At 45.6% G+C, this 144,179-nt stretch overlaps 1 protein-coding gene across 3 annotated transcripts; it reads left to right on the forward strand.

Moving 5' to 3' along the window:
* Positions 1 to 2,973: 2,973 nt before the first annotated feature.
* On the forward strand, positions 2,974 to 113,149 carry GPAM (glycerol-3-phosphate acyltransferase, mitochondrial). 3 transcript variants are annotated; one of them, XM_068104635.2, is made up of 22 exons: positions 2,974 to 3,072; positions 7,184 to 7,444; positions 19,496 to 19,609; positions 36,274 to 36,347; positions 37,157 to 37,270; positions 37,470 to 37,598; positions 38,914 to 39,013; positions 39,153 to 39,289; positions 39,662 to 39,770; positions 51,356 to 51,568; positions 53,407 to 53,520; positions 70,476 to 70,555; positions 72,491 to 72,597; positions 88,212 to 88,282; positions 88,488 to 88,782; positions 89,787 to 89,935; positions 90,798 to 90,875; positions 91,699 to 91,833; positions 101,670 to 101,790; positions 102,167 to 102,235; positions 102,332 to 102,390; positions 112,188 to 113,149. In XM_068104635.2, the coding sequence occupies exons 2-22, from the start codon at positions 7,250 to 7,252 to the stop codon at positions 112,299 to 112,301; spliced, it is 2,577 nt and encodes an 858-aa protein (XP_067960736.2). In that variant the 5' UTR covers positions 2,974 to 3,072; positions 7,184 to 7,249; the 3' UTR covers positions 112,302 to 113,149. The 3 variants fall into 3 exon arrangements, with proteins under 3 accessions (XP_067960736.2, XP_067960737.2, XP_078628314.1); XM_068104636.2 differs by having other exon boundaries at positions 2,976 to 3,072; positions 39,662 to 39,758; XM_078772188.1 differs by lacking the exon at positions 2,974 to 3,072 and adding an exon at positions 7,026 to 7,034.
* The last annotated feature ends 31,030 nt before the right edge of the window (positions 113,150 to 144,179 follow it).

Genomic DNA, 144,179 nt, shown 5'->3' on the forward strand with positions numbered 1-144,179 from the left:
ACTCTGTTCTACAGAGATGTCACCCAGCAGGCCCGATGGATATTTACATGAGGTTTTATACACGTTTCCTTAATTTAATCCCGCTCTACCTCATCACAAGCACGAACCTTGTCTCGTGCACATTCAAAGACAATCCTTAGCGAACAGGTCCATCATCCTTACATCAAGATTTCCTTCATAATCGCACACAGTCCATACTATTCTATACAAACCTATTGCTTCTAAGGTAATCTCTAACCCCTCTTCCCCCATAAACGTAATATTATATATACATGGGAGAAACTTCCAGGACAACCATCACTGCAATACTCCACCGATCTGGGCTTTATGGCAGAGTGGCCAGACCGAAGCCAAACAGTTCAATCTTAGTTTCATCAGACCACAGAATCTTGTTTCTCACAGTCTGAGAGTCCTTTAGGTGCTTTTTTGCAAACTCCAAGCAGGCTTTCATGTGTCTTTCACTGAGGAGAGGCTTCGTCTGGCCACTCTGCCATAAAGCCCAGATCGGTGGAGTGTTGCAGTGATGGTTGTCCTTCTGGAAGTTTCACCCATCTCCACACAGGATCTCTGGAGCTCAGCCACAGTGACCATCGGGTTCTTGGTCACCTCCCTTACCAAGGCCCTTTTCCCCCGATTGCTCAGTTTGGCCGGGCGGCCAGCTGCAGGAAGAGTCCTGGTTGTTCCAAACTTCTTCCATTTAAGAATTATGGAGGCCACTGTGCTCTTGGGAACCTTCAATGCAGCAGAAATTTTTTTGTAGGCTTCCCCAGATCTGTGCCTCGACACAATCCTGTCTCTGAGCTCTGCAGGCAGTTTCTTTCGACCTCATGGCTTGGTTTTTGTTCTGATGTGCATTGTCAGCTGTGTGACCTTATATAGACAGGTGTGTGCCTTTCCAAATCATGTCCAATCAATTGAATTTACCACAGGTGGACTCCAATCAAGCTGTAGAAACGTCTCAAAGATGATCAAGATAAATGGGAGGCACCTGAACTAAATTTCAAGTGTTATAGCAAAGGGTCTGAATACTTATGTCAATGTGATATTTCAGTTTTTTCTTTTTAATAAATTTGCAAAACTTTCTAAAATCCTGTTTTCTCTTTGTCATTATGGGGTATTGAGTGCAGATTGATGAGGGAAAAAATGAATTTAAACGATTTCAGCATAAGGCTGCAACATAACAAAATGTGAAAAAAGTGAATGGGTCTGAATACTTTCTGAATGCACTGTAGTCCTCATCAAGGACAGACCCTAAATAAAATAACTGCATTGACAAATGTGAGGAATGCTTAGCAGCATAGTCCTGATCAGGTTGTTCAACAACCGGCGGTGGTGTTCCTGGGTCATCCAGACAAGCGTTGTGTCGGTGTAAACGTTTCCGAACCTCACCGCACTCTGAATTGCCGCATTTTCCACTGCTAGTGGGTAATTGACCCGGTTATCTTTGGGTAAATACGGCCCTGATTGAGACATTTATGAAACCTCCCACCCACCCTAGGGCACCTGCTGGGACCCCAAAAAGACAGCTGTTCACCACCATCTTGGTCACCCTCCATCTCCAACCGTGATCTTTTCTACCCACATTTATCCTCCCTAAACCTACCTCTTTCTGGATTTCCAGTTTTTCCTTCCACTTCTATGATTGAGAGTTTGTGGCTGCATCTATCTTGCTCACCTCCTGTGTCCTCCCTTTGCCCTCATTCTTCCCCACATCCCTTATTTTTCAATGTCTCATTCTATTTTATCCCTCAACCCCGTGGTGGTGTCTCCCCCCTCTTTATACTGCTCTTTTCATTATGTTGTGTCCAGATCTGTTCAGTTTTCCAATTCTAGCTCTTCCTCAGCCTTGACTATGTAGGCCTATGCAAAAAAGCATAAAACTGAGCTGCTTAAGTTAAAATGCACCATGGGGTGGACACAATGGACACAGAGAATGCATGAAGTGGACAAGATGGATACAGAAGGAAACTCCAAAGAGGGAAAGCTGAAACAATGGAAGTAGAAGGGATTTCGGTCAGGTTTACGAGAGTCGAAAAGATCATGGTTTTGGATTGGGGACAATCTGAAATGGTGTTAAACAGCTGTCTTGAAGACCTTGAGGGCAGAATGAGATTGGAGAGAATGTTTATTTTGATTTCACAGGGAGGAAATGAGTGGATGTGAGTAGTGATCCTGGATTTAGGTAGTTTCACCATAAGGGGGTTGATGGTGGACTGTTTGAGCCCTGCAGAAACCTGGGTGGTGGGGAGTGTAGTGGGGGAGCATGGAAAGAGCAGAGGGTTCAAGAAAGACCAGAAAAGAGGCGGTATGGAAAGACCACTGACCTGTCTGTGATGGCGAAGTGATAGGCCCATTCACTCAGCTTCATCACGGGTGATTCCAAAAATCTTATAGGCCTTGATTTCCACGGCATCAAGCTGAGCAAGATGTGAGGCAGGGGAGCTAGCCCAGAGGGGAGAGCAGTACTCCATCAAACTGTGGATTAAAGCCTGGTAGGTGGATAGGAGTTCAGGTTTTCCAAGGAAGGACTTTGTAGGATAGAGGGTACCCAATCGGCGGCTGGCTTTGCAGGCCGACTTTGAAATGTGGTTTGCCCAATAAAGATAATGGCTGATAGTGAGACCCAGCAGTTTGAATGACTGAAAGTCCTCAAGAGGGTTGTCTGTCTGCCACGTGGTTGTGTCTGTGTGTCTGCCCAGGCCGTAACTTTTTTTTACCATTCAAACGTTTGTCATCAACTTTTCAACAAAGCTTTATGATGAGAATATGGAGAAGCCAAATTAGTAATTTGGTCAAAAGGTCAAAAGCTCAACGTCACATAAAATTGTCAATCTTCATCCAATTGACCTTACATTTTAAGAATTTGCATATTAGGTCATTGAAGCATATTGCTTTTGAGATCAAAAGGTCATGGTCGCCTAAAATCGTCAATCTTTTTGTATTTTTTGTATTTTTCTCATCATGTTTAGCATTGGGAAGACGAAGAAGCCGAATACAAAGCGGACGCGGACGGTCTTTGCATTTTCAGATGCTTTCTCATTCATATTTGGAGGGAACCAGCTGGTTTCAAGGGTGAGTTCAGTTACCAAGCAGCAAACTAGCACTTGCCAAGCCAGCCATTCCTTATCAATGCTTTTGAATGGAGTGCTTGCTTGAGTGCTTAAGCCACACGGCGAGCGCTCTACAAGAAACTTGGCAACGGAACACACCCACAAGTTTATGTGTTAATTCGCGTGATCGTCTCTTTCTTGGTAGTGCTTACTTTGGGTATTGGAACGATTCAGTCCATTTGTCACAAGCTAATATCCCAAGACAGGATAACCTGCTTCAGGATTTTATTGCTGACTACTGACCATTAGTTCCCAATGGTTTTATTACTATAACTGAGCATGCAATCTCTCCCACAACTTAGCATCTTAGCAACAGCTTCTCCTTCCGAAGAAAGCTCTCGGCCCAGAGCCATGAATCGACGGCCACAACCACACTTCTTTGACCACTTTATCTCTGCCTTGTATTAAACCACTACAGTAAATACTGTATAGCTTTTTGCTTCCATGCCATGAATATTTAATAAAGTTTAAAAAAAATCAATTTAGGGGGTTTCGGGTCAGCAGTACCTTCCTCCTAGGTAACATTTTAGCACCCATCACAAATTTCTCTGAGGGTATTAAGAGTCTTCTGCAATTTGGGACCAGCATCAAATGTAGACGAGACCAGGCAAGGAAAGCAAATTTCCACCTTCATGAAAGTCATTAATGAGCCAGCTCGGTTTTCAAAACAAAAAATAACATAGAAACAACATACTCCTGGAATTCTCAGCTTCCGGAAATTTTCAATGCTAATTCTTAATACCTGTGCTGTGCCGATGGCTGTTATCGGCAGGATGGCACGGAGGAACGGCTTCAAGTCCTCCCCACATGGCTACCAGGATAGCAATTATTTAGATTTTTCTAATTCAATTGAAATAAAAAATTCCACCAGGAATTTTAAATGGATTTAATCATCTTATATCTCCTATTGGATGTGAGCCTATCACTGACATTACCGACAGTTCAGAGGTCTCTGTCTTATCCCACTTACTTTTCTGGTCTGACACCGACCCTTTGCCCTTTGTAAGTTCTGTCCCCCATTCCTCCTCCCCAGGTTTCCACAGGACACACACGGTCTGCCATGCCAGTAACACCCCTCTCGTGAAACTCAAAATGCTGACTCACATGCTCACCTCTGTAGCGGTTGCCACTGAGCATACACAATCGCCTTACACCTGCCGATGACGCAACCAGGGAGCGATCACTGTACCGGGCTCGCCCAGCCCAGGCCGCCCGGGCATACGCTCCGATCGGCATGCCACGCCCGGCTTGGGAGGCGTGGCTTCCGGCATGACGTGTTTCATTGTGCTTATATATATTGCTACCCGATAAACGGGCTTTTCAGAGTACCCGAGTTTTCGTTTTACCAATAAAGGAGCTCGGACGAATTCCCGTCTTTTGTCGCGTCATTCCTTTCGACTCGCGTAGGGGCACAGCTCCTTCACCTCCACTCAGTTGGTCCTCTTTTGGCCTGCCTGTGGAACAAACTTCCTCAGTCTCTTCAATCTTCCTTGCAGAGCTTCAATACCGCTGTTCACCACCATCTTAGGTCATCCATTCACAACCGTGATCTTTTCTACCCACATTTAGCCTCCCCAAACCGGCCACCTCATTCCAGATTTCCAGTTTTTCCTCAATCCACTTCCGTGATTGGGAGTTTGTGGCTGTATCCATCTTGTTCACCCCGTGTCCACCCATAACCCTCATTCTATCCCGACATCCCTCATTTCTCACTCGTTATATTTTGTGTGACCCCTCTTTTTTGTCTTTATACTTTAGGAGTTACCGAAGGTGAGAAGAAGAGGCCATTTCGTTGGGTACAAAGCTTGTTTATTGTACAGAAATCTCCAGCAACTGCTCGCGAACGAAAGTCGTAACGGCTTATATAAAACCAAAAACCCTCTTCGGAGGGCGTGGCTCCAACAGCCCAACAGCTCCAACAGCGTGCGTCACGACCACACAACCAACAGCCCGTGCGCGTGGGTTAGACCAAACATATGGTAGTGGTAACCGTCACATGCAGATAAGATAACCGCGACATGTGAATAAGGTAACCGCTACATGCGCCCCCCCCCCCCCCCCCCCCCAGAAGGCACGCCACGGGTGTGTACGTAGTTCGCAGGCGTGCTCGGCAGTGCCGAGAAGGCTCGAGCAGGGCCTGGCCCAGGTATGTGCGAAAAAACGCCGCCGTGGGGTTGAATCGACCGAGGGGCTGGTCAAGGCCTCGGGGGAGGCTGCCGAGGTTCCTCGCGGGCCTCCCGAGGATGTAGAGTAGGGGTCGTAGTTGCGCGAGTGGCGAGCAGCGGTAGCAGTTGTAGTTGCAGCAGCAGGAGTTGTGGGAGTGGCGAGCAGCGGTAGCAGTTGTAGTTGCAGCAGCAGGAGTTGCGGGAGTGGCGAGCAGCAGTGCGCGCGAAGGTAACGAGGCTCCAGCGCGCACGAAGGTAACGAGACTCCAGTGCGCGGAGGTTACGAGCAGCAGTGCTCGGCCTGTGTGCGCGGAGGTTACGAGCAGCAGTGCTCGGCCTGTGTGCGCGGAGGTTACGAGCAGCCGTGCTCGGCCTGTGTGCGCGAAGGTTACGAGCAGCAGTACCCGGCCTGTGTGCGCGGAGGTTACGATCAGCAGTGCTCGGCCTGTGTGCGTGGAGGTTACGAGCAGCAGTGCTCGGCCTGTGTGCGCGGAGGTTATGAGCAGCAGAGCTCGGCCTGTGTGTGCGGAGGTTACGAGCAGCAGTACTTGGCCTGTGTGCGCGAAGGTTACGAGCAGCAGTGCTCGGCCTGTGTGCGCGGAGGTTACGAGCAGCCGTGCCGCCAACGCCTCGTAACGGCGTTCCTTCGGAGGGTCCCGGAGCAGGCTCGCCCCTCTAGTCGTAGAGGAGGAACCGAGCGCGATGCGCAAACCACATGGCCGCTCGTCGTTGCTAAAACTCCGGCAGTTCGAGTTTAGGTCTTGTGGAAGAAATTGCGGTCGCAATACTGCCGTGTTCATGTGCAGCCCCCGAATACGTTCGGGGGCGTCGAGGTCACCAGTTTAGGAGTTGCCGAAGGCGAGAAGAAGAGGCCATTTCGTTGGGTACAAAGCTTGTTTATTATACAGAAATCTCCATCAACTGCTGGCGAACGGAAGTCGTAACGGCTTATATAAAACCAAAAACCCTCTTCGGAGGGCGTGGCTCCAACAGCCGCGCGTGCGTCATGACCACACAACCAACAGCCCGTGCGTGTGGGTTAGACCAAACATATGGTATTGGTAACCGTCACATGCGGATAAGATAACCGCGACATGTGAATAAGGTAACCGCTACAATACTACTCTTTCGTTATCTTATGTTCTGATCCATTCAATGTACTAATTGTTGCTCTTCCATGAGCCTCGACTGTTTCCAAAAAAGGTATAAAATTATGAAATTTGAAAATTATGAAACAATTTGCCTGAAACATGCTCATGTAAATGTTTCGTGGGGACATCTATTTATTACATATGCAAAAATATGTGCTCTAAGTCTGGATCATCCTCTAACACGCTAACACCCCCCAACCTTTCTCCCGCAAACATATAATCATCCTTTTAATTTTCTCAATCAGGTATTCCGTGTGCGTACGTAATATCTAATAAATAGTTGTAGCCTTGGGTTTTTTGTTCTTTAATTTGTACCTTGCGTGTTTTCGGTTGAGGGCGCCGTATACTATAATTTCACTGGGGAAGCTGAGTCACCCGAGGCCTTGTTTGTCTTAAATGCAGGAACTCATATAACCCCACAACCTATGAACAAATACAAGATCACCGGGACAATAGCGCCGACGAGCACAATGCACCTCTTTATGAGTACGTACAGTAAATGCATTGTGTACACGTGCGCCCTCAACAAGGGGGTGGGCGGTCTATGAATGACGAAACCACGCCCCCAGACCCAGCAAGGCGGATTTATTGACGTATCATCTACCAGGGTTAAGAAGGAAAATAAAAAAATATTAAAACAACAACAACTTCTTGGCAAATATTTAAAAATCTCAGTCTATGATGTTTGATTCTATTAATATGAAACTTGTTTGCTATTTGAAGAAAGTTAATGTCGTATTCGGCGTTGTCTTTCAAGGTTCCCCCTCGTGGTCCCCTTGACCTTCCGCTCGCTCTGCACGCCGGGCCCCCTGCGAGAGTACGGATGCCTTGTAACGGACCTGGGGCACCTGCCGTGGTAATTACCGATTGTTGTGAGCGGCAAACGATCATGTCGCAGGGATCGGCTCCGTGCGTGCCCGGTGGAAGTGACTCCGAGTCGGGCAGGATGGCACGGAAGAACGGCTTTCGGGGCAAGGGCATCGGCCTCCTCCCCGGAGCATGGAATCCTTGGCAAAAGGTACGAGGAGGATCCGTTTTTCCCCTTGCATTCTGTACAAACCCTACTTTTCCCCCCTCCGCTGCTGCCCTCGTCTGCGACCTCATCAAAATTACAAGAGCTGGAGGGTTATTATTAGAGCTATAGGATTATGAAAGCCGTAGGGTTAATATTACCTTATTAGAGCTATACTATAGCTCTAAGCTATACTATAGCTCTATTAGAGCTATACTGTAGCCTATAGGATTATAAGAGCTCTGCCTCTGGGGTTAATATTACTATTAGAGCTATAGGATTATGAGAGCTGTAGAGTTAATATTAGAGCTATAGAATTATGAGAGCTCTCGCGTTAATATTAGAGCTATAGGATTATGAGAGCTCTAGGGTTAATATTAGAGCTATAGGATTATGAGAGCTCTAGGGTTAATATTAGAACTATAGGATTATGAGAGCTCTCGCGTTAATATTAGAGCTATAGGATTATGAGAGCTCTAGGGTTAATATTAGAGCTATAGGATTATGAGAGCTCTCGGGTTAATATTAGAGCTATAGGATTATGAGAGCTGTCGAGTTAATATTAGAGCTATAGGATTATGAGAGCTCTAGGGTTAATATTAGAGCTATAGGATTATGAGAGCTGTCGAGTTAATATTAGAGCTATAGGATTATGAGAGCTGTCGAGTTAATATTAGAGCTATAGGATTATGAGAGCTCTAGGGTTAATATTAGAGCTATAGGATTATGAGAGCTCTCGGGTTAATATTAGAGCTATAGGATTATGAGAGCTGTCGAGTTAATATTAGAGCTATAGGATTATGAGAGCTCTCGGGTTAATATTAGAGCTATAGGATTATGAGAGCTCTCGGATTAATATTAGAGCTATAGGATTATGAGAGCTGTAGGGTTAATATTAGAGCTATATGATTATGAGAGCTGGAGGGTTAATATTAGAGCTATAGGATTATGAGAGCAATCGGGTTAATATTACCTTATTAGAGCTGTAGGGTTGTGAGAACTGTAGGGTTAAAATTACCTTATTAGAGCTATAGGATTGTTAGAGCTCGGGTTAATATTATAGCTATTTGGATTATGAGAGCTCTAGGGTTAATATTAGAACTATAGGATTATGAGAGCTATAGCGTTAATATTATAGCTATAGGATTATGAGAGCTCTCGGGTTAATATTAGAGCTATAGGATTATTAGAGCAATATGATTATGAGAGCTTTAGGCTTAATATTAGAGCTATTGGATTATGAGAGCTGTATATGGTTAATATTAGAGCTAGAGTATTATGAGAGCTATAGTATTATGAGTTATAGGGTTAATATTAGAGCTATATGATTATGAGAGCTATTGGGTTAATATTAGAGCTATATGATTAGGCCAAACAAAAAAATATTCATGTTTAGCGTCCCCGCCCGCTTCCTTTTTAGAGGCCGCCTCCTTTTTTTTTTTTTTTTTTTTTTTTTTTTTAAACATCGTTCGACTGATCGCGAGCAATCTCTCTCGATTTGATAGTCTCCATCATAATTGTTTCATGGCCGCTCACACAAAATAATCCCGTCTGTGATACACGTACATACCGGCAGTAATATGCGGCTGGTTGTTGTGGACTTGCAAAACGTGTGAGCGTGCTATAGAATGTTAGCGCTAGCGCTAGCGTGCTGTAGTTTATTTGCAAAGTAGAGTACATGTAGCTTTACCATGTTAGGAAGAAGATATGGTTGAGAAATAATGAAATATAATGTAAAATGCATTTAGATACATTATTGTATTGTAATAATAAAATAGGTAAGATATTGTTTGCAAATCTCATCTTGAATTTTTATGTATACCTGTATAAAGACACAAAAGAAAACAAAGTACAGTATGCAAATATATGAAACTAGTGGGGTCACCCGTGGGAATCCCACGGGTATTGACGTGTGTGACATTTGGACATCTTGTTTTAGATGCTGCACATTAAATTTTACAAAATGGTTAAAATGGTGTAAAAAAAAAAAAACCCCACCGTTTAGAGGCCATTTTTTATTTCGCATAATATGTGACCCCTCACTCCTCTCCACCCTCACGTCTCTCCAATGCCACTCCTCCTCACACTCCTCTCCAATACCTCCTCACACTCCTCTCCAATACCTCCTCACACTCCTCTCCAATACCTCCTCACCAATACCTCCTCACACTCCTCTCCAATACCTCCTCACACTCCTCTCCAACCCCTCACACTCCTCTCCAACCCCTCACACTCCTCTCCAATCCCTCACACTCCTCTCCAACCATTCACACTCCTCTCCAATCCCTCACACTCCTCTCCAATCCCTCACATTCCTCTCCAACCCCTCACACTCCTCTCCAATCCCTCACACTCCTCTCCAACCCTTCACACTCCTCCCCAATCCCTCACACTCCTCTCCAACTATTCACACTCCTCTCCAATCCCTCACACTCCTCTCCAATCCCTCACACTCTCCAATCCCTCACACTCCTCTCCAATCCCTCACACTCCTCTCCAATCCCTCACACTCATCTCCAATCCCTCACACTCCTCTCCAATCCCTCACACTCCTCTCCAATCCCTCACACTCCTCTCCAATCCCTCACACTCCTCTCAAATCCCTCACACTCCTCTCAAATCCCTCACACTCCTCTCAAATCCCTCACACTCCTCTCAAATCCCTCACACTCCTCTCAAATCCCTCACACTCATCTCAAATCCCTCACACTCCTCTCAAATCCCTCACACTCCTCTCAAATCCCTCACACTCCTCTAAAATCCCTCACACTCCTCTAAAATCCCTCACACTCCTCTTCAATTTCTCATACTCCCCTCCAATCTCACCTCACTTGCCTCTCCAATCGCACCTCACTCCCCTCTCCAATCGCTCCTCACTCCCCTCTCCAATCGCTCCTCACTCGCCTCTCCAATCGCCCCTCACTCTCCTCTCCAATCGCTCCTCACTCTCCTCTCCAATTGGCCCTCACTCTCCAACCCCTCGCTCCTCTCCAATCCCTCACTCCTTTCCAACCACTCGCTCCTCTCCAACCCCTAGCTCCTCACTCTCCAACCCCTCGCTCCTCTCCAACCCCTCGCTCCTCTCCAACCCCTCGCTCCTCTCCAACACCTCGCTCCTCTCCAACCCCTCGCTCCTCTCCAACCCCTCGCTCCTCTCCAACCCCTCGCTCCTCTCCAACCCCTCGCTCCTCTCCAACCCCTCGCTCCTCTCCAACCCCTCGCTCCTCTCCAACCCCTCGCTCCTCTCCAACCCCTAGCTCCCTAGAAAACTATAGAGTTAATATTAGTGCTATAGGATTATGAGAGCTGTAGGGTTAATATGAGAGCTATATGATTATGAGAGCTGAAGGGTTGCTCTTAGAGCTATAGGATTATGAGAGCTGTCGGGTGATGCAAGGATACGACGCAAGGACCTTTGGAGCAGGAGGAGACCGTTCATCCCATCATGCCTGTGCTATGCTAATCGCAGTATCGTCTTCCATCACAATATTCTAGATGGGGCCTCACTAAATTACTTTTTCTTTTCCTTTTTCCCCCTTTTTCCTCTTTTTTCCCCTTTTCCTCTTTTTTTCCCTTTATGTGGTGAGGTCCAACTCCTCCACTCCTCTCTGTCCTCAGCCACCTTTCTCCACCCCTCAACCACCCAACCGTACTGATATCCCTCTTCACACAACCCTCCCATCTCGACCACCTCTTTTCCTCCTACCTTGTTCCCTCAACCTATCCGCTCTTTGCCATTTTCTCTTCCCTCATCCTCACCAAATGTCCATCCCATCTCCGTCGGAATTTCACCAATCTCCCCATCAAGCTCATCTGCACACCAATCTCCTCCCTCAGTTCTTCCATTCTCCTTCTATCCACCCTCTTCACTCCCGCAATCCTCCTGACCCAGTTGTTCTCGCAAACCTGCAGCCTCTGGCGTTGTCTCTCTGTCAGTGCCACCATGTCCAGACCGTAAAGGTAGGCCGGCGTTACACAAGACATCAGAACCTTTCCTTTCAATCTCCTTGATTGATATCTTTCTGTCTGCCATTACACCCTCCACCCTCCTCCACACATTCACACCCACCCGGATCCACCTCCACACATCTGCCTCTGACTAACCATCCTTGGTCACTGTTCCACCCAGATACTCAAACGTATATTCCTGTCTGGTCTCCTTCCCCTCCAACATGATGTTTATTACTTGCCGGAATAGATTCCGTCAAGTATGTTGGTTGGTTGGTTGGTTTGTCTGTCTGTCTGTGCACAGTACTACGTCTACATCGTTGCACATAGCATCACCATACTTTACACACATATTTGCCTTGCCCTGGAATAGACTGTGCCCAATTTTTAACTCTCTAGGCCCAAGGTCAAGCTCAAGGTCACCCAAAACGTGAAAATCGTTTTTTGCTAATAACTCAGTCAAAAAAAATCCATTTTACTTTCAACCAAAACCAAAATGTTCATTATTCTATTTGTGAAACATAATCTGTCTTGATAAAATGCTTTAAAATGCTTAGTTTTGAAAAGCGGTTAAGGTCAAAGGTCAGGGGGGGGGGGGGTCGAGTTTTCATTTAAAATATATTTCAAACCACTATAACTCTAAAAGTACAAGAGATATGCATGCACTTACTGTTACTGACATATAGGAAGCCACATATGACATTTCATTTGGCACCATGACCTTTGACCTTGAGTGACTTTGCAAGGTCAAAAATTGTTTTTTTTACTAATAACTCTGTCAAACATTATCCGATTCCCTTCGATCCAACACCAAAATGTTCATTATTCAATTTCCGAAATATAACATGTGGCATAAAATGGTCAAAAATGCTTGGTTTAAATTATTTTTTGGGGTCAAAGGTCAGGGGGCCAAGTTTTCATTGAAAATATATTTCAAACCACTATAACTCTGAAAGGACAAGAGATATGCATACACTTACTCGGTTACCTTCCATTGCTTAGCGTATATACATGTATAGATTTCCCGCCATTAAAAAAAAAAGTCCATTCCGGCAAGTCCTCGGTCTCTGACCGATTTTTCATTTTTTTCTCTCTGCTGTCCGACCGACATGACCTCCGTCTTCTCCATGCTCATTTTCCCTATAAATTCCTATACAATGTTAAAACCACCTCTTTTAATTTAGAATCGATTCCCCTATGAATACAACCTAAAACCCTACTTTCTTCACCTGTAGCTGCCTGGCATTATGTGGTCTGTCTCCCCCAATTCCCCCCAATTCTCCTCCCTCCCCCCCCCCCCCCCCCATATATCTATTATCACCCCCAAATCCTTCTCCTGTCTGATACGCCTCCAAGATTGCCCCTTGCATCATGTAATCTCTAATTTCATTATTCTTACCCATTCTCAGCACCATGCATTTGCTTATGTTAAACTACATCAGCCAATTTTTTTTCTTCAATCTATGAAAGTTTCTAGATTTTCCTGAATCTGATCACCACCACCCTCTCTTATCTACCTTACCTACAAGCTTGGTGTCATCTGCAAATTTACAAAGCCCACTCAACCCCACTATCAAAATTGTTCATGTAAATTATGATTAACAGGCAAAAGTATCTGTCCAAGGTATCCCCTGTAGTACAGCAGATAGGTGAAAGTGTTGTGCACTTAATGATAAAAGCATCAAATTTGGTTGTTATATCTAAAGTTAGGCCATATCTAAAGAGTTAGGCCATATCTAAAATAAGATTTTTAGCTATAGGACCATCGCAGAAATGTCCTGTGGCAGCAGTGGCAGCCATTTTCCAAAATTTCTGCAATTTCCATGCACTTTCCACATACGTCTCGGATTGGGACATCTCGTCTCATTACAATTTTGATTTATTGGAACCATTTCACATTTGTAAAGTTAGTAATGGTATTTTAAAACCAAGAAATGTTGTCTGGTGCACATCCATTTGGTGCCAATGTCACAGATCTGCTGTATACCGATAAATAGTATGTAGGCAGATGCTCAACACTCTGCTGTGATACTTAAGCTGCACATTCTCCTGCACATTCACAAAGTGCTGTACATGGAAGAGCTGCCTTAACAAATTTATACAGCCCTTCTTACAGCCACATCTCAAGAGTTCCCGGCAGGCCTTTGATGCTCCTGGAAGTGTCGCACAGCATGCATCCCATTCCCCATTGCCGACCTTGTTCCATCCCCATTCGCTTGGGTTTGGAAGCTGAGAAGCTACAATCATCATTTGGCCCCAGCAGTAACCAGCTTGGTATGCAGCCCTCCTTGTGTGTTGGATTAATGCTGCCTTTGTTGGAGGAAGACCATCGAGTGCTCTACCCTTCTGAGAAAAGAGCTGTTTGCAGGCCTGATTGACACTGCTCACTACTAGTGCGGTCATACAGCAAGATCACAAAGCGCTCTCGTTGCTCCATTGAGTCACAGTCCTCAATGTGCAAAATGCTGATGTCACCTCAATGTAGCACCTCCATGTGTCCCATGCAGTCTTCTTTTCTCAACCAGCAAAGAAAGAGACAGTGTCACATCCCGTGAATACATGAAACACTGGCAGAGTTGCACACTTCTCAGGACCAAGAGCCTTAGCCATACCGTGAGCTCCCAAGATGCAAAAGTTCTTTCCAGTTCCAAAGGCAACCCACGGCTCAGGAATATTGAGTTGCTGTGCTTCTGTCACTGCCAGAACCACCACATCAGTATCAACTGTGCGGATTGAGATCTTTGTATCCCCTTGTTTCACAGCATCCTGCATATGGAGCATGATTCTTGTATCACGTTCCTTGTGGTTGCAGGGAGCAAGGCCTTCTTCGTCTTGACGCCTTCTTGACGCCACTATATTGGGTAAGGGTTAGATTGGGTTTCAAGGGCCACAGGGTTTTAAGAGCTGAGGTTCTTGGAGGTGTAGGATTATGAGTGGTACATATTCATGATCATGTTGGATGCCAAGAGTTGTCAAAGTCTTCAGGTTGGTTATTAGGTTCAGCATTGGTGCTGTGGTTTAAAACCCCCATGAAGTCAATCATCCTCTCTATCTCTTTGCTGATGACTCCACTCTCTGCCGCTCCATTCCTCTTCCCTCAGATAGGCAGTCTGCAGCCTCCTCACTCTCTGAAGACCTGGACAAAATCACAGACTGGTCAAACAAGTGGAACATGTCTTTCAATCCTGCCAAATCCCACTCTCTCACTATGTCTCTCCGAAAAGACCATCTGGAAAACCCTCCCATCTACTTTCTCAACAATCCTCTTAAAGAAGTTCTGTCACTCAAGCTTTTGGGTCTCACTATCTGCCATGATCTTTCTTGGGAAAACCACATTTCCAAGCTGGCCTCCAAAGCCAGTCGCCGACTGGGCATCCTCCGTCGTGCGAAGTCCTTCCTCGGCACACCTGAGCTCCTCACCACATACAAGGCTTTCATCCGCAGCTCAATGGAATACTGTTCTCCCCTATGGGCTGGTGCTCCTGCCTCACACCTGGCTCGGCTTCACGCTGTTGAATCCAAAGCTTTCAAAATCATTGGAATCTCCCGCGATGAAGCTATCTCTGAGGGCCTTTCACTCACTCACCGCAGGCAGGTAGGTGGTCTTTCTGTCTTCTACCGACTCCTCTCCGGCCTTGCTCCCCCAGCTCTCTCCGTGCTCTGTCCCCCAAATATTCCTACAGGTCGCACAAGATCTGCCAGCAACCCTCTGATGGTTAAACTGCCGAAATCTCGGCTCTCTGCTCACCTTCACTCTTTCATTCCTCTTTTCTCCCGCCTGTGGAACAAACTCCCACACTCCCTTCAATCCCTCTCCTCCCTCCAGGTCTTTAAAACAGCTGTTCACCACCATCTCTTATCTTCCCCCATCCATAACCTTGATCTTTTCTACCCCCACTAATTCACCCCAGATCCACCTTGTTTGAAATTCCAACTTATTTCCTGGAAATCCTGGCAGTGTCCATATGTTTATACCTCTCCCACCCCCCCCCCCTTCACATGCCTCCCCCCCTTCACATGCCTCCCCCCTTCACATGCCTCCCCCCCAAAGCCCTCTCCCTCCCACAGATCTCTCGATGTCTCCATGTCTCTCGGTCCCTGCTCTCAAATGTTGTGTTTGTGTCCTTCCCCCTCTCTCCCCATCTTGTCTACCGCTCCCGATGTTATTTGTTTTATGTGTCTGTTTGTCTTTCTGTGTGATTAATTTTCGCTCTTTCACGAGCCTCGATCTTGTATACAAAAAAAAAAAAAAAATAAAAAAAAAAATCATCTGCCCTAACTTCGTGGTGATGTCCATTCAGCGTGTTCCTCTGCCCAGTCCTAGGTAATGATTAAGTGTGACTTTGATTCCAACATAATAAATATTAGGTGAATAAACGTTTGTAGAACGTGTTAACGTTACGTTTGGATTGGATGATAAAAGCCCCAACCAGCCAACCTTGGGTTAGTGGTTAACTGGTGGTGCAGCTAATAATACTAAACTGCATTTCCCTGGAGGGAACTTTTTAATTGGATAATAATATGTGCAACATATGCTCATCTATACCTTGTAGCAGGCTGTTTGCACCACATGTATGTTTATTCAAGGTTTGCTTGGTCTCAAAATAATTTTTATATCTTAACTTAGAAATGTTGTCCTTGTATGTTTTATAGGACAAATGAGACAACAATGGTTTATCAAAAAAGGATTCTTTTGAGGGATTTTCAGTAAGAGAAATGGGTCGACGGAAGCGGTGAGAGGAAAAATAAAAATTTTCAGCGATGATGCAACCGACAGCAGAGAAATCTCATGGCTCTGGGAACCAATGAAAGCTTGCAAAGTTCGACCACAAGTCCCGTTTGACCGTGGATCCCTTTTGACCACAGTCCATTGTTTGGCAGTGGAGTCAAAAGCAGGATTCAGATGAAATTTGGTGCAGGTTGGGTGTGTGACAAGGATGAATTGATTAGATTTTGTTGAAGATCCAAATCCGGATCCAGATACGAGATTAAAAAAAATTCTTTTTAGTGATTGCTCACCATTGGATGATGGGGCCAAAAACGATATTTAAAAAACCACCTTTAGAGGCCATTTTTCCCCGCAAGCGGGGGTTGGCCTTTTTCGGGGACCGTTGTTGTTGTTTTTTGGTCCCCTTTTTGAAGCAATGTTTTACGGCCGGATGCCCTTCCTGACGCCAACCCTTTTTGTCGCCTTTAACGACAAACAGGGAATTACCAGTGAGCTGGTACTCAATTTGCCGACCTCGGAAGGATGACAGGCTGAGTCAACCCCCCTGGCGTTAATTCAGCGATCGACCGGGATTCGAACCCAGGATCCTAGGATCCTAAGCTGGCACCCTAGCCGCTAGCCCAACACCAGGGCCAAAAACGATATATAGCACAATATTTCAAAAAGTTATGGACAATTGGTTAGGTGACATGGATGAGATTGATGAGTTGGTTAGGTGACTAAAACAAGCAATTCAACTTTGGTTCAGGGCATGGCAGAGGTATGTGCTCTGCCGAATGCCTTTCTAGTTTGTTGATGTAATTAATTATGTGCTGTACTATATCCATTTCAACAGACGTATTTATTCCCACATCTTGTGGGGTCAGCTGGGGAATGTTTTTGGTCCAAGTCTAACAGACCTGTCCACCAATATTTTTAATGTCTACCAACTAATGCTGGCAGATAGGACACCCAGTTTAAGGTCCATCCGAGGGATGGTGAACCTTGTAATGCAACGCCCTGCCCGTTACCTCTGCACCATCCTGTCGTTACCTCTGCACCATCCTGTCGGACTATGCACACTGTATGTGATTGGTAGTATTTGTCAGATTGATTTTAAAAAGGAGATTTTGAAAAAGGAGCCTGCCTATCTGAAGGATGAGAGATGTCACGGCAGAGGGTGGGGTCATTGACAAAGAGATAAAGGGGATTTTCCAGAGTCAGATAAATAATTTATGAAGATCAGGAACTGGACTGGGCCCAGAACAATACTTTGGCTTGGCGCCTTAAAAGGAAGAGATGAGAGTATTATGTTGAAAGCCACACTTTGGCTACGAGAGTAGAGGAAGTCAGTCAGCCAAGTGTGGAGTTGTCCTTGGGTGCCATAGGCAGAGAGTTTGGATGAGAGTGAGGCAGAATGCTAGACCGAATAAAAAAAGTTTGAGGTACGTCTCGAGATGCAGCCCTGATCTCCTGTCTGACATGAAGGGCTTCCATCCATGGCTGGGAGAGTTGGAGCAGCACGTCCAAAGTGGAATGATCTGGTTTGAATGTGAATTGGTGATCTGAGATTAAGCCATTGGAGAAAAGAAAGGATTTAATATCAACTACGATTATGGATTTCATGACCTTACTGATGAAGCACATAATTAGATGAGCTAATGGGGCAGAGGACGAGCAAGATACATTGGTGGGGAAAGTTGGTCATTACTAAATCCGAATGGGAAAGTTCACAGATCGAGTCAGTCCTGTGTCATCACAGAAGGCTTTTCCTGAAGTGGTATGGCTGGTGAGAGAGGTACCAACACCCAGCCAATTTGCATGATGACAGTTGAAATTGCCACATATGAGGAAGAGAGAATTAGGATGAGTGGTTAAAAGTTGGTCCATGTCGTATGAGAAAGTGATGTAGATGGAGTTGTCGCTTTTAGGTGGATGGTATAACACACAGAAAACAAAAGGTGGGAGCTGAGAGGAAGTTGCAGCCAATGGTACTCCTGGAGGTTGGGAGGTGTCAGATCAGTACAAGGGTAATGATAAATTGAGTTATTGATGAAAAGTGCAACTCTGCTGTCAGGACGGGGTTCAGGCATATCAAATGGGAAGAGACACTTTAAGGAGTCAGCGATGTCCTGTGGGGGGAAGGGTTCTGTTAAACAGATGACGTCTGGTTTATCGGCAGATTATTAGCTTTCCAACAATACAATTTTTCTTTTTTTACGACTGCAGGAACGGCTACATTAAAGCTCGAGGTCCTGTTTCTTCATGTGACTAATCAATGTCTGCTTTTAGTAATAGTAACATCTATTCCCTCCAGTAGCAAAAAGGGTATCAATACCCACTACATCTAGCAGGGTTCAGTGGTTAAACCGCTTGCACTATTCTCCATATACAGGTAAAATCGTAAGTTGTCTTCCCATTCTCACTGAGGGGGATGGGGGTAGGGGTATTTTGTGCCCATGACCTGACCCTGGGTACCCCGAGCACGTATGCAGAATTTGGTGAAGATTGGCCCAGCTGTTTTTGATTATAAGTTTCAGATGTATAAATAATTGACTTCTTTTATACAGGAGAATTTGAATTTCCTCCATTTTTACCTTCGCAAAAGCGGAAGGTTATGTTTTGATCGCTGTGTATTTATTTGTATGTCTGTGTGTGTGTGTGTATATGTTATTCGCATAACTCAAAAAGTATTCAACCGAATTGCATGAAATTTGGTGGGATGATTGGTTATTATACGGGACACATTTGATTAGATTTTGGGAGCAATCGGGTCAAAGGTCAAGGTCAAGGTCACGAAAAGGTCAAAATCGTATTTTTGTTGTTCTGTTCCCTACACTCCCATGCCAAGTACAGAACAGTAGCTGCGGCGAAGGTATGCGCTCTACCGAGTGCCCGTTCTAGTTGTTTTTGGTCTCGACCTGTCGCATATATGCGGAACAAATAAACCACACATTCAACTCGTGAGGAGTGTGGTGGAAATGAATCGCAGGCCGTTGGTGCGATCGGTTTTGCCTGAACCTTGTACTACTGTGGAATTTTTTTTTTTTTTTTGAGAACCCAATTGAAGGTGTACCATGAAAAAAAAAATCGTGTTTACATTGCCTTCGTAAATATGGCAGGGCTATTTATTAAATTTATATTTTGTCATTTGAAATCATGATCCACAAACTTCAATGAAGGACTGATTATGTAATGCCATGATGTAACAGCCTAAGGGTATAACAGACTAGAGTTTGGGAGAATGTGTATTCATTCGGAGTTCAATTATCATTTGTACTCTCGGTGCAGATTCACTCTCGTTTATTCGATTCGATGCTCCAGCGTTTTTACCTCTAGCTGGCTGAAGCGGATAGATGGCAAAGGAAGCCTTCTGTATGCTGTTGCTGTTTTGTTTCCAGATAAGCCCCGATTTTGTCTCTTTCAAAACATCCCCTTGTCACATCGAGACCTTCCTCGGGTACAAGAGGCCATACGTCGGTCGCTGCTGTGACATCTGCACGCCAAACAGTCGGGTAAGTGAGACGGTTCTCCATGAAGTTATTTGCTGGAGACTGTCATTAAGACAAGTGATGTTCTGAGATTAAATTATAGGCCCCGATGGGGCACTGCCAAGCTGGTGGCTTATATTATGTGTCCTGTCAGTTGGTCCATGCTTCCGTTCGGAGCCTCTACTTGACGCATTTCTTTAATATTCAATACATGCTGGAAATGATATTTTGGCATGAGGCATGTAAAATGATTTTACGATTGGAGCCATAAGTCATGAGATGCATGATTTTATTTCCAAATCTTGGCAGTTGAAAGAAAATAACTTTCCAGGAGAGAATGGTACAGGATTATATATGCTTTGGCGAAAGATTCATTTATATATACCTTACCCTCTGCACTACCAACACAATTTCTATTTATTTATTTATATACACCTTACCATGCATCACCATTTTTTTTTTATAACGAGTACAGTATGAGGTGGAAAACGCTTTCGTTATAATCAAATCGTTTACATCTAAAGTGATGCCTTCCGGTTCCTCGGGCGAGTGAGGCGTGCTTCGAGCTCTCCACGGCATCGAAGTTTGAGTGTTTTCCCATTCTTGTCTTTGTCAAATTTCCACTGGTTATTTTGCTGTGTACGTGTTATTGTGTGTTTCTAGTTGGTGTTGGTTTGTGGTTCGTGCAAACTTGTGTGTAATTAATCCTTTTCTGGGTCGTACCTCGTGCGCGGCCTGGTGACTTGGGGCGTCCCTCCCCCCGTCGGTGTTTTGTCGGTTTGGGTTATTTCCTTCGCTGTATTGCTTGTTTCTTTTATTTTGTTTTCACCCCCTCACCTCACCTCCCTAGACAAATAATTCTATATTAATTCTTTCTCTCCTCCTGGACACGTGCTTGTTCGCTCTCCTCCTCGTCTCTGCTTGTGCCCCGCCCCCTGTATCTCGTTTTCTTCCGCCTCTGCCCCTTCTTTCTCAAATCCACGTTCTCGCTTGGAGACTTTTCCCGGATTGTTTTTCATGGTTTTCATGGTTCTGTTTGGATATTGTTGGAATATGTTTAAACCGCAGCCTAGATGCTGACGCCGCCCCCCCCCCACCCCCCCCCCCCCAGAATTTCCATGTTTTAAACGTTTCCCAGTGTGTACCCTGGTCAGAATAGGTACACCGTATCCCTGCGTGTCGTAAGAGACGACTGAGAGGGTTGGCGTCAGGAAGGGCATCCGGCCATGAAAACATTGCCTCAAAAAGAGAACCATGACTATTACAAGTACATATGGGCAGGGTGCAGCCCGAAGTGGAGATCGGTTTCTGAGGTTTGGGACATGGAATGTAGGGACAATGACAGGGAGATCAGGAGAAGTGGTGGAAGTATTGGTCAGAAGAAGAGTGGACATATGTTGTGTGCAAGAGACGAGATGGAAGGGAAGTGGTGTGAGATTGGTGAAGGGTAGGCAGGGACAGAAATACAAGTATGTGTGGCAAGGGTGCCCAGAGGGCGTGAATGGTGTTGGTGTCCTGTTTCTGAGGAGTTTGTAGACAGTGTGGTGAGTGTGACTAGAGTGAGTGATAGGTTGATGATGGTGAAAATGATGATTGGAAAGCTCTTGGTGAACGTCATCTCGGGATATGCTCCGCAGGTTGGTCGAGGCGATGAAGAGAAGGACAAGTTCTGGTGTGCGATAGAGAAACTGATGGAAAACGTGAAAGATGAGGAAGTTGTTGTGGTGGGAGGAGACCTGAATGGACATGTGGGAAGGAGTATGGATGGTTTTGAGGGAGTTCATGGGGGTTACGGATATGATGTGAGAAATGGAGAAGGTGAAAGGATTTTGGAGTTTGCTGATGGAGCTGATTTGTTGATTTGTAATACTCAGTTCCAGAAAGAGGATAATAAGCTTGTTACATACACGTCAGGTGGGTCGACGACAACCGTTGACTACCTGATGGTGCGTAGGCGAGATAGGGGGCACCTCCGGGACACAAAGGTGATCCCGGGGGGAGGAGTCTGTTTCACAGCACCACTTGGTTGTCTGCGACATAAGGGTGAAAGGTGCGAGGAGAGCTCGGCGGGTGAAGTACCAACCGAGAATGAAGGTGTGGAGGTTGAAAGAGGTGACAGTAAGGGAGGCATTAAAAGAGAGGCTGAGTAGGGTAGAGGATGATGTGGTTGAGCTTGAAAGTGGTTGGATGTCAATGAAAGCTCGTCTGTTGGGAGCCGTTGGTGAGGTATGTGGATGGACAAAAGGACCACCGAGGCACTCGGAAACATGGTGGTGGGATGTTGAAGTTGGAAAGAGGATTGACGAGAAGAGGAAGAAGTTCAAGGAGTGGCAGAAGGCGAAGGGTACGGGAGCAGAAACAGCAGAGCATGAAAGTTATAAGGCAGCCAGGAAGGCTGCAAAGAAAGAGGTAGCAAAGGCGCAGGAGGCATGTAGGAAAATGTTCGGAGAACGCTTGGATTCGGAAGAGGGTCAGAAAGCAGTATTCAGGATTGCAAAGCACATAGCGAAAGAGAGGTGTGATGTGATGGGGGTGAGTTGCTTGAAGGATGAAGTGGGACAAATCGTTGTCGACCCAGATGGAATTAAAGGAAGATGGAAAAGATATATGGAAATGCTGTTGAATACAGAGAATGAATGGGATGGCAACATAGAGAGTAACCCAGTTTTAGGACCGGCAGAGAGGATAACTGAGAAGGAAGTTGAGGAAGCGATAAAAGCAATGAAGAGTGGAAAAGCGGGAGGGCCGACGGGAGTTGTGGGAGATATGTTGAAGGCAGCAGGAAGTTGGGGTGTGAAGAGAATGACAGCGATCTGTAATCTGGTGGTGAAAGAAGGCCGCATTCCAGTGGATTGGGAACTGAGTACCCTCGTCCCTCTATACAAGGGGAAAGGTGACCCTCTGGAGTGTGGCTCGTACCGAGCGACAAAGTTATTGGAGCATGGAATGAAGGTATTGGAAAGGGTGTTGGAGAGGAGGATAAGGAAGAAAGTGAAGATCGACGAAATGCGGTTTGGTTTTATGCCAGGAAGAGGAACGACAGATGCGCTTTTCATTATGAGGCAGTTGCAGGAGAAGTACATGGATAAGAGGAAGAAGTTGTTTTTTGGATTTGTTGATCTGGAGAAAGCATTCGATAGGGTTCCACGCAAAGTATTGACATGGGCATTGAGGAAGTTAGGAGTGGAGGAATGGTTGATCAGAGTAGTGATGGCAATGTACAAAAGAGCGTGCACAGCTGTAAGGACGAAGGACGGGAACAGTGGTGAGTTTGAGGTGAATGTGGGAGTGCATCAGGGGTCGGTACTAAGTCCACTACTATTTGTAGCTGTGATGGAGGTGCTGGCTCAGAACGTAAAGGAGAGTTTACCGTGGGAGTTGTTGTATGCAGATGATCTGGTGTTGATTGCGGAAAGTATGGATGGACTGAAGGAAAAGATGAACAAGTGGAAGGAATGTATGGAGACAAAAGGTCTGAAGGTGAATATCGGAAAGACGAAGGTGATGGCAAGTGGTAAAGCATGTGGTGAGGTGGAAAGAACTGGGAAGTGGCCGTGTGCTGTGTGCAGGAAGGGTGTCGGAGTGAACTCCATTCAATGTACAATGTGCGCTGAGTGGGTTCATCAAAAATGTAGTGGTCTGAGAGGGTCATTTACCAGTGTGGCAGCTACATTCAAATGTAAGGTGTGCACAGAGGGCGCTGCAGATGGAGGAAATGTTGAGTTGGATCTTGGAGACAGCGTGAAGCTGGAAGGTGTGAAAACATTTTGCTACCTCAGAGACGTGCTGAATGGAGAAGGTGGATCAGACTCGGCAACGGTTGCTCGAGTGAGATGTGCATGGAAGAAGTTTCGGGAACTGAGTGGCGTGCTGATGAGGAGGAGAGTGTCGCTGAAGCTGAAGGGAAAGGTGTATGCTGCATGTGTGAGAAGTGTTATGATTTATGGGAGCGAGACATGGGTAATGAACGTAGAGCAGCAACGAAGGCTGGAAAGGGTGGAAATGCGAATGGTTCGATGGATGTACGGAGTATCGTTGAGAGAGAGGAAGACAAATGATGAATTGCGAAAGATGATGGGACTATTGCCTGTGATTGATGCTGTGAAGAGGAACAGGTTGAGATGGTTTGGTCATGTGTTGAGGAAGGATGAAAGTGACTGGTTGAGAAGAGTGATGGAAATTAATGTAGAAGGAAGTAGAGGACGGGGAAGACCGAGAAAGACTTGGCTAAAGATGGTGAAAGAAGAAATGCGGGCAAGGGGGTTAACAAGGAGAGATGCAGAAAATAGGGCAAAATGGAGAAGATTGTCATGGGGACCGCAAGGCTAACCCCCGCTCTAGCAGGGAAAATGGCCTTTAAAATGCATGTTGTTGTTGTTGACTTAGTGCAGCACTGCAGGTGTATCAGTTGTAATTGTATCATTATAGCACTCTCTATAATGCAAGCAATCTCTGTGTGTCTGTGTGTATGTCTGTGATGGCTGTTTCTCGTCAACCACTGGTCCGATCTAATTCAAACTTGCCAGGTATATTGCTGGGGACCTGAGGATGTGCCTTTTCAAGGTTTGCTATTAATCGGACAAGTGGTTACCAAGTTATGTCCATTTATTTAGCAAACACATACGTTTTGTACGTGCACGAAGGAACAGCGAAGGACGAGAGCGAAGGAACGGTGAAGGACGAGAGCGAAGACCGAAGGAACGATGCAAGTTTTAATTTTTCTTTGCACGTACGGTCAAGCGACAGCGAAGGAACCGCGTGTGTTTGTTTCTGCCTCGCGGTTTGAAAATTGAATACTTGGCCATTAAAACTAATTTGCGATTAATCGTAACTGCGATATGCGAACTTCCGGACAGTGAGGCCTTATTTTTGGTACGTACGTCAACGTACGTATGTCCACGTACTTACCTCCCCGCACGTACGGGCACGCACTAGCAGCAGCCACACAACGACTGGGCATGATTCCAACTGATCGTAACGAAAACAAAGCGATGTTCTGATCGTCACGAAGCCAACAAGGCTTTAAGAACGAAAAACTGGGTTACTTCGCAAACGTCATTTCCGGTTTGCGGTTTTGACAAAACTGATTTTGCTTGTTCGGCGATATTTTGACAAATTCTAATAAAACCGCGAAGATATTTGTGAAATGAACTCAATAGAAGTGTTTAAGACATGTTTATGTTTCGAAATCTGCAAAGTTGTTTTGGTCGTGTCCGTTCTCCTTTAAGCTGTGCTTGAAGCTGTTGTCCTGTGAGCCGCCTATCACGCAAGCTGTTGACTCTCAGAAACTTGTCTTCTGGTTCTGCTGTGGCTTTGGGTCCGCCAGACCTCTTCCTGTCAGAGTTTCCTCCAGTTTCTCAAGTGCCTTTTGATGGCGTCGGAAACTGTACTCACTGACACCTTGGCTTTCTTTGCAATTTGTCTAAAGGAAAGACCTACACTTTTAAGGGTTATAATGGTCTGTCTGTCTTCCTTTGTTAATTGCCTTTTTCTCGCCATTATGATAGCAATATACTTCTTCCTGCAGTGCAATATTGTCCAAATAATGCTTCAGAGGGTGCAATAACAATCTGTTCCAATACTGCTTTTATACAGACAGGGGGTTTGTAATCAAGTAATCAGCAGAGGTTGGGACACCTGTAGGAATTGTTTGGCATCAACTTTCAAGGCTTCATTTACTTACATTGCTGCAGAACAGCTGCAAGTTGTTAACCCATTACTTGTTCCCTGAAGAAGGCCTTTTTTACAATATAACTGTGCAATTTACATTATTTTCCCATTTTTGCTAACCTAAACTTTTTTTTAACCCCGAGCAGTTTACTGCTTACTTATGTACCATTTCAGGTTATTCACTGGACTTGAATTGCTTAAATTTCAAGAAAAACTGGAAAAATTGAGGTGTTCAAAAACTTTTGACCGGTAGTGTATGCAACAATAATATTAGAGAATATAAATTTATGATGTTATTGCTCACATGGTCTGGCAGCCTTATTGGATCAAAGAAAAAAAAAAAACTCCCCTTCAAAAACAAAAGAGTTGGCTCGCACCAAGTTGACTGTGCAGGGTAAGTATTCTATGCAGGGGCAGATCCAGGAGGGGCTCACTTGGGGGAATGTGATTCCCCAATAACCTTCCATCCCCAATCCCCACCTCACACTCCCTCCTCCGCTACCATATTTACTTCCACCATCTGCAATAGATGGAAGTAATGTTTTCAACCATGTCAGTTTGTTTGTGTGCAGGATATCTCAAAAAGTTTTAAAATCATCAGCCCACGGGTCCTAAATCAGGTGAACATCAGCCCACGGGTCCTAAAATCCTGCTCTGCTTCTCTATCTCACCCTCTCTGTTCTCTTCACCTTTTCTTTTGCTTAAGGTCATCTACCATCTGCTTGGAAATCAGCCAACATTACTGCTTTACATTAAAAAGGTGCAAAAACAGATCCTTGCAATGACAGAACAATCAGCCTGCTCCCAATCATCAGCAAGGTCATGGAATCCATCATCGCTTTTGATATTAAATCCTTCCTCGTCTCCAATGGCTTGATCGCTGATCATCAATTTGGATTCAGACCAGGTCATTATACTCTGGACATGCTGCTTCTGCTGTCTCAACAATGGATGGAGGCCCTCAACTCCAAACAGGAAATCAGAGATGTCTCCCTTGACATATCACATGCCTTCGTTACGGTCTGGCACCCCGCCCTGCTCACCAAACTCTTCTCCTATGGTATCCATGCAAATCTCCATGCATGGCTTGTGGACTTCCTCTCCTGTTGCAGTCAACGTGTGGCCCTGAATGGAGTTCTCTCATCTCCCCTTCCTGTTAAGGCTGGAATGCCTCAAGGCAGTGTTCTGGGCCCTGTGCTTTTTTGGTATTCATCAATGATCTTTCCGAATCTCTGGAAAATCCTCTCTATCTCTTTGCTGATGACTCCACCCTCTGCCGCTCTTTATCTCAAACCTCAGATTGGCAGGCAGCAGCCTAGCCTGTTCATCTATGCAGACCTGGACAAAATCACAAACTGGTAAAACAAGTAGAACATGTCTTTCAATCCTGACAATTCTAACACTCTCACTATGTCTCTCCGAAAAGACCATCTGGAAAACCCTCCCATCTACTTTCTCAACAATCCTCTTAAAGAAGTTCTGTCACGCAAGCTCTTGGGCCTCACTATCAGCCATGATCTTTCCTGGGAAAACCACATTTCCAAGCTGGCCTTCAAAGCCAGTCACCGACTGGACATCCTCCATCGTACAAAGTCCTTCCTTGGCACCTCTGAGCTCCTCACCACATACAAAGCTTTCATCCACAGCTTGATGGAATACTGCTCTCCCCTCTGGGCTGGTGCTCCTGCCTCGCACCTAGCTCAGCTTCACGCTGTAGAAACCAAAGCTTTCAGGATCATTGGTATCTCCCGTGATGAAGCTGATTCTGAGGGCCTTTCATTCTCTCACCGCAGGCAGGTAGGTGGTCTTTCTGTCTTCTACCGACTCCTATCTGGCCGAGCTCCCCCTGCTCTATCTGTGCTCTGTCCCCCAAATATTCCTGCAGAACGGACTAGAACTGCCAGCAACCCTCTTTGGTGAAACTGCCAAAATCATCTCTCTCTGCTCACCTTCACTCTTTCATTCCTCTTTTTTTCCCACCTCTGGAACAAACTCCCACACTCTCTTCAATCCCACTCCTCCCTCCAGGTCTTTAAAACAGCTGTTCACCACCATCTCTTATCTTCCCCCGTCCAAAACCTTGATCTTTTCTACCCCCGTTAATACACCCCAAATCCACCTCTTTCAATTTCCGACTTCATTCCTGAAATTCCTAGTAGTGTCAATTTGTTGCTCTCTCTCATGCAATTTGTTTATACCATGTACCCCTTTCCTCCCCCTCCCCCATCCCCCCCAACCCTTTCCCTTCCACAGATCTCCCGATGTCCCTGTTCTCTACTGTTGTGCTTGTGTGCTTCCCTCTCACTCCCCATCTTGTCTCCCCCTCCCTTTATTGTTTTATGTGTCCGTTTGTTTTTTTGTGTTTTATGTGCTAATGTGTGTTTAATGTGCTAGCTCTTACACGAGCCTCGATCTTGTAAATAAATAAAGAAAGAAATAAAATAAAATAAAATAAATAAATAAAATAGTTATTTATGGATTTTGGATTTAATCTGGTGGAGAGGTTGTGTGTGTGCCAAAGAAGAATTGATTAGATTTTGTTTAAGATCTAAATCCGGATACGATAATTTTTAAGCGATTCTTCACTATGGAGTGTGTTGTGATCTGGTAAAAACAATACATAGCATGATATTTCAAAGAGTTATGGACAGATTCGGTCGAAACTTGGTGGAGAGGTTCTTTGTGTGAAAAAATGAAATGAATTATCATTTTAAGGCCATTTTCCCCACTAGAGTGGGGGTTTAGCCTTGCGGGCCCCACGACAATCATGGTTTCCTTTTTGAGGCAATGTTTTTATGGCCGGATGCCCTTCCTGACGCCAACCCTTAGTCGCCTCTTACGATGCGCAGAGAAACGGTGTACCTATTCTAAACCGGGGTACACACCGGGAACCGGTGACAAGGACAAAGTGATTGTGTGACGAGGACAAAGTGATTCAATATTGAAGATCCAAATCCGGATTTTAAAATTTTTTAAGTGATTCTTCAAAATTAAAAGATGGGGCGAAAAATGATATATATCGTATTTCAAAAAGTTGTGGATGAGTTATGATAAAGCTTCGTAAATGAGTTGGTTAAGTGCCAAGAACAAGCCAATTAGCTTTTGGTTCAGGTCCGAATCCAGATCCGGCCTCAGACTCAAATATGTGCATTCATTTCTACATATTGCATGCCATGAGCTACCTCTTTCGACAAAAACGCCAACAAGAAAGCAAATGACCGACTGTTACGGATTTGTCACTTCCGTTATGGTGGCTTTCATCCACTTGAGACATTTCTGGTTCCATATATTATTATTATTGTTGTTTGAGGGAAATAGCAATTATTATTGTCAAAAGGTAAAAGGAATGTTTTAAAAATGAAACCGGATCGGGAACCGGAAGACAAAGACGAAGGAGAAGAAGAGAAAAAGGGCGGAGCGAATGAGTCGGACAAGAAAGCCGAGTTGCTCCGGGTTCTGAAGCGAACTTTCGGGTTTCCGGGAGAGGAATTCCTACGACGGAGTTGTCATCGCTGTGACCGGTCAACCTGCATGTCGGGTTTTGCGATCGATTCAGGAGAGAATAATCGCCGTGTCGTGCGCCACGAGACCGGGTCGTCGGCCATTTTGACTCGCGCAGGATTTGTGCTTCGCTCGCGGTTTCGTTTCTTTTCGACAATTCTCACCGCATTCAGACGTCGATCTGGGGCGTGTGTGTGACGGGGATTTTTGAAGGCTAGTTCGTCCATACCCGAGGGTGTGATCTCTCGGTCGCCTGTAGGGCGCCTTTGGATTTCCCAGTCGCCTTGAGGGCGCCTTTGTACAGCTTCGGCTGTGTGACTGCCCTGGCCATCCGCACTGGATTCTGGTCGTTTGGACATCGTTCTAGCGATCGCTGGAGCGAATCAACTTCGTCTTTGAGCCGGGAATAAGAGACATTGGGGAATGTTCTTGTTACACTCACTTGGAGCACAGTGAGTTATATATTGCAAAACTGATGAGTACAATCATAGGACATATTGATTGTACAGGGTCCGTCAGGGAGGTGTGACGATTTTCAGAAAACTCGTACACAGTTATTTTTAGTCGAATTTCAATTTTTATTGTTTTTAAAGACTACATATATAATGCCATATAATACACTGTAACAAAGACATTTAAAAAATGTAATTCATGTTTGAAAAATGACCATCTAAATGGCGGCCGTTCTTGTCCAAGCATTCTTGCAGACGCGCGGAAAAGTTCCAGCATTTCACAGCAGAGCAGCATCCCTCAGCAGTTCCAGCGTTCTTTCTGCGAACGTAAACCGCCGTACGAAATCATTCTGCTGCAGTTCTTGAACCACCATGATTTTGTACGCGTGATAATGAAGGTCCAAGTGCAAAATTCGACAAACTGATCTGTCTGACATCCGTAGAGCGTGCCGTACCGCTGACCGAGGGCTGGCCTCCACAGCTCGTCGAACCCTTTCGATGTTTTCCGGGGTCCTAACGGTTCGATCACCTCCCCGAGCTGCTCCCGGCCTCACAGATCCAGTTATCCTGAAGTTTTTTACCCACTTCAATATTGTGTTTCGAGACGGAACGGCGCCACGTCGACCAACATTGAAGTGAGTACGAAATCTGCGCTGTGTAAGCACCACCGAACTACCCGTTTGAATAAACGTCTCAACAACAAAGACGTGATGTTCAATCGTCCACAGCTCCATGGCTACTGAAATGGCGCCTAACAACGAGTAACCAACAGCCATCACGCATGCGCTAGACCCCCCACTTGCATTGTTATACCCAATTCAAACATGAATTACATTTTTAAAATGGCTTTGTTACAGTGTATTAAATGGCGTTATATATGTAGTCTTTAAAAAAAAAAAAAATTGAAATTCGACTAAAAATAACTGTGTACGAGTTTTCTGAAAATCGTCACACCTCCCAACGTCACACCATCCCCTGTACTTTTGAATACTATTGTTGTTGTACCGTTATTCTTGTGTGATCTCAATACAATATTTGTTTGTGAGTAACAATTGGGGTGGCTTCTCCATTGATCTTTGACACACAGAATAACACATTTTTCTGCCATGACTCCTCTCGGGGCTCAGAGGTACACCGTGACCAGGGGGTCGGGGAGGAGCACGTAACACCCACATGCTACAGTTTCAAGTTGTACGCAACCTTCAGAGTCCCAGTTATCATCCTTTCTGGCCCTGGAAACTGAGTCACCTCCCGCATGCATCTCCACATCTGGTGCCTCTTCTTCAATGATGCTTCTACCGCTGCTGGCTCCTGCCAATGGCTTAGAACCTGCTCGTAGAGCTACAGACTCGCTTAACTGAGCACACGAGACAGGCCACACAGGCACTGAACCTAATCCTGTCTGTGATCTGCTCATTTGCGACAGTAAACACAGAAGTCATGAGTGAACTGGTGGATCTCTACCAATATGACCTGCCATCACCAATAACAGTTGTTACAGAGGTGCAAAGCTGGCAGATAATGGGGTCTGATAATGGGCTAATTTTAGCTGGTCCGATTCCAGTTGACAAACACCATTTTGTTAATGTAATCCATTAATGTATTAATTGTTTGTGGAGATTATTGTATACCAACACCATCCTGTGAGGTATTGGCACAACCAAAGTTTGATTAGAATAAAAAATAATCCTGGTTTTAGAGATAAAACCAGAAATAATTATTAGCCGTTTAAATATTACAGTGAAAAACGTTAATCATTGTATCATTTTAAAATGTCCAGGAATTAAAAACAAGACACGCTTATACCGCAAAAACATTCCCCTCAGTGGCGTCAGCAGACCAGCAGCAGCTAAGCGGCAAACAGTTGGAAGTTTGCTTTGTGACTTGTGAAGCTTGCTTCGGTGCATTACTTGTGGGACTAGTGCAGTTATGAAGGCAAAATTACCATCTAGCATCATTTGAATATGACTAACTTGTAAAATCACAGGTTTTTACATCCCTAATCAAAATCGGTCTTTGCTTTTTTAAACTTTTTGTTTTAATTGGAGAATGTCAGCAAAAGCTTGATAACTATATTCCTTAGTATCATTGCGTGGAAGGGGGGGATCCATAGTTAGAATGTAGTTGGCCTCTGGTATGCACCGTGTTTTGGGTAGGGTACACTGCCATGTATGTAGGTAGCAGGGACCTGTTATGCTAAGCTGCATGTAATATGTGCACTGAGGGAATGGCAGTGATTGCAACCTTTCGGATAGACAGGGAAGCTTATATGTGTAAAACCTCCCTGTAAAGCAGGTGAGTCTGGCTGGATGACTGTCTGACATGGATGCACTTCGTGCTTCAATTCACGATCTATTCAGCTGTTGTGAACAAGCCATGGCAATGAGGTAGGCAGCAGAGCTGCTAAGGCAAATCTCCTGAGGGCAAAGAGCGCCACCCCATCTCGATCAACGACCAGTGAGGACCAGCCGCGGGATAAAAACTGTCACGCGCTCTGGCTCTGTCTGCTCTTCGTCCCCCAGTGCCGATTGCTGCTTTTCGTCGCTTGTGATGGCATTTTGGAATGCGGTGTACAGGCCAAGAGACAACAAGACCATTGGAGCTCCAGGCGCCCAGAAATTGATGCCCTTGCCTTGCCTGCTGTGGCACATCAGTGACATCCGCGTCATGCTGGAAAAGTCCTCACCTGTTTCGCCTTCATCTGTAAGAGTGATTTATGTGGTTCCTCGGGCGATAGGATTGTTTACTTCCTTAATTGTATACAAGTTTGCACATTCCCTTCTCCCTATACATGTCTGTCATGTCCCATGGTTTGTTCCATTTTCCACGTCCCATCCACCTCTTCTTCTCGCATCTTTTTTTATTAATAAATAAACCTTTATAAGAGTAAGATACATTTTCCCATCTTTTGCCTTGCACACGCATTCCACTGCCGAATTTGGCTTAATTACTTTCACCACCAAAGGTGTACGGAGATCCTTTTTACCCCCTTCTGTCCGTTTGCCTGTGAGCAGAATTTCTCAAAAAGTTGTGGACGGATTCAGATGCAACTTGGTGGGCACGTTGGGCGCATGACAAGAAATAATTGATTAGATTTTGATTAAGATCCGAATCCGGAAACTATTATATTTTAAATTTTTAAATGATGCTTCACCATTGAGTGATAGGATATCCATAAACGATATCGAGCATGATATTTCAAAAAGTTGTGGTCGGGTATTGACAAAGCTTGGTGAATGTGTTGGGTAGGTGACAAAAACAAGCCGATTAGATTTTGGGTTAAGTCCAGATGCAGATCCGGCCTATCAGTAGGATACAAAATGTAAACTGTCAAGTCTGGTGGAGGTATGCGCTGTACCGATTGCCTTTCTAATTGGGAATAGCCTTGGGGAATTCTAAGGTGAATCTGAGCACAGGGCAATTCATATTTGAACGCAGTTTAGCTTACCACCTTTCGGCTGTTCGTGGAATTAAAGATCATGGCGCTGAGGCATATTGTGTTTGTGAGCCTCTGACATGATAAACACAACCTGGGCATAGGATGTTTGGGTGTAATGTTACTCTTCATTTTGTATTCTAACTTTATTTGTTCCAAAATGTTGTTAATTATCATTTAAGAATGCTTAATAATGTACTACCTTTATCAATATTTTGTGACAGTTTTTTGCCAAGCCAAACAGCTCTCCCTTTATCTGATTGCTAACTGCATTCTTGGACTGAATAACTCTGAGAAAACATAGTGAAAGTGCATCTATGAACAACAACGTATCATTCATTGGCTGAATTATTGGTTCATTTGTTTTATTTAATCTTCTGTTTGAAAGGATAGCCAATTATTAACAAGTTGTCTTGCTTTCAATTTCAGCCTCATCTTTGCCATTAAAACTTGCATATCAGCTTGCATGACGTGGCATGACACAGCTCTGCTCACTATCATTAAAAGCCAATATTTTGATCTTGACAAACCCACTAATTCTTAAATCACTCATTTCTTCCATGTTGCTTGTTCATTCAAGGGTGAATTAAAGATCTTTCTGGGTATTTTGTATTTCCGGCTCAGACTATTTTACCAGTCCACCAGTCTTTTCACTGCTGATGTGCAAGTAGGTGTTTATTTGGTGAGTTTTGTTAGCATTCTTCAATTTTATATTAATACTGTGGTTAGTGCTGTATTTGATGTTTGTGTGCTTTCATATGTAAGTGCACTTTCACAATATTCCCCATCGTTGTTGTAATCTACCTACAACTCATTGCCTTGAATGAGCCATGCCTCGTCATATCTTCGAAGTTAAGCAGAGCCAAAAGCCCATGCGAGATGTCCACATAAGGCTGTGTGTTTGAGGCTAACTAAGGGGTGGCAGGAAAGCTCAGCTGGTAATGTGCTTGCTTGTGAGCTCTCCATTCCTGGACTTGTTCTTCTGTTGAGTCTGACTTCAGAAAAAGACTCCTAAGAAACCAAAAACAATGTGACTGCATTGCCAATATGCCTCCGCGTAGTCCCTGCTTATGACAAAGGTATATGCCCTCGTTGACTGTCCTAAAAATAAACAAGTTTCATTTAAATCCCTTCAGCTGTTCTCAAGTATCACATTTTTACCAGACATGACAGGTTTCACATTGATCGGTGAAGCGGTTTTGGAGAAGGGTTTAAAAGAATAATCGACTTTCAAGCTCGTATCACTCCCAAACCACGTCACATACAGCATCAAAAATGTACACCCTGCATATGTACTGGTAGGGGATCATGTTTGTGAAGTTTTGTGTTGATCGGATAAGATTCATTTTTCTATCCAATATGGCTGCCAAACCATGTGACCTATGACGTCATTTTCAAACTATATGCAGCAATGGTGTTAGATGACATTTGTAAAGTTTCACATCACTATGGTTAGCGTTTTCTGAGATATAATTATTTAATATTTTTCTTCAATCCAATATGGCTGCCACACCATGTGACCAATGACGTTTTCGTGATCAACTTTTGATCGCCATGCCTAGTCGATGACATGTAAAGTTTTGAGTCGATCGCTTCAGTGGTTTGGGAGATGGTTTTTTAAAGGTTTTTGGTTAAATCCAATATGGCTGCCAAACCATGTGACCTATGATGTCATGAATTTAGTAGTTCAATACAAACAGGTTATAGATCATGTGCATGCAATTTCTGATTTTTAGGATAAGGCATTTGATTATAACATTTATGGCTGGTATACCACTCAACCGGTTTTTATACCACTTCACCGACGACGTCATCATTATCATGCTTTTGTTCCACATTGGGAGTACTTGATAATGTGCCAAGTTTCCAAATTTTTCCATTCAGCAGTTTCTGAGAAATACTTTTTAAATTATTTGCGTTCAATCCAAGATGGCTGCCATACCATGTGATTTATGATGTCGCAATTATCATAGAAACATTCTACAAGGGTGTCATTCCGACCCTGAAAGTTTCGTCTCAATCGGACATATGGTTGCTGAGAAAAACAAGGTTTAGCCCGTACGGACGGACAGACGTACGGACAACCTGAAAATGTAATGCCTCCGGCCACCTTCTGGGGCGGAGACATAGAAAGAAAAGAATCCATCCAGAAAGGGGTGTTGCATCTTAAAGCATGCAATCCTTTGGATGGTGACATCTGATTGTTACCTCTGCCACGAAAGGTGGAAGGAGGTTGTATTTTCACCCATGTCTGTTTGTCTGTCTGCGAGTAGGATATCTCGGTTATCGACAGATTCCGACAAAAGTTGGTGCACACAGGTTGGGTGTTTTCCAAGGTCGAATTGATTTGATTTTTTGATGAAGGTTTGGATATGAGAATTGTCGGCTTCTTTTAAAAGCTTTGTGTAGCATTTTAGGTACAATCCTTATCTTGCACGCATGATATATTTTATGGTGCCCCAAACACCACCATTTCAGGGGTTTTTGTGCGTGCGCACTAAGCATCCTGGGGGTGGACTACGTCATTTTGAAAATCGGTATTGAGAGACGTGGCCATAATCGATATATAGCAGGTTTTTTCATAAGATTATGGATGAATTCAGGTGAAATTTGGTTGACATGTTGCGTGTTATGTGTGACGAGGACAAATTGATTAAATTTTGGTGAGGATCCGGATGCAGATCCTATAATTTTTCGTGATTCTTCATCATTGAGTGATAAGCACATCACCTTCACGTATAGCACATGATATCTCTCAAAGTTATGAATGGGTTATGACAACTTGGTTGATTTCACTTCTTTATGCAATTTCTCAGTAGGAGTCCTTTACTCAAAGGAAGGATTACAGAGTTCCTCCGTTGAGTCAGTCCCACTTCTTTGTATGTTGAGTAGGTACATCATGGGTATTGAGCTCAGATGACTAAAAGTTGACGCTTCTCAGGGAGATGTGCCATACCGTCAGTGTTTCTGAGAGGTTATGCAATATTGTTGCAAGTATTGCATCAGCCTGCATCCATGTTTTACTTCGTGGTCTTATTGCCAACATTTCTGATAACATGGGATTGAACTCGGTCTACACAATAAAATGAGTGATGCAATAGTACTCCCCCTTTACTGTGAGCTATCTTGTATAATTCTGGCTGAACAAACTTTTTGACATAGCTTGCTTCACAAAGAATGTTCTACCTCTTGTGATGAGCATTTGATATTCCCTATTGTTACACAACTTCCTGCCGATTATTTTTGAAACACAAAGCCAAAATGTTGACATTTCTACAGCAATGCGTTTGCACCATAACAATGTGGTGATCTTTGTAGATCTTCCATTTGTAGAAGGTAACATTCCACAGCTGCTAGGTTTTTTTTCTTTTCTTCCTAATCTAATTTTATTTAGTCTCGAGTTGAGAATGCGAACGTAAATGAAGTTGAAGGCTGCACTTTCGGGTTGGATGAAATGTTTGCCAGCTGCCTTGTTAGGTCTGCATAGGCCTGTAAAGGTGTCCAGAAAATGCATAAAAATGAAAAGGTTTGCCACATTCTTTGCTCAGTTGGTGCTTAATTGCACACGGTGTGCAAATGACCCGTGGAAGGTTTCCATTTCTCGTTTTGTTATCCATCATTTTTTTTAGGAGCTGTTATTTACTTCTACAACTGACTCCATGGGATTAAGGAATGTGATATTCGTGAACGAGAACCACACCAGGTAAGAAATGCGTTCCGCCGAGGAATTGTTATTGTTAGGTGTAATCTAACATGACGTGCACCCGCAACCGAGAGTGCTGAAGTTCATCTCTGCTTCCATGGAATTCCTTCCCACCTTTTTTCCTTTACCTCAACCCATGTGCCTTTCCTCCCACTCTCTGTAAATGTGATTTGCAGCCGTGACATGTTCGATGTAACCCGAGCCTCGTGACACCCTGTGGCATTGTGGTTCTACGTGGAATCAGTTTCTCTCTCTCACCCTCACTCTCACCCTCACCCTCACTCTCACTCTCACTCTCACTATCTCCTACTGTTACTGCAACCTTCAAAACTTGATTAATAATTCTTTAATAGTTCTCTTTCCATTTTTAATACCCAATACCCGAATGTGAGCCAAAGCAAACACTTGCCTGCAGCACCTCTTTGAGCACCTGCTTTCTGTGAATGGAAAGGCCTGTCTTTGTCTTGCTGGATGTATAGCCCTGTCTTACCTCCCTCCCTCTCCCCCACCCCTCCCAAAAATCCTCAATGTCAAAAGCATTTTTTCCTACTTTCAAGAATTTCGTCGCCCAGGGCTGTTCAGGGAGCCGAGCTGAAATGAGCTTAAACTCTAACCTAAGCCTGATCAGCTGTCATTTGGAATTACATGGCAGTGGAATTGCCTACCTTGGCATTGTTGCTGCAGGGATAGTTGAAAATGAAGCCATATATATTGCCATGTGGGGTGCAAGTGAGGTCTGTTGTGGTAAGGAGTGAGGAGTAGTTGGTGGAAGGTTTTGAGATTTGTTTTTGTTTTTTTTCCCCTTCCAGGTATCGAGGGTGGCTAGCCAGGCAGGTGTGCTACATACTGTTTGTTAATGAACGTGACGTTGCTGAGAACAAGTACCCAAAAAGAATTGTTGAAAAGATTTTAAAGCACAAACGGTATTTCCCCTTTGAAAACAGCATGCTAATTGCAAAATGCATTGCAAATAAAGAATTTGATTAGTTTAACGAACTTGTCAGTCTTTGCGTTGCGTGTATTGAGCTTTCCTTTGTGTCTCTTCTGACTTTGAACTTGTTCAGCTTAAAAAACATAAATTAGGACAATGTGTGAATTTCTCTTTGCAAATGTTTTTCGCAGGGTCCAGAAAGCCTTTAGTGACTCGGCCATTGGATCTGGATCCAAAGGTAAGGCCGCAGAGAGGGAGAAAAGAAACGCAAAAAGAATCTTGTCTCGGATGGTGGCAACGGTTTCACCATTTTTGCTGCGGTGAGTGGTATCACCTCATCGTATCACCTTCAGGTGACGGTATGTTCTGTGCCGTTTGGATTTGTATTTTCAAAACACGTTTTCTCACATTAGTTGAAATGAATAATGAGGGCTCAGGTGTCGTTTCATACAGGACTTTCAAAATGACACAATCGTTACACAATGCATCGGCACACATGTGCAAAATCCCTTAGCAACAATGGTGATTGGGTCTTAATATATCATGGGTGTGAGGTAAGGATTGATATGTAGGCCTATACGTATCTAATGTATTCTGCGAATTTGTCGAATTAATATATTTCTTCAACGTTGCGATTTATCATCAATTTATTTAGCTACTCAGGCTCACCGAGCTCCGAAAATAACTCAAAAAGACCTCGGAGAAAGGGGTGTACCTATGCACAACAAAATAATTGGAGAACTTTCCCAGTTCACCGACAGGCCTGAGGCCCTGCATTCCAGACTATTGGCAATGTGGTGCAAGCCCCAAAGAACTGTGGACGGGGACGCGCTACCCTAACCCTCGACAATCACTGCCAGTGAATGCACTGTGAACTTTGTGGGAGTGCCTGCTGTAAACATACCATGCTTGGTGATTTATTCGATGGACGTGCGGAATTGGAAAGACAGTCCTGTGCGGCATTACCCACCAAGTAATGGTATCCAACTCTTTGAAAAAGGACAGCTTCAAGACGTCAACATATACAATTTTTGCCAGCTATGGCTACCTGGGTGCCACTGTACCTGGGGGAGGCACCATATATCTGATTTGGGTGCTTCTTAACTGCAATGGGATGGTCATATCTGGTGCTTTTGAATGCACAGGGTAAAGTTAAAATCAACTTTTATAATTACGATATTTACCATTAATCGTGTTGGCCAGAGAGGGAGGGCAGTGCTCTCTGGCCTCAATGTCAAATTGAGGCCAGAGGGCAGAAGAAGGGAGGGCAGTTATAGCCATGAAATGGTGGTAGGAACTCGACACCTCTCATCCACAGATATTTCTCGTATTTTTATATCTTTGTGAGTGTGATTTGTGAGTCCAGGAACACAATTATGGCCATCTATTTTGAAATTGCCACTATTTTGTTTAAATGCCAAAAATAATGTTTAAACGAGAATTTTATTTGCAGATTTCGTGCTAGCAGCGGCATGCTAAAAACGCGCCTTTTAGCGGAAGCGAGTCATTGAGAACGTACACACAGCACATGTGCGAAAAGGCCTTGTTAACATTCATACGTCGTTTTAAAAGTCCCGTATTGTACAAAGTTGTTGAGACATGTATTTATGCAGTTTCATTTATACTGTGCTGCAGGCTTACTGGTTGGGTGTTGCTGAAGCTTTTCAACAGCTTTTTCAGCATTGTGCTGGTTCACAACGGTCAATTAAACATAGTGAAGCAGGCAGCAAATGAGGTATGTTCGAATGTGATTAATACAGGGCTTGAAGGAATGAGCTGTATGCTGTCAAACTCTCAAAGAAGATAAACCAAGGTCATAATGCTTCCTCTGTTCTCACTCTTTGTCTCTCTCTCCATCCCTCATTCCTTGCCAGGCAAATGTCCCTCTCATTTTTCTACCCATCCACAAATCCCACATCGATTATTTGCTTATCACATTCATCCTCTTCTGCCACAACCTACAGGCACCTTTCATTGCCTCAGGGGACAACCTCAACCTGCCGATCATAGGGTGAGTTCTCAAGGTTTCTGTAAAACATTTTTTTGGTGTGTGTAAAATAGATCAGTATTGATCTTGATGTCTTTGGCATGATGGATATCATGAATGATTTGGATTGTACAACTTTAGTTTTTATACCTTCAATAGTTGATGTCGCTACAAACCCCTGTGGAAAACCCAGTTACCCCATAGACTTCACCATGCTTGTCACTGTTATAATAGTTTTTCCCTATTCTCCCCTCCCCCTCACCACATTCCCTCCTGCCTCCCCCTCCCTCACTCCCACCAATATTTATTTTGTGCAAATTTATTTGAGTGCTGTGTCTACTCGAGTTGAAAATGGGAAAAGTGAAAGTACAATGTGTACTGTTGTTTTCCTGGCAGGTTCCTGATACAAAGGCTTGGGGGATTTTTCATTAAGCGCCGACTGCAGGAAGAGAATGGACATAAAGATGTATTGTACAAATCTCTCCTTAATGCGGTGCGTGACTTGGTGTGTGGTGAACCCTGCTATTTGGCCAATTCTTAAGCAGATTAAAACTGTACTTTCAGTAATACGGATTTTACTGAAAGTGTAACTATGCTAAAAGCTCAGGTTTGTTAGAATCTTGGCGTGAGAATAAACTCCCCTTGACAGATTGATGTTGATCTGTCAGAAACATACAAATATATTACTCCAGTTCCTGGCTTGGTTCATCATTGATCCGTATATCTCTACCTGAGGGTGGGTGGCCCATGGACCACTTGCCAAATCCTAAGATAATATAGTTCTTTACCATTAATGTAAGTGGTTACAGAGAGTTTATGCTCTCTATAACTAATGAAAAGTGACCAACTGATGCCAATTTTAAGTGCACGCCAAAAATTTTGTGAAAGGAAATGCTGGATACTATTTCTAAATTTAATTTATAAATTCGTAAAATTTAGTGTGCACGCTGTGCATATAATGTATATGTATATATATATATACACAGTCACGTGAAAAAGTAAGTACACCCCATGTAAAGTTTTGACTTTTTGAACATATTTCAACATACAGCTATTTGATCTTCATTTCAACAATATTGATAGATAAAGGTGATATAATATAACAAATATCATGAAACATTTACATTTTGTAGTCCATTGTATAATTTAAATAAACATAAATGCAAATTTCGCATGTGGAAAAAGTAAGTACACCCCTACATTTATCACTACTTCAAATACCTAAAATTAGAATCAGGTGCACCAGCTCAGGTGCAAATGATTAGAACATCGTTGGAGAGGATCTTGGAGGAACCTGTCTTATTTAAACGTCAGAGATTTCGTTTGGTTTGCTCTTTGTTGTTGAAGTGTGCGGCGTCACCATGCCTCGATCAAAAGAGCTCTCTGAGGCCTTCAGAAAGAAGGTTATAGATGCCTACGAGTCTGGGAAGGAATTTAAAAAGATCTCCAAACAATTTGAAATCAATCATTTGACTGTCCGGAAGATCATCTACAAGTCGAGAAGATTCCAAACAACTGCCAACTTGTTCAGGCCAGGCCGCCCAGCAAGTTCAGCCCGAGAGCAGACCGCAAGATGCTGAAAGAAGTCTCTAAGAACCCCAGAATGTCATCACGGGACCTACAGGTAGCTCTTGCCACTGTTGATGTCAAAGTGGACCAGTCTACCATTAGAAAGAGGCTGCACAAATTTGATCTACATGGGAGGTGTGCCAGGAGGAAACCTTTGCTGTCCAGAAAGAACATCAGGGCAAGACTAAAGTTTGCCAATGAACACCTCGGCAAAGACCAGCACTTCTGCAACAATGTGCTCTGGACAGATGAGTCAAAGGTAGACCTATTTGGCCACAGTACCAGAAGACATGTTTGGCGAAAGCCAAAGACAGCATTTGACCACAAGAACCTGATACCAACTGTAAAGCATGGTGGTGGAAATATATGGTTTGGGGCAGCTTTGCTGCATCAGGGCCTGGGCAGCTCTCCATCATCGAATCCACTACGAATTCTTCATTGTACCAGAGGGTGCTTGAGGATAATGTGAGGCCATCTGTCAGAAAGTTGAAGCTCAACCGAAGGTGGACCTTGCAACATGACAAATACCCTAAACATACCAGTAAATCCACCAAGGAATGGCTGAAAAGAAAGAAATGGAGGGTTCTGGAATGGCCAAGTCAAAGCCCGGATCTAAATCCCATCGAGATGTTGTGGGGGGATTTGAAACGGGCTGTGCATGAAAGAAATCCCTCAAACATCGCACAGCTGAAAGAATTCTGCATGGAGGAGTGGGCAAAAATTTCTCCCCATCGATGTCAGAGACTGGTAGACAGTTATAAGAAACGCCTACTTGAGGTTGTTTCTGCCAAAGGGTGCAATACCACCTATTGGAGCCAAGGGTGTACTTACTTTTTCCACATGCGAAATTTGCATTTGTTTATTTAAATTATACAATGGACTACAAAATGTAAATGTTTCATGTTATTTGTTATATTGTATCACCTTTATCTGTCAATATTGTTGAAATGAAGATCAAATAGCTGTATGTTGAAATATGTTGAAAAAGTCAAAACTTTACATGGGGTGTACTTACTTTTTCACGCGACTGTATATAACTCCTCCCTCCAGGTCTTTAAAACAGCTGTTCACCACCATCTCTTATCTTCCCCCATCCAAAACCTTGATCTTTTCTACCCCCACTAATTCACCCCAGATCCACCTTGTTTGAAATTCCAACTTCTTTCCTGGAAGTCCTGGCAGTGTCCATATGTTTTATACCTCTCCCACCCCCCCCTTCCACCCCCCCCTTCCACCCCCCCCTTCCATGCCCCCCCCCCAAAGCCCTCTCCCTCCCACAGTTCTCTCGATGTCTCCATGTCTCTCGGTCCCTGCTCTCAAATGTTGTTTGTGTCCTTCCCCCTCTCCCCATCTTGTCTCCCGCTCCCGATGTTATTTGTTTTATGTGTGTTTGTCTTTCTGTGTGATTAATGTTCGCTCTTTCATGAGCCTCGATGTTGTATACAAAAAAAAAAAAAAAAAAAAATTGTACTGTGTATATATATATACACACACACACACACACACACACACACACACACACACACACACACACACACACACACACACACACACACACACACACACACACACACACACACACACACACACACACTGTTAATGAAGTCACACACAGTGTTAATACACACACACTGTTGATGAAGTCACACACGGTGTTAATAAAGCCCATGTGCATCTTTGAACTTTTAATGTACACATGATAAAAACAAACTAAATGGCATATGAAAGCATAATTCATAAAGTATTGTTATCCTCCGCCACCAAAGGTGGACTGCGGTTGTGTTTTCACCCCCATCTCTTTGTTTTTCTGGCTTTGAGCAGGATATCTCATAAAGTTGTGCATGGATTCAGACGAAATTTGGCAGAGAGGTTGTGTGTGACAAGGACGAAACTATTAGATTTTAGTGAAGATCCGGATCTGGTTCGTTGAATTTTTGTCCCCCGTCGCTCAGCGAAGCGAAAGGGGGACTATGGCTTTCCCCTCTGTCCGTGTGTCCATGCGTGCGTAAACAAAGGACCGCATTCGAATTTGGTGTGTGGGTGCAACCCACGTCAAAATCCAAGATGGCCGCCGCCATGTATGTCTGATGCCATGTATGTCTGAACCTTGTAACCTGCATATCTTGAAAAATAAGCGAAGTACCAACTTCTAATCTGGTGTGTGGGTGTATCTAGGCATAAGGAAGAACGCTATTGAAAATTGGGTCGCGACGTCAAAATCCAAGATGGCCGCCGCCATGTATGTCTGAACCTTGTGAGATGAATATCTTTAAAAATAAGCGAAGTACCAACTTCTAATCCGGTGTGTGGGTGTATCTCGCCATAAGGAAGAATGCTATTGAAAATTGGGTCGCCACGTCAAAATCCAAGATGGCCGCCACCATATATATGTCTGAACCTTGTGAGCGAAATATCTCGAAAAATAAGCGAAGTACCAACTTCTAATCTGGTGTGTGGGTGTATCTAGGCACACGGAAGAAGGCTGTTTAAAATTGGGTCGCCACGTCAAAATCCAAAGTGGCCGCCGCCATGTATGTCTGAATCTTGTGAGAAGAATATCTTGAAAGATAAGCGAAGTACCAACTTCTAATTTGGTGTGTGGGTGTATCTCGGCATAAGGAAGAACGCTATTGAAAATTGGGTCGCCACGTCAAAATCCAGGATGGCGGCCACCATATATATGTCTGAACCTTGAGTGAAATATCTTGAAAAATAAGCGAAGTACCTTCTGGTGTGTGGGTGTATCTAGGCATAAGGAAGAACGCTATTGAAAATTGGGTCGCCACGTCAAAATCCAAGATGGCCGCCTCCATGTATGTCTGACCCTTGTGAGCGAAATATCATATTGTTGTGGATATGAGAATGGTGTTTTTTTAAATTGTTTTTATTGTATAGTACATTGTAAAAATATCGCCCTCCTTCCTCCAGTTGTGTATAAAGGTCAAAGTGTGTCCCGTAATTAGGTCATAAACAATCACGTTTAGCCAATCATAGATTTCCTCCTTGTTGGTAGTTATTTCCCTATTCTGTGTATTAGGCTAAGGATTTGTCTTCCATTAATTAATACTCCATTGCACCGAATTCAGACAAGGTAGATTCCCTGCACATTCCCCTTTCCTCAATTGCCAACTGCATTGAGCGGTTCGCTGAATTCTGCTGCAGCTGTGGGTTGTTGTTTTCGCTCCAAGACTCCATTAGCCACGAGGTCGTCTCGGAGCCAAAGGTGGGAGGAGTCGGCCCAGCGCCGGGGACAAGGCGTGGTCTAGCCAACGCCCCCTCTAAGGGCAGGGTCGGTGAGCCCTCGCGACCAATCAGGGCCGAGGTGAGCTCACCGATGGGCGTGTCCTAGCGGCCGGCGGCTTGATCGCCGGGGGGGGCGATATAAAGTGCGTGCGCATGCGTCAGGATGGTGGTTAGTAGTTGGTTGTTGGTGGCTGAAAGAAGAGACAGCAAGCCTTTTGAGAGAGGGGTTGGTGGTTGGTGGCTGAAAGTACCGTTGCTGCTGAAGGAGGAAGGGTTGATGAAGAACGAGAGTGGCGTTGGAGGAGGACGAGTTGAGTGTGGCGTTAAGTGGCATTAAAGTGGAGCTGAAGAGCCTGGAGTCCAGCACGACGCGCCGATCCACTCGCGATGAACGATACGCGCCGCTGCACACCAAGGCTTTCCCGCCAAGAACGCGGGTGGACTCCTGGAGCGGGACCTCGACGCCTGTAGTGGCCTGGGCCTTCCCATGCCTCCTTCCAGCCAATCCACTCTGCAATTCCCCGTGTGAGTCTGTCTTTTGTTTGTTCTGTCCTGGGTTAATTAAGACTGTAGGTAAGCTAGCATTGCACTGTGTCTCCTTGATTCCTTCTGTCTTTATTTTATTATCTTTCCTTCTTCCTTGGTTATTTTGGTCCTGTAAATAGTAATAAATTATATTCGTATTTCCTACTTCTGTCTTCCTCTTCTTCACATCCGTGTCGCCTTTGTCTTTTCCCCATTGAATATCTGTGGCACGATTTGGCCCACGTTTAAGGAATCGGGTCTTAGTACTTGTTAATCGTTCGGGCCGCGGCCGCCATCCACTCGGCAAATCAACACCTTATCCGCGGTCCGTAACAATATCATAGCATGTTTTCTGCGTGTTCCACTTTGTCAACTCACATCACTTCCCCGACGGGGGACCTAGGCGTAACGCTTGTTTTTAAGTGATTCTTCACCATTGGGCGATAGCGTCAAAAAATTATATATAGCAGGATATCTCAAAGTTGTAGATGGATTTGGACGAAATTTGAAGGAGAGGTTGCATATGTGACAAGGAACAATAGCTTCAATTTTGGTGAAGATGTGAATCCGAATCTGCATCAGAGAATTTTTGGAGTGATTTTTCACCATTGAGTGATCGGCCTAAAAATAATGTATAGCACAATATCTCAAAAAGTTGTGGCTGGACTTGGACGAAACCTGGTGGACAGGTTGGGTGTGTGACAAGACCGAATCGTTTCGATTTTGGTGAAAATCTGACTATGGATTTGGATACGAGAATTATTTAATTTTTTAAAAGTCATTCTTCACCATTGAGAGATCAGTTGAAAAGCGATATACAACATGATATTTTAAAAAGCTATGGACGAGTTATGACTAAACTTGGTGGATGAGTTGGTTAGGTCACGAGAACAAGTCAATTCGATTTTGGTTCAGGTCCGAATCCAAATTCAGTCTATCAACAACAACAACAACACAACATGCATTTTAAAAAGGCCATTTTCCCTGCTAGAGCGGGGGTTAGCCTTGCGGTCCCCATGACAATCTTCTCCATTTTGCCCTATTTTCTGCATCTCTCCTTGTTAACCCCCTTGCCCGCATTTCTTCTTCCACCATCTTTAGCCAAGTCTTTCTCGGTCTTCCCCGTCTTCTACTTCCTTCTACATTCATTTCCATCACTCTTCTCAACCAGTCACTTTCATCCTTCCTCAACACATGACCAAACCATCTCAACCTGTTCCTCTTCACAGCATCAATCACAGGCTCTATTCCCATCATCTTTCGCAATTCATCATTTGTCTTCCTCTCTCTCAACGATACTACGCACATCCGTCGAACCATTCGCATTTCCACCCTTTCCAACCTTCGTTGCTGCTCTACGTTCATTACCCATGTCTCGCTCCCATAAATCATAACACTTCTCACACATGCAGCATACACCTTTCCCTTCAGCTTCAACGACACTCCCCTCATCATCAGCACGCCACTCAATTCCCGAAACTTCTTCCATGCACATCTCACTCGAGCAACCGTTGCCGAGTCTGATCCACCTTCTCCATTCAGCATGTCTCCGAGGTAGCAAAATGTTTTCACACCTTCCAGCTTCACACCGTCTCCAAGATCCAACTCAACATTTCCTCCATCTGCAGCTCCCTCTGTGCACACCTTACATTTGAATGTAGCTGCCACACTGGTTAATGACCCTCTCAGACCACTACATTTTTGATGAACCCACTCAGCGCACATTGTACACTGAATGGAGTTCACTCCGACACCCTTCCTACACACAGCACAGGGCCACTTCCCAGTTCTTTCCACCTCACCACATGCTTTACCACTTGCCATCACCTTCGTCTTTCCGATATTCACCTTCAGACCTTTTGTCTCCATACATTCCTTCCACGTGTTCATCTTTTCCTTCAGTCCATCCATGCTTTCCGCAATCAACACCAGATCATCTGCATACAACTCCCACGGTAAACCCTCCTTTACGTTCTGAGCCAGCACCTCCATCACAGCTACAAATAGTAGTGGACTTAGTACCGACCCCTGATGCACTCCCACCTTCACCTCAAACTCACCACTGTTCCCGTCCTTCGTCCTTACAGCTGTGCGCGCTCTTTTGTACATTGCCATCACTACTCTGATCAACCATTCCTCCACTCCTAACTTCCTCAATGCCCATGTCAATACTTTGCGTGGAACCCAATCGAATGCTTTCTCCAGATCAACAAACCCAAGAAACAACTTCTTCCTCTTCTCCATGTACTTCTCCTGCAACTGCCTCACAATGAAAAGTGCGTCTGTCGTTCCTCTTCCTGGCATAAATCCAAACTGCATTTCGTCGATCTTCACTTTCTTCCTTATCCTCCTCTCCAACACCCTTTCCAATACCTTCATTCCATGCTCCAATAACTTTATCGCTCGGTACGAGCCACACTCCAGAGGGTCACCTTTCCCCTTGTATAGAGGGACGAGGGTACTCAGTTCCCAAATCCACTGGAATGCGGCCTTCTTTCACCACCAGATTACAGATCTCTGTCATTCTCTTCACACCCCAACTTCCTGCTGCCTTCAACATATCTCCCACAACTCCCGTCGGCCCTCCCGCTTTTCTACCCTTCATTGCTTTTATCGCTTCCTCAACTTCCTTCTCAGTTATTTTCTCTGCCGGTCCTAAAACTGGGTTACTCTCTATGTTGCCATCCCATTCATTCTCTGTATTCAACAGCATTTCCATATATCTTTTCCATCTTCCTTTAATTCCATCTGGGTCGACAACGATTTGTCCTACTTCATCCTTCAAGCAGCTCACCCCCATCACATCACACCTCTCTTTCGCTATCTGCTTTGCAATCCTGAATACCGCTCTCTGACCCTCTTCTGAATCCAAGCGTTCTCCGAACATTTTCCTACATGCCTCCTGCGCCTTTGCTACCTCTTTCTTTGCAGCCTTCCTGGCTGCCTTATAACTTTCATGCTCTGCTGTTTCTGCTCCCGTACCCTTCGCCTTCTGCCACTCCTTGAACTTCTTCCTCTTCTCGTCAATCCTCTTTCCAACTTCATCATCCCACCACCATGTTTCCGAGTGCCTCGGTAGTCCTTTTGTCCATCCACCCACCTCACCAACGGCTCCCAACAGACTAGCTTTCATTGACATCCAACCACTTTCAAGCTCAACCACATCATCCTCGACCCTACTCAGCCTCTCTTTTAATGCCTCCCTTACTGTCACCTCTTTCAACCTCCACACCTTCATTCTCGGTTGGTACTTCACCCGCCGAGCTCTCCTCGTACCTTTCACCCTTACGTCGCAGACAACCAAGTGGTGCTGTGAAACAGCCTCCTCCCCCGGGATCACCTTTGTGTCCCGGAGGTGCCCCCTATCTCGCCTACGCGCCATCAGGTAGTCAACGGTTGTCGTCGACCCACCTGACGTGTATGTAACAAGCTTATTATCCTCTTTCTGGAACTGAGTATTACAAATCAACAAATCAGCTCCATCAGCAAACTCCAAAATCCTTTCACCTTCTCCATTTCTCACACCATATCCGTAACCCCCATGAACTCCGTCAAAACCATCCATACTCCTTCCCACATGTCCCTTTAGGTCTCCTCCTACCACAACAACTTCCTCATCTTTCACGTTTTCCATCAGCTTCTCTATCGCACACCAGAACTTGTCCTTCTCTTCATCGCTCCGACCAACCTGCGGAGCATATCCCGAGATGACGTTCACCAAGAGCTTTCCAATCATCATTTTCACCATCATCAACCTATCACTCACTCTAGTCACACTCACCACACTGTCTACAAACTCCTCAGAAAACAGGACACCAACACCATTCACGCCCTCCAGGCACCCTTGCCACACAAACTTGTATTTCTGTCCCTGCCTACCCTTCACCATTCTCACACCACTTCCCTTCCATCTCGTCTCTTGCACACAACATATGTCCACTCTTCTTCTGACCAATACTTCCACCACTTCTCCTAATCTCCCTGTCATTGTCCCTACATTCCATGTCCCAAACCTCAGAAACTGATCTCCACTTCGGGCTGTACCCTGCCCACATGTAGTTGTAATTGTCATGGTTCTCTTTTTTGAGGCAATGTTTTTTATGGCCGGATGCCCTTCCTGACGCCAACCCTCTTAGTCGCCTCCTACGACATGCAGGGATACGGCGTACCTTTTCTTAATTCAGTCTATCAGTGGGATACAAAACATAAAATGTTCAGCTTTGTTTAGGTATGTGCTCTACCACGTGCCGTTCTCGTTAAAGTTGTTATTGCTGTTGTTAAATCCACTGTTCCCCTGAATTTCTTAACGAGTTGACATTTTCTGATAAGGCAACTTCTACATCAGTGGTAAAGTCAACCACAATTACCACATTTGGTTCCCGAACTACGACGATTAAATCTTTCATATATCACCTTGTAACGACGATTAAATCTTTCATATATCACCTTGTGCCACCAAGACTGGAATGCTTCGAATGTCTGACGTGTTTTGAATGATGTCTTCCCAGATACTTGGATCGGTAGACGTGGACAGATTGCTCAGCCACCTCTTTGCCTGACGTATCCTACATAGGACTACATTTTATGGGACTATGTAAAACTATTGTTTACTCATGAAAACAGCATTCTTTAGATGACCCTTGAGCTACGATCACAAATTCAATTCACGAAATTGCTCAGCAGCAACTGGAGAATGTTCTCACCAAGTTGGAAAGTCGGATTGAACGATGTATTAACGAAAGATAGCGGTTATGTTGAAGCCTAAAAGTTTGAACTGTATTGAGTAAGAACTTCATGAATTATCCTTTCATGCACCATTTATAGCTTGCTCCTCTCATGTGGATGGTACATCAAACTTATAAAAGTTCAAAGTTGTACAAGGACTTTATAGAGATATAGACACTCTGTGTATATATTACATATTGTGACGAAAATGCTTTGGTGGGTGAAGGCTAAATTAATAAGGCAGTTATTTCCTAATCCGAGAGGTGGTGCCTCATTTGGCTCCATATACCATATTGTGCAGCACCAATGAGCAATCAGGATGACGTCACACCAGAGGCTTTATAAGCAGCAGGCGTTATCGCTTTCCCCCTCTTTTTCTGGCCGCTCTCCGGGTCTCCTCACTTCTTCCCTCTCTCATGGCAACCATCATACCTCTGACTGGCTCACTCCTCGTCTCTCCTTCTGGTCTGCAGACCTGCCATCAGCGTGTTCCCTACGCCCATGGTCCTGTCTGGGTGCTTGGGAACTGTGTATGGTTTTACCTGGTCAAGCCCTTAGCAACCCACTTTGCAGAGGCATGGGTGGGGCTGTGGAAGCTTGCTCATTGGTCTGCAAATAGCCCACTGTGTTGCAGGCTGAGGGAAGGCCTTACTTACCCCATCCGTCTGCCAGCTTGGAATATAATGATAAGAGATTCCTTTTAAGGAACTTCAACACAGGGTAAGGCCATTAGGCCCATCAAGCCTGGGCCATGGTTGTGTTAGGCATAGAAGCAACACGTGCCGTTTCTAAGTCTTCCATATGACTTGGCCGGGGTTCATACCACCAATCTCCCAGGCTGAGCAGACACTCTAACTCTAAGCCTCCTCCTATGTCTATCCCTAAGTCTGGATTTTCTTTCCTTTAGCATGTCCTTGCTTCTCTCCTGTGTGCATGTGTGTCAATAAAACATAGATTACCTCATAAACATATTTGGCCTCAGTCCATTTTTGTATTAGGATAAGTGCGTCACTGATCAGATTATGTTTGTGTCCATGTAGCTCCATGTTTTTTTTTTCATGAAATTAGATGTCCATCTTGCTCCCTGTTGTGTTCCCACATGGTTTTCTTCATTAATTCTGTATTTTTCTTTTACCCTTGTGGTTATTTGGATTGTAGATGTGCTTTCAGAATCATAAATTATTTTCGGGAGAAGAAGCTTGCCAAATTTTTGGTGTGTAATCAAATTAGTAATGGTTACCCTGAGTGCGATTTAGCGCACTCAATCCAGATTCACCTCCTTGGTCAAGCCTATTCTGTGAAGTTTAACTCTGGTGTGACCAGGTCCAAGTCTTTTGGGACCAAGCTCGGTCCCATTACAATTGGTGTCAGGAGTGGGATAAGAACTTCATTATTTGGGTTGAAATTACTTTTGAGTGGTATTTTTAAATCCGGGGATTTTGGAATTAATTTGGTGTCAGGAAAAATTTATGTTTCAATTTCCAGTTTGGGCACCAAATTGATTTTGTCACTCAGACCTAGGGGGCTAATTGATTATTTTATATTCATGAAATGTAATGGAGGATGCTCAGTCTGAATTAGGGTGGGCATTTCCTTGATGTTACAGCAACATCTATGGAGATGCAGGTAGAGGGGGCACTAGAGGGCAAAGTGGGTCAACCCCCATGGAATGCAGATTCCCCAAACTTGGATAAAGACGTGATAACCTTTGAAGTTGAAGCACTGTACTTGAAAACACAGTTAGTTTATATTGCCCATCACTGGTTTGCATTCTGTTATTTAAAATGATAACTTTTGTGAAAACAAAATGTTTAAAAAGTAGTAAGGTAGTATAACTTGAAAACCACACACAGGTAGAATACCAACTTCCTGAAGTTCATTATTGAGGTATCTAGGTTTATATTGACTGGATATGTGACATGATAATTGTATCGATACTATTTCAGGTTCCAGAAACCTTTGGAATCGTGTGGCATACAGCAAATTTGAACTCGCAACCTCTCTTCCCTGTCACGTTTCCCCACTCAGTACATCGAGCAGTTGTTTCATGAACGTCAGTCACTGGAAATTTTTCTAGAAGGCACGAGAAGCCGTAGCGGTATGCCGGGCCTTCCCAAAGCTGGCTTGCTGTCAATTCTGGTCGATGCCTTGTATTCTGGTATCGTAAATGATGCACTTATTGTGCCCGTGGGCATCGCATACGACCGCATTCTTGAAGGAAACTTCAGCCGTGAGCAACTGGTATGTAAGAAGCAACAGATGGAGCATGCAAAGGTCCTCTCCTGCTGACAATGTTGACAGGACCGACATACACAGGATAAATTAGCTGTCATCATGAATTTCTTTGTATATATTTAATTACACTGTTTTATACTTCAGCTTTCTGCAATCAAATTATCATCGTATGTGTTTTTCTACAATATGGATTTTAATTTGTGTTCTCTAAGGACCGAATTTATGAAAGGCGTTTAGCGAGCGGCTTGCAAACACATGCTTCCCTTAAACTCCAACAAAAACATATTTGTACGCACGCAGATAATTACCTGTTTAAATAGCAATTTACGAAGGGATATTAACATTCATTTAGTTGTGTGCTATAAACAGCCAATTCGCCTGTGAAACACCGTCCATATCTCCAACATTCAATTGTCCAAGGGGCATGGACAATTTTTGGAGGGGATTCAGCTCATTGCTCCTCGTCATAGGTTGATCCAGGTCATCTTGCATTAGATCCAGTAGCCAACGAAATGATTCCTTTGAGAGATCCATCAATCCCTCCTTCCACTCATCCTTCCCTCCTTCTACTCATCCTTCCCTCCTTCCACTCATCCTTCCCTCCTTCCACTCATCCATCCCTCCCTCCCCTCATCCATCCCTCCCTCCCCTCATCCCTCCCTCCCTCCCCTCATCCATCCCTTCCTCCCCTCATCCATCCCACCCTCCCCTCATCCATCCCTCCCTCCCCTCCCTCATCCATCCCTCCCTCCCCTCCCTCATCCATCCCTCCCTCCCCTCATCCATCACTCCTTCCACTCATCCTTCACTCCTTCCACTCATCCTTCCCTCCTTCATCCCTCGCTCCACTCATCCACCCATCCCTCCAGCCATTGATCACGGAAAATACAATCTATAAACGTGTACAATTCTGTATCCGAGCTAAGGTTCCCACATGTATGCCACTCTGGGTAATCTAGATTGAAGTGATTGATGATGGTTATTGAAACATCTACCATGTTTAATTTTTGGGTTGTATATGAATGAATGAATGAATGAATGATCGTTTTAAGGCCATTTTCCCCGCTAGAGCGGGGGTTAGCCTTGCGGGCCCCATGACAATCATGGTTCCCTGTTTGAGGCAATGTTTTTATGGCCGGATGCCCTTCCTGACGCCAACCCTTGGTCACGCTCTTACGATGCGCAGGGATACGGTGTACCTATTCTAAACCGGGGTACACACCGGGATCATTCATCCCAGCAAGCTGGTACTCAATTTGCCGACCTCGGAAAGATGACAGGCTGAGTCAACCCCCCTGGCGTTAATTCAGCGATCGACCGGGATTCGAACCCAGGATCCTAGGATCCCAAGCCGGCACCCCAACCGCTAAGCCAACACCAGGTTGTATATACAGTATAAAATTAATTGGTGGCTATCTATTTATTATGTATACAAATCTGTTGACGTTTTTCCACTCCTTTCATATCCAGTTATTCTAAAGTTAACTTAAACTGCCAGAAAGTATATGGTAGTACAACTAAAGTTCTAACTATACCATTTTGCCTAATGCTTGCTTCAAGGCCTTAAACACACTCTTGAACAGCCCTCGCCGACGTGTAAAAGTTTTTGTTATTAAAACGCTTGTGATTAGGTTTTGATCAGCATTAGATAAACACACACTCTTCGGCAATTGGAGAGTAACTTTGAACGGGTGATCATCACACGATTAGCGATTCTACGCCTTTCGTAAATTAGGTCCAAAAGGTTTGATTGAGTTTTGATTACCCCATGCTGAAATGCGTCATATTTGTGATTCTGATTACTGAAACTGAAATAAACGGTAAATTTGCTTGTATGACCACAGGGGCAACCCAAGAAAAGTGAAAGTCTCTTGGGAATATTTCGAGGAGTTTTGCGCATGCTGAGGAAGAACTATGGTTGTGTTCGAGTCGACTTTGCACAGCCTTTCTCTATAAAGGTAGGAAGTCTTTCAGGTGGTCTCTCCAGAAGTGTTAATCTGTCTTGCTGCTGACACTACGCATCTGGTAGAACAATCTAAAATGACATTGGGGGTTGTTTTTTATTTGGCTTGAATTGAATATGGCATAATCTACATTTGGACTCTTTTAAAGGGGGGCTTCTTTTGAGGCTTTGAGATCATTTTGGAGGTTCCATTACTGTCTAATTTTGCCAACACACAAGTACGTTTTAGGCTTCAACCTCTCTGTCATGCTAGAGGTAAACGTTTAACACCAACACTTGTATGGATGGCCCTGTTGGTTTCTTTACATAAGATGCTTACTGCAGAGGATTCAGCAGTTAAAGGCAAATGAGCAGAAGAGAAAAGTTGGTGGCAGGAGATGGAGCTTGTGCTCTATCGTAATGAAGCAACATGGAAATGAAACACAGCCAGGAGTGGGAGGAGAACGTTGTTGTGCCAAAAGCAGTTTTTCTTCGGAAATGTATTGTTGAGGATTTTTAGATAAAATTGGCTCAAAAACCCAAAAAAACAATTTCCCCCCTTGTGCCCCTGGAGCAGGTCATGTGCTCCATCATCCCCCAGAGCCCACCAAGAGGGGTGCATCTTGGAATTTCCATGTTTAACGATCGATTCTCAAATGATGCGTCATATGAAAGCTCTTCTCAAGACCAAACAAGATAATAAATCACTGTTACTTATAAATTAGCAAAACTTGTCATTTGCCAAGCTTTCATCAAATTTTGGATGAATTTCAATATTGTAACATTCTCAGACAACAAAAGGAAAATCGGTATTACAAATTCAATCACAAATTCACATGTACGGCTCATTGACGGCAGAGATCCGAGCACCCCACTTCTTCCTTCTTGCAGGTGAATTGAATAAGCGCCTTTGCCACTTTTGAGAGAGTGGGCTTCGTTATCCACTGCTGCCTATCCCTTCCCCCCCTTCCTTCTGCTTCCACACAAACTTGGCTGGGGGGGACACCTCTTGGAGCAATTGGTCATGGGAGGACATTGAAATGCTGAACTGGAAGATGGAGTGTCAAGTGTGTTGGAGAAGGGTGTCTTTTGTGGGAGGAATTTGAAACATATCCCTCTTTCCTTGGCAGAATGCCTTCTTCCTGAGAATATGATGGCATGTGTCTCTTCTTCTCGTCGTACACCTTGACGACAAACTTATGGATTTCTTTAAAGAGATCACAATCCCCCTCAACCTCCATGAAGTGTTCCACCTGCCATACGTAACACTTGGGGTTAACCTGGGGTTCCTTTTCAGAGTTGGAAAATGATATGTTGTGTTTTCCTCGAAAGGAAGACGTGACACCACACCCAGTGAATGCATGGAAGAGAGGGAGGGCTTTCGCCATCGGTCCCAAAGAATCGCAGAGCTCTTCGATGTTGGCCCAAGTAACCTTTACACCATTTATGACCTGGATCCAAATCGCCACTCCATTGTCGATCCGATGGTGCACACAACCGCACACAATCGCCACCATGTCGGTCTCCCCTGTTCGGATTCTCATGGAAGTCGTCCCCTGCCAGACCACACCAATGAGGTGGACGATAATCCGACTGTCCGCCTCTTTGTGATTACAGTCTCCCTCCATCTAGACGCTTCATCCAATGTGGATGACTGATGAGGAAAATGTGGTGAAGAGATCTTTGTGTCTTGGGATTTGTATCTTTGATCCAGCTGTGGCCAAGTAGATAGTTCATCTTTTCCTTGTTGTTCGAGTCTCTCAAGAACCCTGCAAAGTTGGCTGGAACTCTAACCTTCTCTGTCACGTGTTGTCTCATTCTGGTTCCTCTCATGTCTCTTATCATGCCTTTCACATTCTCCTCAAAGTGCATGCAGTTCGCCAGTTGAGCCTGGATAAAAACCAAAAAACCTGGATGAAGCCTGGATGAGCCTGGATGAAGGAGTAAAACTTTACCATGTAAACCTTGTATGTTGAGTTGATGTTCGGTGAAACGTGATACGAGATACAGGACCAAGCCTCCGCCGATGATGACTATGTCGAAGAAGGAGGGCCCTGTGCCCGAAGAAAAGAAGGGATTTTCAGCCAGCAGACAAAGAAGAAGATTTGACTTACTAGTGGCAGTAACAGTGAGAGCCGCTGAAATTTCCTCCAACTCTGTATTAGTCAGGTTCACTATGTATTTTTGTTCAAATGTTAGAGATTAGCAAATCATTACATTTTTGAGAAGCTTGTGGCATCAGGAATATGAAAATCGATGTTTACATTTGCGCAGGTGCCTGCATAGCCGCCATTTTGGATTTTCAAAATGGCTGCCATAAAATAATAATTTCCAAATATCTCAGCTTGTAATTGACATAGAAACTTCATTCTAAATGCTAATCCTATGTTTCCAGGCCCAAGGAATTCAAAGCATATGTCAAATTAGTGATGAACACCAAAAAAGAAGAAATTGTTTGTTTGTATTTTCATGAAAAAATGTACACTCAAATTGTTCCACAGGTGTTGGTGAATTGATTTGTTACACTGTTCAAAATTGCACTGTTCCACAGGTGTTGCTGAATCCTATGAACTAACCAATCTTGGTTGGATGATTGTATCTGCTTTGTCTAGATCAACCAACAGTGAATCACAAAGCAGTATCCCAGGCTGGGCAAGCTACAAATCACTTGTCATCTAGTCAGTCACTGACTCAAGTCGGTGCCTTGCCTCTACTTCCAGAAGTCGCACATGAGTGGTCTACCATGCTGACTGTGATGTTGCAAGCATCTCAGTTGAAGAGCTTGGCAGTTGGTGAAAACGACCCAGCTGTCCTAACCCTTGACATGGCCCTGTATGAGAAGGCAGTACAGTTGCTGGATGCAAGACCTAACTTGAAAAGAGAAGTTGTTCTGAGACTTGGAGAGCTGCATGCTGTGATGGCTGCACTGAGGGCACTCAGAGCCTCAATATAAAATTCTGGCATAGATGATGCATGGATTGAGGCAGATGTATATGGGCCTGCTACAACGAGACAGATCCTCAAGTGCGGCCACTACAAGAGCACTCCGTGCACACATCCACACTTACATGGCGCTGTATGAACTTGCTCTAGAACGGTTCTTCACGGAGATGCCACAACTAAAATAAATTTACTCGAAACCAGTAAATTAATTACAGTAAGCCTGCACAAACACAGCATCTGGGACAAGTGATGGAGTAGAATGTATCAGAATTGTTAACACCCACCTGCTTCAGGTCTTGACCAACGAAGATGTCATTCAACAGCTGAAGAAGTGGGAAGCTCAGAAATCATCTAACGCTATGTTCAAGTCATTGATGAATTACCTCCACCGGGTTGAAACCGTCTTGTTCTTTGTTGAAGCATCCATAAATACTGATCTCGTTCTCCATCTGGAGGCTGGAGAAGCACTCATTGAGCTGTTTTTCACAATGGATCAAATAAAATACATGCCTCTGGCCAAGGTACATCGCCGACATGCACGAAATGAAGACCAGCCATCCAGCAACATGGTGAGAACTTCAAGATGGAAACTTATCTGTCACCAAGAGTGAGATTCCGTTTGTCTCAATCGGTGCAGACCATGCCTGTGAACATCTCAACAGGATGATGAAGGATCATTCTGGCCTAAATGGCATTTCCAAAAATGCGAATGCTAGGCAACGGTTCTTCTTGGCTTCTCCAGAGATGTCGTGCCTCTCAGCATAGTTTAAAGGACAGTTCGGGCTTCAAGTAAACAAGCCAGAGGAACACCATGATGTTCGACCCACTGCTGTCCGGAAAGAACATGAAGCCGTTGACAATCAAGGCTGCAATACTGAGCCACGGGAATCCCCTTGCTGTTGAAGTTGATCAGCTACACAATTTCATCACATGCATATGTAAGACAAGAGTATGTTCCACAAATCTTGAACATTGATGACATCGGGCAGAAGCTTTATGAAGATCGTCACTGAACGTATCAATGGAGATGTCTCTGGGCACCAGTCAAAAAGCAGAACAACAAGACAGTTGACCTAAAAGAGACCAAAGATCTCTCTGGTCAGCTGATGGTTCTCACCAGGTCGAGCAGGGACATCAACCAGAAGAATGCAGTTGGCAACTATGAGTTCACATTGACTCCAAGAGCACTATTTGCACCAGACAGCTCAATGCTGCCATGCACTGACAAGTCCAAGCTGATACACAGCCTTGAGAAGCTGGCAAAAACAGATGAAACCCAGGAACAGACAGAAACTCTAGCAGCCAAAGAGCAGGATGATGAGAGAGGTCCTGCATCATCATCTCCATCGTCATCACATCAAAAGATCACCATTGTTGATGGAATGGTGCTTGTCCAGAAGATGACAAAGAAATAAAGGACAATCGGCACAGTCAAAGATCTAGCCCAGTGTTTCAATGACAGGCTCGTGAGCTTGACAGCAGGGTTCAGTGAGGTCATCCTGGTCTTCGATACTGTCCTGTGGATGACTCTATTAAGACACAGCGTCCACGGATGGCAATCGAGCTTAATGAGGCGATTCCAATTGATGGCGGATGATACGCGAGCAGGGGGGGGGGGGGGGGGTTGGGGGAGAATGCCCACTTATAGGCTAGTGGCCAAATGAGGTTTTGGGTGGCATACCCCTACCCAAGGTAGAACAAGTCACAACCTATTTTTTCTTGAAGAGGGATGTTTGGGGAGTTAGAAAATCATGGTTGTGAACCTGAGATCATTGCACAACATTTTGAAAATCACGTTTACATATGTACCACTGCAGACTGCAAAAATGGATTTAATCGCCACAGATGTTGGCTCATATTGGCTCATATATTTGTTAATACTGGTGCTACAAACACAAATTTGGTACCAAAATGTGCGGAATGATGACATATATATCTGTAAAAACCATTTGTGATGTAACAAAGGCTTTTGTGTGACCTACAGGCAAAAATAGTGGAATTTTACTCAACAAATCAGCTTCGGGTTTACCAATAAATATCAACAAAAACATTAATTACTTCAAAAATATTGGACTTGCAGTCATACTTGTTACATCAACATAATCCAAGTTTATTTACCCTTTGAAAAATATATCTAATGATATAATTGTCACTGAAATGATATAGTTATAACTGAAATCATATGTCGCCCCACTGATGCTGACCGATAGAAATCCCGAAGCAGATATGCAACATGAAGAATTGACTTAAGATTCTGACACAATTGTGAAAGTGACTTTTATAGACATCATGTTGATATAAGCTATTTCACATATGACGATAATGAATTCATAACATGCACTGTAACTTATGTACATCTATTACATGAAGTAATACATGTAATACATTTAAAAGTTCAGTCACGCTCTTCATCAGTGCCGTCGTCAAAGACAACAGAATCATCAACATTTGGACAATCGTCTGCACTACACGAGCAGAATTCAGTGCAGGTCAGTCCTGCAGAGATACAATGACATGTTCTGCTCTGCCTACAGTCATCGTCGGTGCAGTAGAGATGCGTGAGATCTCGAACCTCCCTTGGGGCTGCATCCTTTTGGAACATGACAGGCTCAAGTTTGTTGTCTCTGACCTGCCATCCATTACCATCGGGGTTCCAAAGTACAGGCTTCGCTACATGGCTGTGGGCCCATATCGCCACCTGGTAATTTGCTTGCTTTCAGATGTTGTTCGAAAGCATCGTCTGTTGGTGGGAAGAGAGATGCTGGTTTGTCACTTGTGCAGGCATAAACATAACGAAGTTGGTCGAGTGTGTGACTTGACTTTGAACCATACAACGACAGAGCATATTTTGTGGCAGTGCTGACGACATTGGTTGTATCTCTGGTTTGGCCTAACCGTGACAGTGGTGCCAAGTGTGCAATATTTTGCTTGAGTTTCGAATATGCAGTGCGTTTCCCGACTTTGAACAGCGAGGAGGTTGTGTCACAGCCACTTATAGCATGTGATGCTGGCAAGCAACTTGACGTATCCTGACCGATGTCGTCCGTTATTCTGTTGACAGGAATGAATCTCTGACGATTCGTTGTTTTTGTACAGTGACCTGCATTCATGTACACTTTGGTGTCCACAAACATGCCTTTCCCACAGTAATAGATGAGTAGGACCAACACGTCAGTGTCATCACATCGTACAATGACCCTTGAGTGTGCTCTGGCGAGATGGATAGCATGTAGCAGGAGCCGTGTGTCAGCCTCCTCATGTGTGCTGAACAATTCAGGTAGTTCCCGGATGCCTCTATGATCCACAACTTTAACTAGCAGGCCATCGTTAAAGCCTCCTGCCAGTGTGACAGATTGGTTTTCCTCAAGCTGCAATTGGGCGGCTACTGTCAAGTAACTGCAGAGGAAATCGGCAAGCGCTGATTTGTTTGTGGTGTTCTTCAGGAACTTCCTGTAGTTTGGAACTGTGCGTTGTCCATCGATGACATATCTGGGTGTTGACTCTCCACCAGTGCGACGTTCTCTTTCCAGCTGCTTGATAGAGAGTGGTACATCATACCTGTCAAAAACCAATGTAACTGATGTCACACCTTGGTTACTAGCAAGCAGTGACTGAATCTTCTGCATTATGGTACGTCCGAGATCGTCAAATGTGTCAAACTGGGCTTCATCAAGTGCCTGAAGTAGTGCCATCCCATCAATGACATAAGCAGTATCATGTTGGTCAGAGGGTTCGAGCACCTGGACTTCCTCGCAATTAGCTTCTAACTTCTTTGCCAGATCCTCCTTGTTGGTTTTTCGCATTGTCCCATCATTGTTGAAGAGGGACGGTGGCACAGGAGCCAGTTCATGTGTCAGGACTTGTTCCAAACTGACATCGCGTTTCTTTGAGACAGCAAGCAGCCGCCGGAAAAGTACTTCTGAATCCACCATCAATTTATCTCGTTTGTTGGTTTTCATGGGTTTTGACATGTAAATACCCTCCGAGGCAGTTTGATCAACAGCCACAGACGTGAGGAAACGTCTCACCTCATCATAGGACACACAGTGTCCTAATTAATGAAGCATGTCAATGAGATGCTTGCTTCCCAATTCATGATGCACCTGCAAGGCTAAACCAAGCGTTATTGTGGAGTACACTCGACGGCTCTGTGATATTATATTGTGACAAATGGCGATCGTCCTCAGGTTGTTCTTCATAACACCTTCATCACTACAGCTGGTTACATTCGTGTGTGATTTCTCACTGGTGCACCACTGAATAAAGTCGTAGAGTGTATTAGGAACGAATTCTGCACAGTGCTGAATATCTGTTTCCTCGACAGGTGCATACATATTTCCAACATGCTCGATATCAGCCATGTGCTTCCTCAGGATACCAGCTGCAGCATGCAAAGTATGCATTTCACTATCTATGGTTGATGGTACATCAGACGGGATGTCTTCATATTCTGGTTCATCAGTCATGCTCTGCAGAATCGTGGCTTTTCTCAGGGCATCACCTAAGGTCACAGAAGAAGAGCATATGATGTCAGTGTGGCCATCAAATGTTACACAGACTATTTGGTCACCATAATATTTAGTTAATCGCTCCTTCAACTTCCAAGTTTTATACTGTTCTGCATTCGTGGTACCCAGTGAAACCAAATATCCAACGTATTCATCTTTCAGATGAACGGGGGTGTCACTGTCTCAGTTTTGGAGAACACAGTTTGTTCCAGATAACATTTCAGTTCATCAAAAGCTTCATCATGTAATGTGCCCATTGTTTCCTCTCCTGATTTACGAATTGCAGCAGTGATGTTCCGTTCTGAAATATAGTGTGAATAGCATAACCTGTGGTACTTGGCATCATAGGCGAACAAATCTGGAAAGGCAAGCATGCGCACGTGTATTTTATTGTCTTGTCTTTTGTCAGCTGCTGCCAGAACTTTTTCTCTGGTGGACTGTCCAGTTCCTGTAGATACCGGTGTAAGCTTGTTTCTGGAAGTGTTGGATTTTCCACAAATGAAGCAGTTAGTCCTGATGTCAAACCCAGCTGTTTCATTTCTGCTGATTCTTGTGTGTTCTGTTGCCGCAGACGCGCATGGTTGCTGGTCACTCTCACTGGGGTTGGATGTGGAGATATTTTACTTGCTGGTATACTTGGCCCGACACGATTCGTGGAATGATACTTTCAAATCAAGACTCAATATGTCTTGTTGCAAAGGCCAGATACTTTCATAAACGTCATCTTTTCTGATTTGACTTGCTTTGAAGATTGCACTCAAACCATTAAATGTTGGGTTCTTTACAACTTCTTGCTTTTTAGGGTTGAGGGGTTTAAAGCATATGATGCAGTGGTCAGTGTCAATTTTACGACGCTTCACAACAGGTGGTTCCAGATCCATAATTGCAGATCAATTGTCAGCACAAGCATCTGAAATGAAATAATTAAAGATAAGTATATATCAGTAGTTTTAGAAAAAGGCAATCAAGCTCAAAATTGATTTTCTGCAACTGGATTTAAAATCATTCTTGTTTGGTTAATGCATATACATGTATTATAAATTAATCAATGTCGGTTACTTTTAGGGTGGGTGACATATGGTTTCGGTAATAACTCTATTAATTCAACGGATTTATCTTTATGAGTTATATTTCTAAAAAGGAGAATGATAGAGGGTTATTTTGATGTAATATGTAGTAATACAACTCAAATACTTATGAAGAAATTAATTGTTTAGTTGATATTTATTGGTAAACCCGAAGCTGATTTATTGCGCAAAATTCCACTATTTTTGCCTGTAGGTCACACAAAAGCCTTTGTTACATCACAAATGGTTTTTACACATATATATCATCATTCCGCACATTTTGGTACCAAATTTGTGTTTGTAGCACCAGTATTAACAAATATACGAGCCAATATGAGCCAAAATCTGTGGCGATTAAATTCATTTTTGCAGTCTGCAGTGGTACACATGTAAACGTGATTTTCAAAATGTTGTGCAATGATCTCAGGTTCACAACCATGATTTTCTAACTCCCCAAACATCCCTCTTCAAGAAAAAATAGGTTGTGACTTGTTCTACCGTGGGTAGGGGTTTCTCACATTTTAGGCCCCTTTTTTAATTTGGCCACTAGCCTATTACCTTCACAGCCCCGTGCAGTCTTCAACCTGCGAAAAGTAACTCACGAACGAAAACGGAATTATCTACAAAAATAAACACGTTTATTTTGCGGAACACAAGAACAATGGACGCGACGAGAAATAACTAAGACCTCGTAGTCAGGGCCCTTAGGGATATTTTGGGGCCGTTTGGTTCAAATTCTTCCAAAAGCACCAAATTTGGCCCAGATGTTGCCCATGCCATACTCTTTCGATTTTTGACGGGCGCCAAGATGGGCGCCCCCCCCCCCCCCGGGGAGCCCCATATTGGCGAAATACTAAATGGCCGCCACCCGGATTAGAGGAAAATCAGTTAAATAACCAAAAGGGTTGGAATCATGTACTGTATGATACCACTTTTCAGGGGTTTTCGAGGTCGAGGAATCCAATTATGATGTTATTTTGATGATTCGAGGTCAAGGTCAACCCTCAAGGTCATCTTAAAGGTCATTTTTGAGTCAAACATGTCGGTTTTTGAGTTTTTTGTCAAGATTTACGTGAGGTTCACCATTTTATGTTTCTGGGTTGGGTAATCGAACTCTGACCTTATTTTTGACAATTAGAGGAAATATTTACATGTCTATTTCCTAATTTTCAGGCATATGCAGTTCATCAGTCTAATTACAAAGGTACGGATTTTGATGTTTTATGAACTGTATGCCATATCCTTGTGTTTAATTTTGGTGCGATCATGATCCGGGTTCATGTATACATGATTGTATACGTCATAAATATGACGTCATAGGTCATGTGACCTGGCGGCCATATTGGATTTTATGAAAACCTTAAAAATGGATCCCTGCCTTCATTTTCGATCGATTCATTTTGAACTTTGACCACTTATAGTATGCCATGTGATTGGATGCATATCCTAATTATGACGTCATAGGTCAGGTGACATCGCGGGATGGACCGGTATGGTCCCCGGATCATACCGTCTTTGGCGCCCGTCAAAAATCGAAAGAGTATGGCATGGGCAACATCTGTGCCAAACTTGATGCTTTTCGAAGAATTTGAACCAAAATATCCCTAAGGGCCCTGACTATAGGTTGGAATCCCACTCACAGACTTCAACAACAGCACAGGGGAATGAATTAAGCAAATAAATCGTTGTGGGCTGTGGGTGCGTCTTATCTCTGTCTGCAGTCAGAAATCGTTCAGGCTCCAAGCGTGCAGTCCGGCACGGCTCCGATCCTCGGGAACCGCTTGGCCGTCGCGACCAGGCCTCGATGACACCTTTCGCTCGCGCGCTGCCGGGCCAACGTCTGCCGGTGCGCGGCAAGCCTTGCGTCCCCGCGCGATGAATAACCAAGGTGGATGATCGTGGCGCTCAACAGGTAAAGGTCCACACGGGAACCAGAAGGCAATGAAGGGAAGAGAAAGGCGGAGGCGAAGATAGGCAGAAGCGAAGAGAGACGAAGGAAGAGAGAAAATGTCCGTCTCCCCTCACTTTTATCAGACCTCCTATGACGGCAGCTCTCTCTCTCTCTCTCTCTCCCAATCAGTACGTCGTTTCCTTGCGGCCTTTCGCGCCTTCCTCACGTCCCGCCGCTTCTCCAATGAGCGCGTCCCTTGTTAGTGCTGTTTCGCGCCTTCCGCAGTGATTGGCCGAGCGTCTCGCGCCTTTGGTGTTATGCCATCGTGTGGCACATCATTGTCGGTGGCCAATCAGTGTGGCACGTCCTTCACCTTCCCTACTCTCCAATCGGTGCTCTAGTTGTTGCTCGCCCCTCCCCCCGGCCAGTCACAAGCCTTCCTGGGTGTGTCTCTCAGCCTGCCTGTTCGATGTTTGCTGCCCTGCCCGTGTTGATAGCCCAAGTGCATGGTCGCTTGCTGTTTGTTCTTCCGGTCAGTCATTGTGGCGGCAGGGAATTAATTTATGTGTGCGCTAATGTGCCTAGCTTATGTATGTGGTGTGTTGCCCTAAGGGACACTGGAATTATCAGAGGTTTGACTCACCGGGGAATTAGCTGGGTCCCTATTCTACTTATCATGCCCCATTCCTCGTGATGGGGACGAAGATGCACCTTAATCCGACAAACCGGGCTAGACAGGTCACTGACTTACGTACATCGAGATGATTCTTTTCCTTCGCGACATCGGAGCACCCACCTATGCAGATCTACCTACATCTATATATCCCCCTACCCCACCGACATGACAATACATACAAACCTGACTCACTTTCGCCTGTGCACAGAGATGTTCATGTAGAAAGAATAACTTGCCTTGTACAGAACTATGTTTCTGTGGCACAGGCGAAAACTATGCAGACGACGACGATGATGATTGTGTCAAACTGAGATACGAAATACGTCTATACTAAAGTCCCTTTATACAGAGAGTAACAACAACTGAGAATACGCCGCCATTTTGGGGCCAATTGTGCGGAACCACTGAACCGGCACATGCACAGTGCACTATGAGCTATGCGTGTATAATGCAATGCACCACTGCACAAACACGGGGCGGGTTAGGGAGTACGGCAAATGTTTTTATTTATTTATTTTATTGTATCGAGATGTCGGTCTATGAGTATTAGCTCCATTATGTTCCAGATTGCCTATAATGGGATATTAGTTTGTCTGAAAAAATGAGCGGTTGATGAGAAGTGACAAAATGGGTGATTTCTGAATCCTCATTATCGTGATGTTGGCAATAATAATTTGGGTTACTCACGATGCCTGGAGAGAATTTGAACATACTATGTGACAAGGTAGTCTTGTAACTTAAAATAATCTTTAACCTCTTCGATTAAGAGGATAGGAAAAGCGGGGTGGGGGGGGGGGGGCATTAAAACACACGTGTGTTTTGTCTGAAAGAAATGAATTTTATGTAAACATTATCAAACTGTAACAAATTTAATGCGTTTTCAGAGCCAATAAACTCAAACATACACACAAACATCAACACATTAAAACACACATGCACACACACGGGATAAACACACACACACACACACACACACACACACACACACACACACACACACACACACACACACACACATATACACACACAGACACACACACACACACACACACACATATCCACACACACAGACACACACATATCCACACACACACACACACACACACACACACACACACACACACAGGCTCTCGGTCAATGCACACATACTGTAAATTAACCTTTTCAGCTTTCTTTTCATCAGTTAACCACATTCAGCAACAGATCCAGGTACAATCAGAATAAATGAAACGTAGTACAGCTGTCAAAATTGCAATATGTGATGAATTTTGTTTTAGCATTTATCTCGACCATTTTGAAGAACGATACAAATTAGAGATCTTGTGAGGGTTGAGACCCCAATATGAATAGCAACTTCCTGCTTTTTATCTTTACAATCATTAAAACTTTCATTGCATTTTGTGGAATTTTTTGAGAACTTTTGTGTTCCCCTGAAAAAAAGAAATGGCAAGACCAAATACAGGGTAAGTGGATATGCTACATGGGCAAGCTATTTCTGAAGATGCATGCACGAATACACAATAATGCCAAACAGAGACTTCTTTTTTTTTTTGTCCAGCCCTGTTGAATTTACAACACTAGGGCATGCCCGTACTATATATATATCTAAAATTATATCCCCCCCCCTATTTACATGAAATGGTTTGGTCCAAAGCGAACGGCTTGCGAGTGGTGACAATCCCCCCCCTCTATTTACATGCAATGGTTCGGTCCAAAGCGAACGGCTTCCGGAGTTTGGTAAAGAAATCGCCATCGCGTACACAAACGCGCAGGAAAGCGAATGAATCGCAAATTCGTTTTTATTAGTTGTAAAACATAATGCCCAATTATTCAATTAGCGCCAACGTATTTTGGCTTTTTGCAATTTAATCGCAAGGCAAAGTAGAAAGAGAAGAGGGAAAAAAAGAAAAGCCTTGCCTTGCTGCAAACAGCTGCTGCAAACAACAACAACATGGAAGGCTGCACTGTCCGGAAGTTGGCATATCGCAGTTACGATTATTTTAGTGTTAATGGCCAATTATTCAATTAGCGCCAACGTATTTTGGCTGTTTGCAATTTAATCGCAAGGAAAAGTAGAAAGAGAAGAGGGAAAAAAAGAAAAGCCTTGCATTAACGCATTAACGTTTGCATTGCATTAACGGTTCGGCACACGTGATAGCTCGCTGCTCTCTGATTGGTTGAAGCGTTTTTTGGACATAGCTCGGTAGGTACTTGTCCGATTAATTACAAACCTTGAAAAGGCACATCCTCGGGTCCCCAGCAATATACCTGGCAAGTTTCAAGTATATCGGACCCGTGGTTGTCGAGAAACAGCGGTCACAGACACACAGACAGACACACAGAGATTGCTGGAATTATAGATAGATAACCATTCATAACCATTCTCTAGAAATGATTCCTAATACTAGATGTTATCAAACTGTTAGCATATTGTGAACTGAACGTTCTTTTTCTAAATAGAAATATAGAAAATACAGTACAATGTACTGTCAAGCAAAGTATCCAATGTTTTCAAACAAAAAAATTAACGGTTTTCACTATGATGCAATGACAGCTATTGACTACTTGTTGCGGGAATTACTTGTAGTCTCTATAAGGTGAAAGTTTAATAATTCACTTTACTTTCTGAACGGGACTGAACAGTAACTTGACCTCCCTCGCAAAGCTTTGAAGACGAAGCCGGCTTCCAGCCCACACGGCTGACTTTATTACCTTCGCAAAAGCGGAAGGTTATGTTTTGATCGCTGTGTATTTATTTGTATGTCTGTGTGTGTGTGTGTATGTTATTCGCATAACTCAAAAAGTATTCAACCGAATTGCATGAAATTTGGTGGGATGATTGGTTATTATACGGGACACATTTGATTAGATTTTGGGAGCAATCGGGTCAAAGGTCAAGGTCAAGGTCACGAAAAGGTCAAAATCGTATTTTTACCATAGCTGCGGCGAAGGTATGCGCTCTACCGAGTGCCCGTTCTAGTTCTCCCATATTTTACGTCTATTGGGATCCGAAGGGAATCTGTACATCTTGAAACCCTCATCATGTCTATTTGTGCATCCAAATGCACAACAACCCGGCATTTTCAGTGAACTAAGGCTTCCGTAGTAGTAGGTAGTCGAATCGATTGTACTTGCACAACACGCGAACGCGAGAAGTTAAGCGAACGCGAATTTGGCTCCAAAATGGCTCCCTGAGTCACGTGACCGTATTTTTCCGGATCGTCATGTCGTTACTCTCTGTATAAAGGGACTCTAGTCTATACGTATGCTGTTGTCACTACCAACAATTTGAGCGTGCATTTTTTCATGAAAATACAAACATAGTTTCACAAACTTCTTCTTTTCTTGGTTTTTGGTGTTCATAATCACTAATTTGACATAAGCCTTGGATTCCTTGGGCCTGGAGACATAGGATTAGCATTTAGAATGAAGTTTCTTTGTCAATTACAAGCTGTGATATTCGGAAATTCTTATTTTATGGCGGCCATTTAAAAAATCCAAAATGGCGGCTGTGCAGGCAACTGCGCAAATGTAAACATTGATTTTCAGATTTCTGATGCCATAAGCTTTTCAAAAATGTACTGGTATGCTAATCTTCATAAATTTTGAAAGAAAGTGTTTTATTGACATAGTGAACCGGACTATATCAAAGACAACTTGCAGATCCTCCTGTCGGGTTGCAAAGGACACCGCCAAGGCATGCAGCAAGGATGCATAGCCCTTGAACATCCGGGCTTTCTGTTCCGCTGCTGTTTTCTTCCTTGTCAGCTTCCACTGGTAGAAGTTTAACTTTAGATTTCTCACAGCCTTCTTCAGGTCACTGGTTTCTCAGATTAGCTTGTTGTTGCCTTCATATAGCCTCCAAAGGGAATATGGGAGGAAATGTTTTGGTGTTTTTGACACAATTTTTTTCTAAACATCCTCAATAATACATTTCCGAAGAAAAATCGCTTTTGGCACAACCTGTAAATGTCATGCTTATTTATTAGGGTGAGTGTCCCCTACTAATAAGAGAAGGGACAATTTCTTGAAATTGTTGTATGGTGATAAATTGGATAATTTGTCATGTTGATGGCTTTCTTCACTTGTAGTTTTGCTTTCTTGTATATCAACACAAACCATTGATGATGTTGTAAAATTGTTACAACTCTTAGTGTTTTGCTTCCGTTTGTTTTTGATCAGCAGTGTACTGTCGGACCTCAACTACATTCGCGCACCTGTGCCCCCGCATATTCGCGGTTTTCCGCGAGTGTAAATTTTTTTTTTAAATCTCCCACCAGCCCTCGCCCATGACACTTCGAAAAGCATCTTCCACATGTCACGCATAAACCACTTCTAGCCACCCATAAACCCCTCCAATAAGTTTCCCACCAGCTGTGCACATAATAGTTCTAAAAGTGACAAACCGACACCCCTCGCTGCCTTTACTAGTGGGGAGGGTGGCTGTGATGCCTTGCCAGGACCAAAAACAACACCTGGCAAAGGGTGGATGAGCTCCCTTAGGGAGCCAACACCCATCCAATAAGGAGATGGTGTTCCTCAAAAAACACCCATCCGTTTTGGACCGGTTAGAGTCATACCGAATACTTTAAAATGGTACATGCTGCTTCCTTGCTTGAAAAGAATAGAGCACGGACAATCCCCATCGGTTGGCATCCATGGGGAGGAGGAAATGCCCTGCTGAGTACGGTGAGAAAAGCGGTGCTATTGTTGTGACGTCGCTGGTATCCAGAGTATCCCAGGAAGTGCTGGTTGTGACAGCACTTCCCCCCAAGGTGTGTGTGTGTGTGTGTGTGTGTGTGTGTGTGTGTGTGTGTGTGTGTGTGTGTGTGTGTGTGTGTGTGTGTGTGTGTGTGTGTGTGTGTGTGTGTGTGTGTGTGTGTGTGTGTGTGTGCGCGTGCGCGCGCGCGCGCATGCGCGCGCGCTCTATTATGAGGCTTTGAAAAAATAAAAAGCATCTTCCATGCGTCATGCATAAAGCAGCTATACATGCACATCAAGTTACCCATTCCCCACAATGTGATTCGACATTCTTTTTGAGGGCGTATTCACGGGATTTCTGACCTGCTTCGACATTGGTGGCTCTGTGCTTTGCATATTTGCAGTTTTTCACGGGATTTTAGATTTTCCCTTCTGGATCATAAACTGCAGGGTACCGACCTATCCCTCCTTTTTCCTTTTTTTTTTTTTTTTTTTTTTTTTTTTTGTCTACAAGATCGAGGCTCGTGTAAGAGATAACATTAATGACAAAAAAAAAACGGACACATAAGACATAATGAAGGGAGCGGAAGACAAGATGGGGAGAGAGGGGGAAGCACACAAGTACAACATTTGAGAGCAGAGACATGGGGAGATCTGGGGGGGGGGGGGGGGGGTAGGAAGGAAGGTTTGAGGTAAAAACCACATCGGCACAGCTAGGACTTCCAGGAAAGAAGTCGGTATTTCAGAAAAGTGGATCTGGGGTGAATTAGCAGGGGTAGAAAAGATCAAGGTTTTGGATGGGGGTGTGTGTGTGTGTGTCTCTTATGTAGTCCACTTTACAATGGACTACATAAGAGATGGTGGTGAACAGCTGTTTTAAAGACCTGGAAGGAGGAGAGGGATTGAAGAGAGTGAGGGAGTTTGTTCCAGAGGCGGGAGAAAAGAGGAATGAAAGAGTGAAGGTGAGCAGAGAGTCTTGGTTTTGGCAGTTTCACCAGAAGAGGGTTGTATCACATTGAACCAATGCCCCACATTTGCGGATTTGACATGCGCTGCCCTTTCCAGTAACGTATCCCCTGCGAATGTCGGGGTCCGTCAGTACTTGAAAATGTTGTTTTATTGGAGGGAATTGTTTTAGGCAATAATATAGAATTACAATTGTATTTGTTTTAATTTTTTTTGTAGGAATATCTGCAGACAGTGGTGCTAAATCTGCCCCCATCTTCACAAGCCAAGCTTTTGATGCCTTCCATATTTGATGACAGGTACATCCTCTCTCTTTAACATGACCAGATGCTGCACAAACATCTCATATGATTCTTGTGACACTCATTTGGTCTTGCACAGAATTGAAGATTATTAGTTCTGCGCCATGCTGTATACAAAGCGTCAGTTCTGCTGAAGCAGTTTATTGGCTGGTGTCATGATCCTGGACGGGTCGCCACTCCGATGCAGCATACTTGATTGAGTGTGCGGGTATTTGTAATTTGCTTAGTGTTGGTGGTAGCTCATCTACTCTACATGAAGGACACACTGGGATATTTTAAACGTCAAACGCCTAATGCTAGGAGACAGGACTGCTCACACATTTATGACTCGCCCTGCATGTGAAACACCTGGATGACAGTTTATAGTTGGGTCGAGATTCAAACCCAGGTTAGACAGCTCGGAGGTGAGTGTGTGTACCTCCACCATACTCTGTGGGTTCCTTAATAGGTGTTTTTATACTTAAAAGTATTGGAGTGCACTGTCTAATTTATTATATAGCCAAATCTCCATGCTACTCACTAATTACTGACCTGCTTCATTAGAAAGGCAGATTCTGGTTGAAAACTTCAAATGAAGCAGCTGCTGTGGTGTTGTAGTTAACCCTTTGAGTACGGGATTTTTTTATTTTATTAAAAATACCCCGGTCCTCGATTAATTACGGGAATGCAACCACCTATTTATAGGTATAGTCGATGACGTGTAGTAACGTCATCCGTACACAAAACTTTTTCGCGGGTTGTGGCACTGGACGTCATCCGTACTCAAAGGGTTAATGGAAACCATTTGTGGCATTCTCGGTGGGCTGTTTGAGATTATCGTTGTTAGCAGCAAATCATCCACTTGGGGGCGCCATGCCTCTTTCGGAAATGTGCAGCATTGTTGCACGATTAAAACCTCTTTCTTTACCTCACTATTCTAGGTTATGTTAACATTGCCATTCAGTGCAATGGTTTCAGTGATCTCGTGCGGATATTAAAGATGCCATGGATGCGACAAGCATTGGTATTTAGGTTGATATGAGGGTGAGTCAAAAAGCATGAACTGGTGCTAGCATGAGCTGATGGACACGGAAGATCCCATTAGCTGATGGATCCTTTCATGAAAAGTAGGTCAGTTATCAACGGCACCCTGGACGAATTACAAATTCCTGCCTGACTACCACTGGGAAGGAAAAGGCTAACCAACCAGTGTAATCCTCATCATGGAGTTGCTCTGGCAGCACTGAACCTGCCTTTAAGCAGAGCATGGCAGAGTAGTCACACGTTGTGTAATGTGAGTTATGAACTTTTGTGTTAATCACCAGACTAGGTGGCGTAATGGTTAGAGCGCCAGACCGGAGTCTGGGAAGTCAGTGATTCAAACCCCGGCCTAGTCATACCGAAGACTTTTTTTACAAGTGCATGTGCTGTTTCCTTACTTGGCGCTCAGCATTTAAATGGAACAGAGCACGGACAAACAACACTGGGGAGGCAATGGCAAACCACCCAGTAAGTGTACCTTGCCCTGTTCTTATCTCCACGCAACTCCACGCAAATCTCCACGCATGGCTTGCGGACTTCCTCTCTGGTCGTACTCAACGTGTGGCCCTGAATGGGTTTCTCTCATCTCCCCTTCCTGTTCGGGCTGGAGTCCCCCAAGGCAGTGTTCTGATAGTATATGACCTGGTAGTATATGTTCTGGTAGTATACAAGTAGTATATGACCCTCACAAAGAAACTGCTTCGACAGCACCAACACTGTAAATAGAGTACGGTACAAGTTTTTATTAATCTTATGTTGTAATCTATTTTACAGTAGATACATGGTCCTACTCTAAATCTATACAAATAACGATCTCGACGCTCTGTCTTGCATTTTTTTCGCATGGATGTTTTTTTCAGAATGTGTGAATAATTCCCCAAATGCTCATATGTCCCAATTTTCATCCTACAGTGACAGGTGGATCTTAACGAGTCAGCTGAGCCAGCCCACGCCGGTATCCACTCAGGAAAACAGTCACCGACAGATTGTTGCGTCACTTGCCACCCATGTTTTACACAGTAAGTGTGGCATGCATCATTTGTCTTCTTTTTTTCAATTGCTTTATCCTTTATTTATGTGTTGATAAATGTCTGTGTGGGTGTTGTTGAAGCAACATTTGATAAGTTGTGACAACACCATCAATGAAGCCTACGCTGTACCGTTTGAGTTTGGACCAACCACAATGCAAAATACCAAAAATGTGAAATAGGCCATTTATGGGTGTTGATATGTATAACTTTGCTCATCATTTTTCATGGAGAAATGTTTGAAAGGCTTAGGATCCTAGGATCCTGGGTTCGAATCCCGGTCGATCGCTGAATTAACGCCAGGGGGGTTGACTCAGCCTGTCATCCTTCCGAGGTCGGCTAATTGAGTACCAGTTCACTGGTAATTCCCTGTTTGTCGTAAAAAGGCGACAAAAAGGGTTGGCGGCAGGAAGGGAATCCGGCCGTAAAACATTGCTTCAAAAAGGGGACCGAAAAACAACAACAACCACGGTCCCCGAAAAAGGCCAACCCCCGCTTGCGGGGAAAAATGGCCTCTAAAGGTGGGTGGTTATTCAACTTGAGCCTGGGTTGGGCCTGGGCCTGGTGTTGGCTTAGTGGTTAGGGTGCCGGCTTGGGATCCTAGGGTGCCGGCTTGGGATCCTAGGATCCTTGGTTCAAATCCTGGTCGATCGCTGAATTAACGCCGGGGGGTTGACTCAGCCTGTCATCCTTCCGAGGTCGGCAAATCGAGTACCAGTTCACTGGTAATTCCCTGTGTGTCGCAAGAGGCGACTAACAGGGTTGGTGGTAGGAAGGGCATCCGGCCGTAAACCTTGCTTCAGAAAGGGGACCACGGTGCCCAAAAAAGGCCAACACCTGCCCTGCAGGGAAAAATGGCCTCTAAAGGTGGTTCTTCTTCTTCTATTCAACTTGGTGGTGAAGTGACATTAAATTTCAATTTGGTGAATGGTTTTCCAAGGTTTTCTGAAAATGTGCCGAAAGAGCCTCTTTGAGATCCCAAACTTCCTGTCCCCCTGTATTCGGTCAGGACATGTTTGTGTGTTTTTTTTATTTGGGTCCTCTGGGTCTTTTGGGTCCATCAGGGTATTTTTGGTCCTCTCGGACTTTGGGTTCCACTGGGTCTTTGGGTTCCACTGGGTCTTTGGGTTCCACTGGGTCTTTGGGTTCCACTGGGTCTTTGGGTTTTTCAAGGGTCTTTGGGTTCTTCAAGTGTATTTGGGTTCTTCAAGGGTCTTTGGGTTCTTCAAGTGTATTTGGGTTCTTCAAGGGTCTTTTGGATATTCGGGGTCTTTTGGGTGTTTGGGGTCTTTAGATAAGGGCATTAGGATTCTAAAGGATCTCTGGGGTCTTGATTGGTCTTAGTTGTCTTAAATGATCTTGGAGTTATAAAGGGTATCAGGGGTCTTAAAGGTTCTTTGGGTTTGAAAGGCTTTAAGTGTTTAGGGGTCTTTGTGCTATTTAGGGTCTTCATGGTATTAATGAGTCTCAGGGTTATAAAGGGTTTTAGGGTTCCAAAGGTTCTTCAAGGGTCTTTTGGATATTCGGGGTCTTTTGGGTGTTTGGGGTCTTTAGATAAGGGCATTAGGATTCTAAAGGATCTCTGGGGTCTTGATTGGTCTTAGTTGTCTTAAATGATCTTGGAGTTATAAAGGGTATCAGGGGTCTTAAAGGTTCTTTGGGTTTGAAAGGCTTTAAGTGTTTAGGGGTCTTTGTGCTATTTAGGGTCTTCATGGTATTAATGAGTCTCAGGGTTATAAAGGGTTTTAGGGTTCCAAAGGGTCTTAAAGGGTCTTTGGATTCTAAAGGGTCTAATGTAATGAATATAAATACTCACATTCTGTGTGGAAAAACAGCTAAATGGACCCAAATGCAATACCCTTTCCTCCAGCAGCAAGGGTAACTAACTCCCATAAGTTAGTTAAGCCTCTCAAGTATAGACGACGCATAAAAGAAGATTGGATTTGGCCATGGTACCAAACCATAGAACTACAGTTTAAAATTAGACCAGCGCTCAGTAGAGTGCATCCCTCCCAGGCTGACCAGTTTGTTTTGTATCCCACTGATAAGTCGGATCTGCATCCGGTCCCAGTCCTTAACCAAACTTGAAGTGGCTTGTTCTTGTCACATAACCAACTCATGCACCAAGTTTTGTTATAACACATGTGTAACTTTTTGGGATATTGTGCAATATATTATCTTTAGCCCCATCTCTCAATGGTGAAGAATCACTTTTTAAAAATTATAGCATCTGGATCCAGATCGGAATCTTCACCAAAATCGAATCAATTCGTCCTTGTCACACACCCAACCTGTCCACGAAATGTCTTCCGAATCCATCCATAATTTTTTGAGATATCCTGCTCACAGAGAGACAGACAAACGGGTGAAAGCATAACTTCCATCCATCTTGGGTGGCGGAGGTAATTATAGTTTGTAATATTCATCATCCACAAGCAATTTCATCTCGATGAGACGGTTAGTTTAACACCCTCAAGTTTTAGCATGGACTAGCTGGATATGCCTATACTACAGTGCCTTTAGAAAGTATTCACACCCATTGACTTTTCACATTTTGTTGTGTTACATGTATATATACATATATATATATATACACAGTCATGTGAAAAAGTAAGTACACCCCATGTAAAGTTTTGCCTTTTTCAACATATTTCAACATACAGCTATTTGATCTTCATTTCAACAATATTGATAGATAAAGGTGATATAATATAACAAATATCATGAAACATTTACATTTTGTAGTCCATTGTATAATTTAAATAAACATAAATGCAAATTTTGCATGTGGAAAAAGTAAGTCAGAACAGAAACTCTACCATGGAGTCCAAGGAACTGTCTGTAGAACTCTGAGATGGAATTGTAAGTAGGCATACATAGATCCTGGAAGCAGTATATAACTATTTCTATAGTGTCGAAAGTTTCTGAGAGCACAGTGAGCTCCAACATTAGGAAACTGAAAGAATATGGAACTACTCAGACTCTTCGTGTCTGACCAAACTGAGCAACCGGATAAGAAGGACATTGGTCAGGATATGACCAAGAACCCAATGACCACTGACAGAACTAAAGATTTCGTTGGCTGAGATGGGAGACCCTGCCGGAAGGACAATAGTCTCTGCATCATTTCACAAATCTAAGCTTTATGAGAGTGGCCAGATGTAAGCCACTCCTGAGAAAAAGACATGACAGTATGGCTGGAGTTTGTAAAAAGGCACATGAAAGAATCTGAGAGGAAGAGGCAAAATATTATATGGTCTTATGAGATGTATATTGAACTCTTTGGCCTGAATGCAAAGTGATATGTCTGCCAGAAACTGAGCACAAGGCATCACCCATCTAACGCCTTCCCTACCGTGAAGCATGGTGGTGGCAGCATCATGCTATGGGGATGCTTTTCAGCAGCAGGGACTACGAGACTTTTAAGGATAGAGGGAACAATGAATGGAGCCAAATACAAGCAAATCTTTGAGGATAACCTTCTTCAGAGTGCAAAAGACCTTGGACTGTGGTGAATAATAATAATAATAATAATAATAATAATTCATTTATTTTGTATAGCGCTTTTCCAGAAGCCCAAAGGCGCTTTGACAGAGTGGCAAACATAATGCATAACAATACATGAAAACAACAATTGCAAAAAGACAAGAATCAATAGGGAAATATTTAAAGCAAAAGGAGGGAGAAGGAGAAGAGATAGTCAGGGGTTAAATGCTGTGGGTTGAATGTTGAATGCAGTGTTGAACAGGTGGGTCTTTAGTGATGTTTTGAATGTGGTGAGTGAGGAGGAGTCTCTGATGGTGTGAGGTAGTGAGTTCCAGAGGGTGGGAGCAGCGATGGAGAAGGCCCTGTCCCCCCAGGATCTGAATTTGGTCCGGATGGAGGGGGTCAGGAGGTTGGTACCAGCAGAGCGGAGGTTGCGGGTGGGAGTGTGTCTGGAGAGGAGGTCAGCCAGGTAGGATGGGGCCAGGTTATGGAGGGCTTTGTATGTCAAGAGGAGGATTTTGTACTGGATTCTCTGGGGGATGGGGAGCCAGTGAAGCTTGTAAAGGACGGGGGTGATGTGGTCACGGGTCCGGGAATGGGTGAGTAGACGGGCAGCGGAGTTCTGAATGTATTGGAGTTTATTGGTGATTTTTGAGGGTGAACCATAGAGGAGGCTATTGCAGTAGTCCAGACGGGAGGTGATGAAGGCGTGGATGAGGGTTTCTGCAGCTGTGGAGGAGAGGGATGAGCGGAGACGGGCAATGTTTTTCAGGTGAAAGAAGGCTGACTTTGTGATCTGTTTAGTGTATTTGTCGAAGGAAAGGGTTTGGTCAAAGATGACGCCAAGATTCCGGATGTGAGGGGAGGTGGATACTGGGATACCGTCGATGTTGAGGGCAAAGTTATGGGTGGATTTTGTGAGCGTTTTTGGGCCAATGATGATTATTTCAGATTTATCACAGTTAAGCTTGAGGAAGTTGATTTGAAGCCAGGATTTTATTTCAGTGATGCAGTTTGTCAGGATAGAGTGGGTGTCGGTGGAGACGGACTTGGTGGAGATGAAAAGCTGGATGTCATCGGCGAAGCAGTGGAATTGGAGACCATGACGGCGGATTAAGTGACCGAGCGGGGACAGGTAAAGGATGAAGAGGAGGGGGCCAAGAACTGAACCTTGGGGGACACCTTGGGGGAGGGGAGCAGTGGGGGATTTGCAGTTATTGATGGAGATGAACTGGCATCTGTCAGAGAGGTATGATTTAATCCAAGAGAGGGCAGTGCCGGTAACGTTAAAGGTGGATTCAAGTCGGGTGAGGAGGATAGTGTGATCGATGGTGTCAAAGGCAGCGCTGAGGTCGAGGAGGACGAGAATGTTGAGGTTGCCAGCGTCAGAGGAGAGGAGAAGGTCATTGGTGATTTTGAGGAGAGCAGTTTCAGTACTGTGGTTGGACCGGAATCCGGATTGGAATGTTTCATACAGGTTATTGGCAGAGAGATGATGTTTGAGTTGAGTGGCTACAGCGCGTTCCAAAACTTTTGACAGAAAGGGTAGGTTGGAGATGGGTCTGAAGTTGTTTAGGGTGTCAGGGTTTAGACCAGGTTTTTTTAGAATGGGGGTAACAGCAGCAATTTTGAGGGAAGGTGGGACGATGCCTGTAGACAGGGAGGAGTTTATTGTTGCAATGATAAGTGGAGAGAGAGCAGGGAGGGAGGCTTTGACAAAGCTGGAGGGGATGGGGTCAAGAGTACAGGTGGCAGTTTTCATTCCTATGAGGAGTTCAGAGAGGTCAGTAGGGGAGATTGGGGAGAACCGAGACAGGGGATGGCAGGACAAGGGGGGGCAGGTGGTTGGAGGGGGAGCGGGTGCGGCGGTGGTCAAGCTGTTGTAGATGTTGTCAATTTTGCGTTGGAAGAAAGAGAGGAAGGAGATGCAGTTGTCTACTGTGAATGACTGGGTGGTGGTGTTCAGGGGGCGGAGGAGTTTGTTTATTGTCGAGAAGAGTGCTTTTGGGTTTCCGGAGCCAGAGTGGATAATTTGAGAGTAGTAGGCAGAGCGGGCGCGGGAGAGGGCATCTTTGTAGTGTTGTAGGTGGTCCTTGTAGGCTTGGGAGTGAACTGTGAGACCCGTTTTATTGCGGAGTCTTTCAAGTTGGCGAGCACGAGTTTTCATCAGGTGGAGTTCAGGGGTAAACCAGGGAGCAGGATGGGTGAAAGAAACTGTTTTGGTTTTTACAGGCGCAAGCTGGTCAAGGCAGGAGGAGAGAGTGTGGTTGTAGTAGTCAGTGAGGTCGGAAGGGGTGTGGAGGTCAATGAAGGGAGAAGTGGACATTTTTTCAGAGAGGGTGGATGAGAATGAGGTAGGTGAAAGAGCGTTTAGCTTACGGAAGTTGATTGTGCGATAATGCCTTGGTGTTGGGGCGGGGATGTTGATGGTCAGAGTGATGGCTAAGTGGTCAGAGAGGGTGAGGTCGGAGCCATAGAGATGGTGCAAATTTAATCCAGTGGAGCAGACAAGGTCCAAAATGTGACCACGGATATGGGTAGGAAAGTCGACATGTTGAGTGAGGTTAAAGCAGGTGAGTAAATCAGTGAAGTCAGTGGTTATTGTGGAGTCAGTGGAGTCCATGTGGATATTGAAATCACCAAGGAGGAGGATTGAGGGGGAGAGGGAACGGTTGTTACAGACGCGGTTGTGGATGTTAGTTTACCGAGCGGTTTGGTATGACCACGTCTGCACAGTTTACCCGATTATGCTCGAACGTTGACTAGTCGCGCTACGCTAGATCAATGAAGGAAAAGACACACGGCTGGATTAAAATGACACGACACCAAGGGTTCAGTTCTCAAGACCTCCGGAGGAGGTTATATTAGTGCGGAAGGTTCAGATTACAGGGATGAGAGGTACAGCATAGTAAGATAGGCACTTAGACACACTTATCTTATTCCCGACAGACCACAGATAAACAGGACAAAAACTGACTCACACGGGGATTGATGGCAAGGAAAGCGGGTATTCGATGGCCAGCACAAGGTGCACCTTGTGCTCAGGGACAGGATAGTGCGGCCCAAAAGATGCAGGAGGTCTCTCAGCGCTCGGAGGTGGCTCTCTTGTCTTCTCAAGCTCGGGGCGCATCTCACGTCACGTCCGGTACGTGGCCGCGTATATCCGGCGGGGAGTGACACGCCCTCGGCTCGTTAGCTCCGCCCCAGCTGGAATCGGCACGTTGCTTCTCATTGGGTGCGTGCGGGGGGGGGGGGGTTACCGGCTCCGCCCTTGACGAGGGGCTGACAAGGAGCCCCTTCGTGGTAACCCCGCCGGAGCGCATCGTCAATGGCGGCTAACCGAGCCGGTGTGAGGACGCACACTCCCCCGCGCAGCGCCGTTGTTGTAGTTGTTGTTTGTAGTTGTAGTTGTTGTTGTTGTTGTTGTTTGGGGAAGAAGATGGGAGGAGGTATGGGAAGGTCCTAAACTCACTACTGGTGCCATATAATCACATTCTGGTGCAACGAAGAGTCAGAATTAATGGAAACGAGTCCTTAACTGACATAGACTAAGAATAACTAGCAAGATGTCCGAAAGTTGTCTACGTGAGATGCGGTGGACCTGGGCACGACATTTAATGGGGGAAAAAGGGGAAGGTCGGTTCTACAGAGTGTTGTTTACAGACAATGGGACTAGGGAATGGGGGATTGGGGATAGTTGGGGAGTATTGGGGAAATAGGGGAATATTTACAAGCGGATATGGAGGCCAAATTCCATATTCGCAACATTGCACCCTTCTCTACCCTCGGGGCGTCCCGACCCGATAAATTTTTACCTATTTTAGTGTGGCACTCAGATGTAGTTCCCTCTACTATTAACTCTACCCTGAGTGCGACAGTTTTACAGATATTCACAAATGAGTAAATATGTCCCCCTGCGACGTTGCACCCTTCTCCTCTCAGAAACACACCCACAGGATAACCGAATCCGGAAAGAATTCGCAAACTAAACATACAGCCGGTAGGGAGCATTATTTACAAGACTACGCTGATATTTACACTACGATCCAGGACCTGTTTTTGGAGGGACACATGCAGATGTTATGCATAGAGAGAGCACGCATGCCAGCATCGATACACCAACCCACGAGTGCTCTGTGGCCTACGGCCTTTAATAACGTGCAGAGTACCCTTTCCCAGCACGAAAAGCACCACCCCATAACACAGTCAGCACCATCCGGTGCACCAATAAAGTGTTTATGAATCACCGGTGGTGTCACAGCCGGCCGATGTTCTGCCGCTGGTCTTGCCTTCGTGTGGTGCACTTGGCCTTCTTACTTCTTTCAAAAATAAAGAAAGGCGCCAACCGCGTCCATTTCTTTATTGTGGCCTTCAGGGGGCCAACTAAGAGTGGTTCACCTGTTTGGCATAGGTGCCACGTTGACCCATAGGTCCATCCATGGGTGGTGCTTGGCCGCAAAAGAACTGCGGTCCATTGTGGGTGGCCACAAACATTGCGGTCCATATGGTGTATCGATCCAAGCAGCAAGCAGCGAAAGTGCAGGCCCACAACTGCGAAGCCAGCACCTCTCTCTCCTCTCTCTCTACCCCAAAGCCAGATCCTCGGAGGTGGGAGACAAAAGAAGAAGACAAGTGAGTAAGGTGGTAAGGGCGCAAAAGTGCACGCAATGTAAGGTAATGCACACTGGGGGCACATGGGAACCAGGTGAGACAGGTACGTTCCTACCGTACGCCCCCCCCCCCCCACCAGGTAACCTACATGGCCCCTCCCTTACCCCTTACTGTATCCACAAAACACAACACTACCCATAAACATCTACTTTACAAATCAACAACCATCCCTACTGTCTTCCCCGTTCCTCCCATATACCAAATTCGTCTTCTCTCCCTCCTAACCAATCAAATTTGCCATTGTCAACTTTCATCAAAATTTGCCATCTCCAACTCAACATCATAATTTGCTATCACCAATTCATCATCAGTCCCTCCTAGGGAGGGAGAGATGGAATCACCCCAATGTCTCATCCACGTCGTGATGCGTCTCACCAATCCACACGGCAATTCTCATTTCCTGCACACAGAACAAAGAAAACACAGGTGTGGAGTCATCATCATCACCACAGGTAAGTGGCTGCGTATGGTGCGACAGGTTCATCAATCCTAACTATTTCCTAAATGACTTTAACAACTTTACATTACCCGGGGTCTTTCTCCGGCCAAACCATTGGCCCTCTTACACTATGGGTTCTAAAAACCAATTCCCATTGGCCAAACTGTGGTGCTTTTCAATTTGGGGTCTCACTCCCCCGATTCATCTCCCGGTGCCCTCGCACAATTTCTGGGCTGTGGCGTGTACCTCTCCCAGCGGGTCTACCCACCTGCACACCTCCACCACTGCAGTTGCCTCCGAGCTTACCTGCTCCTTACCCTAACCTAACTACCTGGGGAAGGCCCTCTGGCACTCTCCCCACTCGGTGCCCTCTCTGGCACTGGGCTGCCCGATCCACACCCGGGATCCTCAGGCACCCACTCACAACTACCGGCTCCCAGAGCCCACCTGCGGCCTCACCTGGCCGACATCCTCACAGTGGTGGAGTGCCCAACCAACTACACACACTAACAGGCTACACGCCCAGCCATTTCCACGACACTAATGCACCCATCCACAACACCATTCTGCAACCGCACCACAAATGCCAATATCCAACCACAATTTACCTATACCCTCTACCTAACACTTACACTACCCGCCCCGGGTACTCGTGAAAGGGGTCCACTCTTCCCCCATCCACACCTTCGCACCATGCACACCACTCCGTACCACTTACTCCAACTCTCTCCACACCACTCATTCGCTGCTCCATGTATTCCACACACCTGTGCTCTCACACCTGGTGCCACCTGCACCCTTCTCTCCCCAAGCGCATTCGCGCTGATCCACACACTCACTACTCATCCATTGCTCCACACACCCGTCCAGTTGCACACCTGTGCAATCACACCTGTTCCATCCTCACACACACGGCATCATCTCAGCTAACTACTCCCTTCTGAAACTTGCGCTTCCCAGTCGTCCCTTTAAACTATTGCGCTCCCACGTCATTATCATCCACACTAATCTACCTGCGTCCCCCCTACAGGTATCAGTCACTAACTAACCTTAACGTCACCTAATGTCATCTTCGCTAGATCCCTACAATATAACCTAACCCACCCGGGCTAGTTTTCACTGCCATACACCCCATAAGCTATAGCTCCTTTGCCCCCCATGGGAAGGGTGGCAGGGATGCCCCCCTTACCCACCGGGCCCATCGCTCACTACCAATTTTGCACATCAAATTTCAACAAATCAAAAATTTGGCCAATCCTACTCATCATCTGCCAATCACTACTGCCAATCCTTCGCCAATCATCAAATTTTGTTTTTCTCTAATTTTGGGTCCAAAACACTAACCTCATCACCCAGTCTACTCACTAATGCCTCTCGGTGCGCCAATTCCCGTCCAAAGCCCGGCTTCGTAAAGCCAAGCCATGAATGCGGGTTGTTCTGTGCCAGCGGCTGGATGCGTCCCGCATTCGGTGCAGGGAAGGAGGTTTACCCGGGCCGAGATCCCACGCACCATCTCGGCACGGAGCCATCCCATGGCTCGATCTCGACCTGCCGGAATGCCTCAACAAAAAGTGGTCGCCATGACGACCCTTTCTATCGGGCTGCCCGCTCCGCCTAGTGGAGCACGGACGCGGCCGTTCAAAGCGAGGCCCAGCACGCACCGAGGGCCCGCTTCGGCTAAAAGTCGACCTAACCTCTAACCTGGTTACCGTCGATGCTTCACCTGGATTCTTACACCCCACAGCCCGTTCCTTGCTCACACCTCCAGCCGTTTCCATGCTCCTCGTACCTTTCCTTACACACCTCGGTACACTCATTCCACTCACAGCCTTGGTCACACACCTGACCACCGAACACCTTGGCACACATTCGTCACTCGCACACCTCACCAAAACACCTCTTCGCACCCCCTCCTCGGTCACCTCCTCTGTGACAATCACAGGTGTGCTCTCATTCGCACACCCAACCACGTGCCTCACCACCAACTCCAGCGTGCATTCCCACTCACGCTCTACCATTCCAGGTGTGCTTCCTTTCTCACCTGTCACCACCAACTCACGCTCCGTGTCACTCTCACTACTCTCACCTCCATTCTTGACAGCGCACTCACCCTTACTCTTGACAGCGCACTCTTTCCTCATGCACCTGTCCGTCACACACCTTTCTCGCGCACACTCTCCCGTCACACCCTCTGTAACACTTACCACACCGCGCTTCCATGTGCCCCCTCGCACACGCGCTACGACCGACTCACTCTCGCCAGCATCCTCACTCCTTGGCACGCACGTTTTCCTCACACACCCCAGAGTCGGACTTTCTCGCACACCTCCTTTTTCGCACACCAGACCTGTCGCACACTTCACCAACGGCCTCTCACGAACACCCGGGTCCATCTCGACCCCCAAGCTTCTTAAATCCCCTGGTGCATCATACGCACGACCATATTGGTCACCTCTTACACCGGGTCCTCTTCCTCTTCGCTTCTCCTCCATCACCTGCGAATCCCTCATCCGGTTAATGAGCACATCATCACGATCCAAACACAGACTTTGGACCAATTCTTTTATCTCCTCTTTTATCTCTTTCTTATCCCCTCTCCGTCGCTTCTTAATTTCGCTCACCCCTTCTTCCACTTCTTCTAATTTCTGCTTCACCTCTTTTATTCCCCGGTACGTCTCCTCTAGCTCGTCCTCCAAGGCTACCTTGACCGTTTCCATGTGCGTCCTCACTTGCCGGTCCTTCGTCTCCATTACCTCTATCACCTCGTCCAGCCTCGTTGTCAGTCCCTCACGTACCATCTGAGATTCCCTCTTCGTCGCTACCAAGTCATCTTTTAGTTCTCTCGGTGTCGCTTTTAAACCTCCTAATACCGCAGTGTTCCTTTGAACCTGCTCCACTAACTCCGTCTGTCCCACCGTCAGCTGCTCCACCTCCTGCGTCAGGTCCTCTATGCCCCCTTGTAACTTTACAGTCCCCTTTCTCACCTCCTTCTCCATGTGCTCCTTACAGTGCCTCACCTCCTCGCGCACTCCTCCGACCTCCTCACTCACTCCTCTTCTGATCTCCTCTCCCATCACTTGCATCTCCTGCCCAGATGCCACCCTCATCTGCTCCATTTCCTCCTTGTGAGCATCCAGTTTAGTTTCTACCCCCATTCTGACCCCCTCTATCTGCTGACCCATTTGTTTAACTTCCCTTTCCGCTTGGTCCCTTATGTCCCTCAATTTGCCTTCCATGGTGTTTTCTAACCCCTCTAACCCTTTTTTGCATCCCTTCCATTTGATTCTCTTGAGCGGCCATTCTGTTTTCTACCCCCGTTAACCCCTCCTGTATTTCCCCTAATCTATTGTCCAATTGTCCAATATTGTCCAATAAAATTATTGTCTAACCCCTCACTGGTACCCCTCGCTTCGTCCCTCATTACCCCCATTTGGTTTCCCATTACCCCCAATTGCTCACTCCGAGCCCTCGCTTCGTCCCTCATTACCCCCATTTGGCCCTCCAATCGCTCACTATTAGCCCTCATTTGCTCACTATTCTGGGCCATAAGGGCCTTCATTTGTAGAAAAAAAGGTTCAAATCCACCAGGGGCGCTGCCACGGTCGCGGGCGTGGACGCCGTGGCCATCTGCGAGGCGCCATTTTGCGCGCCCGCTACGCTACTTCGTGCGTGACGGCGCTATTTTGCGAACCTGCTACCCTCACTGCTTCGCTCTCCTCGCGTCCCTCAATTTGGTCCTGGACCGACCCTGGTCTTGGGTGAAGACTTACATTTCAACAGGAGAATGACCCCAAGCATACAGCCAAAGCAATGCTAGAATGGCATGAGAACAAAAACGTGAAAATCCTCCTTGAGGGGTCCAGCCAAAGCCCAGACTTGAATCTCATTGAGAATCTGTGGAAAGACCTGAAGATTGCTGATCACCGACGCTGCCCATCCAACTTGATAGAGCTTGAGCAAATCTGCAAAGAAGAATGGGAAAAACTCCCCAAATCCAGATGTGCGAAGCTGATAGACATACCCAAGAAGACTCCAAGCTGAAATCGCTGCCGGAAGGTGCGTCTACAAAGTATTGGCTCAGGGAGTTGAGGGAGTACTTATGTAAATTAGATATTTCTGTATTTTTTTTATATTAATTTTTTTGGTAAAGATTTCTTTAATTTTTTTTTACTTTGACAACATGGGGTATTATGTGTAGATCAGTGACAAAAAATCTCATTTTCATCCATTTTAAATTCAGGCTCTAACACATCAAAATGTGAAAAAGTCAAGGGGTGTGAATACTTTCTGAAGGCACTGTAGGTATGCATACTCACCTCTGAGCTGTCTAACCTGGCTTTTAATCCAAACCCGGCTGTACACTGCTACCCTTATATTTCGGAAGTAGAGCGAGGCATCAATGTGTGCCATCCATTACATGGACATTGAAACTGGGTGTTTAGTCCGCTAGCATTGTTTGATAGACTTTAAAGATCCCATGGTGTCCTTCGCAAAGTGTAGGCAAGCTATCGCTGGCTCCCTGACCAAATTACAAATTCCAAGTAATGGCAAACCATCCAGCATAACCAGTGCCAAGAAACTGCTTTGGTAGCATCAATGCTCTGTAATGAGTACGGTACAGCTCATCAATGTGTGGCAAACTCCATTGTGTAACACCCTTTTGGCAGTGTGTCAGCGCACAATTTAGGGGAAATTCAATTCAAGACCCAAGTTTTAGTTTGGGTTAGCATGCAGGTTAGGTCAGGTTAGGAACAACTCAAAGGCCTGTCTGCTGCCAACTAAGATACAATTCTGTTCCTGTAATAATGATAACATCGAGTGATATAACAATATGAATGTGTGGCATATAGTTAACCTGACCGAGACTCGATTTGGATCCTGCTGGACCCAGGTAATCACTGTTTAAATAAAATATAACAAAAAGCAATGTAACCTTTTTGGAAATCTTTATTTTACGTGTCCGCAGCCAAATGTGCCAGTCATTACCTTTTTCGGGTTATCCGTGTATACTTAGCAGATTTTCGTTACCACGATCAATTCAAAACTGCTGCAGGGATGTTGACCAAACTTGGTACAAGTATGTACTATGATGCAAAGATGGACCGATTCAATATTGGTTCATCAGGTCAAAGGTCATGTGCTCTTTGAATATCATTTTTCAGATCATAACTCGAGTTAGAAGCATCTGCTTAAGTCTCTCTTCTACTTATCTCTTTTCTCTCTCGCACTCTATTACGTGACTGACATCAAACGTAACATTGGGTTAACATAAAATGCAGGTGGAGGCATATCCATCAATGTATTCATGTCAAATTATATTTCCTAGTTTCTGGAATGAACTCCTTAATTTTCTAAATGCATTGCCTCGTGGAAAGGAAGTCACACAAGTATTAAGAGCTGACAATGAGAAGCAAAAGTGTTGCTGAGCTTTCTGGCATAAACACAGCAGCGTATGCAGCTTTTGAAGTATTCTCGGTGGGTGCGCCCATGAAACTGGCGTTACGACTCACCCGGTACAGCCGATGTATTTTATTTCTGAGGGGCACGAAGCATGCTTGGACTGATTGAGTTGTCGTGGTTGAATGAGGTTAATCCAATCAATGTGCAGTGTCAGATTTACGTTTGGCACCATTGCACGGTGAAGTCGACTGAAAAGTACTTTCGTGTTGCACTCTTTCCAAATTGCAAATTCTATCGAACTAGGGCATTGCCCGTACTATATCTATATCTAAAATTATATCCCCCCCCTCTATTTACATGAAATGGTTTGGTCCAAAGCGAACGGCTTCCGGAGTTTGGTAAAGAAATCGCCATCGCGTGCACAAACGCGCAGGAAAGCGAATGAATCGCAAATTCGTTTTTATTAGTTTTAAAACATAGTTTAACGCCAACATAGCGCCAACATAGTTTGCAAACGTGAAATAAATGAATACGCTCTCAAATGTGCCGTCCGAGGCAGCGTGTGTTCGGCACGTTCGGCACACGCGATAACTCGCTGCTCGCTGATTGGTTGAATCGTTTTTTGGACATAGCTCGGTAAGTACTTGTCCGATTAATATGAAACCTTGAAAAGGCACATCCTCGGGTCCCCAGCAATATACCTGGCAAGTTAAAAGTATATCGGACCCGTGGTTGTCGAGAAACAGCGGTCACAGACAAACAAACGTACAAACGTACAAACGTACAAACGTACAAACAGAGATTACTGGAATTATAGATAGATGTTCACCTTGTTCACAATGTTCACATTTTGCTACCTCGGAGACATGCTGAATGGAGAAGGTGGATCAGACTCGGCAACGGTTGCTCGAGTGAGATGTGCATGGAAGAAGTTTCGGGAACTGAGTGGCGTGCTGATGAGGAGGAGAGTGTCGCTGAAGCTGAAGGGAAAGGTGTATGCTGCATGTGTGAGAAGTGTTATGATTTATGGGAGCGAGACATGGGTAATGAACGTAGAGCAGCAACGAAGGCTGGAAAGGGTGGAAATGCGAATGGTTCGATGGATGTGCGGAGTATCGTTGAGAGAGAGGAAGACAAATGATGAATTGCGAAAGATGATGGGAATATTGCCTGTGATTGATGCTGTGAAGAGGAACAGGTTGAGATGGTTTGGTCATGTATTGAGGAAGGATGAAAGTGACTGGTTGAGAAGAGTGATGGAAGTTAATGTAGAAGGAAGTAGAGGACGGGGAAGACCGAGAAAGACTTGGCTAAAGATGGTGGAAGAAGAAATGCGGGCAAGGGGGTTAACAAGGAGAGATGCAGAAAATAGGGCAAAATGGAGAAGATTGTCATGGGGACCGCAAGGCTAACCCCCGCTCTAGCAGGGAACATGGCCTTAAAATGCATGTTGTTGTTGTTGTTGTTGTTGTTGTTCACCTTGACCAAAATTGAAGATAAGTATTGGAAAACAACTTTTTGTTGGGCTTTGAAACAGTTGTGTGTTTCGCAGTTTGATATTGTTTTGTTTAAAAAAAAAAAAAATTCTTTTACTTTTTCTCTTCCACAGCTGCCGTCCAGTCTTCGGCGATAATGTCTACAAATGCTGTCGCTTGCCTTCTTCTGTACAAACACAGAAAGGTACACGGTTTAATCTGGTTATGTGTTGATATCACAATGTGGGTGGGGGTGGGGTAAATTTTGTGCAACAAAGCTTGGTTGGTGTTTTTGTATTCTTTCCCCCCCCCCCCCACTAGTTACCACCGGAGTGCGTGCCCGGTCTGACATGGGGTCCATTTGGACCGATGCTTGCAGAGTCATCGAGGGAATGTAATTTTTCTTGCAGGGTGTTTTATTACCAGTGTTGCTTGACGACTTCCAATGGCTCAAGGAGCAGGTGTTGGTGCGAGGCTTTGATGTGGGGTTCTCGGGACGACCTGAAGATGTAGTAATGCATGCGATGCATCTCCTGGGGGAGGCCTTGACCGTGAACTCAGGCTTACCAATGGCGACCTCTCCCAGCATACATGCCCCGCCTCGAGTGGCTACGATCATTCCGAGCACGACGGTTCCTCTCGTTTTCGACCTCAGCTATTACAGCAACAGTTTGCTGCCCGTGTTTGCCTGTGAGGCTGTTGTCGGTAGGCCTACACACATTTTTTGTACTGTTTGTGCATATTAATTTGTATTGGATTAATTCCATAACCTTGCCAGCATGTCTGGGACTGCAAAGTCAGCTTCCTTGCCAAGGAAATAAATACATTGTGTAGAACATTGCCTTTCCAGCAGTGGTAGTCGGAGAGAAAATATGGAATTAGGCTTGAGTGCTGGTGACTATCACCACCTTTCTGTGATAAACGCCTTTTGATCTTTAACATCAACCGTGGGATCTTTAACCTCAAAAAGGTAACGACTTTGCTCAATCCCCACTATGGAGTCCATCCATGGGACACTACATCATCTCTTGCACTATCATTCTAATGGGACATTACGCCAGACGTCTTGTCTGCACTCGATGTCCAATGGAGTCTTCAAAATGCTGTTATTTTGAGCTAGTGTCATGGCAGTCTAAACCGTACTGTCACAAAATTTGTTGGAATTTTTTTTTTCTCCCTTTGTAAGGCAATTTTCCCTGCTAGAGCGGGGGTTAGCCTTGCGGGGCCCCATGACAATCATCGTGGGTCCCTTTTTGAGGCATTGTTTTTATGGCCGGATGTCCTTTCTGGCACCAACCCTTTAGTCACCTCTTTCGACACGCAGGGCTACGGTGTACTTATTCTAAACCGGGGCACACACTGGCACATTCATCCCAGCAAGCTGGTACTCGATTTGCCGACCTCAGAAGGATGTCAGGCTGAGTCAACCCCCCTGACGTTAATTCAACGATCGACCGGGATTCAAACTCAGGATCCTAGGATCCCAAGCCAGCACCCTAACCACTAAGCCAACACCAGGCTACAACAAAATTTGTTGGGATACAGAATAATGATAGGTTGTAAATTTAAGAAGTCTGCTTATTTGGTGAGTCGGTAAAATTGAAGGGAGATTTCGTCCTGTTTAAAACCATTGTTTTTCAATAATTGTAAGTAACTGTGCCCAGATTGGCGAAGAAAGTTCCTTTCCTTGATGTGTCCCTTATATACAGCATGCGCATTGAATGCGGCTGGAGCACCAAGGATTGTCGACTTGCTGAATGGCAAGTGCATTAAAGCCCAATGTGTGAGGCATTCGTTGTTGCTGCACAGGGCTCTGCAGCTCAGCACTCTGCTGTTCCGGGTCTTGCCACTCGGCCTGGTTTGTAGTCCCGTGCATTCCTTTTCTCGTTGATACACTTGCTCCCATGTCATGTAACATTTTACCCTCACAGGGGAATTGCACGAGTTTAGCGGCCACAATTATTACCACCCCGTGGGGTGGGCCAGTTCAGGTCTTTAGCCCAAATCTTTCACAAACCGGCTGATCCAGCCTGACATTCGACTGAGGTTATAGCTAGAATTAGCAATTTGTTCCAAGTTACCGGCGATAGCTCATCTACTCTTTACAAATCACACCGTGGGATCTTTAACGTTCATCGACTGGTGCTAGCAGATGGGACGCCCAGTTTAACTTCCGTCCGAGGGACCGCACACAAATTGATGCCTCATCCTGCCTGTGAAACACCAGGATGGCAGTTTATAGCCTGTTCGGGATTCAAAACCAAAGTCGACAGCTCAGAGATGTGTGCATTCCTCAAGGCCATCCTGTCAGCCTAATAAATTTCAAGTGTTTTAAAGTAAACTAAATCCTGAAGCAAGTGATGAGCCTGGGATGTTGAATTTTCATTTTGTCACTGATCAAATACGGTAGCTTGAAAAGGTGGCTCGACCTCCATTTTCCAGTACAAATCATAAAGTACAATTCTTTTTAAAGATTCCCCGAGGTTCATTTTTTGAACTGGAACAATGATTTAAATGTGTTTTCCAATTCGTACCTCAGGGTGGTTGTAATGATGATACAATAATTGGAGAAGTAATTATGAGCATTATTTTCTTTTAATGTGGTCACGTGACCCAAGTTACTTGTGCGTTCCCTTTTTATTTCTCTCCATCTTTGTACCTCCACCTCGTCCGACCCATCCCCCTTCCCCTTATTTCCCCCCCCCCCCCCCCCCCCCCAGCCCTGCCACACCAAATACCAACTTTGCAGCGATACCATCCAGAAACTCATCGACTTTGGAATTCTGGTTGACGGTGAAGTAAGTTGCTCTCCTGAGAACCTTTTCTATAGAGATAACATGGTGCGTTGCCACAATTTTCTTTTTGGCCTTTTCTGTGATTGATAGGGTTTCGTTACCACGATAACTTGCTTTAGAACACCTGAAGGATGTTTATGATGATGATGGTCAAGAGGTCAAAGGTCAGAGGACCCGTTAGGTAAAACTTCTGTTACTGCGCTAACTTGTGAATCGGTGATGGGATTTTGACCAAACTTGGTATAAGTATATATTATGATGCAAAGACGAACCGATTACATTTTGACGTCAAAGGTCAGAGGTCATGTCAGGTAAAAGTGTGATACTTTAGAACGACTGAAGGGATTTAAATGAAACCTTTGGTGCAAGTATGTATAATGATGTAAAAATTTGGGCAGAGGCATATTGGACGATGTTGCGACGTCAAAGTGCCGTTCTTGTTTCATTTTACAACACTGCAGTCAATCTACCTTGAAGTTGTGGTCTCGCCCACACCAATTGTCTGCATTATATCTTTTGTAATGTGTCAACATGAGGGATATCTTTCGTTTGGCAAGATTCCTCTTTTTGGCCTTCCCATCTTGCTACTCGATGGTGCAATTCTCGTTTCAAATCCCGTATACTCCGACTAGTCCATTGTCCACAAATGTCTTTATAATTTGTGTAAAAGTACACCGTCTCCATTTTAGTTTTGTCGTGTAAAAGTACCTGAGCCACAATCTTCATTCCAGGTAGGGTCGGATACACGATAAGATGAAAACGCCATGATGGGAAAGCTTTTAGCTTGATTGTATGTGTGGTCGACTCGGGGCTTGTTTTGTTACAGGAGGACAGAAGTGAAGCGACGCGGGGTGCACCTGAGCATACATGGATAAGCAGGATGGACGACGCTCTCTTGTGGGACAACGACGAAGAGAGTGATGGCGATTACGAGGAAGAGCACAGCGAGCGCTTATTAAAGGCAAATGAAGAAAAGATCATCGTACATTCTGTCACAGTTGCTTAAACCAACGATATATAATTTTGATAACACACGAGGATGTTTTTTTGAACTTTCTTTACAAGTAAATGAAGACTTACTTTGTGATTCAACGGTAAAACGGTATTATAAAGACGTGCAGCCAAAAGGTCTTGATTGGCTCATCAAACCTGCCCTCTCACCCCAGTTTGGTTTCGCTAATCAGATATTTCGCAAGCTGTCATTTCAAACATTAAACGAATTGGGATGTAATTTAAGTAGTTGTGGGTTGGCCATTCTGGTGTTCCCATCGAAGCACTCGAGTCGTGATGCTGGTTTACCATGCTCAGATTCCATATTGTCTCCGAATGTCCTTGTCCTGCATGTGGTGTATGTGCAATCTCCCTTCTAACCCCCATTACAACTTAGTTTGGCACTCGACACGTCGCATTCCCCCTTTTGGTTTTCCAGAGACTCACTGGTTTTAATCGCACTAGGTGTGCTTACCTGTCGCTACGCTGATGGGTTTAATCAAAAGACAGTATGTTGTACTTCAAGAAACATGTTGTTCGTCTATCTGAGTGTCAATGAGGATGTACAATGAAGTGAAATACGTGCAAAACGGAACTTTTCTAGCGTGTAGTATTTGTTATTGATGCTGTTGTTGTGGTTGTTGGCACTGCTGTTGTGGTAGCTTTGGTTGTTGTCACTGCTATTGTAGTGGCTGTGGTTGTTGTCACTGCTATTGTAGTGGCTGTGGTTGTTGTCACTGCTATTGTAGTGGCTGTGGTTGTTGTCACTGCTATTGTAGTGGCTGTGGTTGTTGTCACTGCTGTTGTTGTGGCTGTGGCTGTTGTCACTGCTATTGTCATGGCTGTGGTTGTTGTCACTGCTATTGTAGTGGCTGTGGTTGTTGTCACTGCTGTTGTTGTGGCTGTGGCTGTTGTCACTGCTATTGTCGTGGCTGTGGTTGTTGTCACTGCTATTGTAGTGGCTGTGGTTGTTGTCACTGCTGTTGTAGTGTTGTAGTGGCTGTGGTTGTTGTCACTGCTGTTGTAGTGGCTGTGGTTGTTGTCGCTGCTGTTGTAGTGGCTGTGGTTGTTGTCGCTGCTGTTGTTGTGGCTGTGGCTGTTGTCACTGCTATTGTAGTGGCTGTGGTTGTTGTCACTGCTATTGTAGTGGCTGTGGTTGTTGTCACTGCTATTGTAGTGGCTGTGGTTGTCACTGCTGTTGTAGTGGCTGTGGTTGTTGTCACTGATATTGTCATGGATTTGGTTGTTGTCACTGCTGTCATGGTGGATGTGGTTGTTACTGCTGTCATGGTGGCTGTGGTTGTTGTCACTGATATTGTAGTGGCTGTGGTTGTTGTCACTGCTGTCATGGTGGATGTGGTTGTTGTCACTGCTGACATGGTGGATGTGGTTGTTACTGCTGTGTCATGGTGGATGTGGTTGTTGTCACTGCTGTCATGGTGGCTGTGTTTGTTGTCACTGCTGTCGTGATGGCTGTGGTTGTTTGTGTGCTCCTTCGGTGCACTTGTATATTGTTACGGATCTCCGACGTCGGCTCTACCATTATCAAGGGGGGGGGGGGGGGGGGGGTTAATCCCCTTGTCCTTTTATCTTGCCGACGCGAGTCCTGGAAGTTATAACATTCCTTCCGGTCGGTGGTAAATAGGGTTGTTGGTCGATTTTTAGTCCTATTACCTAATTACTGCCACCAACCGTAAAGCAAGGGAATAATTCCCGCTCGAACCACGGATATTGATGGGATATGCTGAGCGGATCACAATCCGCGATCCAAGCTGTTAACAGGTGACTAGACCCGATTCGAAGCGGTTGCGATCGTGCCACGCTTACCCAATTCGAGAAAAGACTGATGCGATTGGATGGAGAGGAAACCAGGAAAATAGGAAGAACAGATGGGTTTATTAACAAATGTACAAAGAAGAAGAAGAGGAAACGAAAGGAATATACAAGAAAGAAAGAGGAAGGAAAAGTACACAGGGCAGTCTTACTACAGTCTTAACTTATTCCCTGGACAAACGGGCCCGTCTCACATACAGACACTCACACGGGGATTGCAGATGGTCACGTGGAAGGTCACCAGCGCGTCCAGGCTCCAGTCCGGCTCCGGTCCAGGCGATGAAAACCCCGACAGGCAGCTCGTATTGTAACGTAGCGCGAACGGACAATTAGAATGATGGGGGGAAGGCTGGTGTACTGGCGTACGTAATATTCGCACGACTTGCGCCAAGCCCCATCAAGCAGAGTAAACGACCCTCATGGCGCTTTACATTATCATGCGAACGCACACACACCGCACACACACACACAAACACACACACAAACATACACACACACAGACACACCTTCACTCTTGCCCTATTCCTCTCCCTCCCCATTCAAAACCCACAGATGTGTACTCCCCCTCCTCCTCCCCTCCCTCCCCCGCACATGTACACAGACATACTCTCGATCTCTGTCCCACCTCAAACCAAAGGGAAAACAGGAAAGACTTGTGAAACAGATAGGTTTTGAGGGGAGGTTTTAAAGGCAGGAAGAGAGTCAACATGTCGAACAGAGGAAGGCAAGTCATTCCAGAGCAGAGGTGCAGCAAAGGAAAAGGATTTCTCGCCAAACGACTTGGTGCTGGTACGCGGCGGCTCTAAGGTCATAGAGTCGTCGCTTGAACGAAGCCGTCGCCGAGGTTCATAGAGAGTGAGCAAATCGGAGAGATCGTGAGGTCCCGTTCCACACAATGATTTATAACAGTTTGGCCATCTTCAGCCCTTGGCATCAAAACGCTACACATATCGAACAAACAGTTTCAAATGGGGCACCTCACCAAAATTAGAGCATTTAAATTACTTCCAGTGTGGCAATAAATGGGAATTGTTGCTCCCAGCTTGCCGGTTCGATGACACAAGACACCATTTGCGTTTTTGCCTCCCTCATCCATACCCCGTTTGGAATCCCATCTGGGCACTGATGGGTAACTTGCTAGTCCATCCAAATGATAGATTTGCATGATGTATAATATATTTTATTACCTAGGCAATTTATCAAATGATTATTATTATTATTTATTTAGTACTTTATTTTTTCCTTGTTTTGTGGTCTCAAAATATGAATATGCGTGTCTATCCGTATGTCGAAAGCAATTGTAGGGTACATTTGAACTGTCACAACCTAAAGTGGGATTATGAAGCTTTTCTAATGTACAAATTGACAAATAGTGATTAATATGTCTCAAAGTTGTGATTTCCAACAACATTTATGATGATCATTGGGACACACAAAAGCAAGTTAAAACGGCTGTTCACCACCATCTCTTATCTTCCCCAATCCAAAACCTTGATCTTTTCTACCCCTGTTAATTTCACCCCAAATCCACTTTTTTGAGGTGACTTTTGTCTTCATTCCTGGAAGTACTTGGTGTCCGTGCGTTTTATACATATCCTGCCTCCCCCAAGGCCCTCTCCCTCCCACACCTCTCCCGATGTCCCTGCTCTCAAATGTTGTGTTTGTGTGCTTCCTCCCCTTCTCTCCCCATCTTGTCGACCGCTCCCCTTTTTATATACTTTGTTTGTTTGATAAATGTTAGCTCTTTCACGAGCCTAGACTCTGTATACAAAAAAAACCTTCATCTCCCCAAACCTTCTGCCTCGCTCTTCCCCCTCCTCAAATAACACCTCACTGTGCCTCACCCAATCTCCATCAAACCTTTTGTCTGCCCCATTCTTCCCTTTCTCCAAGCTATTCTGAAATCTCTGAAATCTCTGACACACCTTCAACAGCTCTCCCTACCTCTTCCTCCTCTTCCACATCTTACCCTACCCCTCCCCCCCCTGTTCTGGACCCGATGCTCCCCCTTCCTCTTCATTAACGGTATGGACCTCAAACATCCGGGGCCTCATTAAGGATCTCGCGAGATCACGGCGAGGTCACGTCTTTTCGAAGCTGCTCCATGCGCTCACGCTCTCGGAGCTAAGTATTGATTCTTGTCTTTTTGCAATTGTTGTTTTCATGTATTGTTATGCATTATGTTTTCCACTCTGTCAAAGCGCCTTTGGGCTTCTGGAAAAGCGCTATACAAAATAAATGAATTATTATTATTATTATTATGATCTATCACAATCGTGTTTTTGTCGAGACTGTATCTATCTTTCGGTGTGTGTACCTATAGCGTAACTTTTGGAAAATTTTCGGTGCTAATTTTTCGTACATGTATACACAATCGTCGGTTAATGGTATCGAGTATTCTGCGGCCTAGTACTCGTAGGCTTAGACTACCGTACCGTCTCCGATCTTGTGGTTTTTTCTCTCAGCGATTCGTCGAATGCGCTGAAATTATTTTCGTTCTCTGTTTCGTACCAGTCGTTCACCCCGTACCTCCTTGTTTAATATCTGTACTCACAAAAAAAAAAAAAAAAACTCCAAAAAAAATATTTCCTTCCCAGGTCTTATTCGTTTATTTGTTGTTCTTTTTGTTCGTTCGTTCTTCGTTCGCGATCACGCGGCTAGAAATGTATAATCTCTCCCCTGAACAACTATTTTCTCTCATATATTATAACACCCTTTTCTTCTTTTCCTACAAAAGGATGCTTTCGTCTTGCTCACCAAATCTATTCATTCCAAAATATATATATAATACCATCTCTTACAGTTCCTCCTTTCTACATTCCCTAAACTATCCAGAACTCCATCCCTCCTCCAGTGTCCTCAAATGTATTTTTGACTCGAAGGTCTCAAACTCATTTTGCAAAAAATGTTCGTTTCCCATGAATCGTACACTTTTCAAAATCCAATCTCACCCCTCCCCTCCAAATCCTCCCCATCACCCATCCCTTTCAAATCTCCCCCCTTGCCCCTTCCCTCCCCTCCCTCCTAAACTCCCCCCACACCCCTCCCCTCCGAGACTCTCCCTCGCTCCTCCCCTCCTAGACTCCCCTCTCACCCCTCCTCCTCAAAGCATCCTCCCTGCTTCTTCCCCCTTCCAACTTTCACCTTCATCTCCCCAAACCTTTTGCCTCGCTCTTCCCCCTCCTCAAATAACACCTCACTGTGCCTCACCCAATCTCCATCAAACCTTTTGTCCGCCCCATTCTTCCCTTTCTCCAAGCTATTCTGAAATCTCTGAAATCTCTGACACACCTTCAACAGCTCTCCCTACCTCTTCCTCCTCTTCCACATCTTACCCTACCCCCCCCCCCCCCCCTGTTCTGGACCCGATGCTCCCCCTTCCTCTTCATTAACGGTATGGACCTCAAACATCCGGGGCCTTCGCTCAAACTTGACTGACCTCTCCATACAGGTTGCTTCTGACAAACCAGATGTGATCTGCTTAACAGAAACTTTCCTCCTTCATGATGTCTCTGATGCCTTGGTATCTCTCCCAGGTTACTCCATCCTCCGGTATGATAGACCTGAGCCTCGTCCTGGAGGTGGGGTTGCTATCTTTATAAAAAAACTCTCTTCCTCACTCGCCCTCCACTGCCCTCTCTCCACCTCACCCCCAGGAATACCTTTGGCTACGGCTTCCCCTTCGCTCCCACCTTTTGTTCATGTGTGTTGTACCGTCCACCAAACAGCGATGACTCCATCTACATCTCACTGTCTGATAATATGGACCAACTTCTATCTACCCATCCCAACTCTCTCTTCCTCATATGTGGTGATTTCAATTGTCACCATGCCAGTTGGCTGGGTGTGGGTACCTCTCTCACCAGCCATGGCTCTTCAGCAAAGGACTTCTGCGACTCACTGGGACTGACACAATCTGTCAATTTCCCGACCCGGATCTCAGTCAACGGAGCATCTTCTCTTCTGGATTTGGTTATGACAAACTTCCCTGAAAATGTTTGCTGCTCTTCTTCTGCTCCAATCGGCTCATCTGATCATGTGCTTGTCAAAGTGGACATCTCTCTGACCATTCTCAGAGAGCCTCCTCAGCGTCGACGAGTCTGGCATTTCACTCAGGCCAACTGGCACGGTCTTCAAGCAGCCATCAATCATCTGGACTGGTCTCCCATCTCTACCGCCTCTGACATCAACTCATCCTGGGAATTCTTTCAAAGTAAATTGCTCTCTCTCATGCACAGATTTATACCATCTCGTCTTCAGTTGTCATACCCTTCCTCCCGTCCATGGTACACGGAATCTTGTGGTGAGGCTGTTGCCCTGAAACAACTTGCTTTAGTCTCCTGGAAAGCAAATCCAACGGAAGGAAATCTCATTTCCTTTCACAAAGCCCGAAACAAGTGTGTGTCTACCCTCAGGAGAGCCAGGAAACAATATCTCACCATTCTCAAGACCGAACTCTCTTATCTGTCTCCCTCTTCCAAATCCTGGTGGCATCTGGTCAAATCTGTTTCTGGTGTTTGTTCCCCCTCCATCCCCTCCCTCACCTCAAACGGCTTAACGGCTGACTCCGCACGTGAAAAAGCTGAATGCCTCAACTCTGTGTTTGCCTCTAAATCATGTGTCCCAAACCCATCCCTCTCTGTACCCACCGTACCCAGTCGTACCCAGCTGCTCCTGGACTCTGTGTCCTTTCCTCCTGACAAGGTGGAAAAGTTTCTGTCAACCCTCGACTCTGATTCTGCAACTGGTCCTGACGGCATCAGCCCACGGGTCCTAAAATCATGTTCTTCTGCTCTTTCACTCCCTCTTTCTGTTCTCTTCACCCTCTCTTTTGCTCAAGGTCATCTGCCATCTGCTTGGAAATCAGCCAACATCACCGGTTTGCACAAAAAAGGTGCAAAAACAGATCCCAGCAACTACAGACCAATCAGCCTTCTCCCAATTATCAGCAAAGTCATGGAATCCATCATTGCTTCAGATATTAAATCTTTCCTCTTCTCCAATGGCTTGATCTCTGATCATCAATTTGGTTTCAGACCTGGTCACTCTACTCTGGACATGCTGCTTCTGCTTTCTCAACAATGGATGGAGGTCCTCAACGCCAAACAGGAAATTAGAGCTGTCTCCCTTGACATTTCACGTGCCTTCGATACGGTCTGGCACCCTGCTCTGCTCACCAAACTCTCCTTTGGTATCCATGGAAATCTCCACGCATGGCTGGTGGACTTCCTCTCTGGTCGTAGTCAACTTGTGGCCCTGAATGGGTTTCTCTCATCTCCTCTTCCTGTTCAGGCTGGAGTTCCCCAAGGTAGTGTTCTGGGCCCTGTGCTTTTTCTGGTCTTCATCAATGATCTCTCTGACTCTCTTGAAAATCCTCTCTATCTCTTTGCTGACGACTCTACTCTCTGTCGCTCCATTCCTCATCCCTCAGATCGGCAGTCTGCAGCCTCCTCACTCTCTGCAGACCTGGACAAAATCACAGACTGGTCAAACAAGTGGAACATGTCTTTCAATCCTGACAAATCTCACACTCTTACAATGTCTCTCTGAAAGGACCGACTGGACAACCCTCCCATCTACTTTCTCAACAATCCTCTCCAAGAAGTTCTGTCGCTCAAGCTTTTGGGTCTCACTATCTGCCATGATCTTTCTTGGGAAAACCACATTTCCAAGCTGGCCTCCAAAGCCAGTCGCCGACTGGGCATCCTCCGTCGTGCGAAGTCCTTCCTTGGCACACCTGAGCTCCTCACCACATACAAGGCTTTCATCCGCAGCTCAATGGAATACTGTTCCCCCCTCTGGGCTGGTGCTCCTGCCTCACACCTTGCTCGGCTTCACGCTGTTGAGGCCAAAGCTTTCAGAATCATTGGAATCTCCTGCGATGTAGTCAACACCGAGGGCCTTTCACTCACTCACCGCAGGCAGGTTGGTGGTCTTTCTGTCTTCTACCGACTCCTCTCCGGCCTTGCTCCCCCAGCTCTCTCTGTGCTCTGTCCCCCCCAATATTCCTTCAGGTCGCACAAGATCTGCCTGCAACCCTCTTATGGTTAAACTGCCAAAGTCTAGGCTCCCTGCTCACCTTCACTCTTTCATTCCCCTTTTCTCCCGCCTCTGGAACAAACTCCCCCACTCCCTTCAATCCCACTCCTCCCTCTAGGTCTTTAAAACAGCTGTTCACCACCATCTCTTATCTTCCCCCATCGAAAACCTTGATCTTTTCTACCCCCGGTAATTCACCCCAGAGTCCTTGCAGTGTTCATATGTTTTATTCCTCTCCCACCTCCCCCCAAGTCCTCCCGATGTCCCTGCTCTCAAATGTTGTGTTTGTGTCCTTCCCCCTCTTCCCCCTCTCTTTTGTGTCCTTCCCCCTCTCTCCCCATCTTGTCTGCCGCGCCCCTTGTTTTTTGTGTTTTGTGTGTCGGTTTGTCTTTTTGTGTGATTAATGTTAGCTCTTTCACGAGCCTCGATCTTGTATTAAAAAAAAACCAAAAAAAAAAAACTGCTCCCTCCCAAATGTCCTGCTTTGAAATACCAATGCCAGTGAGCCCTCTTTGCACAGTCCTTTCAACCACGATCAGTTCTTTATCACGCTGCAAATGGTGCCACTCCTGTTCAACCACGATCAAGCGCATATACTCTCGAGTCCTTGGTAATCACGACAGTCCTTAGCGAGAGTCCTTTTAGCACAAGCTTCCTACGAGAGTCCTTGCAGTCCTCACGACAGTCCTTAGCGAGAGAGTCCTCTTTAGCACAAGCTTCCTACGAGAGTCCTTGGTAATCACGACAGTCCTTAGCGAGAGTCCTCGAAAAGGGCTTTTGCGCGCGCTTTTATAAGTCAAGCCAGCGATCGCTCCGACAGCCCCAACCATGCCCTGTCAGGCGATGTCACTCCAGCCCTGGTTGGCTGGTTATCGCTTACCGGCCCCGCCCTAACGGCTGGGTGACGTGGCCACACCTCCTCCCTGGTGCTCCGCCCCCTTTTTCCGGGCTTCACCTCGTGGCTTATTGGGGCGTTGAGCGAGCTCAAGGGCAGCGAAGGCTGCTGCTGCTGGCCAAGGAGCGTACCAAATTGGGAGGGGCCATGGGGCACAGACGGGAGCGCGCTTAATGGCGTCGCTTGGAGGGAGGCTGCAAAAATGGACGGAGGGGCCTACTCTTATTTGATTGACGCAACGAAGATTCAACTATTGGGAAAATTGCCTTATTTAACACATACTAAGAAATAACTGATGTCCTATGGTGACCTACATGTTGCTTGTGGCCTACCTATGGGGTGCTACCTTTAAGCTTTAATGATGTTATATTTATTTACAAGCAAGTGTGGGTTCTCAAAACCGCAACAATATATTTTCCATTGCTTTGAGAACGATTATCACATGTAATTTTGCGTGCTCTTTCGGTGTCTCTCCAAAGGGATCCTGCTGTCAAAGGACAATAAATATTAACGTTGGAACCACTGCATTAGGCTCCTGATCCTGATCCTGCTTCTTTTTCGTCAACCCCTGAAAAGAGGGTTTTTTAATCTGGCATCCTTTTGATTGAACGGATACAAATTTTTGATCCATGTAAATCGATTTATTAACTTTCAACAAAGTAAATTGATTATTATTCACTTTACAAAGGTACCATTTTTATTCTATGACCGCAGGATCTGCTACTTTAAAGCGTGGGTCCTGCTTCTTCTTCAATCCCAGAAAGAGTACTTTTGAAACAGGCATATTAGAGATTAAATACTCAAGTTTTTTCCAAGTAAATCGATTATTAGCTTTCCAAACAAGTAAATCAATCATTATTTTTCAAACTATCATTTTTATTATTCTGTGACAGTAGGAACCTTTTAGAATGAAGCGTATCAGACAAACGGACGCTTCTTCTTTTAGTAATAGATTTCACCTTATTCCCCATTATGATGGGGGCAGGGGGTGGACAGTTTTTGTTTTTTTGAATAACGTTATTCTATCTCTCATCCTGCAGCTAAACTCCTCGAAAGACAACTTGGAGTTCTTGATCTTCCTGCAGAACCTCCTGGGGCCAATTATTGAAGCGTACAGTTCTGTGGCCATCTTCCTTCAAAATTTTTCCAGCCAGCTGGAAGGTGTCCTGCTACTCCAATGCAATCACTGTCCTTCCTTATCTTGATGTGCCCCTAAAATGGAATTGCATGTCGATTTATTTATTGTATCCTCTTTGACCATTGTTTGGGAAATTATCACGTGCAGGGATTGAAGGCATCGGTAGCAGTCGACCATCTTTTTGCGTACAAGTTTCCCCATACCTCCCTCCCCCTCTATTTTTCATCATTGTAGAAAAAGAGAACCTATTTCGTTGAAAATTTGTTTTGCTCTTTCATTTGTCATTTGTAGTCATTGACTGCTTTCTGTTGACAGAACGAATAATTATCTTATTGATTCCCTGTTGATGATTGATTCCCTGACTGAGCGTACTTACTTGACTTTATTATTTATTTGCAGATACGGTGCTTATAGCACAAACCCACGGACACCTTCTCAGCCGTATAGACAGACGAGTCTCAGTGTATGGTATGTTGTTTTACTGTGCTTCACATGTCAATAGGGTTTTTTTTGATTCTTTGCTTTTGATAATAAACCTAACGGCATTCCTTCTTCCTGTTTCAGCCGAAAGTGCTACATATAGCCTGGTAAAGAATGCGATAACAACATTTCTAGATATGGGGGTAAGAATTTTTCTCACTTCCATGAGCCTTGTAATGGACTTGTATCATCTTAATTGTATGATTTTTTTTTTTTTTTTACCAACTTTCAGGTTGACGTCTCACCACAAGGTGCGTTTGGGTTCTCAGACTAAACTGGTTCTTTTTAACATGGTCATCCAATCGATAGTAATGTGGTGTATGCAATAATTCAATACCTTAATGGCAATAGCTCGGTAGGATTAATGTATATATTTTGCTTGAAATATTGGTGTGGAAAACTTTTTATTGTACGTCATATCGGTCTGGAACTGTAGAGTACTCGTATCGTAACTTGGAGGGTGTTATCTACAATGGCCTGCAATAGTATTTACTCCCTACCAATAATGCCACATTTAAATGAATTACAAATTACTAGCAGAATATCTGCCACATGGGTGGCCTTGTGACGGTGGCATGCATGACGTTTTTCTGACACGTACCTTTACTTGGGCAGTGTATAGGCAACTGGCAGCTCCCTCAATCGCTCCCGGGGGGAAAAAATGACCCGGGTTACTTGCATGAAGCAAAAACGTGCCTACTGCTTATAATTGCTTATAAAACTACTGCTTATAAAACAAAAAAGCCTACTGCTTATAATTCAAAACACCTCACTGAACTGGGAAATCTAGGGACAGGAATACCCTCTCCCACCAAGAGGTGGCACTACACAATAGACATTTACATAGAGAATTTTCATCCCCACCCCTCCACCTAAGACCATCAGAAAAAATAAAAACACCTCTATACACTAAATGGGGAATTGCTGATGCTATCTAGCAAGTCTGGATGTACTCGGGCCAGAATTATAGGAGGAATAGCATGACAAACAAACACCCGTCTGTGACTTAGAGTAAGGATGTAGAAACAATTTTTCCAAATGAACTTTGTATTCATAACTGAGCAGATCAAACTAAACCCTGTTATAGTTGAAGGAGGTTACATGTCAGGAATACCTGCAAAAAACATGTACATCTCAAAATTCACTGGTTGCAAAAGTATTCAACCCTTAGGTCAGTACTTGGTGGAATCACCTTTTGCAGCAATGACTGTGATGTCTTTTTGGGTCGGTCTCTACCAGCTTTGCACAGTGAGACGGTGAAATCGTTACTCATTCTTCAAGTGAAAATTTCTCTACCTCTGCCAAGTTTGATGGGGATTGTCGATGCGATCTTCAAGTCTCACCATAAATGTTGAATATAATTCAAGCCAGGACTTTGACTGGGCCACTCAAGAACATTTATTTTCTTCTTATTCAGCCACTCCAGTGTGGCTTAAGCTTTGGGCTTCGGATCATTGTCCTGTGGAAATGTGAATCTCCTACCCAGTTTCAGATTCATGGCTGACTCGAGCAGGTTTTCAAGAATTTTCCTGTACTTTGTATCATCCAATGTGCCTTCTATCCTGATAATCTTGCTAGTCCTTGCTAATGTAAAGCAGCCCCATAACATGATGCTGCCACCAACATGCTTGACAGTAGGGCTGTTGTTGTCTCGGTGATGTGCATTGTTTGGCTTGCACCAGGCGTAACGCTTTGAAATTAGACCAAAAAAATCAATTTTGATCTCATCTGACCACAAAACGTTTATCCACATGCCTACAGTAACATCAATGTGTTTTTTCACAAACTCCATATGAGCTTTTAGATGCATCTTTTTCAGTAATTGCTTCTTTATTGCCATCTGTACATAGAGGCCAGCTTTGTGAAGGTAATGAGATATTGTTGATTGATAAACACTGCGCCTCATCTCAGACATGGTCATTCAAAGTCATTGTTGGATTTATGGTGACATCCTGAACCAGTTTCCTGCTTGCCCAGCTGCTGAGTTTGGATGGATGACCTAATCTGGGTAGAGCATGGGTGGTATGACACGTCTTCCACTTCTTGATGGTGGATTTCACCGACTCAAAGGGTTAATGAGTGACTTTGAAATCTTCTTATAAACCTCTCCTGAACGGTGCTTCTCCATCACTTTGTCTGACCTTTTTAGTATACCAAGTCGAGGGTCGTATAAGACCAAACACACAAAACTTATCATATAGGGAGTGGGAGACAAGAGGGGGTGAGAGGGAAGCACAACAACAGTAGGGAACAAGGACATCTATAGCTTTTCGAAGCTGTTCCATGCGCTCACGCTTTCGAAGCTAAGTGATCTTTCACATTTGTGTTTTTGGCGTATCTTTATCTTTCTTTCGGTGCATGTACCTATTGGGGTGACTTTAATAGGTTTCTCGGTGTTGGTTTTTCATACCTGTGTACAGAATCGTCGGTTTTTTTTCGTATCGTGTATTCTGAGGCCTAGTGTAGTGCTAGTAGTAGTAGGCTACCGTGTCCTCAGACCTTGGCTTGAGGCTTTTGTTTTTTGCCTCAGCGGTTCTTCGATCGCGCTGCAACTACTGTCGGTCTCTGTTTTTCACGGTCTTTTCACCCATACTCCCTTGTTTTAAAATCTCAAAAAAAAAACCAAAAATTTTTTTTCCTTCCCTGTTCTTATCCGCTTGTACGTTCTTGTTTGTTCTTTCGTTCTTCGTTCTTTTACTCTTTCGTTCTTCGTTATTTGTTCTTTCGTTCTTCGACCACGTTGTTCGAGATCACGTGATCAAGTTGTTAATACATGTTTCATCTGTCCCCTGAAGAACTTTATTATTATGTCATATTCTCTAACACTTTTTTCTACTTCTTCTATAAAAGGATGCTTTTGACTTGTTCACCAATTCTATTCATTCAAAAAAAAAATTCCATCTCTTACAGTGCATCTTTCATTCATTCCCTAAACTCTCCAGAACTCCACCCATCCTTCAGCATCCTCAAACGTATTTTTGACTCGAATGTCTCAAGAAACTCATTTTGCAATAAATGTTCGTTTCCCATAAATCGTACACTTTTCAAAATCCAATCTCACTCCTCCCCTCCAAATCTTCCCCATCACCCATCTCTGTCAAATCTTCCCCCTTGCCCCTCCCCCCCAAATCTTCCCAAACACCCATCCCTTTCAAATCTCCCCCCCTGCCCCTTCCCTCCTAAACTCCCCCCACACCCCTCCCCTCCGAGACTCTCCCTCACTCCTCCCCTCCTAGACTCCCCTCTCACCCCTCCTCCTCAAAGCGTCCTCCCCGCTTCTTCCCCCTTCCAACTTTCACCTTCATCTTCCTCAACCTTCTGCCTCACTCTTCCCCCTCCTCAAATAACACCTCACTGCGCCTCACCCAAACACCATCAAACCTTTTGTCCGCCCCATTCTTCCCTTTCTCCAAGCTATTCTGTAATCTCTGACACACCTGCAACAGCTCTCCCTACCTCTTCCTCCTCTTCCACATCCTGCCCTACCGCTCCCCCCCCCCCCCCCTGTTCTGTATCCGATGCTCCCCCGCCTCTTCCTTAACAGTATGGACCTCAAACATCCGGGGCCTTCGCTCAAACTTAACTGATCTCTCCATACAGGTTGCGTCTGACAAACAAGACGTGATCTGCTTAACAGAAACCTTCCTCCTTCATGATGTCTCTGATTCCTTGGTATCTCTCCCAGGTTACTCCCTCCTCCGGTATGATAGACCTGAGCCTCGTTCTGGAGGTGGGGTTGCTATCTTTATAAAAAAACTCTCTTCCTCACTCGCCCTGCACTGCCCTCTCTCCACCTCACCCCCAGGAATACCTTTGGCTACGGCTTCCCCTTCGCTCCCACCTTTTGTTCATATGCGTGTTGTACCGTCCACCAAACAGTGATGACTCCATCTACATCTCGCTGTCTGATAATATGGACCAACTTCTATCTACCCATCCCAACTCTCTCTTCGTCATATGTGGTGATTTCAACTGTCACCATGCCAGTTGGCTGGGGGTGGGTACCTCTCTCACCAGCCATGGCTCTTCAGCAAAGGACTTCTGTGACTCACTGGGACTGACACAATCTGTCAATTTCCCAACCCGGATCTCAGTCAACGGAGAATCTTCTCTTCTGGACTTGGTTATGACTAACTTCCCTGAAAATGTCTGCTGCTCTTCTTCTGCTCCAATCAGCTCTTCTGATCATGTGCTTGTTAAAGTGGACATCTCTCTGACCATTTTCAGAGAGCCTCCTCAGCGTCGACGAGTCTGGCATTTCACTCAGGCCAACTGGCACGGTCTTCAAGCAGCCATCAATCATCTGGACTGGTTTCCCATCTCTACTGCCTCTGACATCAACTCATCCTGGGAATTCTTCCAAAGTAAATTGCTCTCTCTCATGCACAGTTTTATCCCTTCTCGTCTTCAGTTGTCATACCCTTCCTCCCGTCCATGGTACACGGAATCTTGTGGTGAGGCTATTGCCCAGAAACAACTTGCTTTCGTCTCCTGGAAAGCAAATCCAACGGAAGGAAATCTCATTTCCTTTCACAAAGCCCGAAACAAGTGTGTGTCCACCCTCAGGAGAGACAGGAAACAATATATCTCCGTCCTCAGGACCGAGCTCTCTTATCTGTCTCCCTCTTCCAAATCCTGGTGGCGTCTGGTAAAATCTGTTTCTGGTGTTTGTTCCCCCTCCATCCCCTCCCTCACCTTAAATGGCCACACGGCTGACTCCGCACGTGAAAAAGCCGAATGCCTCAACTCTGTGTTTGCCTCTAAATCTTGTGTCCCAAACCCATCCCTCTCTGTACCCACCGTACCCAGTCGTACCCAGCTGCTCCTGGACTCTGTGTCCTTTCCTCCTGACAAGGTGGAAAAGTGTCTGTCAACCCTCGACTCTGATTCTGCAACTGGACCTGACGGCATCAGCCCACGGGTCCTAAAATCATGTTCTTCCGCTCTTTCACTCCCTCTCTCTGTTCTCTTCACCCTCTCTTTTGCTCAAGGTCATCTTCCATCTGCTTGGAAATCTGCCAACATCACCGCTTTGCACAAAAAAGGTGCAAAAACAGATCCCCGCAACTACAGACCAATCAGCCTTCTCCCAATTATCAGCAAGGTCATGGAATCCATCATTGCTTCAGATATGAAATCTTTCCTCTTCTCCAATGGCTTGATCTCTGATCATCAATTTGGTTTCAGACCTGGACACTCCACTCTGGACATGCTGCTTCTGCTTTCTCAACAATGGATGGAGGTCCTCAATGCCAAACAGCAAATTAGAGCAGTCTCCCTTGACATATCACGTGCCTTCGATACAGTCTGGCACCCCGCTCTGCTCACCAAACTCTCCTCTTTTGGTATCCATGGAAATCTCCACGCATGGCTGGCGGACTTCCTCTCTAGTCGTAGTCAACGTGTGGCCCTGAATGGGTTTCTCTCATCTCCTCTTCCTGTTCAGGCTGGAGTTCCCCAAGGCAGTGTTCTGGGCCCTGTGCTTTTTCTTGTCTTCATCAATGATCTCTCTGACTCTCTTGAAAATCCTCTCTATCTCTTTGCTGACGACTTTACTCTCTGTCGCTCCATTCTTCATCCCTCAGATTGGCAGTCTGCAGCCTCCTCACTCTCTGCAGACCTTGACAAAATCACAGACTGGGCAAACAAGTGGAACATGTCTTTCAATCCTGACAAATCTCACACTCTTACGATGTCTCTCCGAAAAGACCGACTGGACAACCCTCCCATCCACTTTCTGAATAATCCTCTCCAAGAAGTTCTGTCACTCAAGCTTTTGGGTCTCACTATCTGCCATGATCTTTCCTGGAAAAACCACATTTCAAATCTGGCCTCCAAAGCCAGTCGCCGACTGGGCATCCTCCGTCGTGCGAAGTCCTTCCTTGGCACACCTGAGCTCCTCACCACATACAAGGCTTTCATCCGCAGCTCAATGGAATACTGCTCTCCCCTCCGGGCTGGTGCTCCTGCCTCACACCTAGCTCGCCTTCGTGCTGTTGAAACCAAAGCATTCAGAATCATTGGAATCTCCCGCGATGAAGCTAACTCCAAGGGCCTCTCACTCACTCACCGCAGGCAGGTTGGTGGTCTTTCCGTCTTCTACCGACTCCTCTCTGGCCTTGCCCCCCCAGCTCTCTCTGGGCTCTGTCCCGCAAATATTCCTACAGGTCGCACAAGATCTGCCTGCAACCCTCTTTTGGTTAAACTGCCAAAATCAAGACTCTCTGCTCACCTTCACTCCTTCATTCCTCTTTTCTCCCGCCTCTGGAACAAACTCCCTCACTCTCTTCAATCCCACTCCACCCTCCAAGTCTTTAAAACAGCTGTTCACCACCATCTCTTATCTTCCCCATCCAAAACCTTGATCTTTTCTACCCCCGCTAATTTCACCCCAATTCCCCTTTTTGAAATACCAACTTCTGTCCTGGAAGTCCTTGGTGTCCTTGTGCTTTATACTTCTCCCTCCCTCCCCCCCCCCCCCTTCCCGTGCCTCCTCCCCCCGGGCCCTCTCCCTTCCACACATCTCCCTGCTCTCGGATGTTGTGTTTGTGTGCTTCCCCTTTTCTCCCCATCTTGTCTTCCGCTCCCTCTTTTTGTGTATTTTGTTTGTCTGGTCGATTTGTTTGTGAAGTAAATGTTAGCTCTTTCACGAGCCTCGATTCAGTATACAAAAAAAAAAAAAAAAAAAAAAAAAATATGGGAAAGAGAGAGAGAGGGGGCTGGGGCAGGGTACACGGGATGAAAGAAAACAGGGAATTTGAAGGAGGTGGGTTGTGGGTAGATTAAAGGGCTAGAAAAGATCATGGTTTTGGATGGGGAAGATATGAGATGGTGGTGAGCAGCTGTTTTGAAGACCTGGAGGGAAGAGTGTGATTGAAGAGAGTGGGAGTTTGTTCCAGAGGTGTGAAAAAAGAGGAATTAAAGAAAAGGTGAGCAGAGAGTCTTGATTTTGGAAGTTTCACCAGAAGGGTGTTGCTGGCAGATCTTGTGCGTCCTGCAGGAATATTGGGGGGAGGGGGGGGAGGGGGAGGGACAGAGAACAGACGGAGGAGGTGGTGCAAGGCCGTAGGCATAGAGGATGCGGTGGAAAACAGACCACAAACCTGCCTAGACACAGAGAGAGAGAGAGTGAGACCCTCAGAATCAACTTCGTCATGGGAGATACCAATGATTCCAAAAACCTTGGTTTCTACAGTGTGAAGCCAAGCTAGTTGTGAGGCAGGAGCACCAGCCCAGAGAGGAGAGCAGTATTCCATCAAGCTGTAGATGAAAGCTTTGTTTGTGGTTAGGAGCTCAGTTGGAACTTCAGGTTAGGAGCTTTACAAAGGAAGGACCTCGCACAATGGAGGATGCCCAGTCGACGACTGGCTTTGGAGGCCACCTTTGTAATGTGGCTCTCCCAGGAAAGATCATGTCAGATAGTGAGACCCTAAAGTTTTAGTGACAGAACTTCTTTGAGAGGATTGTTGAGAAAGTAGATGGGAGGGTTTTCCAGTCGGTCTTTTTGGAGAGACAAAGTGAGATTGTGATATTTGTCAGGATTGAAAGACATGTTCCACTTGTTTGACCAGCTTGTGATTTTATCCAGCTCTGCTGAGAGTGAACAGGCTGCTGCCTGCCGATCTGAGGGATGAGAGATGGAACGTAAGAGTGTGAAGTCATCAGCAAAGAGATAGAGGATTTTTCAGAGTCGGAGAGATCATTGATGAAGATTAGAAAAAGCACATGGCCGAGAACACTACCTTGAGGATCTCCAGCCTGGCCAGGAAGAGGAGACGAAATAATTCCAATGAGAGGCACACATTGATTACGACAGGAAAGGAAGTCCGTGAGCCATGAGTGGAGATTGTCTTGGATACCAAAAGAGGAGAGTTTGTTGAGCAGGGTGGGGTGCCAGACTGTATCGAAGGCACAAGATATGTCAAGGGAGACGGCTCTGATTTCCTGTCTGACATTGAGGACCTCCATCCATTGTTGAGACAATATAAGCAGCATGTCCAAGGTAGAGTGACCAGGTATGAAGAATCTGAATTTATGATCCGAGATGAGGCTATTGGGGGGATTTGGGGCGGGGAAGGAATTATTTTATGTCAACTGAAATTATAGATTCCATGACCTTGCTTGATTTGAAGTAAGCTAGTTGGTTTGTAGTTAAGGGGATTTTTTTTTTGCACCTTTTTATGTGATGCAGTCATGTTGGCAGATTTCAAAGCAGATGGAAGACGATCTAGTGCAAATGATGGGGTGAAAATGGCAGAGAGAGAATGTGCAAGATCAGTAGAGCAGATTTTTAGGACAAGTGAGCTGATGCCGTCCAGTCCAGTAACAGAGACAACGTCGAGGGTTAAAAGAACCTTCACCTTCTCAGGTGCAAAAGACAGAGTTCAGGAGCAATTGTGTATGGCAGGGAAGGATGGGTACTGGGAATGAGGGGTTAGGGGCACAAGATTTTGAAGCAAACACCCAAATGAGGCATTCATCCTTCTCACGAGTGGAGTTGGCTGTGGTGCCATATGAAGAGAGAGATGGCATGGGGGGGGGGGGGGGTGGGGGAGGAAGCATAAACCAGAGACAGACTTTTAACAAGGCACCACAAGGTTTTAGAGGTGGGAGACAAGTTTGAAAGTTCATTCTTAAGGTTGGATAGACTTTGTTTTCTAGCTCTCCTGAGAGTGGACACGCACATGTTGCAGACATTTTGGAAAGCATCAAAATTGCCTTCGGTTGGATTATCCTTCCCGGAAGAGAAGGCAAGTTGTTTTCGAGCAACTGCCTCACCGCAGGATTCAGTCTACCATGAGCGGGAAGAAGGGTAGGACGATTGAAGATGAGATGAGATGAATCCATGCCTGACAGAAAGCAAGTTTCTTTTGAATAATTCCCAGGCTGAGTTAACATCAGTGGCGGTAGATATGGGAGACCAGTCCTGAAGAGAGATGGACGCTTATAGTCCCTGCCAATCTGTTTGATTGAATTGCCAGATTTGCTGGCATTGAGGCAGCTCTTTGAGAATAGCCAGGGAGATGTTGACTTTCACAAGCACATGATCAGATGAACCAATTGGGGCAGAGGAAGAGCAGGAGACATTTGTGGGGAAGTTTGTCATCACCAAGTCCAGAAGAGTATTTTCTGTTAAGTACTTGTTGTGGGATTTGTCTTTTTAATGTACATTTTTGGTTTTCCGAGCCATGTGAAAAGCTGAGAATGCCTGACCGGATCTGTCCTGTTGAACTGTTATAGTTTGTCTCTTTGTTGTTATTCATATTCTTGAACTTGTGGAACTTCTTTTGTTTCATGAATGTTGTATGGGTTTTGGGATCGTGCTTGCTTCAGACTCACGAGACCGCATGCTCCTGAGTCTTCGGCCTGCCACGGTATCTCTTCTATACTGTGATTCTTCTTCTCTTGTTTTCCCTCCATCATGTTTTGTTTTCTTTTACTTGTTCCTTCACTATTCCATATGTTTTTCCTCAGACTTGCAGGATAGCTTGGAGGTATGCACACTCCTTTGAGCTGTCTCGCCTGAGTTTGAATCCTGATCCAACTATAAACTGTCACCCTGGTGTTTCGTAGAGAGGCATCAATATGTGTGCCAGCCATTGGAAGGATGTTATGCGGAGAACCCGTCTGTCATCACTGGTTGTTGGTTGATGTTAAAGAGCCTTTTGTGTCTTTCATGAAGAGTAGGCAGCTTATCGCCAGCACCCTGAACAAATTGCAAATGCCTGCCCTAATCGCTTTCGGTCAAACGTCAAAACTCACTAACCGGTTCATGAAAAGACTGTGGCTAAAAACTTTCTCCAGCCGGCCCTACAATTAGGTGGGAGTAATTGTGGATGATAAAAAATTTGTCGTGACAATGAAACGTGTTTTCTGTCATCCTTCAGATAAGGCTGAGCATTCTGTTTGGTTGCATCACTAAATGCCTTGTATTTTGTAGGTGTTGCAGGAGAGCCAAGGAATGGATACAAAGCTGCTCAGCATGTCTGACAGCATGATGCAGCCTACCAGGAAACAGCGGCTAGCTGACTTCATCTCGCTGTTTGCCTCATAGTACCTATTGCTGGATTGACTTGAAAGATTTAAAAAAAATTCAACTTTTCATGCTGCCTTATGCACAAGAGTAAACATAATCCATTACTTGCAAGTAAGAAATACACTTGGTCTTGAATCTTGAAATATGCCAGATGCGATTGAAAACTTTTAAAATGTATATCGTAAAGTTTATTTTTCAAAAACGATAAAACATATTGAATCAAGACCGAGTGGGTACTTAACAATTCAGAGCCTTGCCGGAGCATATATATTACGCTAAGATGCTGATAATGAACGATCTATATTAAGGTAGATCTGCATGTGGACTTACACACTCATCTACCTTTGGGGATTGTGTGAGGCTTAAAAACACGGTAAAATCCCTGTTTTTTTTTGTTTTGTTTTTTGCAAAGAATTTTCTTGTCTTTTTGTGTTGTTCCTATTTTGGCTTTGGCAGTAATCTCGTACATTTGATTTACTTTTATTGGTAAAAATTTTAATTTTTGCACATTTTGCACATTTTTTATTTGGCTGTGTAATATGTTCGCTCTCGCATGCGTTTTGTTGTGCGGAATTGAATATGCACCTTGTTAACTCTCGTTAACAGTTCATAAACCACTAGCTTGTATTTTTATTTGTAAAGCCAAGTTGCTGACCGTGGTTACCACTTTCAGTTTCAAATGTTGTTACTTGAAGAGAAACGTTTCTGCGCTCAACCTATGAGCTGCGAGTTACCCTTTGATTCATGAAATCAAAGGAGTTCCACAATTTTGCAAACCTATGGTGACGTAAAAACGTTTATTGGATTGGTTGTAAAGTTTATTTTATTTAACAGTTCAAAATGGAAAAATAAAAAACAAAAGTTTATCCGGCTGTTCATGACTGTTTAACAAATGCCTTTCATGGAAAGTGCATTCTCATTTTCTCCATGGATCATGCAGGTCTATCAGTTTGGGCCTCGTTTAGGGGGAAAGGGGTCCAGACCAAAACCGTACAAGGCCATATTGTACAGTTTGTTGCACATTCAAGATGAGTGATTAAATCCCAGCTCTCCACATTTATATAGGTTCACTTTGAGATACACGTCTGCTCACCTGGCAAGAAATATCCTTTACAGTTGTGCAAGTGAACTGGAATGATCCTTCTCATTAACGACTAGTATTGTTTTTTTCACTACTAGCAGGGGCTACCGGGAACTGGCTGGGGGAGAGACCCGGTGCAGCCAAGATGGGTGTCCCTTTCCCAGGGAAGCTTTCTGGATGTGTTGGACATTGAAAAGCTTTGGAGTTATTTGCCTCATGATTGTTGCCTTTTCCCTGCGTGCTGGCTACAACACTGCCTGACCCCACATCCCAATATACACTTCATAGCAGCCTTTGGTGGCTTCAAGACGGATGTCTAGGCCAACTTGCGGCAGCTTAAAACCTTGCCCAGAATCGGAAGTACCTACAACCAAAATCTGGGGCCTCTAAGTGTTACGATTCGGCCGTGAAAGAATAACGTACAAACACAAACATAAAAACACTTGAAAAGATCAGCAAGCAAGGAATCCCCAGGTGTGAGAAGAAGATTGAAGGTGTGAGCCGTTTGTAGCATTTCTGTCGTACTTTGTTCTGGGTGCAGCAGTTGGACATGCATCGTGTAAAGAGCTTGCAGGTCCGTGCCCTCTGCACACCATGCTTCTGGTTGCACCACTCTGCTGAAAATCAGCACAGCCAGATCACATGCACAAAGATATAACATAGATCAATAAACATGGATGGATAGTTTCTCAGTCTATAAAGTTTACTTTTGTTTTCCTACCAGGTTTTGTAATGAGATGGGAATCATGCAGGATACAGGAACTGATCAAAATGCCTTGTTGTTCTTGACAAGAAAATATCTGAGACTATGAAGATGACGTCTTGTGATAATGCTGTGCTTGTCTGCTTTTTCAGAGAATTTAATGAAATATATCATTTATATTTCTGACGATATTGAGGTAGCCACCCAGTGGCTGGTGCACAGGTGGTTTCAGAAGGAAAATCCCTACAGAGCTTGTCCATCCATTTAGTACATCCACATGAGCAGGTGGGGGCTTGACAAATTGAGGATGATGACATTAAGAATAAGAATAATTGTACAGTCGGACCTCGACATTCGCAGTTGCAACATTTCCGGACACCGTGTATTCATGGTTTAAATTTATTTATTTATTTTAACACATCAGGACTGGTATCCTGTATCCACCAATTCAGCCTGGAAATTCTTCTGCAGAAACCTGTTCTCTCTGAAGCCTACGTCACACATAGGCGGATTTGTCGGCGACTACAGGCGACTGGAAAAATCGCCACCACCCGCCGACAATCGTAATGAAACCGTAATGGACGGTCTTCTGTAGTCGTGGTTATCCTCCCCAGGTCGGCTGCAGTCGGCAAGAGCCGCAAAGGGGCCAAATTTTTTTTTTAATGTTTAAAAACGGCGCACTCAGTCGTCCTCAAAAAAGATCCGCCATGCTGTCGTCGGTATCCGTAATAAGACCGTAAAGCGGCCGCAACCCAGTCGCTCATAGTCTTCCGCAATCGCCCCAGCATCGCCCCACCAGCTAGCACGGCAGAGATGCGAATGCCATACGGCCTTCCTGCGGCATCTTCCCGACTACGGGCCGACACTGTTGCGGCTGCATATCGACTACAGAAGAACTGCCACGTCTCCCCTGCGGCTATGGGAGACTGATGACGACAGCAGTAGGACTAGTGGCGGCCGAGTTACGGCCATTGGCGACAGAGATACGACTGCCTGGCGACTGCATTACGACATACCACGATTCCATGGCAAAACAGGATGGTGTGAGGGTCTCCATGGAGTGAGGTCCTGTGGTGCCGACAAGGATATGGCTTTATTGTTTGGACTTGGGACTTTTGGGAACTTTATTTTTGGGACTTTGGTCCTTTGGAAACTTTATTTATGGGACTTGGGACCAGTGGAAATAATTTGTTGGACTTTATTTCCATTCTCTCTCCCTGCAGAAAAGTTTGATTATTACATTACAATGATACATCTTTATTAACTTTCTTATTGTACATCAAACATCTTTTTGCTTCATGTCATACATCATTGAAATGAATAAAGTGAAATGTAAAATAGAGAAATAAAGATTTAAAAAGTTGTGTGAATCGTCTCCAATCGCCGGCGGTCTTATTGCAGTCTTGCGGACGGCGGAGTAAACCGCCACCCGGCCCCAATGCAGTCGCCGCGATCTGCCATCGGTCGTAATCTAGCCACCAGACTGTCGCCACGCTGCCGCCGTGCATCCGCAATGCAGTCGTCGTCGATCTTCAACAGTCGCCATCCCACTTCGGGGCGTCGTCGCAATGCAGTCGCAATGTGGCCGCCTGCAGTCGCAATGTGGCCGCCTGCAGTCGCCATACTGCCGCCTGACCATATTTGATCGCCAGTAGTCGCCGAAAAATCTTGATCGCCGGCAGTCGCCAGTAGTCGCCAAAATATCCGCCTATGTGTGACAGGGGCCTTATGCACAGGTTCATCGCATTTCTTCTACCAATTATCTTACCCATCCTCCCGCGCTTGGCACTCTGAATCACGTGGTGAGGCAGTTGCTTGAAAACAACTTGCATTCTCCTCCTGGAAGGCCAATCAAACTGACGACCACATCGGATCACTCCACAAAGCTCACAACAAGTGTCTACTCTGGAGAATCAGAAAACACCATCTCCAATCTCACGAATGTGCTTCCAAACTTGCTTCCCTCTAAAACCTCGTCTCCCTCATGTATCTGCAGGACGCACGCGGTCCTGCAGCCACCCCCTCCTCGATAAATTACCTAAATCCAGAACCACTGCTCAACTTCACTCATTTATTCCACTTTTTCCCCACCTGTGGAACCATCTTCCATACTCTCTTCAATCTCATTCCTCCCTCCAGGTCATCAAGACAGCTGTTCACCACCATCTCAAGTCACCCCCCCCCCCCCAACCCCCCCATCCAAAATTGATATTTTCTGCACTTGTTTAACCACCCCCACCCCACCCAAACATTTTGCTTATGTATCTATCTTGTCCACCCTTTGTGTTCTCCCTTGCCCCTCACCATGACCTGCCTGCATCCCTTGTCTGTCCGTCTCCATCTATTTTCTCCCTCGTCCCTGATGTTGGTATTTCCCCTTTCTCCTGCTGTTCCCTTTATGTTGTCCTGATTTGTTATGTGTCATAGCTCTTCCATGAGCCTAGACCATGTAGTACCCTCTTCCCCCATTCAAACAATGCCCCCATATTCGCGATATTTTCTAGGAACATATTCCCATTGAATGTTGGGTTCTGACTGTTTATATAGAGCCTTTTGCCAATGGCTGTAATGAGGAAAAAAATATGTTCGGGGAATGTGAAATGTGTGTGTGTGTGTGTGTGTGTGTGTGTGTGTGTGTGTGTGTGTGTGTTTATATGTATATTTATTTAAATATATATATCTATATATATACAACTTGTATATACACTGTATATACACTTGTGTATATATATACACTTGTCCCAGTGTGTACCCTGGATAAGAATAGGTACGCCGTATCCCTGCGTGTCGTAAGAGGCGACTAAGAGGGTTGGCGTCAGGAAGGGCATCCGGCCATAAAAACATTGCCTCAAAAAGAGAACCATGACAATTACAACTACATGTGGGCAGGGTACAGCCCGAAATGGAGATCGGTTTCTGAGGTTTGGGACATGGAATGTAGGGACAATGACAGGGAGATCAGGAGAAGTGGTGGAAGTATTGGTCAGAAGAAGAGTGGACATATGTTGTGTGCAAGAGACGAGATGGAAGGGAAGTGGTGTGAGAATGGTGAAGGGTAGGCAGGGACAGAAATACAAGTTTGTGTGGCAAGGGTGCCCGGAGGGCGTGAATGGTGTTGGTGTCCTGTTTTCTGAGGAGTTTGTGAACAGTGTGGTGAGTGTGACTAGAGTGAGTGATAGGTTGATGATGGTGAAAATGATGAATGGAAAGCTCTTGGTGAACGTCATCTCGGGATATGCTCCGCAGGTTGGTCGAAGCGATGAAGAGAAGGACAAGTTCTGGTGTGCGATAGAGAAGCTGATGGAAAACGTGAAAGATGAGGAAGTTGTAGTGGTAGGAGGAGACCTAAATGGACATGTGGGAAGAAGTATGGATGGTTTTGACGGAGTTCATGGGGGTTACGGATATGGTGTGAGAAATGGAGAAGGTGAAAGGATTTTGGAGTTTGCTGATGGAGCTGATTTGTTGATTTGTAATACTCAGTTCCAGAAAGAGGATAATAAGCTTGTTACATACACGTCAGGTGGGTCGACGACGACCGTTGACTACCTGATGGTGCGTAGGCGAGATAGGGGGCACCTCCGGGACACAAAGGTGATCCCGGGGGAGGAGGCCGTTTCACAGCACCACTTGGTTGTCTGCGACGTAAGGGTGAAAGGTGCGAGGAGAGCTCGGCGGGTGAAGTACCAACCGAGAATGAAGGTGTGGAGGTTGAAAGAGGTGACAGTAAGGGAGGCATTAAAAGAGAGGCTGAGTAGGGTCGAGTATGATGTGGTTGAGCTTGAAAGTGGTTGGATGTCAATGAAAGCTCGTCTGTTGGGAGCCGTTGGTGAGCTATGTGGATGGACAAAAGGACCACCGAGGCACTCGGAAACATGGTGGTGGGATGATGAAGTTGGAAAGAGGATTGACGAGAAGAGGAAGAAGTTCAAGGAGTGGCAGAAGGCGAAGGGTACGGGAGCAGAAACAGCAGAGCATGAAAGTTATAAGGCAGCCAGGAAGGCTGCAAAGAAAGAGGTAGCAAAGGCGCAGGAGGCATGTAGGAAAATGTTCGGAGAACGCTTGGATTCGGAAGAGGGTCAGAAAGCAGTATTCAGGATTGCAAAGCAGATAGCGAAAGAGAGGTGTGATGTGATGGGGGTGAGTTGCTTGAAGTATGAAGTGGGACAAATCGTTGTCGACCCAGATGGAATTAAAGGAAGATGGAAAAGATATATGGAAATGTTGTTGAATACAGAGAATGAATGGGATGGCAACATAGAGAGTAACCCAGTTTTAGGACCGGCAGAGAAGATAACTGAGAAGGAAGTTGAGGAAGCGATAAAAGCAATAAAATAAAAAATAAAAAAATAAAAAACCACCTTTAGAGGCCATTTTTCCCCGCAAGCGGGGGTTGGCCTTTTTCGGGAACTGTGGTTGTTGTTTTTCGGTCCCCTTTTTGAAGCAATGTTTTACGGCCGGATGCCCTTCCTGACGCCAACCCTTTTTGCCGCCTTTAACGACAAGCAGGGAATTACCAGTGAACTGGTACTCAATTTGCCAACCTCGGAAGGATGACAGGCTGAGTCAACCCCCCTGGCGTTAATTCAGCGATTGACTGGGATTCGAACCCAGGATCCTAAGCCGGCACCCTAGCCGCTAGCCCAACACCAGCTAGCCCAACACCCAACAACACGATAAAAGCAATGAAGGGTAGAAAAGCGGGAGGGCCGACGTGAGTTGTGGGAGATATGTTGAAGGCAGCAGGAAGTTGGGGTGTGAAGAGAATGACAGAGATCTGTAATCTGGTGGTGAAAGAAGGCCGCATTCCAGTGGATTGGGAACTGAGTACCCTCGTCCCTCTATACAAGGGGAAAGGTGACACTCTGGAGTGTGGCTCGTACCGAGCGATAAAGTTATTGGAGCATGGAATGAAGGTATTGGAAATGGTGTTGGTGAGGAGGATAAGGAAGAAAGTGAAGATCGACCAAATGCAGTTTGGATTCATGCCAGGAAGACGAATGACAGACGCACTTTTCATTGCGAGGCAGTTGCTGGAGAAGAGGAAAAAGTTGTTTCTTGGGTTTGTTGATCTGGAGAAAGCATTCGATCGGGTTCCACGCAAAGTATTGACATGGGCATTGAGGAAGTTAGGAGTGGAGGAATGGTTGATCAGAGTAGTGATGGCAATGTACAAAAGAGCGTGCACAGCTGTAAGGACGAAGGACGGTAACAGTGGTGAGTTTGAGGTGAAGGTGGGAGTGCATCAGGGGTCGGTACTAAGTCCACTACTATTTGTAGCTGTGATGGAGGTGCTGGCTCAGAACGTAAAGGAGGGTTTACCGTGGGAGTTGTTGTATGCAGATGATCTGGTGTTGATTGCGGAAAGTATGGATGGACTGAAGGAAAAGATGAACACGTGGAAGGAATGTATGGAGACAAAATGTCTGAAGGTGAATATCGGAAAGACGAAGGTGATGGCAAGTGGTAAAGCATGTGGTGAGGTGGAAAGAACTGGGAAGTGGCCCTGTGCTGTGTGTAGGAAGGGTGTCGGAGTGAACTCCATTCAGTGTACAATGTGCGCTGAGTGGGTTCATCAAAAATGTAGTGGTCTGAGAGGGTCATGAACCAGTGTGGCAGCTACATTCAAATGTAAGGTGTGCACAGAGGGAGCTGCAGATGGAGGAAATGTTGAGTTGGATCTTGGAGACGGTGTGAAGCTGGAAGGTGTGAAAACATTTTGCTACCTCGGAGACATGCTGAATGGAGAAGGTGGATCAGACTCGGCAACGGTTGCTCGAGTGAGATGTGCATGGAAGAAGTTTCGGGAATTGAGTGGCGTGCTGATGATGAGGGGAGTGTCGTTGAAGCTGAAGGGAAAGGTGTATGCTGCATGTGTGAGAAGTGTTATGATTTATGGGAGCGAGGCATGGGTAATGAACGTAGAGCAGCAACGAAGGCTGGAAAGGGTGGAAATGCGAATGGTTCGGTGGATGTGTGGAGTATCTTTGAGAGAGAGGAAGACAAATGATGAATTGCGAAAGATGATGGGAATAGAGCCTGTGATTGATGCTGTGAAGAGAAAACAGGTTGAGGTGGTTTGGTCATGTGTTGAGGAAGGATGAAAGTGACTGGTTGAAAAGAGTGATGGAATTGAATGTAGAATGTAGAGGACGGGGAAGACCGAGAAAGACTTGGCTAAAGATGGTCGAAGAAGAAATGCGGGCAAGGGGGTTAACAAGGGGAGATGCAGAAAATAGGGCAAAATGGAGAAGATTGTCATGGGGCCCGCAAGGCTAACCCCCGCTCTTGCAGGGAAAAATGGCCTTAAAATGCCTGTTGTTGTATATATATATTGTTACGTGGTCCCCTCGGTGAATACCTGGTCTCGGTGACCCCCGGACCGTGAGAGGAACTTCGCCAGAAAGCTGTATTAAATATGCGCTTTCGCCACGCAATCCATATGAATTTCACCCCAGGAGACAACTGACGTTCAAGGATATATTTCAATGGGAATGACCATACAATTGCAATGACACAACCACGGAGATTTTCCCCGAGCAATCAACCATATACAACCGTCAACAATTCCCAATTCACAAGCACTTTCCTATGAGTAAGATGGCCATCTTATATACGTGTGTCCCGGTGAGTACTCACGACACCCTTTTGGTCTCGGGTCTCGCACAATGTCTCTGGGCCCCTCCTGACCAAGATGATGGTCGCCGTCACCGCACTCGGGCGGTAGAACGAACCCCGGGTGGACGTGTTTCCACCGGGCAGGTATCGTACCAGGCACCGTGGCTGCAGCCCCTCGTGGCCACGCGCAGCGGATACGGTAAAGCAAGCCAAACCCCACGCCGCTTGCAAGGCGCGTTAGGCCCCAACGTGCGACCCGCACGCGTCTGTTTGGACGGTGCCACGAACGAGGCCAGACGCGGGGTCGATGCACGGCCCCACGTCAACTTGCCGTCTCCACCGGGCAGATACACGTCCCGGTAATTCCTCTCGCCAGACAGGTTTCGGATCGGAACGCCGCTTTTCCACGCAGCGCAAGGTCGATCCCACCTTTTGTCGGAGCGGGGCGAGGAAGAATAATCACCGTCCTTTTTTCTCCTCGTGTCTTTTCTTCTTCCGTTTCCGGTCACTTCCGTTTCCGGCCACTGGTTCAGAAGGGCTCCTGACCCTCCAATCACAACAACCCTTAATATACTACACACGGATAAGCAAAGACCTGAATGGTAATCCACATACATTCACATAAATATGTAACACTCCCCCCCTTCAAGAAAGAAAGTTTGAACCCAGCGAAAACTTTCTTTGCCGGCCAATTTGGAGAAACAAACCAGATAACTCAACCCCCCCACATTATCAGTTGCCCCCGGGCACAGTTATCACTTAAAAATAAAGCAACCAAAATTTCACCACAACCCCTCCAGATTACTCACTCTGGACTAAGCACCAGCAACGACATTGTCCCTGCCAAATCAAACTCCATCTCATGACCCTCTGACTTTGACCGCCAGTTTCTTGTGAATGAAGGTTAAGGGGTTGATCAAAGATCCAAAGTTAAGCCACTCGATAGCACTTTTTCTGGGAGGCCAAGCCGGGTATTCACTACATGGATGCCTTTAGGAACGTGGAGTTCACGGTTAGTCCATGCAGGAAAGTTCTCTACATGGGCGCCTTGAGGAACGTGGAGTTCACGGTTAATCCGTGTAGGAATCTTGGCTCGGCGGCTCCGCCGCATTCAGTGCTTCAACTTCTCAGAACTTCCCTAATAATTAGGGTGGGACCACTTGTCCCTGTAGTCCCATGAATAGCGGTCTCCTTTTCGGCCACTACTTTGCCCATCCTTCCTTCGGGAGCGGCCGTAACTCCGGGAGCCTACATAATAATATTGATTGCGGCCACCACCAAAACTACCGCCCAGTTGTTCTCTCCTGTAGACCTCTCGACGCCTACGAAATGTCTTCCTTACTGTTATGGTCCGACCCTCCAAATCCTTGCCATTCCAATTCTTCTCTGCCTCTCTGGCGTCTTTTGTGCTGGCAAACGTGACAAAGCCGAACCCTCTTGACTGTTGCGTTTCCCAGTCTCTTACCAACCGCACTTCCACCAGCGGCCCATATCTGTTGAAGACAGAGGTCAGAACTTCTTCCTCTGTTTTGAAGTTCAGTCCCCCTACAAATAACTTGGCACTTTTGTCGCCATCCCGAGCTGGTGTGGCATTATTTTCCCTGCTGGGCTCTTTACCAACCCTCAGGTTACCATAAACTTGACCCCCGGCCAAATCATTCCCGATAACCACAGATACACCCTCTACAGGAAGCGTGGCTTGTAAACCGACGGTGACCGGTCCTGACACCAAATCGGACTCCAAATGGATGACATGAAGGGGAGCACTAACACCGCCCCCGATCCCCTGTAAACGAACACTATCCCCCGTTGCCGTCTCTTCGGACCATGGCAAAATGCCTTCAAGCATTAAAGATTGATGTGCCCCTGTGTCCCTCAATATCCTAACCGGTTTCCGGTTAGTCGAGGCTCCATCCCGTGACACAAACCCCTCTGAAATAAATGGTTGGTAACCCTTTTGATGGCGATTTCTCACAATGGCCATTGCGTTTGGAGTCGTAGTAGTCGGACTCCGCTCTGGGTCTTCGCTTTTCATGCGGTAACAACTGGACATCAAGTGTCCAGGTTTCTTGCAAAAAGCGCAAGTAGGCCCGGAGGAAAAACTCGTGGTCTGCCTCGGGCCCCCCGAACTATAAGTTTGTCTTGGGCCCGCATCCCTCTGATTTCGAACAGGTGGGGTATCATAGTTGTCCCCATAATCATCTCGAGGCCGCCGCCATGTATGGTCGTTCTCCGCACCTGCTGTTCCCCACCTCCCCTGCGGAGATCTAGGCGAGGAGTTAGGTTCGTGGACCCCTATTCGGTGGGTTAAGGCATAATCATCTGCCATGGTGGCTGCGTCCCACAACTTTGGTACCTTCTTTTCCTGCAGGTACACTTTGATGTCCTCGTGGACACACTGCTGGAATTCCTCCACCAGGATCAAATCCCGCAATGTCTCGAAGTCTTTCCCGACTCCTTTTGACTCACACCACCGATCAAACATGTTTTCTTTCACTCTGGCAAACTCCACATGGGTCTCACTCTCCCTCTTCCTGGCATTCCTGAATTTTTGCCTGTAAGCTTCCGGAACCAACTCATACGCTTTGAGGATGTGCGTCTTCAGTACCTCATAATCTGCACATTGGTCCATTGGTAGCGCCGAATAAATTTCCTGAGCTTTCCCCACCAGCACACTTTGCACGAGTATGGTCCAGGCCTCCTCCGGCCAGTTTAATTGTCGAGCCACTTTCTCAAAGTGTGGAAAAAATTTCGCGACTTCTTTTTCACTGAACGGTGGAACCAGCCTCACATGTCTGCCCACATCCCAGGTTTTCTGGTTAGGTGTCGACCCCGTCAGCAAGGGTGGTGCCTCTCCCCGTTCTCTCATTAACTCCAGCTCCTTGAATTTGATTTCTTGCTGAAGCTCCATGTCACGTTCCTTTAATTCCCTTTCCGCTTTTCTCTCCTCTGCTTCGAGGTCCCTTGCAGCTCTCCTTTCCTCTGCTTGTTCCTTTTCTCTCCTCGCTTCTGCTTTCCTTTCTTCTTCTTTTAACCTTTCCTGGAGTTCTCGTTCCACTCTCCTTTCCTCTGCTTTTTTGTCTTCTAACCTTTCCTGGAGTTCTCGTTCCACTCTCCTTTCCTCTGCTTGTTTCTCTTCCCTCCTCTCTTCTGCTTTCCTTTCTTCTTCTGCTCTTTCCTTTTCTGCTTTCCTTTCTTCTTCTGCTCTTTCCTTTTCTGCTTTCCTTTCTTCTTCTGCTCTTTCCTTTTCTGCTTTCCTTTCTTCTTCTGCTCTTTCCTTTTCTGCTTTCCTTTCTTCTTCTTTAATCCGTTCCTGGCTCCGTAATTGCAACTCCAGTTTCCGGAGCTCAACGTCTTCTGGTTCTTCGGGTAGCCACTCCCAGGCTAACTCGTCCCATGTTCCTAATCCCACCATAGATTGTATCACCGTGGCCTGCAACTCTGCCTTCCTCAAATTAGTTCGGACCTCCAAGTTAAAATGTTTGGCCAATTTCAAGAGGTCCGACTTTAGCAACGCTCGGAACTGTGCCTCACTCGGGGTTACCCCAAAGTTCTGTGCCACAAACGCCATGGTGCCTATCGTTAACACCTGTTAACCTTCACCCAAGACTTTACCCCAATTTCTCAAAAAAAAATTACCAATTAATAATTAATTAATAATTTTTAATTAATAAAAAATTATTATTTTATTATTTTATACAATTTTAAATCCCGGACGTAGACCCAATTGCGAAACCGCAAATCGTAATTTGGACGAGCCCCCAATTCTGTTACGTGGTCCCCTCGGTGAATACCTGGTCTCGGTGACCCCCGGACCGTGAGAGGAACTTCGCCAGAAAGCTGTATTAAATATGCGCTTTCGCCACGCAATCCATATGAATTTCACCCCAGGAGACAACTGACGTTCAAGGATATATTTCAATGGGAATGACCATACAATTGCAATGACACAACCACGGAGATTTTCCCCGAGCAATCAACCATATACAACCGTCAACAATTCCCAATTCACAAGCACTTTCCTATGAGTAAGATGGCCATCTTATATACGTGTGTCCCGGTGAGTACTCACGACACCCTTTTGGTCTCGGGTCTCGCACAATGTCTCTGGGCCCCTCCTGACCAAGATGATGGTCGCCGTCACCGCACTCGGGCGGTAGAACGAACCCCGGGTGGACGTGTTTCCACCGGGCAGGTATCGTACCAGGCACCGTGGCTGCAGCCCCTCGTGGCCACGCGCAGCGGATACGGTAAAGCAAGCCAAACCCCACGCCGCTTGCAAGGCGCGTTAGGCCCCAACGTGCGACCCGCACACGTCTGTTTGGACGGTGCCACGAACGAGGCCAGACGCGGGGTCGATGCACGGCCCCACGTCAACTTGCCGTCTCCACCGGGCAGATACACGTCCCGGTAATTCCTCTCGCCAGACAGGCTTCGGATCGGAACGCCGCTTTTCCACGCAGCGCAAGGTCGATCCCACCTTTTGTCGGAGCGGGGCGAGGAAGAATAATCACCGTCCTTTTTTCTCCTCGTGTCTTTTCTTCTTCCGTTTCCGGTCACTTCCGTTTCCGGCCACTGGTTCAGAAGGGCTCCTGACCCTCCAATCACAACAACCCTTAATATACTACACACGGATAAGCAAAGACCTGAATGGTAATCCACATACATTCACATAAATATGTAACAATATATATATACAACAACAACAACATGCATTTTACAAGGCCATTTTCCCTGCTAGAGCGGGGGTTAGCCTTGCGGTCCCCATGACAAACTTCTCCATTTTGCCCTATTTTCTGCATCTCTCCTTGTTAACCCCCTTGCCCGCATTTCTTCTTCCACCATCTTTAGCCAAGTCTTTCTCGGTCTTCCCCGTCTTCTACTTCCTTCTACATTCATTTCCATCACTCTTCTCAACCAGTTACTTTCATCCTTCCTCAACACATGACCAAACCATCTAAACCTGTTCCTCTTCACAGCATCAATCACAGGCTCTATTCCCATCATCTTTCGCAATTCATCATTTGTCTTCCTCTCTCTCAACGATACTCCGCACATCCGTCGAACCATTCGCATTTCCACCCTTTCCAACCTTCGTTGCTGCTCTACGTTCATTACCCATGTCTCGCTCCCATAAATCATAACACTTCTCACACATGCAGCATACACCTTTCCCTTCAGCTTCAACGACACTCCCATCCTCGACAGCACGCCACTCAGTTCCCGAAACGTCTTCCATGCACATCTCACTCGAGCAACCGTTGCCGAGTCTGATCCACCTTCTCCATTCAGCATGTCTCCTAAGTAGCAAAATGTTTTCACACCTTCCAGCTTCACGCCATCTCCAAGATCCAACTCAACATTTCCTCCATCTGCAGCTCCCTCTGTGCACACCTTACACTTGAATGTAGCTGCCACATTGGTTAATGACTTTCTCAAACAACTACATTTTTGATGAACCCACTCGGCGCACATTGCACATTGACTGGAGTTCACTCCGACACCCTTCCTGCACACAGCACACGGCCACTTCCCAGTTCTTTCCACCTCACCACATACTTTACCACTTGCCATCACCTTTGTTTTTCCGATATTCACCTTCAGACCTTTTGTCTCCATACATTCCTTCCACTTGTTCATCTTCTCCTTCAGTCCATCCATACTTTCTGCAATCAACACCAGATCATCTGCATACAACAACTCTCACGGTAAACCCTCCTTTACGTTCCGAGCCAGCACCTCCATCACAGCTACAAATAGTAGTGGACTGAGTACCGACCCACCTTCACCTCAAACTCACCACTGTTCCCGTCCTTCGTCCTTACAGCTGTGCGCGCTCTTTTGTACATTGCCATCACTACTCTGATCAACCATTCCTCCACTCCTAACTTCCTCAATGCCCATGTCACTACTTCACGTGGAACCCTATTGAATGCGTTCTCCAGATCAACAAACCCAAGAAACAACTTCTTCCTCTTCTCCATGTACTTCTCCTGCAACTGCCTCACAATAAAAAGCGCGTCTGTCGTTCCTCTTCCTGGCATAAATCCAAACTGCATTTCGTCAATCTTCACTTTCTTCCTTATCCTCCTCTCCAACACCCTTTCCAATACCTTCATTCCATACTCCAATAACTTTATCCCTCGATACGAGCCACAGTCCAGAGGGTCACCTTTCCCCTTGTATAGAGGGACGAGGGTACTCAGTTCCCAACCACTGGAATGCGGCCTTCTTTCACCACAAGATTGCAGATCTCTGTCATTCTCTTCACACCCCAATTTCCCGCTGCCTTCGACGTATCTCCCACAACTCCCATAGGCCCTCCCACTTTTCTACTCATCATTGCTTTTATCGCTTCCTCAGCTTCCTTCTCGGTTATCTTCTCTGCCGGTCCTAAAACTGGGTTACTCGCTATGTTGCCATCCCATTCAATCGCTGCATTCAACAGTATTTCCATATATCTCTTCCATCTTCCTTTAATTCCATCTGGGTCCACAACGATTTGTCCCACTTCATCCTTCAAGCAACTCACCCCCATCACATCACACCTCTCTTTCGCTATCTGCTTTGCAATCCTGAATACTGCTCTCTGACCCTCTTCCAAATCCAAGCGTTCTCCGAACATTTTCCTGCATGCCTCCTGCACCTTTGCTACCTCTTTCTTTGCAGCCTTCTTGGCTGCCTTATAACTTTCATGCTCTGCCTTTTCTGCCCCCATACCCTTTGCCTTCTGCCACTCCTTGAACTTCTTCCTCTTCTCATCAATCTTCTTTCCAACTTCATCATCCCACCACCATGTTTCCGGGTGCCTCGGTGGTCCTTTTGTCCATCCACATACCTCACCAACGGCTCCCAACAGACTATCTTTCATTGACATCCAACCACTTTCAAGCTCAACCACATCATCCTCTACCCTACTCAGCCTCTCTTTTAATGCCTCCCTTACTGTCACCTCTTTCAACCTCCTCACCTTCATTCTCGGTTGGTACTTTACCCGCCGAGCTCTCCTCACACCTTGACCCTTATGTCGCAGACAACCAAGTGGTGCTGTGACACCCTCCTCCCCTGGGATCACCTTTGTGTCCCGGAGGTGCCCCATCTCGCCGACGCAACATCAGGTAGTCAACGGTTGTAGTCGACCCACCTGACGTGTATGTAACAAGCTCATTATCCTCTTTCTGGAACTGAGTATTACAAATCAACAAATCAGCTCCATCAGCAACTCCAAAATCCTTTCCCCTTCTCCATTTCTCACACCATATCCGTAACCCCCATGAACTCCCTCAAAACCGTCCATACTCCTTCCCACACGTCCATTTAGGTCTCCTCCTACCACAACAACTCCCTCATCTTTCACGTTTTCCATCAGCTTCTCTATCGCACACCAGAACTTGTCCCTCTCTTCATCGCTCCGACCAACCTGCGGAGCATATCCCGAGATGACGTTCACCAAGAGCTTTCCAATCATCATTTTCACCATCATCAACCTTTCACTCACTCTCGTCACTCACCACACTGTCTACAAACTCCTCAGAAAACAGGACACCAACACCATTCACGCCTTCTGGGCACCCTTGCCACACAAACTTGTATTTCTGTCCCTACCTACCCTTCACCATTCTCACACCACTTCCCTTCCATCTCGTCTCCTGCACTCAACATATGTCCACTCTTCTTCTGATCAATACTTCCACCACTTCTCCTGATCTCCCTGTCATTGTCCCTACATTCCATGTCCCTAACCTCAGAAACCGATCTCCACGTCAGGCATCAGACGTTTCATTGTCATAAATGGAGTGATTTCCACCCTTGCTTCGATCGGGTTCCCCACCTTGAGTTTTGACGAGAGGGAGTGTGGTCCCCCACGGGGTACTTCGGGCTGTACCCTGCCCATATGTAGTTGTAATTGCCATGGTTCTCTTTTTGAGGCAATGTTTTTATGGCCAGGTGCCCTTCCTGACACCAACCCTTTTAATTGCCTCTTACGACACATAGGGATACGGTGTACCTTTTCTAAACCGGGGTACACACCGGGTATGAAATGATGCATGAAAGGCATCAATGGAAAGCTGAGGATCTCCTCATAATTGGTAAACCACATGTAAATTGTCAAACTAAATAACCTTTGCATATTAACCCCTTGAATTCAGATTGCCTTTTTTTTGATACGCATTGTATATATCTTTTTTATATATTGTTGCGGATATGAGGATTGTGTTTTTTTTATTGTGTTGTATTGTATAGTAAATTGTTGTAAATATCACCCTCTGTAAAATGTAATGATTCCTTGTAAATACCTCCGTAGTGTAAAGGTCAAAGGGCGTCCCATAATTAGTTCATAAAGCATACACGTCAGCCAATCATAGATTTCCCCCTGGTTGATAGTTATATCTTTATTATGTGTATTAGGGTAAGGCCTTGTCTTCCATTAAGATGACACTCCATTGCACCAAGTGAAATAGATAGATTCCCTTCATTCCCCATTCCCACTCCCAAAACTTTCATTGCCAAGCCTCGATTGCCAATTACATCCCCTCCAAAACCACCATTGAACATGTGCTCGGGTCGGGGAAGAAAGGTGTGCCCGCTCGTCATCATCAAGGGCGGAGCCAGAGGGTCGCGCGACCAACCAGGGCCGAGGTGAGCACACCGATGGGCGTGTCCTGAAAGCCGGCGGCTTGATCGCCGGAGGCGCTATAAAAGCGCGCGTGCAAGAAGCAAAGTGGTTGCGTTGAGTGGTCGGTGGCGTTGAGTTGTCGGTGGTGAGGAGTGATTGGACCAAGAGAGAGAAAGAGTGGTTGGACCAAGAAAGAGGAGATCCAGAAAGAACATCCAAAGAGAGAACATTAAGGGAATCACAAAGCCTGCTATTCGTCGCCTTGCTCGCCAAGGTTGGACTGAGCAGTAGTTAACAGCAAGAAGCCTGTTGTAGTCCTGGAAAAGCGTGTGACGTCCACCGCAGCAGCAGCAGCGGCGGCCACAGCAGCAACAACACTCAACAGCAGCTTGGGGCCTGAACGGCGGTTTTGGGCAGGGCCGCGAAGGAACGGCGGCTGCTAAACGCGCCGATCGTGCTGCAGGACCCCCTTGGACCTTCCTCTCCCTCCAGCCATCCACCTCCTGCCTGTCCATCCTTCTTGTGTACGTGAGTTTGTTCTGTTTGTTTTGTCCCTGGGGATTTAATTAAGCCTGTTTAGATAAGCTAGCGATTTTCACTGTGTCTCTAATAACTTCTGTATATTATTTTCTTATCTTTCCTTCTCCTTGGTTTTTTTGAGCCTGTAAATAGCAAATAAATTATATTCGTATTTCCAACCTTTTTGTCTGCTTCTTCTTCACATCCGTGTCGCCTTAGTCTTTTCCCTATTGAATATCTGTGGCGTGATCCGGCCAACGTTCGGGAATCGGGTTAGTTGGGATAACTGTACAACCGCGGGGCCATCCGCTCGGCAAACCAACATCCTTATCCGCGGGCCGTAACAATTGGGGTCGGGAGCGGGAACGGACCCGAAGCGCGCTTAACGCGCTCAAAATTACGAGCTACTGAAATTTGTTTTGTTTTACAAAACCCGAATTTTGAAATCGCACCATGGCTGGTCAAGGCGACGGGATGTCGGTGGGAGAGATAGACGGGGTAGAATCGACCCAGGACCTAGGGGAAATGTATGTGGAGGAGGGCGATGAGGAGGTGGTTGAGGAGGTATCGGGCGCACAAAATGGCGCTCTCACGCACGTGGTTGAGGGGGCCACGGCCGCGGAACCAATGGGCATGGTCCAAATGCAAGCCTTCATGGCCCAATTCATGGTGGAAATGCAGAAAAAAAACGACAGTATGGAACGAATGGAAAACAGAATGAGGGCTAATAGTGAGCATTAGGGAGTAATGAGGGACGAAGCGAGGGCTGATAGTGAGCGATTAGAGGGCCAAATGGGGGCAATGAGGGACGAATCGAGGGGTACCGGTGAGGGGTTAGACAAGAAATTTGAGGGGTTAGACAAGAAATTTGAGGGGTTAGACAATGGGATAGAAGGGGTAAAACATGGGTTAACGGGGGTGGAAAATAGAATGGCTGCCCAGGAGAATCAGATAGAGGGGGTGAAAAATGGGTTAAGGGGGCTAGAAGATAGAATGGAAGGCAAATTGCGGGAAATAGGGGAGCAATCCGCCCAAGAAATTAAACAAATGGGAGAGCAGATAGAGGAGGTGAAAATCGGCGTATAAACCAAATTGGATGCTCAGAGGGATGAATTGGGACAGATGAGGGTGGCATCTACAAAAGAGAGGGAGGAGATGAAGGCGGAGATACGACGAGGTGTAAGCGAGGAGGTCTCGGGGGTACGCGAGGAGGTAAAGCGAGGCGAGAAGCGTATGGAAAAAGAGGTGAGAAATGGGATGGCAAAGTTACAAGGGGGCATAGAGGACCTGACGGAGGAGGTGGAACAGCTGACGGTGGGACAGACGGAGTTAGTGGAGCAGGTTCAAAGGAACACTGCGGTACTAGGAGGGTTAAAAGCGACACAAAACGACATTAAAAATGACTTAATAGCGACACAGAGGCAATGTCAGATGGTACGTGAGGGACTGACAACGAGGTTGGACGAGGTGACAGAAGTAATGGAGATGAAGGACCGGGAGGTGAGGACGCACATAGAGACGGTCAAAGTAGCCTTAGAGGACGAAATTGAGGAGACGCACCGGGAAATAAAAGAGGTGAAGCAAAAGTTAGAGAAGGTGAAAGAGGGGGTGAGTGAAATTAAGAAGAGACGGACAGAAACTAAGAGAGAAATACAGGAGGAGGTGATGGAATATGTACAAGGTCGGTGCTCAAATCATGATGATGTGCTCGCTAACCAAATAAAGAGTTTGCAGGTGGCAAAGGAGGTGCGGAGACGAGGTGCCAAGGTGAGTGGCGATATACGAGGAAATGTATATGATGTGAGGGGAGCTTCAGTCGGCTTGGGGGTTGATTTGGATCCGGGTGTTCGTGAGAGGCCGTTGGTGAAGTGTGCGACAGGTACGGTGTGCGAAGGAGGAGGTGTGCGAGAATGTCCGACTCTGGGGTGTGTGAGGAAAAAGTGCGCGCCGAGGAGTGAGTGTGCTGTCGAGAGTGAGTTGGTTGTAGCACGTGTGCGAGGGAGCACATGGAAGCGCGTAGTGAGGAGTGTTACAGAGGATGTAACGAGAGAGTGTACACCTGTGGTGAGTGTTACGGAGGGAGTAACGAGAGAGTGTGCGCAAGAGGATGCGTGACAAAGGTGTGTAACGGACGGGTGCATGGGGAAAGAGTGCGCTGTCAAGAGTAAGGGAGAATGCATGCCTGTGGTGAGTGTTACAGAGGGTGTAATGGGAGAGTGTGCGCGAGAAAGGTGTGTAACGGACAGGTGCATGAGGAAAGAGTGCGCTGTCAAAAGTAAGGAAGAATGCACACCTGTGGTGAGTGTTAACGAGGGTGTAACGGGAGAGTGTGCGCAAGAGAATGCGCGAGAAAGGTGTGTAACGGACGGGTGCATGAGTACAGAGTACGCTGTTGAGAGTAAGGGTGAGTGCGCGACCGAGTGTGGAGGTGAGAGTAGTAAGAGTGACACAGAGCGTGAGTTGGTTGTGGCAGGTGAGAGAGGATGTACACCTGGGATGGAAGGATGCACACCTGGAATGGTAGAGCGTGTGTGGGAATGCACACTTGAGTTAGTAGTGAGGCACGTGGTTGGGTGTGCAAGTGAGAGCACACCTGTGGTTGTCACCGAGGAGGTGACCGAGAAGGGGGCGCGAAGAGGTGTGTTGGTGAGGTGTGCGAACGACGAGTGTGTGCAAAGGTGTGCGGTGGTCAGGTGTGTGACCAAGTCTGTGAGTGAAAGAACGAGTGCAATGACGAAGTATGCGGGGTGTACGGGCGGCGTTGGAGCACCGAGCTCGGTGAGGGTGAAAGGGGTAGCGTATGCGTGTGAACATGCAGGTGAAGCATCGACGGTAACCGGGTTAGCGGTTAGAACGACATTTAGCCGAATCGGGCCCTCGGTGCGCGCCGAGCAGCTTCGCGTGCCGCGAGGACCAGCGGGGATCCAAACCACGGCGGTTTCGAAAGAACCGCCGAACGCGATCCACGCTGGGCCTCGCTCGGAACAGCCGCGTCCGTGCTCCACTAGGCGGAGCGGGCAGCCCGATAGGAAGGGTCGTCATGGCGACCCCTTTTTGTTGAGGCGTTCCGGCAGGTCGAGATCGGGCCATTGGATGGCTCCGTGCCGAGGTGGTGCGTGGGATCTCGGCCCGGGTAAGCCCCCGTCCTTGCACCGAATGTCGGACGCATCCAGCCGCCGGCACCAAGCAACCCGCATTCATTGCTCGGCTGTACGAAGCCGAGCTTTAGAGATGAATTGGCGCACCGAGAGGCTCAATTGAGTAGACTGTGATGATGAGGATAGTGTTTTGGCCCCGAAATTAGAAAAACAAAATTGGATGATTGGCAGTAATGATTGGCAGATGATGGGTAGTGATTGGCAAATTTTTTATTTGTTGAATTTGGACGAGCAAAATTTATAGTGAAAGATACCCGATGTGATGGGATGGCAACTCTGCCATCTCTCACAAATGGGGCAAAGGAGCACTAGATTTATGGGGTTTGGCAGTGAAAACTAGCCCGGGAGGGTTAGGATAAAATGATAGGGACCTAGAAGATGACAATAGGTAACGTTAAGATTAGTTAGTGACAATGATACCTGTAGTGGGGACGCAGGTAGATTAGTGTGGATGATAATGACGTGTTATGTGCTTAGTTTAAAGGGAAGACGGGGAGCACTAAGTTAGCAGGGCACCAGGTAGATTAGATGATGCCGTGCGTATGGTGAACAGGTGTGATTGCACAGGTGTGCAACTGAACAGGTGTATGGAGCAGTGTTTGAGTGAGTGATGGTGATGAGTATTGTGCTGACCAAATGGTCCAGGAAAGAAGGAGGGTGCAGGTGGCACTAGGAGTGATTGCACAGGTGTGCAACTACAGGTGAATGGAGAATGGTTGTATGGAATAAATGATATGGAATATATGGAGTGTTGGAATGGATGGTCGTGGAGTGAGTATGGTGGAAACTATGGAGTGGAGTGGATGGTGTGAAGGTGTGAATGGGGGAAGGATGGACCCCCATCACGAATACCCAGGGCGGGTAGTGTAAGTGTTAGGTAGAGGGTATAGGTAAATTGTGGTTGGATATTGGCATCTGTGGTGCGGGTGAAAGAATGGTATTTGGATGGGTGCATTAGTGTTGTGGAAATGGCTGGGCGTGTAGCCTGTTAGTGTGTGTAGTTGGTTTGGGCACTCCACCACTGTGAGGATGTCGGCCAGGTGAGGCCGCAGGTGGGCTCTGGGAACCGGTAGAGTTGTTGTGGATGGGGCCCGAGGATCCGGAGGACGGACCCGGGTAGCCCAGTGCCAGAGGGCACCGAGGGGTGACAGAGCCAGGAGGGGCCTTCCCCAGTTAGATAGGTTAGGTAAGGAGCAGGTAAGCTCGGGTGGCAACTACAGTGGTGGAGGTGTGCAGGTGGGTAGACCTGCTGGGAGAGCTACACGTCTCAGCCCAGAAATTGTGCAAGAGCACCAGGAGATGAATCGGGGGAGTGAGACCCCAAATTGAGAAGCACCACAGTTTGGTCAATTGGAATTTGGTTTTTAGAACCCATAGTGTAAGTTGGCCAATGGATTGGCGGGGAGAGACCCCGGGTAGTGTAAAGTGTGTTAAAGTCATTTAGAGGATAGTTAGGATTGAAGTCTCCTCGCACCATCTACATCCACTCACCTGAGGTGACGTACCTCCACACCATGCCAGGTTGTTTTATTATTTTTGATGCAAATGTTTGGAATGTGAGACGCATCATGACGTGGGTGTGACATTGTGCTTGATGTTCCATCTCTCCCTCCTTATGAGGATTGATGATGAATTGGTGATGGCAAATTTTGGCTAGAGGGATTGTGATGAAGAATTTGGATTAGAAGAAATATGGGGAAGACGTGACAGTAGTGACGAATTTGTAAATGTGTAGATTGTTGTACATATGGGGCAAGGGCAAGGGTAGTGTAGGTGACAGGGGGGGTGACGTACGGTAGGGACGAGCTTTCTCACTTCGCTCTCCGTACGCACTTCACCTTGCATTGCCTTGTTTGATGTGTACCCTTGTGACCTTACCCCTCGCTCATCTGTCTTTCCCCCCCTTTGTCTCCCACATGAGGATCTGGGCGCCGAGGGGAGCGTGCGTGAGTCCGCCATTGTGCGCCCGGAACTCCCAGAACCAGCTGTCTGCATCGATGCACCACATTATGGACCACATGTCTGTGGCCGAGCACCACTGATGGACTCCATGGGTTGGGGCATGGCCCCTCTGCTGGAACCGGCCATGAAGGCCCGAGATCTTGCTGGCGGACCTTGGCCACAGGGCACCGATTCCCCACAGGTGAACTACACTAGTCGGCCCTGTGGGCAATAAATAAATAACAATGGACATTTTATTTTAATTTTATTGAAGCATTTTATTTTAATACAAATAGGCCACCAGCAAAGGAAGATGACAACACCAGGAAAATAATAATAGCCAGCAGAGGGAGCCGAAGAGCAAGAGACCACCTGCAGGGTTAGGGGTTGTTGTTTTTATTTTTATTGATGAACAATGATGACTGTGCACCGGTTGGTGCTTGAGGGTGTTTTGGTGCGTTTTGGGTGCTTTCATGGTGCATTGATGCGGAGCAGACTGTCACCCCCCCCCCCCCCCCCCCCCCAGAAAGAACAATCACAGGTCCTGGGTTAGTTTTGTAAATAAAGTAACGTCATTGTAAATAATGCTCCCCACCGTCAGTGTATAGTTGGAAGACAATTCCGCAATTCGGTTAGCTGTGGGCGTGTCTGTTAGGTAGGGTGCAATGGAGCAGCGGGACATATTTATTTATGTTTTAAAACTGTCGCACTCAGGGTCAGGTTAAAAGTAGAGGGAACTACACCTACGTGTCGCACTAAATTAAAGTTATAGGCCCGGGACGTGCCTAAGAGGAGGAGGGTGCAGTGTTGCGGATATGAGGATTGTGTTTTTTTATTGTGTTGTATTGTATAGTAAATTGTTGTAAATATCACCCTCTGTAAAATGTAATGATTCCTTGTAAATACGTCCGTCGTGTAAAGGTCAAAGGGCGTCCCATAATTAGTCCATAAAGCATACACGTCAGCCAATCATAGATTTCCCCCTGGTTGATAGTTATATCTTTATTATGTGTATTAGGGTAAGGCCTTGTCTTCCATTAAGATGACACTCCATTGCACCAAGTGAAATAGATAGATTCCCTTCATTCCCCATTCCCACTCCCAAAACTTTCATTGCCAAGCCTCGATTGCCAATTACATCCCCTCCAAAACCACCATTGAACATGTGCTCGGGTCGGGGAAGAAAGGCGTGCCCGCCCGTCATCATCAAGGGCGGAGCCAGAGGGTCGCGAGACCAACCAGGGCCGAGGTGAGCACACCGATGGGCGTGTCCTGAAGGCCGGCGGCTTGATCGCCGGAGGCGCTATAAAAGGGCGTGCGCAAGAAGCAAAGTGGTTGCGTTGAGTGGTCGGTGGTGAGGAGTGATTGGACCAAGAGAGAGAAAGAGTGGTTGGACCAAGAAAGAGGAGATCCAGAAAGAACATCCAAAGAGAGAACATTAAGGGAATCACAAAGCCTGCTATTCGTCGCCTTGCTCGCCAAGGTTGGACTGAGCAGTAGTTAACAGCAAGAAGCCTGTTGTAGTCCTGGAAAAGCGCGCGACGTCCACCGCAGCAGCAGCAGCAGCAGCGGCGGCCACAGCAGCAACAACACTCAACAGCAGCTTGGGGCCTGAACGGCGGTTTTGAGCAGGGCCGCGAAGGAACGGCGGCTGCTAAACGCGCCGATCGTGCTGCAGGACCCCCTTGGACCTTCCTCTCCCTCCAGCCATCCACCTCCTGCCTGTCCATCCTTCTTGTGTACGTGAGTTTGTTCTGTTTGTTTTGTCCCTGGGGATTTAATTAAGCCTGTTTAGATAAGCTAGCGATTTTCACTGTGTCTCTAATATCTTCTGTATATTATTTTCTTATCTTTCCTTCTTCTTGGTTTTTTTGAGCCTGTAAATAGCAAATAAATTATATTCGTATTTCCAACCTTTTTGTCTGCTTCTTCTTCACATCCGTGTCGCCTTAGTCTTTTCCCTATTGAATATCTGTGGCGCGATCCGGCCAACGTTCGGGAATCGGGTTAGTCGGGGTAACTGTACGACCACGGGGCCATCCGCTCGGCAAACCAACATCCTTATCCGCGGGCCGTAACAATATATATACAGACTTGGCATTTAATATGGAATTTTTTTTTTTTCTTGACTTGGGTTTACTTTCTTAACTCAGTATATCAATCTGGTGAGTTTATTTTACACTTTGGTGATTTATTTGTTAAAAGAACCATGTCACTGATTGTCTGTCGCAGCAAGAAGTCATCAACAGGATTATATCACAGGTGGCGTGGCAAAATGTACGGACAGGTGCTTTTGATGATTGGCTTCACAGTCGGGTATACAAGGGTTGTTGCGTTCTGTATTCGTGGAAAACAACTGCTGCACGTCTCCAAAAGTTATTGCCGCTTCCTCTGGAGATGGTCCGTCAACTCGTCAATGCTGTTTGTCATGGAGTGGTGGCTTTACGAAATTACAGCATGAAACAGCGTGCTATGGCTCGGCAGTATGGCATCACTCAAGGTCAGGTGTCAAAGATCCTGAAACGAAATGTTCAGAGGGGTGTCCCTACTCCAATACGGAGGCCAGGACGTCCCCACAGAACCAGAAGGAGGGATGATCGCCAGCTGCACCGGTTAGTCCGTAATGGCCGTACCAAGTCATATAATCGGCTTAGGGCTGAGTGGCAGCAACTGACAAATGTGCCTGTATCCAGAAGGCTAGTCAACCAACGACTGGTTCAAGCAGGCTATCGTGCCAGGCGTCCCTTGAGAAAGCCACGCCTGACCAGACAACACCGCCAGCGCCGATTGCAGTGGGCCAGAGAGCACCGTCAATGGCAGCCAGGCCACTGGAATCACGTGATCTTCAGTGACGAGTCCAGATTTCTGGTCTATCGTCAAGATGGCCACGTCCGAGTGCGCAGACAAGTGCATGAAGCCTACAACAAAGATTGTATAGTACCAAGAGTCCAAGCTGGAGGTGATGGGGTGACCGTTTGGGCTGCTTTTCATGCAGGGGGCAAAACTGAACTGGTTGTTCTGAATGGAAACCTGAACCAGTTCAAGCACAGGGCTATTCTGGAAGAAACATTGCTTCCATTTGCTCATGCAGCCTTTCGAGGAAACATTGTCTTCCAAGATGACAATGCACGGCCTCATCGTGCTCGCATGATCCAACACTTTCTTGCTGACCGTGGTGTAGAGCATATGGAGTGGCCTGCCATGTCCCCGGATATGAATCCGTTAGAGAACTTGTGGGCAGAATTAACGCGTCAAATCGACCACTTGGACCAGCAGCCGACCTCTGTGCGTGAATTGCAGCAGGCTATTGTCACTGCATGGCAAGCGATTCCTGTCCAAAGCTTGGCAAATCTCGTGAACAGCATGCCTCAATGTGTACGTGCTCTCCTGAATGCTCGTGGGGGTTACACGAAGTACTGAACTGTAATTTTACTGTCCGTAATCCCAGTCGTAATTTAACTTTTGTTTTTGTTTAAAAAATTTTGGGCTAATGTGCAAAATAAAGAGATACTTCTGGAAAACATACAGAAGTTTAACACAGTACTGTCCATGAATTGAGTTCGATCTCAGTTTACATCACTTTCAAGGATCAATTTATTTGTTTCGAAATGTCCAATGTGGTTTTTGTTTCTTTTAAAGGTCACATTAACAAAATCTGGAATAATTTCAACATAATTCCAATGAACTTTTGGTTCTAGGACATCTTGAAAAGTAAGTTCACCCCCACAAAAAAAATATTCGATATTAAATGCCAAGTCTGTATATATATTATATCTGTATATATAAAAAAAGTTTTTGTTTGTTTGTCTGCGCAAGCTAATCTCTTGAACGGTGAAAGAAAGGAAGAAACCTCCATTACAAAAAATGTCGGGACGGGCCCCGGGAAGGTTTTAGGCGAGGCCGGTCGAGGCCCACCCACCCCGGCCGTGCTGGGCCCATTTCGCAATTAAAAGGTGAGCTGAATTACAGTCGTCAACCTTCGGCCGCGAGTAAAAGCTGAATTATCGCAGTAAATGCATTGAAAAAGAACAAGTTGTTGGGACGGGCCCCAGGAAGGTTAGAGGCTAGGTGGCGAGGCCGGCCGAGGCCGCTTCGGCTCAGCTGGGCCCACTTCACAATTAAAAGCTGAGCTGAATTATAGTAGTCAATCTTCTACGGCCGCAAGTGAAAGCTGAATTATAGTAGTAAATTCATTAAAAAAGAACCTGGGCAACGCTGGGTGCTTTCGGCTAGGCTATCTATATATATAAAAGAAAGTTTTTGTTTGTTTGTTTGTCTGTGCAAGCTAATCTCCTGAACGGTGAAAGATAGGAGGAAAATTCGAATACAAAAAATGTCGGGACGGGCCCCGGGAAGGTTTTAGGCTCGGTGGCGAGACCGGTCGAGGCCCACCTCGGCCGGGCCGGTCCCATTTCGCAATTAAAAGCTGAGCTACATTATAGTAGTCAATCTTCTATGGCCGCAAGTAAAAGCTGAATTATGGTAGTAAATTCATTCAAAAAGAACCAAAAATGTCGGGACGGGCCCCGGTAAGGTTATAGGCTAGGTGGCAAGGGCGGTCGAGGCCACTTTGGCCGGGCTGGGCCCTTTTCGCAATTAAAAGCTGAGCGAAATTATAGTCGTCAATCTTCACAAATGTTGGGTTAATAACATGGCCCTTTCTGCCGCTACCATGGCATTTTTCGTCGCGAACTTTTGAAACTTGCTCCTGCTGTTTCATACGAAACTGAAAGGGAGAAGCTCGGGTTGTGCTCCTTTACCAAGCAGCTAGCTAGCGCTTGCCAAGCCAGCTGTTCCTTAACGGTTTTGAATGGAGTGCTTGCTCAAATGCTTAAACCACTTGGCCATCTCTTCACAAGAAACTTGGTAAATGAACACACACCCAATGTTCTTGAGACCTGACCATACATCAACTGTAATCTATATACCCCAAAGAGGAATGACCCTTCCTGCCCCTCCCGGAGTCTGCGGGTGTACTCGTAATTTAAATTGAAATAGAGAATACAATATAGTCCATCGAGATGGCCTGGGATAAAATATTATACACCTTGGAAGCATCAAAATCATTTGTCTGAAAAAAAAAAAATTCAGGTAGGCCACACATATAGGCATATATATATATATATATATATATATATATATATATATATATATATATATATATATATGAAGAGTTCAGGCGCAAAAACCGATAAACGCCATTTTTGATGAAACTGAACTATGTTTACCGAAGTATATGTTTCAATACCTCCGTTTCAGTAGGCAAATCATTTTCTCCCAAAACCCGATCGCGTCCACGTATTTTAAGATACAGCCCATGTCATTTTGATGGGTTTCACCTGGAATGCACAGCAGAAAATCTTGATTTTCTCATTTCAGCAAAAATGGATATATCTGTTTTTGCATCTGAACTCTTCATATATTGTTGTGGATATGAGGATTGTGTTTTTTTATTGTTTTTTATTATTATTGCTTTATTCTGGACCCTCCTTACTCCAGTTATGTATAAAGGTCAAAGGGCGTCCCATAATTAGGTCATAAACAATCACGTCAGCCAATCATAGATTTCCCCCTTGTTGATAGTTATATCTTTATTATGTGTATTAGGGTAAGGCCTTGTCTTCCATTAAGATGACACTCCATTGCACCAAGTGAAACAAGATAGATTCCCTTTCAATCCCATTCCCAAAATCTCCATTTCCAGCTACATCCCCTCCAAGCCTCCAATGCCAACCGCACTGGGCAGTTTGCCAGGTTTGTTACAGCGGTGGGTTGCTGATTTCGCCCCAAAGCCGCCATTGAACATGTGCTCAGCTCGGGGAAGAAGGGCGTGCCCGCCCATCGTCATCAAGGGCGGAGCCAGAGGGCCGTGCCGACCAATCAGGGCCGAGGCGAGCTGACCGATGGGCGTGTCCTGAAGGCCGGCGGCTTGATCGCCTGAGGCGCTATAAAAGCACGCGCACAAGAACCGAGGAGTAGTTGGACAGGGAGACGTGCAAGTTGTTGAGTTGAGTGGTTGGACCAGATGAGCTTTGACAAGACGAGAGAGACGAGTCCTGAAAAGAGCACGCGATGTCCACACAGCCGCAGCAGCAACAGCCACAGCAGCAACAACAGCAGCTTGGGGCCTGGACGGCAGTTTTGAGCAGGGCAGCGAAGGAACGGCGGCTGCGAAACGCGCCGATCGTGCTGCAGGACCCGTTGGACCTTCCTCTCCCTCCAGCCATCCACCTCCTGCCTTTCCATCCTTTTGTGTACGTGAGTTTGTTCTGTGTGTCTTGTCCCTGGGTTAATTAAGACTGTAGGTAAGCTAGCGATTTTCACTGTGTCTCTAATATCTTCTGTACATTATTTTATTATCTTTCCTTCTTCCTTGGTTACTTTGAGCGTGTATATAATAGGAATAAATTTAGTAGTATTGCCAACCTTTTTGTCTTCTTCTTCTTCTTCTTCACATCCATGTCGCTTTTGTCTTTTCCATATTGAATATCTGTGGCGCGATCCGGCCAACGTTCAGGAATCGGGTTAGTCGGGGTAACTGCCATCCGCTCGGCAAACCAACATCTTATCCGCGGTCCGTAACAATATATATATATATATATATATATATATATATATATATATATATATATATATATATATATATATATATATATATATATATATACAGTGGAACCTTGACTTACGAGTGCCCCAACTTACGAGTTTTTCGAGATACGAGCCGTCGCTCCGGCAGTTTATTGCTTTGAGATGCGAGCCGAGATCCGAGTTACGAGCTTTCGCCACCCGGTCACGTGGTTATCTTGCCGTTCAAGTACGTATCTCTGTCGTATAGCGCTGCATTTTTTTTTTCGCATTTTGGTTATTTCGAGTTCACGCCGCCAGGTGGGTTGTTCTGGTCACGTGGTTATCTTGCCGTGCACGTACAGTACGTATCTCTGTCGTATAGCGCTGCATTTTTTTTTTCGCATTTTGGTTATTTCGAGTTCACGCCGCCAGGTGGGTTCTGGTCACGTGGTTATCTTGCCGTTCAAGTACAGTACGTATCTCTGTCGTATAGCGATGCATTTTAGTTTTCGCATTTTGGTTATTTCGAGTTTACGCCGCCAGGTAGGTTCTGGTCACGTGGTTATCTTGCCGTTCAAGTACAGTACGTATCTCTGCCGTATAGCGCTGCATTTTAGTTTTCGCATTTTGGTTATTTCGAGTTTACGCCGCCAGGTAGGTTCTGGTCACGTGGTTATCTTGCCGTTCAAGTACAGTACGTATCTCTGCCGTATAGCGCTGCATTTTTGTTTTCGCATTTTGGTTATTTCGGAAAATTTCATGTTCATGTCGAACATTTCATGTTCATGTTCATGTTTTCATGTTCATGCCATGCCAGGCCACAACTTGTTCAGAGTGCCGGCGATAGCTCGCCTTCTCTTTGTGGAAAACACGGTGAGATCCTTAACATCCAACAACTAATGGGACGCAAACGGGGCGCCCAGTTTAGCGGTACACACATTGATGAATCACCCTGCCTGTGATTCACCCATGACAGGTTATAGCTGGGTCGGGATTCAAACCCAGGCTGGACAGTTTAGACTTTAGAGTCAAGTGTGCGTACCTCCAGTCCAGGCCATCCTGCCAACTTGTATGCTGCATACAGGTGAAATATAAAGCGCGAGATATTTTTATATATACTGTATATTTAAAAAAAAATTGGTGTGATTTTTGGCAGGCTGGAACGGATTAATAGCATTTCAATGCATTTCAATGGGGAAATTTGATTTGAGATACGAGCAATTTGAGTTACGAGCTCGGTCACGGAACGAATTAAACTCGTAAGTCAAGGTTCCACTGTATATATATATATATACACACACACACTACTGGTCAAAAGTTTTAGAACACCTCAATTTTTCCAGTTTTTATTGAAATTTAAGCAATTCAAGTCCAGTGAATAACCTGAAATGGTACAAAGGTAAGCAGTAAACCGCTCGAGGTTAAAAAAAAGTTTAGGTTCGCAAAAACGGGAAAATAATGTAAATTGCACAGTTATACTATATAGTAAAAAAAAAGGCCTTCTTCAGGAAACAGGTAATGGGTTAACAACTTACAGCAGTTCTGCAGCAATGTAAGTAAATTAAGCCTTGAAAGTTGATGCAAACAATTCCTACAGGTGTCCCAACCTCTGCTGATTACTTGATTACAAACCCCCAGTCTGTATAAAAGCAGTATTGGAACAGACTGTTATTACACCCCCTGAAGCATTATTTGGACAATATTGCACTGCAGGAAGTAGTATATTGCTATCATAATGACAAGAAAAAGGCAATTAACAAAGGAAGACAGACAGACCATTATAACCCTTAAAAGTGTAGGTCTTTCCTTTTGAGAAATTGCAAAGAAAGCGAAGGTGTCAGTGAGTACAGTTTCCTACACCATCAAAAGGCACTTGGAAACTGGAGGAAACTCTGACAGGAAGAGTTCTGGCAGACCCAAAGCCACAACAGAATCAGAAGACAAGTTTCTGAGAGTCAACAGCTTGCGTGATAGGTGGCTCACAGGACAACAGCTTCAAGCATAGCTTAACACTGGTCGAAGTAAGCAAGTCTCAGTTTCAACTGTGAACAGAAGACTTCAAGCTGCAGGTTTGACAGGTCGAGTGGCAGTAAGAAAGCCATTGCTAAGATGGCAAAATAAGAAAAAGAGGCTTGCCTGGGCCATGCAGCACCGCCAGTGACTGAAGACTGAAAGAAGGTCTTATGGACCGGTGAATCAAAATTTGAAATCTTTGGTTCATCACGCAGGGTTTTTATACGCCATTGAGTAGGCGAAAGGATGGTTCCTCAGTGTGTGACAGCAACTGTCAAACATGGAGGAGGAAGCGTGATCGTCTGGGGCTCTTTTCCTGGATCCAGAGTCGGCGACTTGCACAGAGTGACTGGCACCCTGAACCAAAAGGGCTACCACAGCATTTTCCAGCGCCATGCAATACCCTCTGGTATACGCCTAGTTGGTCAGGGGTTCATCCTACAGCAAGATAATGACCCTAAACACACCTCCAGGCTATGCCAAAACTACATTCGAGGAAAAGAACAAGACTGTAGGCTTCAAATCATGGGATGGCCAGCACAGTCTCCAGACTTAAACCCCATCGAGCTGGTTTGGGATGAACTGGACAGAAGGGTAAAAGCAAAGCAACCTACAAGTGCAACACATTTGTGGGAACTTCTGCAACAGTTTTGGAAAGAACTTCCCGAACAATATTCGA

The sequence above is a fragment of the Myxine glutinosa genome, chromosome 2 (assembly GCF_964187855.1).
Source record: "Myxine glutinosa chromosome 2, kmMyxGlut1.1, whole genome shotgun sequence".
In the NCBI taxonomy this organism is placed as follows: Eukaryota; Metazoa; Chordata; class Myxini; order Myxiniformes; family Myxinidae; genus Myxine; species Myxine glutinosa.

Bases quoted from the DNA above. Each gene is read 5' to 3' on its own strand.
- GPAM (XM_068104635.2), top strand. From the start codon at position 7,250: ATGCCTTGTAACGGACCTGGGGCACCTGCCGTGGTAATTACCGATTGT. The intron at 39,771-51,355 runs GTGTGTGGTGAA...TTCCCCACTCAG, and splicing joins TTAATGCGGTGCGTGACTTG to TACATCGAGCAGTTGTTTCA. The intron at 88,783-89,786 runs GTAGGCCTACAC...CCTTATATACAG, and splicing joins TGCCTGTGAGGCTGTTGTCG to CATGCGCATTGAATGCGGCT.